General features: G+C 44.2%; 2 protein-coding genes, 1 long non-coding RNA gene and 1 other non-coding gene across 13 annotated transcripts; 2 read left to right on the forward strand and 2 right to left on the reverse strand.

The window, feature by feature from the left end:
- Positions 1 to 24,040: 24,040 nt before the first annotated feature.
- Positions 24,041 to 29,162, reverse strand: LOC113886468. Its single transcript, XR_003509447.1, has 3 exons — positions 28,719 to 29,162; positions 27,727 to 27,892; positions 24,041 to 24,080 (listed from the first exon to the last, which is right to left on the reverse strand). It is a non-coding gene; the product is annotated as an uncharacterized LOC113886468 (long non-coding RNA).
- ZBTB44 (zinc finger and BTB domain containing 44) lies at positions 28,006 to 87,261 on the forward strand. Of its 5 annotated transcripts, none has more exons than XM_027532673.1 (6): positions 28,006 to 28,486; positions 59,282 to 60,355; positions 72,695 to 72,779; positions 76,400 to 76,563; positions 77,960 to 78,260; positions 80,019 to 87,261. In XM_027532673.1, exons 2-6 carry the CDS (start codon positions 59,338 to 59,340, stop codon positions 80,296 to 80,298), a joined length of 1,848 nt encoding a protein of 615 aa, XP_027388474.1. In that variant the 5' UTR covers positions 28,006 to 28,486; positions 59,282 to 59,337; the 3' UTR covers positions 80,299 to 87,261. The 5 variants fall into 5 exon arrangements, with proteins under 5 accessions (XP_027388474.1, XP_027388473.1, XP_027388475.1 ...); XM_027532672.1 differs by lacking the exon at positions 28,006 to 28,486 and adding an exon at positions 29,223 to 29,759; XM_027532674.1 differs by lacking the exon at positions 28,006 to 28,486 and adding an exon at positions 29,357 to 29,759 and having other exon boundaries at positions 76,451 to 76,563.
- An 11,860-nt stretch (positions 87,262 to 99,121) lies between these two features.
- Positions 99,122 to 137,160, reverse strand: ST14 (suppression of tumorigenicity 14). 6 transcript variants are annotated; one of them, XM_027531865.1, is made up of 19 exons: positions 136,941 to 137,160; positions 115,659 to 115,818; positions 115,360 to 115,487; positions 115,077 to 115,147; positions 114,373 to 114,530; positions 114,140 to 114,175; positions 113,557 to 113,797; positions 109,525 to 109,664; positions 109,253 to 109,350; positions 108,595 to 108,704; positions 108,382 to 108,512; positions 106,754 to 106,858; positions 106,428 to 106,538; positions 106,218 to 106,331; positions 105,880 to 106,002; positions 105,000 to 105,186; positions 100,273 to 100,547; positions 99,872 to 100,008; positions 99,122 to 99,736 (listed from the first exon to the last, which is right to left on the reverse strand). In XM_027531865.1, the coding sequence occupies exons 1-19, from the start codon at positions 137,019 to 137,021 to the stop codon at positions 99,575 to 99,577; spliced, it is 2,568 nt and encodes an 855-aa protein (XP_027387666.1). In that variant the 5' UTR covers positions 137,022 to 137,160; the 3' UTR covers positions 99,122 to 99,574. The 6 variants fall into 6 exon arrangements, with proteins under 6 accessions (XP_027387666.1, XP_027387662.1, XP_027387664.1 ...); XM_027531861.1 differs by lacking the exon at positions 136,941 to 137,160 and adding an exon at positions 133,033 to 133,165; XM_027531863.1 differs by having other exon boundaries at positions 106,218 to 106,538; positions 136,941 to 137,153.
- On the forward strand, positions 113,160 to 113,231 carry TRNAE-UUC. The gene has a single exon. It is a non-coding gene; the product is annotated as a tRNA-Glu (tRNA).
- Positions 137,161 to 144,179: the final 7,019 nt, after the last annotated feature.

Here is a 144,179-nt window from a genome sequence, read left to right on the forward strand (position 1 = left end):
AGAAAACGCAAATCCTTTCCATCTAAATGGATTCTTTTCTCTCAGGGTGGGAAGAAGCTGATATTTAGGTAAGTCTCTGTTTTTGTTCTCCAAACTCTGAGAAAGGTTGCTGTTAAAGGGCAACACAACAATTAAAAGCTGTTGGATATGAGAATGACAAGCTTGGCTGGTATGCAATACTGTGCAGCTGAGATGATTATTCTCAATTAATGGGCAAACATTACACAATTGTCTCTTTCAAGTCCAGAGTGCTAATATATAATACACAATCAGAGGGCATTGTACATCGGAATATAACTCATTAGCCAGTGCCAATTCTTTACCCCCTAGAAATAAAATAGTCCGTTGTGTATGAAAGCTGCAATTCTGAGTCTTTTAAATTTGCAGCTATATAGACCAGGTGAAGGATTTCTATTTAGGAAGAATCCAAATGGAATTGGGAGTTGAAATTCCTATTGGGAAATCATTATTAAGGCAAATTCAGCTTTTGTAGAATTGGGGCAGGAGTGGACTCTGATCTCCCGTGACTCTTGCCAGGAACCCCATTCAAGGACTCTTGGCCAATCTGACTGAGGCAGCATCTGCCCTGCTGAGGGACATCCCAGAATGGACATGTCCCTGTGTGACTGCTCAGTGAATGCCAAATCGATTGGGTCATTTTATTCAAACCTGGGGAACTTGGCTGCCCAGGCACATGCTCTGTGGATGAACTCACTTTTGCTTTAGTCCACATGGCTGGCAAAGTCTGTGGCTCAGACAACAAGGGACAGAGGTGAGGAGAATGCAGGGCGGGAGATCAGAGAAGTCTGTGGCGGAGGATTGAGTTACTGTCAGATCACAGGGTGTCGGAGACTCTGGGACAGATTGATGGCAGAGCCTACCCGGCTGGCAGGGAGCTGAGAACCATCAGCACAGACGGCTGTGCTGACCAGCTGCCTTGTGTGCACATGCAGAGTGCAAGCTAAACAGGAGTAGTGAATCTTAACTGTTACCAAAACGCTAGGCCGTCCATCAGCCCACCTAACTGGAAAACAAAGCAGGCCTTTAGACTCCAAATCCCCTAGACCAAAATGATACCTACACTGTTATCCAGTGTCTTACTTCCCAGGGCATGTCTCTACCAGTCTTTCAACACACACCTATTAAGAGCTGCTAAATGTCAGGACGGGCTGTGCTAGGTGCTGGGGATGTGAAGGAAACATGAACAGTACTTCACTCTAAGGCTCTTACCACCTACTAAACAATTACAAAAAGGGGTGGCGAAATGCAGTAGGAGCTGGAATAAAAGAGAGCACAAATACTGAAAGAACCCACTAAACAGGCACCAGCTCATGTAAGTTGTGATGTAAAGTTAAGGAATTTGTATCTTCAAACATGCATGAACCACTCTTCAAATGCCACCCAACAGTTGTCTCTCATCCAATCCAGGCTCATATTCATGACTTCAACATGATAAAAATATCCCCCAGGGTACTTAAGGTCTAGCAATAATTTAATATTTTGTTCTTCTCTGTATGTTCTCTGATACATTTTCATATCTTCGATGTCTTTCTTTTTGAGGGTGTTATTTACTCTGGTTGGTAGGATATGATACTAAAGGTCAAGGCTTTAATTTTGTGGAACATTTAGCTTCATTTGGAAAGAGAATTAAGCCCCCACAACCAGAGGTTTGCCCCTCAATCACAGAGTCACAGTCATTCACAAATGTCAACTATGTCCTTCCTTACTGGGACCAGAACAACAGACAAAGAGAGGTTCACTCCATTCAAACCCATCATCATTACCAGACAGTACATCATTGGCAGGACACAGCCGTTAGGTAATGTGGCAGCATTCCTGTGCTCATAAAAAATAGTAAACATTGGAGTGTATGTACTTGTGTGCATGTATAATGTCTTGCAGTCTTCTTGAGGACACTGGAAATAGTAATTACTATGAATGACAAGCAGAACCCCAGATGCTAACAAGTCACACTCCCTCGTACCTTGCATGACTGTACTTACATCGCCTCAGAAAGTCTTTCCCTCATCACCACTAGAATGTAAATTCATTGGGATTTTTGTCTATTTTGTTCACTGTCCACAAAATTAAAGGCCTAAGCTTTTTAAATATCATATTCCACCGAGTATATTAAACAACATATTCAAGAAGAAAGATGACATATATAGGATGAATAAACAACAGGTGTTACTGTATAGCACAGGGAACTATATTCAGTATTCTGTAGCAAACCATAATGGAAAAGAACATGAAAAAGAATATATATATATATATATATATATGTATATGTATAACTGTATCACTTTACTGTACAGTAGAAACTACCACAACATTATAAATTAACTATACTTCAATAGAATAAATTTTTTTAAAAAAGAAAGATGACCAAGCTGTGAAAACATATACAAAGAATCTATGCAGAGAACACAAACATTAAATTGTTACTAAACCTATATGGCCTGGGATATTTTTACTCTGTTTAGGTCATGGATATGAGACTAACAGGATAAGAGAAAACCACTGGACAGATGTATTAGAAGCTGTGGCTTCTGTGGCTGAGAATAGTCACCAATTCTTCAGCTTTACATCACGTTTTACATGATGTGGTGTTAGCCTCCGGGCGTGGCTCCTAGAACAGTGCCTGCCATATAGGTGCTCAGTAACTTTTATTAAATGTCAAGTGCTCTTTAATGAAGCTTTCATTTGGTTCCTTTAACAATTTAATTTTGTAACGAGGTAGTATGTTGACATAGTTCAACATTCATTTTAGTGTAAAAAGGTGACACAAAGCCTTGTTCTAATCCTGCTCTCTGCCTAACCAGGTTCCACATCTTACACAGCAAACTTGTCCTATAACCATTTCTATTACTTTTCTTCCAGACTTTGTTTCTGCAAATCAAATACAACTATATTTTTACTTTATTGTGCAAAAGATAACTCTGATATTAACCTTGATTTTATTTGATAATATAACTTGATGAATGGGTAAAGAAAAATGTGGTATATTTATATGATAGAATATAATTCCACCATAAAAAAGAAGGAAATTTGCCATTTGTGATAACATGGATGTACCTTGAGGGTATCAGGCTAAGTGAAATGAGTCAGACAAAAAGTCAAACACTTCACGATCTCATTTATATGTGCAATCTAAAAAAAAAAAAAATCAAACCCAGAGAAACAGAGAACAGGTTGGTGGTTGCTAGACGCTGGGGGTGGGTGTGGAGAAATTGAGTGAAGGCAATCAAAAGGTACAAACTTCTAGTTCTAAGATAAAAAAGTTCTAGAGATATCATGTAAAACATGGTGACTATAGCTAATGCTATATAGTGTATTTGAATGTTGCTAAGTTCCCATCACAAGGAAAAAATAGTTGTAATTATATGAGGTGATGGATGTTAACTAAGCCTATTGTGGTGATCATTTTGCAATATACTCCTACATCAAATCATTATGTTGTACATCTTAAACTAATACAATGTCATGTCAATTGTTTCTCAATAAAATGGAATGGAAATATATAGTTTAGAGATTCTTCATATTCAACTTAGTGTCTTCAATTTTTTTACAGTTCTAATCAATTCTACTGTTTAAATATTCCACAGTTGATTAAACCAGCCCATATGGATGAACACTTGTGTTGTTTCCAATCTTTAATTAAAAAACGAAACAAAAGTACTTAATACTATATAATAGTATAAATTCCCAGAGATAGGATTGCTAGGTCAAATAGTCTATGTATTGGTAATTTTATATACATATTGAAAAATTGCCTTCCAAAAGGGTTATATAAATTTATATCCTCATCAACAATGTAAAAAAAAAATGTCTTTTTCCCACAGCCTTTCCAGCAGAGTCTTATCACATTGAGAGTTTTGCTAATCTAGTTAGTAAAAAAGAAATACCTCAGTATGGTTTGTACTTGCATTTCTCTTGTGACACAGAGCATCACTTTATTTCTATGAATGAACACTTCATATTTTTCTTATGTTTCTGTTGGGTTAATAGTCTTTTTACACTTGGCTTATAAGAGGCATATTACATAGAGGGAGAGTAGCCCTTTCTCTGTGAATTTCAATTTTTTTTTTTCCAGTGGTGTCTTGGCTAGTGTTTAGTAATGGTCTCTGGGGAAAATAAATCCTGTTTTATAGCATGTGCTAATATTCATGATGTAAACGTTCTCTCCACAGCTACCAACATGACATCTGTGGAATTTGGGAGAAATGTGTAACACCAAGCCATTATGTAATATCTCCATGATACAGACACAATAGATGTCAATCACTCCAAAAGCATGAATGATAACAAAACGTAGTTAAACGATTAGAGTGATGAGTTTCTGAGTATATATTATCTTTGTTTGTAACATTCTTTATTTATAAGTCCACATAACTTAATTTTAAATAAGTTGACAACCAGCTTACAAATTTTCTAAAATTTAATAGTCAGCTTCTATGAGCTAGTGCAGGGCATCTCCAACACCCCACTGTCTTTTATTCTATTTGTTTTCTGCCTTTTGACTTTTTTTTCCAATGATATTTTTCATCACACAAATGTTTTTGATGTAGTTTTATCAATCATATTCTTTATGAGTTCAGAATTCTGAATAATGATTAGGAAGACCTTCCCCATTTCAAGATTATACAAGAATTTTACCATGTTTTCTTTGAACACTTTTACGGCTTCATTTTTACATTTAAATCTTTAATCCATTTAGAGTATATACTAGTGTGCGAAGGCGGGTGCGGCTCCTCCTTGCATTTTTTTTTCCAGATGCTTATTCAGTTGTCTCACAACAGGCGTTGAATAGTCCATCTTTTCCCACGGATTTGTAAAGTCATTGTTATATGATGCAGCTTTCTTGATTTTAATGAACATGGTATTTATAACTACCTGAATGATGTTTTAAGTATGACTCTAGTTTATAAACAGCTTCTTTGTGTCTGCTTATTTGATTCTTTAATGTGCAGTAGTAGGTTTGGTAGATTATAACAGCTACAATATTTTCATGCCCAGCGTAGTTTCCCATCCTCTACCTCCTTAATCCTTTAGGGAATTCTCCCTTCATGCATGTAATCCTAGAGAGGCAGTCAGGTGTGTTACCCTGGCCAAACACTGGGTTATACATCTGACCTAGGATGGCCAATCCAAAAATCCCAACATGCAGTGATTGATTAGGTTTGGACATCTGACCTGAGCAAGGCAATATCATCTTTAAAATGATATTTGAAAACAACTTTCTCTTAGAATCGTTAAGCTGGGAGATGTGTTCTTTAGATCATCTTAACTGAAACAAATTAAAACCATTTAAGGAAAAGCCAAATAAAAACAAGCAGAAATAATGCAGGGCCAAAAATTTTTAAAGGCATCCCTCTTTGACTCCAGCTTGCCCAAAAGCCAAAGATCTTGGACATCCAGGAATAAAAACCTAAAAATTCCTTTTTTTAAATTTCTGGTTTATGTTCACATGTTCAGTATGGCTTCTTATAATTTCCAATCAAAAGAGTTCTAACACTCTTCAATAGATATTACTGCTCCCACATTACAGAGGAAGAAACAGAGGCTGGAAGAAGTTAAATTCAATCAGTGATAAAGTGATAATGTGTTTCCCACTCTTTGCTCTTACTTTCTTGGACCTGTCCTTCCAGAACTGGCAGTTTCTTAATTTGTATACTGTATTCCAAAGATTTTTTGATGATGACTGGGAAGAAAGGCCATATAATATACAGAGGCTGCTTATTATCTTCTAAAATAGTCAAGATTTAAATTAGATTTGTTCTAATTTATTATTAGAACAAATTTATTATTAATTAATATTATTGATTAATATTAATTAATTTATTATTAATTTATTATTCCTCCTCACCAGCCTTTCCTTTCCCGTAGCCAGGTGAAAATTTCCCTGACTTGACTTCTCAATATGGTCAAAGTTTTGGCTTTATCCTTGGTACCTTTGACTGGAAAAGTATAAAAGCTCATTATCCACTGATGTCACATTCAAATCAGCCTCAGAGCTTCTTTTCATACTGGGAGGAGATATTTTATTTTCTAAAGCCCTTTTATAATTAGGAATTTTTTATACTACCTAGAATAGAGTAGACCCTAAAAAATATTCTGAGTTAGAATTGGTCCTCTAAAAATTCTCTTTCCTATGGAATATCTGGGCTTCCCTCGTGGCTCAGACAGTAAAGAATCTGCCTGCAATACAAAAGACCTAGGTTGGATCCCTGGGTCAGGAAGACCCCTGGAGAAGGGACTGGCTACCCACTCCAGTATTCTTGCCTGGAAAATTCCATGGACATAGGGGCATGGAGGGCTACAGTCCATGGAGTCACAAAGAGTCAGACACGACTGAGCACCTAACACACACACACACACACATACGGAACAACTAATAACTTAGAGCTTTTCAATTAGAAATGTTTTTTTTTTTTTCAGGACTTTCCTGGTGGTACAGTGTATACAAATCCACCTGCCAATGCAGGGGACACAGGTTCAGTCCTTGATCCAGGAGGATTCCACATGCTGAGGAGCAACTAAAGCTGGTGGGCGATAGCCCCATGCTCTAGAGTCTGTGCTCCACAACAAAAGAAGCCACCTCAAGGAGAAGCCTGAGCAATGCAACGAAGAGTAGCCCTTGTTCACAGCAACTAGAAAGCCTACGCGCAGCAATGAAGACCCAGTGCAACCAAAAATAATAATTAAAAAAAAAATAAATGTTTTCTTTCAGCATGAAACACAGAAACTTCTGTTAAAATGCAAACGGTCCCTAGATAGGCTTACATACAAATCTTGTTGGCCATATGCACCTTAATGTGAATTAATTTAGCAGATCAGAACATATTTTCACTGAGGGAATAGGAAACAGAGGAGAGTAAGTAATTGGAGAAAAAAATGGAGAGGAGAGGCAGGGGATACTACTGATGGGAGAAGGAGTGAAGACATGGAGAGGCGGAGACAATTACTAAAGGCTTTCCTCCCAAGTCACTACTGAGATACAGCTGTGAACCACAGCCAGGGTCAGGACAAGCTGATATGACAGCTACCACTAGGAATGAATTGAATTAGACAGATTCTCTGAGCTCTGAAGGGAGAATCTAATTTACCACCAGAACCATATCATTATCTTCACATTTTCTTCTACTTGGTCATTTTTGGCATTACTTAAGACCCCTCATGAGCTGGAATTAGTATGCCTCCAGAAATCAGACCCGACCATTTGCAGCATGTAACTGCAGCTGTCCCACACTGTCAGCAAGCACCAGCTCCCTGAGCAATTTACTACCTGGACAGAACTGCATTTCACAAGCCTATCTGTTCTCAACTGTCACCCAATAGCCTAGTGGATTCCTCATCTATAAAATTTCAGCTTTCCAAGCAAGTTCCTATTTCAGGCCTCCTTACAGTGGCTCAGAGGTCTTTGTTCCACCATTTTTCAGTGACTGCACACACCTTCTCTTAGATTACATGCCAAGTGCTCCTTGTTGAAAGTCCAAAGTGAAGGCGAAACTATGTTAAAGAAAAAGACATCAGCAAAATGGTAGCCTAGGAAGTTCAAGTATTCATTTCCCAACAGAAATGTATTTTAAAAAGGCAGAAACTGTCTGAACCATACTTCCCGGACCTCTGAAAAACACTCAAAGTTTTATAACCACCAAACAAATACCCAGTCAATAAAAAGCCATCTTCAAAATGGTAGGAAAGTTTTATAGCATCTTCACCTACCATTACTCTACCCCTTTCACACTGGGCAGTGATTTTGGTTTTGCAGTGGTGGCAGCCTTGTTTCCAGTATCATTACTCAAACTAGAAAAAGCAAAGCAGAAATTATTTGCAAATTATTGTGTATATTTGTCCTAAACTGTCCAGTGGATACCTGGAGGACTGACACAAGAGCCCGTCTGTTATATCTAACTCAGAACTCAGGTGGTAAAAGTGGTGGATGCCACTCATAAAACTTGCAAGATGACTATAGACCCACAGAACCCTGGAGCAAAAAATTATAGGTGGAAGCATACCATAGACCTTCTTAGACACAGAGGAAAAGCTGGGGTAAGACTGAGTATCTAGGACATTTGAAAGCAGCCAAAAACATGGCAGGGGAGGGGGATTTAGTACTGCACAATAAGGGTTGTTTGAACCCTTGGATGTCAAACAGAAGATTTGGAGGATGAATTCTAAACTTATAACCAGATTTTCACTGTGTGGAGGTTGGAACCCCAACCCTTAAATTTTCAAGGGTCAACTGTACTTAATACTCAAAAGAATGAATAATACCCAAAAAGCAAAAAAAAAAAAAGAAAATTACAAGTGTTCATGAGAATGAGGAGAAATTGGAACCCTTGTTTATTGCTGGTGGAAATGTAAAATGGTACAGCTACTATGGAAAATGGTATGATGATTCCTCAAAAGGTAAACAGAGAACTACCATCTGATCTAGCAATTCCACTTCTAGATACATATCCAAAAAGATTTGAAACCAAGGACTCAAACAGATACTTGTACACCAGTATTCATAGTAGCATTATTCTCAGTAGCCAAAAGGTTGAGACAATCCAAGCATGTGTCCATCAAGAGATGTATGGATAAAAAAATAGAGTAGGTATATAGAATGGAATATTTTTTTAGCCTTGAAAATGAAATTCTTGTACATGCTATAATATAGATGAACCTAGAAAACACTATGTTCAGTAAAATAATACAGATACAAAAGGACAGATACTGTTTGAATTTTAAGAATTGCACTTGTATGAGTTACCAAGAATAGGCAATTCACAGAAACAGACAGTACAGGTGACCAAGGGTCATGGGGAAGGTGGAATGTAGAGTTTCTGTTTGGGATAATGAAAGCATTCTGAAAAGGGTTAGTGGTAATGGCTGCAAAATAAATTGAATGTACTTGGTGTCACTGAATTGTATACTTTAAAATGGACAAAATGTTAAGTTTCATGTTATATATATTTTACCACACACAAAAAAATTTAAGCTAAACTGAAGATAAAATGTGTTTTCATAGCCCTCTCAAACCACCCATTGTCATTTAATCTTTTCCCCTTATTCAACCAAAATATATTGATTGCGACATATATATACCTATGGCTGATTCATGTTGATATTTGACAGAAAACAAACTTCTTTTTTTTTTTTTTTGAAATTTGATTCCTTATTAGAACTCTTCAGATTCATGTTTACAAACCTTTAGCAGGGAGTGGCGGGGAGTTGATATTTGACAGAAAACAAACTTCTGTAAAGCAATTATCCTTCAATTAAAAAATAAAATTTAAAAATTTTAATGTATTGATTGCTAAACAGATATCAGCTGATAGGTTCTCAGCTTTCAAAGATATACAGAATAGTCTTTGTCATAAAGAGCTTTATAATCTGCTTGGAAAGGCATGAAAGTAAAATTAATGGATCAAACCAGGTGATAAATACCATGATATTGGTATAATGTACAGAATTTAGGAAGCACGTAGCTAACACAGTAAATATCTGGAAACACTTTCTGAAGGATGTTAGTGACAGAGCTGAGTCTCAGCACACACAAATGGCTAATTCCTGGCTAGGAGAAAGGGGATAAGCTTCAAGGCAAGAGAAGCAGTATGTAAAAAGACACAAACAGTAAAGTGAATGTGAAGGTATTGGGGAAAATAGGATAATATATGAAATTGGTGGGGTGGGGTGGAGAGAAGAGTATGAATATTGAAGAGTTGGAAAGGGTTCAGAAAACATGTATCTTTTTTTTTTTTTTTTTTTAATACTTTCTTGGCCACACTGCACAGCAGGTGAGATCTTAGTTCCTGACCAGGGATTGAACCTGCACCCCTTGCCTTGAAAGCAAGAAGTCTTAACTATTGGATCACCAGGAAAGTCTCAGAAAATGCATGTCTTATCTGAGAGTTTGTACTTTATCCTAAGGGCAAAGAGTAGCCATTTTATAAGGTTTCAGAAAGAGGAATCGCGTGATCAGCTATGTTTTTAAAAGAGATCTCCCTGGCTACACCAAGGACAATGGACAGAAGAGGGGCGGAGCCAGGCATACAAGTGAGAACTAATGGGAGGCCTGAATAAGGCACTGGCAAGACCCACAGAGCCCCGTAGACAGAGTGAGGAAATGTTCATGATAACAACTCATAAGACTAGTTAATGTTTGGATGTGAGTGATAGGAAAACTCTTGAGTTTCTAGCTTGGGAAATTTGGTGAGTGGTAAGACAGTTCACTGAAATGAAAAACCCAGAAGAAATGGGTCTGGGGCAAGAGAGGTCCTTTCCGTTCAGAAATGTTGCACCGGAGGCAACTGTGGAGCAAACACAAAATAGATGGCTATTTAGGTGTGGGGTTTAGGGAAAATGCTTGACATACATATAGATAGGAGAGCCCACTGAAAAGAAAGGAAAATGTGCCTTAAACGAACCAATGTCTAAATGTACAATCACATTATAGAAGTAGTTATACTCCCATCCACCACAGGGTAACTCAAGGACTGGAGCAGGTCCTCTGTGGGACATCAAAGTCAAACCATATGAGCAGTTATTCACTCAGCCTTCCATGTAATAAGGCTTATGAGAATAAACTGATTATCAGTAAACCTGCCAACGTTCCAAAGGTTTTCATTCTGAAGCAAAGAGAACTTCTGATATATATCTTGTGTGTGGCAAATCAAATCCTAAATCTATATTTATATTTGAGATCGATCCTTTGGGCATCTTGTCAACCATCAGAAAAGAGTAGCTATAAAACAAAACAAAAATAAAACAAGTTTTAGTGTACTCTGTTCTTTTTTAAAAATAGGCATCTGTCCATTTTCCCCATATTTGTTCTTCTTTCCTTCCAGTGCTGACAAAAATGTTTCTTCCAAGTAGGTAGATTTTACCTACAGAATTCCAAAAAAATAACTGGATCACATTATATACAGGAGACAAAGACAAGGCTTTGAGTATGAAAATCCTGAGTTTGGATTTTATTCCATCATTTAAGCAACAAATATGTATGGATTTCTATATGATATGTCTTGTCCTAAATACATATATATACTTAGCTGAAAGTGCAAAGTGTTCATAGACCAATGAAGCGGCAGGTATGCAAACACAATATCACGAATAAGGTAATTTCTAGAAACTTGGGAAACACCGTTCACCTGACTCTGCTTTTTAGAAAAGCTTTACTGAGACTTGAAGGGGGAGATGTTCAGCAGGTAAGAGAGATGCTAAGAACTGTAAGAGACTAAAGGACACTGGAGAGATGGGAAACAGAGCGGGAGGGGATTCCTGGTAGAAAGTGAGACCAAAGTCTAGATGGCATTAGAAAGTAAACATTGGGTTCTAGTCATTTTTATAGGGCAAGTACATGAATGACAGAGATAGGTGTGAGGCTTGGCGCTCAAGCTGGTTCCACATCATGCACGTTCTTCTCGCTTTGTTGCCTGGAGGCACCATTGAGGCATCCTCCTTTCCCTCCACTTAGACACAGGAACTACTCCTCTGTGGGGTAAATACTGCCTTTTCATATTATTGCTGTCTCATATCTCTACTTCAGAAACTCCCACTCATTATTTGGGGACTTTGACATTGTGTTCATATGTTCCTCTAAATTCTGTAGCATCCTGTTACTCAGGGGTTCTTCAGAGAAATAAAACAAACAGGATATAAAGGTACAGAGAGAGAGATTTTAAGGACTTAGCTCACACAATTTTGGGAGCTCACTTCAGTTCAGTTCAGTCGCTAGCAAGTCCAAAATCTGCAGGGCAGGCCAGCAGGCAGGAATTCAGGCAGGATTCCATGTTGCTGTTTTGAGGCAGAAACTTCAGCATTTAGGCTTTCAGTTGATCTAATGGAACACATCCACATTATGAGGGTAATTTGCTTTCAACAAAGTTGGTGTATATATGGGCTTCCCAGGCGGTGCAGTGGTAAAGAATCTGCCTACCAGTGCAAAAAACACAGGAGACACAGGTTCGATCCCTGGGTCAGGAAGATTCCCTGGGGTAGGAAACGGCAACCCACTCCAGTATTCTTGCCTGGAAAATTCCATGAACGGAGGAGCCTAGCGGGCTACAGTCCATGGGGCTGCAAAAAGTCAGACACGACTGAGTGACTGAGCATGCACACGCATGGTTTATACATACAGGAGCGGGCGGAGAGAGAATGTTAATCACACTTAAAAATACATCTCAGAAACATCTAGACCGGTGATTGGCCAAATCACTGGGTACCATAGCCTAGGCCAAGTTGACACATAACATTAACTGTTGCACATCCTTTGAGACTTCTTTTTATAAACTGAAATATACTTGATTTGAAGCTTCCCTGATAGCTCAGTTGGTAAATAATCCACCTGCATGCAGGAGACCCCGTTTCAATTCCTGGGTCAGGAAGATCCACGGGAGAAGGGATAGGTTACCCACTTCAGGATTCTTGGGCTTCCCTTGTGGCTCAGCTGGTAAAGAATCTGCCTGCAATGTAGGAGACCTGGGTTCAATCCCTGGGTTGGAAAGATCCCCTGGAGAAGGGATAGGTTACCCACTCCAGAATTCTTGGGCTTCCCTTGTGACTCAGCTGGTTAACGATCTGCCCGAAATGCTGGAGACCTGGGTTTGATCCCTGTGTTGGGAAGATCCCCTGGAGAAGGGAAAGACTACCCACTCCAATATTCTGGCCTGGAGAATTCCATGAACTCTATAGTCCATGGGATTACAAAGAGTCAGACATGACTGACTTTTTCACTTCAACCTTATATCTTGGGTTCTAGAGCCATATTGCTTATATCTGAATCCTGATCTTTACTATCTATGTGAACCTGTGCAAATGGCTTACTTTCTCTTCAGTTTCTTAACTGTCAATTAGAGATAATTATAATATCTACTTCATAAGATAAAGATTATAAACAGTATTGTGAGAATTTAGGCCAGTACCTTGCACTCAGTAAATGTTAGTTATCTTCACTCTTTGTCTCTTATTTATTTTTCCCAAATTTGACTTCAATTTGTGATGAGTTGCTCAGTCATATCCGACTCTCTGTGACCCCATGGACTGTAGCCTGCCAGGCTCCTCTGTCCATGGGATTCTCCAGGCAAGAATACTGGAGTGGGTTGCCATTTCCTCCTCCAGGGGATCTTTGCATCCCAAGGATCGAACCTGTGTCTCCTGCATTGGTAGGCAGATTCTTTACCACTGAGCCACCTGTAGCTTCAATTCAGTGTTCTTCAATTCAGCATTTATTTTTTGCACACATACTATTAGGCTGGCCAAAACATTTGCTTGAATATTTCTGTAACATCTTATAGAAGAGTCCAAACAAACTTTTTGGCTAATCCAATATTTTCCAAGCATTAAATTAGGCTTAGAAAAAAATATGGTACCAAAGTAGACATGGTCCTGCCTTTTTGGATCTTTTAGTTTAATAAGGGAGGAGAAGGCGATGGCACCCCACTCCAGTACTCTTGCCTGGAAAATCCCATGGATGGAGGAGCCTGGTAGGCTACAGTCCATGGGATTGCTAAGAGTCAGACATGACTGAGTGACTTCACTTTCACTTTTCACTTTCATGCATTGGAGAAGGAAATGGCAACCCACTCCAGTGTTCTTGCCTGGAGAATCCCAGGGATGGGGGAGCCTGGTGGGCTGCCGTCTATGGGGTCGCACAGAGTCGGACACAACTGAAGTGACTTAGCAGCTTAGCAGCAGTTTAATAAGGGAGGCAAATATTAAACAAACAATCACATCAGTTCAGTTCAGTTCAGTCACTCCGTCGTGTCCGACTCTTTATGACCCCATGAACCGCAGCACGCCAGGCCTCCCTGTACATCACCAACTCCTGGAGTTTACCCAAACTCATGTCCATTGAGTCAGTGATGCCATCCAACCATCTCCTCTGTTGTCCTCTTCTCCTCCTGCCCTCAATCTTTTCCAGCATCAGGGCCTTTTCAAATGAGTCAGCTCTTTGCATCAGGTGGCCAAAGTACTGGAGTTTCAGCTTCAGCATCAGTCCTTCCAATGAATACCCAGGACTGATCTCCTTTAAGATGGACTGGTTGGATCTCCTTGCAGTCCAAGGGACTCTTAAGAGTCTTCTCCAACACCACAGTTCAAAAGCATCAATTCTTCAGTGCTCAGCTTTCTTTATAGTCCAACTCTCACATCCATAATCACATAGATAATCTTAATAGAAGTTATAGGATGTGCTATGAAGGACAAGTAGAAGGTAGTATAAGAGGTTATAACTGGAACACCAATCTAGCTTCCTTAAGAAAGTATTGTAAGAGTTAGTAATGGAAGAGTATGTTGGAGAAAGCTTTCTAGGTAAAGGGGTCATGATCAAAGGCCTTTTGAGGCTTGGATATAGTGAGAAACAGAGGAGGAAAATATCATGACATGAAGCTGGAGAAACAGGCAGGGACCAGATTATTCAGGACCTCGAAAGATGAGTAGGGAGATGGGAGGCTCCCCAGGTGGCACAATGGTAATGTGGGAGATGCAAGAAACGCAGGTTCATTCCCTGGGTCAGGAAGATCCCCTGAAAATTCCACGGACAGAGAAGCCTGGTGAGCTTCTCTGGGTCCAGTCCATAGGGTTGCAAAGAGTGCAGACACGACTGAGTGACTGAGCACACAGCACAAGTAAGATTAATAAGGCACAAGATCTTGGAGGTTAGAAGAATTTTGGATCTGGATGGTAGCAGTTGAAAGAGTAGACAGGGCTAACAGGTACTTAGTGAAAGGGAAAGAATCAAGCATTTACCCTGCTTTTTTACATAAACTATACCACTATGCTGTGGAAAATTCTGAAAGAGATGGGAATACCAGACCACCTGATCTGCCTTTTGAGAAATCTATATGCAGGTCAGGAAGCAACAGTTAGAACTGGACATGAAACAACAGACTGGTTCCAAATAGGAAAAGGAGTACATCAAGGCTGCATATTGTCACCCTGCTTATTTAACTTATATGCAGAGTACATCATGAGAAATGTTGGACTGGAAGAAACACAAGCTGGAATCAAGATTGCCGGGAGAAATATCAATAACCTCAGATATGCAGATGACACCACTCTTATGGCAGAAAGTGAAGAGGAACTAAAAAGCCTCTTGATGAAAGTGAAAGTGGAGAGTGAAAAAGTTGGCTTAAAGCTCAACATTCAGAAAACGAAGATCATGGCATCTGGTCCCATCATTTCATGGGAATAGACGGGAAACAGTGGAAACAGGGTCAGACTTTATTTTGGGGGGCTCAAAAATCACTGCAGATGGTGACTGCAGCCATGAAATTAAAATATAGCACCACCTATGAGGGTATCTTGCCAAAAAATTAAACTTGAATCTGATAACATCTAGATCTTACTACCAATTTACAGAAAATAATAGAGGACAAGGTACCATGTTCAAGTATGCCTTGGGGATACAGCTGACAAAATCCAGATGGTGGCAAAAACTAAAGGACAAGCAACCTAGTCCCTTAAACAAAACAACAAAACAATCCTGGGAAAACAAAGAAAAAACAAATACAGATGACTTAAAAAAAAAAACAACTAACATTTAAGAGTCTATTAGAAATGTGCATAGTAACTGGATATTTTATGATACCGAGAAATTATTTTCATTGTGATAATAGCATTGAATTTAAAACCTTATCTCTTCTAGAAATACAGACTAAAATATTTACATAGAAAATCATATGGTATTAGGGATTTTCTTCAAAATAATATGGAAGGGGGAAAATAGATGGGGGTATGGATGAGGCAACTTTGGCCTTTAATTGGATTTGGGGGCTTGTTATTAGGCACAAGTTTTAATACATTTTTAACTATTCTATGTTTTATATGTTCTAAATTCTTCACAATAAAAAAAGTATTTATATTAGAAGAAATCTAGAAAGCAAAATTGACATAAAATGATAATAAATTGGGTAAGGGAGATGTCAGGGATGACCCCAAGTTCTGATTTTTGTGCATGATTCTAAAATGGTATCCTTGAGTGATTAGAAAACAATGAACAAGAACTCAGTCTCCAGGAGAAGGCCATTTGTCATCTTGGACATGTTGAATTTGAGATATCTCTGCGATAACCAAGCAAAGTGAAACTAGCAGATAGGCAAATCTGGAGCTAGGTAGAGAGATCTGGTCTAGCAGTGTGCATGTAAGAATCAATGGTTCAACTTCCCTGGTGGTCCAGTGGTTAAGAATCTACCTGCCTGGAGAAGGAAATGACAACCCCACTCTAGTATTCTTGCCTGGAGAATCCCATGGACAGTGGAGCTTGGCAGGCTCCAGTCTATGGGGTTGCAAGACTCGGATATGGCTTAGTGACTAAAACCACCACCACTACCAAAATAACTATGGTGAAAACGCAATAGTTTGTTTTTTTTTTTCCTTTATTTTAGTTCATGTCAATTATATTTTAAAATATTGAGCTAATTTTTTTATGGATAAACATGGTCTTTGTATTATGTTTGTGAGCCACTATAAGTGCACTGAACCTATTGTCGTTTTTTAAGGTTTTGTTCTTTTTTTAATTTAGGAGGGAAAAATGCAAGTAACAACTTACCAGGCATTAATTATCTTATTTTGGAGTTGAATTCTGTAATTTGAAAAAATTCAGTTAAACAAGTAATAATAATAAATTCAAAGTGATCTATTAAAAAAAAGAATCTGCCTGCCAAAGCAGGTATCACAGGTTGAATCTCTGGTCCAGGAAGATCCCACACGCGTCAGGGCAACTAAGGCCATAAGCTGCAGCTACTGAGCCGGCTTGCTGCAACTACCGAAGCCCAAGAGCCTAGAGCCCACGCTCTAGAGCAAGCGGAGCCACCACCACGGGAACTCCATGCACCACAATGAAGTGAGGCCCTGTTTACTGCAACTAGAGAAAGACCACATGCAGCAATGAAGACTCCGCACAACCGAAAATAAAAAAGAATCAACGGTTCATAGAGTTCTCGTGAGTGGATGCATTTACCTGGGCTCCATTTCTTAAAGTTGAGCATGGGTTTAAGTTACCTGGAGAGTTTATTTAAACACAGATTGCTAGGCCCCTATCCTAGAGCCTCTGAATCAATGGGTACAGATATGATTTAAGAATTCACATTTCAAAAGAAAAAAATAATAGTTCACATTTTTAACAATTTGACAGTTGATGTTAATGCTACGGTTCTGGAGACCACATTTTTGAGAACCACTGGCCTTGGAAGACAGTTAACATTGGTTCTCAACCCAGGATTCACACTGAGAATGTTGCAAAGACAAGGCAGAGAGCGTTTCAAGTTGGAGTGAGTGTTCAACAAGACCAAATACTGTTCAAAAGTCCAGTGAGACAGGGAATTTCCTGGCAGTCCAGTGGTTAGGACTATGGTTTCACTACTGTGGGCCCATGTTCAATCCTTGGTCAGGGAACTAAGATCTCAGAAGATGTACCAAAAAAAAAAAAAAAAAAGTCCAGTAAGATGAGAGTGAAAATAAATATCCGTTGGATTCGTAGCATAGAAGTAATTGGTGACAGTAGAAGCTGGAGTGAAGGGAAAATCAAATTAGAGGTAATGAGAAATAAAGGAGATGCAAAAGTGAAGACAGTGAGTGCAGACAATAGTTTTGAGAAGTCTGGCTGTGAATCCTGTGAAGAAGAAGAAAAACAGTGTGGCGGGAGAGGAGAGGGGGCTGAGAGCAGACAAAAGCATGAACGGCAAACCACTAAGACCAAATCACGGTCTTCTTCCTTGAATTAAAAAAAAAAGTTAAACCACCAATTTGTGTTCTGACAATGAATTGCATTTTAATAGTTTCATCTTAAAGAACTAATGAGTCTTCAAAAATCAAAAGGAGGGACTTTGTGGATATTCTGGAGTCCTGCAGAACAGGTAAGTCTACTGAAGCACAACTTTCTTCCCTGAGGTCACAGGTCTTGGGACACTCCCATACTACTATCTGATAAAACTGGCCTCCAGATTAATTTATTTCATAATATTTTATTAATCATGATTAATTCATTAAACATTTATCAAATACCTATTAGGGGCTAGACAGCTGGGCTCTGGGATTAAAGTGGTGAATGATGAGTGCCTTACAATGGTAATTAGAAGTGTTGGAGAAATGTGGGGTGCTCTAAAAATCTATAGCATAAGATCCAACACAAGCTGAGGAACCAGGGGAGGAGGTCTTTAAAGAGTGACTGTCAAAAAGAGAGCTGAATTCCATTTATGTGAAATGTCCAGAAGTGGCAAATCTGTAGACACAGAAAGTAGACAGGTCAGTGGTTGCTTGGGTCTGAGAAGCTGGGGAGGAAGGGAGAGTAACTTCTAATAAAAGTTTCTTCCTAGGGTGATAAGAAGGTTCAAAGATTGACTGTGGTGATGACTGTCAAATCTGTGCATGTACTAAGAAACACTGAACCGTAGCTCTTTAAATGGATGAACTGTATGGTATCTCAAAATGTTCATTGTTGTTCAGTTGCTAAGTCGTGTCCCACTCTTTGCGACCCCATGGACTGCAGCACATCATTTTTTCCTGTTCATCACTATCTCCCAGAGCTTGCTCAAACTCGTGCTGGGTTGGATGAAGCACAAGCTGGAATCAAGATTGTCAGGAGAAATATCAATAACCTCAGATATGTAAGTAACACCATCCTTACGGGAGAAAGTGAAGAGGAACTGAAGAGCCTCTTGAAAGTGAAGGAGGAGAGTGAAAAAGTTGGCTTAAAATTCAAGATTCAAAAAACTAAGATCATGGCATCCAGTCCCATCATCTCATGGCAAATAGATGGGGAAACAATGGAAACAGTGACATACTATTTTCCTGGGCTCCAAAATCACTGTAGATGGTGACTGCAGCCATGAAATTAAAAGACACTTGCTCCTTGGAAGAAAAGTTATGACCAACCTAGACAGTATATTAAAATGAAGAGACATTACTTTGCTGACAAAGATCCATCTAGTTAAAGCTGTGGTTGTTCCAGTAATCACATATGGATGTGAAAGTTGGGCTATAAAGAAAGCTAAGCACCAAAGAATTGATGCTTTTGAATTGTGGTGTTGGAGAAGACTCTTGAGAGTCCCTTGGACTGCAGGGAGATCAAACCAGTCAATCCTAAAGGAAATCAGTCCTGAATATTCATTGGAAGAATTGATGCTGAAACGGAAACTCCAATACTTTGGCCCTTGATGGGAAGAACTGACTCATTCGGAAAGACCTTGATGCTGGGAAAGATTGAAAGCAGGGGGAGAAGGGGACAACAGAGGATGAGATGGTTGGATGGCATCACCAACTCGATGGACATGAGTTTGAACAAGCTCAAGGAGTTGGTGATGGACAGGGAAGCCTGGCGTGCTGCAGTCCATGGGGTTGCCAAGAGTCAGACATGACTGAGAGGCTAAACTGAACTGATATCTATTGAGTCAGTGATGCCATCCAACTATTTCATCCTCTGTTGCCCCCTTCTTCTCCTCCCCTTAATCTTTCCCAGCACCAGGGTCTTTTCCAATGAGCTGGCTCTTCACATTAGGTAGCTAAAGTATTGGAGTTTTGGCTTCAGCATCAGTTCCTTCCAATGAATATTCAGGATTTATTTCCTTTAGGATTGACTGGTTTGATCTCATTGCTGTCCAATGAACTCTCAAGAGTCTTCTCCAACACCACAGTTCAAAAGCATCAATTCTTCAGCGCTCAGCTTTCTTTACAGTCCAACTCTCACATCTATACATGACTACTGGAAAAACCAGAGCTTTGACTAGACAGACCTTTGTCAGCAAAGTGATATCTCAGCTATTTAATATGTTGTCTAGATTTGTTATAACTTTTCTCCCAAGGAGCAAGTGTCTTTTAATTTCATGGCTGCAGTCACCATCCACAGTGATTTTGGAGCCCAAGAAAATAAAGTCTGTCCCTGTTTCCATTGTTTCCCCATCTATTTGCCATAAAGTGAAAGGAATGGATGCCATGATCTTCAGTTTTTGAATGCTGAGTTTTAAGTCAGCTTTTTCACTCTCCTCTTTCACCTTCATCAAGAGGTTCTTTAGTTCCTCTTCACTTTCTGCCATTAGAGTGGTATCATCTGCATATCTGAGGTTGTTGATATTCTTCCTGGCAACCTTGATTCCAGCTTGTGTTTCATCCAGCCCGGCATTTTGCATGACGTATTCTGCTTATAAGTTAAATAAGCAGGTGATAATATACAGCCTTGACATACTCCTTTCCCAATTTGGAACGGGTCCATTGTTAAATGTTAGGTTCTGTTGCTTCTTGTCCTGCATACAGGTTTCTCAGGAGACAAGTAAAGTGGTCTAGTATTCCCATCTCTTCAAGGATGTTCCACAGTTTATTGATTGTGATTATTTGATTGTGATCCACACAATCAAAGACTTTAATGTAGTCAATGAAGCAGAAGTAAATGTTCTTTTGGAATTGCCTTGCTTTTTCTATGATCCAGCAGATGTTTGCGATTTGATCTCTGGTTCTTCTGCCTTTTCTAAATTCAACTTGTACATCTGGGAAGTTCTCAGTTCATGTACTGCTGAAGCCTAGCCTGATGGATTTTGAGTAAAATCTTACTAGAATGTGTGCGTGCATGTGTGCTAAGTCACTTCAGTCATGTTCAACTCTTTGTGACCCTAAGGACTGCAATTTACCAGGGTACTCTGTCCATGGGATTCTCCAGGCATGAATACTGGAGTGGGCTGCCATTACTTCCTCTAGGGGAGCTTTCCAACCCAGGGATCGAACCCGAGTCTCTTACATCTCCTGCATTTGCAGGCAGGTTCTTTACACTAGCACCACCTTGTAGGTCAGATAGCATGTGAAATGAGCACAACTGTATGGTAATTTTAACATTCGTTGGCATTGCCCTTCTTGGTACTGGAATGAAAATTTACCTTTTCCAGTTCTGTGGCCACTGCTGCGCTTTCCAAATTTGCTGGCACATTGAGTGCAGCACTTTAACAGCATCGTGTTTTAGGATTTGAAAGAGCTCAGTGGAAATTCCATCACCTCCACTAGCTTTGTTCACTAGCTTTCTAAGGCCCACTTGACTTCACACTTTAGGAGGTCTGGCTCTAGGTGAGTGACCACACCACTGTGGTTATCTGGGTCATTAAGATCTTTTTGTACAGTTCTTATGTATATTCTTGTACTTCTTAATTTCTTTTGTTTCTGTTAGGTCCTTGCTGTTTCTGTCCTTTATTGTGCCTATCTTTGCATAAAATGTTCCTTTGGCATCCCCAATTTTCTTGAAGAGATCTAGTGTTTTCCATTCTATTGTTTTCCTCTACTTCTTTGCATTGTTCACTTAGGAAGGCTTATCTCTCATTGCTATTTTCTGGAACTCTGCATTCAGTTGGGTATATCTTTCCGTTTCTCCTTTGCCTTTCACTTCTTTCCTCAGCTATTTCCTCAGACAGCCACTTTGAGAACCCCATGAACACAATAATGTTCATCAGTTCAGTTCAGTTCAGTCACTCAGTCGTGTCTGACTCTTTTCGACCCCATGAATCGCAGCACGCCAGTTCTCCCTGTCCATCACGAACTCCCAGAGTTCACTCAGACTCATGTCCATTGAGTCAGTGATGCCATCCAGCCATGTCATCCTCTGTCGTCCCCTTCTTCTCCTGCCCTCAATCCCTCCCAGCATCAGAGTCTTTTCCAATGAGTCAACTCTTCACATGAGGTGGCCAAAGTACTGGAGTTTCAGCTGCAGCATCATTCCTTCCAAAGAAATCCCAGGGCTGATCTCCTTCAGAATGGACTGATTGGATCTCCTTGCAGTCCAGGGGACTCTCAAGAGTCTTCTCCAACACCACAGTTCAAAAGCATCAATTCTTTGGCGCTCAGCCTTCTTCACAGTCCAACTCTCACATCCATACATGACCACAGGAAAAACCATAGCCTTGACTAGACGAACCTTTGTTGGCAAAGTAATGTCTCTGCTTTTGAATATGCTATCTAGGTTGGTCATAACTTTCCTTCCAAGGAGTAAGCGTCTTTTAATTTCATGGCTGCAGTCACTATCTGCAGTGATTTTGGAGCCCCCAAAAATAAAGTCTGACACTGTTTCCACTGTTTCCCCATCTATTTCCCATAAAGTGATGGGACCAGATGCCATGATCTTCGTTTTCTGAATGTTGAGATTTAAGCCGACTTTTTCACTCTCCTCTTTCACTTTCATCAAGAGGCTTTTTAGTTCCTCTTCACTTTCTAAAATTCAGCTCAGTAAACTTGAGGCTCTAATTCAGCTTCTTCGAGGATTCCTGAATCAGGTAGTAGCCCATCTGTTAGGAAAAGTGTGGTCTGAGGGATTGTACAAAATGGAAGGTTTCACAGAAAGAAGAATGAGGGCAAAGGATTTTTAATAAAACAATATGAAGGATTATCTTTAGGCCAGAGCATCTTCTTGGAGAAGGCAATGGCACCCCACTCCAGTACTCTTGCCTGGAAAATTCCATGGACAGAGGAGCCTGGTAGGCTGCAGTCCATGGGTTCGCGAAGAGTCGGATACGACTGAGAGACTTCCCTTTCACTTTTCACTTTCATGCATTGGAGAAGGAAATGGCAACCCACTCCAGTGTTTTTGCCTGGAGAATCCCAGGGACGGGGGAGCCTGGTGGGCTGCCGTCTATGGGGTCACACAGAGTCAGACACAACTGAAGTGACTTAGCAGCAGCAGCAGAGCATCTTCTTCTGTGGGAGAGAGGGATAGCAAGGGTGTTACCATGCAGACTGCTTGTCTTCCTGGGGTGGGATGGGGTGGGGAATCGAGCAGGTCCATATGACAGACTGCCTCACTAGTGTTGACTTCAGACTTTCAAGTTCAGTTCAGTCACTCAGTCATGTCTGACTCTTTTCGACTCCACAGACTGCAGCATGCCAGGCCTTCCTGTCCATCACCAACTCCCAGAGTTTACTCAAACTCATATTCATTGAGTCGGTGATGCCATCCAACCATCTCATCCTCTGTCGTCCCCTTCTCCTCCTGCCTTCAATCTTTCCCAGCATCAGAGTCTTTTCAAAGGAGTCAGTTCTTCACATCAGGTGGCCAAAGTATTGGAGTTTCAGCTTCAACATCAGTCCTTTCAATGAATATTCAGGACTGATTTCCTTTAGGATGGACTGGTTTGATCTCTTTGCAGTCCAAGGGACTCTCAAGAGTCTTCTCCAACACCACAATTCAAAAGCATCAATTCTTTGGTGCTCAGCTTTCTTTATGGTCCAAGTCTCACATCTATACATGACTACTGGAACAACCATAGCTGTGACTAGACGGATTTTTGTCAGCAGAGTAATGTCTCTGCTTTTGAATATGCTGTCTGGGTTGGTGATAACTTTTCTTCCAAGGAGCTGCTGCTGCTTCTGCTGCTAAGTCCCTTCAGTCGTGTCTGACTCTGTGTGACCCCATGGACTGCAGCCTACCAGGCTTCTCCATCCATGGAATTTTCCAGGCAAGAGTACTGGAGTGGGTTGCCATTGCCTTCTCCATTCCAAAGAGCAAGTGTCTTTTAATTTCATGGTTCCAGACACCATCTGCAGTGATTTTGGAGCCCCCAAAAATAAAGTCTCTTTCTGTTTCCCCATCTATTTGCCATGAAGTGATGGGACCAGATGCCATGATCTTAGTTGTCTGAATGTTGAGTTTTAAGCCAACTTTTTCACTCTCTTTCACTTTTTATCAAGAGGCTCTTTAGTTCTTCTTCGCTTTCTGCCATAAGGGTGGTGTCATCTGCATATCTGACGTTATTGGTATTTCTCCCAGCAATCTTGATTCCAGCTTGTTCTTCAACCAGTCCAGCATTTCTCATCATGTACTCTGCATATAAGTTAAATAAGCGGGTGACAGTATACAGCCTTGATGTACTCCTTTCCAGATTTGGAACCAGTCTGTTGTTCCATGTCCAGTTCTAACTGTTGCTTCTTGACCAGCACACAGATTTCTCAGGAGGCAGGTCAGGTGGTCTGGTATTCCCAACTCTTCAAGAATTTTCCACAGTTTGTTGTGATCAACACAAAGGCTTTGGCACAGTCAGTAAAGCAGAAGTAGATGTTTTTCTGGAACTCTCTTGCTTTTTTGATGATCATGGATGTTGGCAGTTTGATCTCTGGTTCCTCATAGGGGACTGGAATGCAAAAGTAGGAAGTCAAGAAATACCTGGAGTAACAGACAAATTTGGCCTTGGAGTACAGAATGAAGCAGGGCAAAGGCTAATATAGAGTTTTGCCAAGAAAACATACTGCTCATAGCAAACATCCTCTTCCAACACACAAGAGAAGACTCTACACATGGACATGGCCAGATGGTCAATTCTGAAATGAGACTGGTTATAGTCTCTGCAGCCAGAGATTGAGAAGCTCTATACAGTCAGCAAAAACAAGACCGGTAGCTGACTGTGGCTCAGATCATGAACTCCTTATTGCCAAATTCAGACTTAAATTGAAGAAAATAGGGAAAACCACTATTCATGTATGACCTAAATCAAATCCCTTATGATTATACAGTGGAAGTGAGAAGTAGATTCAAGGGATTAGATCTGATAGCCAAGGTGCTTGAAGAACTATGCATGGAGGTTCATGACATTGTACAGGAGGCAGTGATCAAGAACACCCCCAAGAAAAAGAAATGCAAAAAAGGCAAAATGGTTGTCTGCGACTTCCAAACTGGTTGATTAACATCAATTCCCGGTAAAGGTTGAAACTAAATTAGGTCAAGTACTAAATCTAGTTTTGCTATCATGGGCTTCATCAAATTAATGTCAATTGGGTGTGTGGTTTTTCTCTTTAAATACTTATATATGTAAAAGAGATGTCAACTGAGAGGAATTAGCTAAGGAACAAAGTGTATATACACAGAGGGAATCATGTACTCATTGGAGGAAAGTGTGTGGCATTTTGAAGATTCAAAAAAAAAAAATCTGCAGCTGGCACATTCCTTTAAAGAATATAATGAGAATTGAAGCTGAAGTTATATATTGAACAGGCTCATGTTATGTAGCTATGAAAGCCATGACAAAAGTTTGAGATTTTATCCTAAAAACAGTACTCCCAGTGAATTTAAGGTTCTTTCTTTGCAGCAAAAGAATTTACAGACAAGCAGGGAGGTTAAGAAAGTAAGAGCTTATTTAAGAGAAGGGAGTGGCAGAAGACAAAATGGCTAGATAGCATCATAGACTCAATGGACATGAATCTGAGCAGTTTCCAGGAGATACTGGAAGACAAAGACCAACAAAATGTCTGTTTAGTCAAAACTATGGTGTTTCCAGTGGTCATGTATGGACGTGAGAGTTGGACCATAAAGAAAGCTGAGCACCAAAGAATTGATGCTTTTGAACTGTGGTGTTGGAGAAGACTCTTGAGAGTCCCTTGGACTGCAAGGAGATCCAACCAGTCCATCCTAAAAGAAATCAGTTCTGATTATTCATTGGAAGGACTGATGTTGAAGCTGAAACTCCAATACTTTGGCCACTTGGTGCAAAGAACTGACTCCTTGGAAAAGACCCTGATGCTGGGAAAGATTGAAGGCAGAAGGAGAAGGGGATGACAGAGGATGAGACGGTTGGATGGCATCACTGACGCAATGGACATGAGTTTGAGTAGGCTATGGGAGTTGGTGATGGACAGGGATGCCTGGCGTGCTGCAGTCCATGGGGTCTCAAAGAGTCAGAAGCAACTCAGCTACTGAACAACGATGCTCTCAGAGGGCAAACAGGTGAGGAGCTGCTGCCCTGTGTTTCTTTGGCAAGTTGGTTATGAGGGGCATACAAATGAAGGGGCAGAATATTCACTGGGGAAGGAGTCTAGGCACTGTATTCCTTAGAATAAAAATTTTCATCCCAGCTCCATTTTCCTGAGGGGAGGAGGGATTTTTGTCCTTTAGCTTAAATCAGAAGTGTCATCATCACTTCAGAGCAAGATTGGTACTTATCTGCAAGGCTAATTTTATTGTAAGAACACAATGAGCAAGGTCACAGTTGGATGCAGGAGATTCCCGCTTTTCCCCACCTTTCTTTGTCTGATTCCAAGTCACTTATCACCTCAAAAGGGTGGTTTCCTGTCTGTCTGGAGGTTCCTGTTTTTCTTTGTCTGCCCGTGGACCCCCGCTGTTTACAAGCGTTGCAAGATTTCCTGCCACCTGGTCCCTGCCCCCATTCTCTGCTCATACCTAGCTATCTGCTTGCTGTAACAACAGGAAGCCATTGTTGTGTGATACTAAGCATTGTAACTCCCGCTGCCATGCAGAGTGAAGAGAGGGGGCAGTATATTTGGGAAACCAGGTAGTCGGTATTACAATTCTCTGGACACAAGGTATTGGTTGTTGTTAGATTAGGACGGTGGCCATAGGAATGGCTTCCCTGATAGCTCAGTTGGTAAAGAATCCGCCTGCAATGCAGGATACCTGGGTTCAATCTCTGGGTTGGGAAGACCCCCTGGAGAAGGGAAAGGCTACCCACTCCAGTATTCTGGCCTGGAGGATTCCATGGACTGTATGGTCCATGGGGTTGCAAAGCATTAGACATGACTGAGCAACTCACACAGGAGTGGACAAATTCAGCAGGACATGTTGATGGGTTGGAACTGAGATGTGGCAGAGCACTGAAGCTGATGTGCTCAACTGGACAGATGATGAACTGAGAATACTAGAAAAGGTCCAAGTTTCAGGGTTGGGGAGCAAGATTAATTTTGTTAATATACTTAGAACACTAATGAGGGAGCAAGGGTGCTGTGTGCAGTAATGAGTTCTCTACTGGAATTATCTAAGTTGGACCAGAGATCTCTGAGCTATGTGTTCACTGTTTGTGCTTTGAAGTAAGTTGTGGACTAAATAACCAAGTTCCTATTCAGCCCTAATGGTCGGCCACAAGCTAGTGCCATTTCTGCCAGAATTTGGTTCCCCAAACAGTTCACGACTAAAATGAAACCCTCTTCGCCTGGAATTTGAATTCCTCAGAATCACCCACACTAGGTTAATAATTAAAGGTTCCTCATACTGTCTACCTTTGTTTGTTTCACCTGTGTGCAGGATTCAGTTTCACAAAATCCCCCCAGCAGTATTATTTAATCTAGTGTCAAAGAAAGGTGTATATATTCCACCAACCCAAGGACAAGTCTCTACTAGCCCAAGAAGGTGGGAGGCTGCAGAAGCCACAGAAACTGACCCTGCCCAAACCCAAAACAGAGGAGAGGACTCCTACAAAGCTAACCTTTGTATTTTTTCTCACACCCTATCCAAGCATGGCTCAGCTGGTAAAGAATCCACCTGCAATGTGGGAGACCTGGGTTTGATCCCTGAGTTGGGAAGATCCCCTGGAGAAGGGAAAGGCTATCCTCTCCAGTATTCTGACCTGGAGAATTCCATGCACTGTATAGTCCATAGGGTCGCAAAGAATTGGACACGACTGTGCAACTTTCACTTCACTTCATCCAAGCATCTAGCACTGTGCCCTTACGGCCCCACAGCCTTCAGGTAGCCCCACAGTGTGGCCCCACAGATCATCGACTGATCCTCCAGTCCTAGGGTGGGGGTGCAGTGAGAGGATGCTAATTTTCAAACATAAAATCAAAAATAGAAAAGTATAAAAGGGGAGAAGAAATAAGAGAGTAATATATATTTTGTGTTAGGGCTGTCTCCTCAGTCCCCAGGGAAGCAGCAAACACTCCCCTAGTGGTCCTTTATTGATTGTCCTATTAAATGCTCTAGAAGTCGAGGGGATTTGTTTGACAGCTTTATTCCCACCCGATTCTTCTCCAGGTGCTAAGTTGCACACCTACCCTAACACAAGGCCCACCAGGACTTCAGGCTCCTGCCCTTCCTTCAGACTTGCTCTGTTGCTGCTGTTCCTCTAAGGGTAAGCATTTCGCCTTCTTTTCCTTCTGCTTCAAATCTCAGCAGAAAACTTTCTGGGCCTCACTTGCATCTTCCTGACTTTCCTCATCTCTGAAACGGGAATAATAAACACGACGGTGGGAGTAACAGTAAAACTGACCTATTACAATTGTTGTGAGGATTAAACATTACATATACTTGAAAATCTGCTGGAAACCGCAAAAGACTATAAAGTTAGACGTTGTTTTCTGGCTTTTATTTCTAAAGTATATTTCAGTGGTTGGAATGGGTGGGTACCAGGGTGCTGTTCTCTCAGGGAGATTAATGCCAGGCATCGCCAAGCGTTTCAGAAGAAAACGCCACTCTGCTTCAAAAGGGACGTCAAGCCCACCTTGCACAAAGGCTTTTGGTGGTCTTTCGGTGCAAGAGCTGGGGGCGTGGGAACACCATGTATGCAGATGCGGGGCGCCTCGGGAGTCGCAAGCCGCACCCTCTCCGCCCCCGCGCAGGCCTCCGCTCGCCCGGGGCGCGCTTCTTCCCACAGCCCCGGGCGCCCTTCCTCCCCGGCCGCCTGGGGACGATAAGGCATGGGGTCTCGGGAGCTCTAATCCTGGGCGCGATTCTGCAGGTGACGGAGAACTCTCAAGGCCCCGGCAGAACTGATCACTTCGGGGCGTCCGGAACACGCCCTCGTCGGAAAGTCAGGTTAGTGGAGGTGGAACCCAAGGAGGCTCCAGGTGTGGAAGGAACAGGCCTAGATGGGAAGCGGCTCTAGGTGCCCTCGTGTTGGGGGAACGAGGTGGATCTCGCCATCCATTTCAGAGCTGGACGTCCCGCCAGGCGGCCCAGGGACTTTCTAGAACAACCCCATGCGCCGAGGCCGCAGGGAGTCGGAAGCCGGCCGGGCGCGGGAGCCGGCGGGGCTCGCCGTCCTCACCTGTCTGGGGCCGCCTCTCCGCAGGCCTCAGTTTCCGTGTGTGAGAAATGGGCTGACTACGAGCTCACCCCCTCACCAAGAGAAAGCGGCTGGGGTGTTCCGGCTCAGCGCCTCTACAGAAACCACTCGAGAAAACAGAGTCTGTTTCGGTTTTAGTTCAAAGAAGAAAAAAAAAAAAAAGCAATAGCTGTGAACCTTGCCCAGAAATGCTTGTCAGGTTGAGCGAGAAGCCGGCTAAGCGAACGAGCATAGGAAGGACGAATTGGCCAGGTGGCGGGTAAAGGTAACTCGGCACTTGTGAAGATGCACCGGCCGTATCAGCCCCGGCTGTCTCAGGAGACTGAGTCGCCCACGGTTGAAGTAACAGATACCGAGAGCGGCCTCCTCTGCGCTTGCGCAGTACCCGCGTCTCCCCCCCACCCCGAGCTCGCGCCCCACCCCCGAGCTCGCTCGCGCCCCGCCTACTCGCCCTCCCCTTCCCCAGCCCGGCCGCCCGCGCAGAGCATTGTGGGACACAAACAAAGTGCCCCCAAACAGGCTGGAGTGAGCCGAGCGGCAACGGCGGCGGCGCCGGCCCGCACGCGCGCGGCGGCGGCTCCCTCCCAACCTCCCCCTCCCTCCCCCTCACTCCCCTTCCCCTTCCCCACCCCGCCCCGCCGGGAAAACGCGAGCCGTCGCCGCGCTCCCCAAACCGCTGCCTGCCCTCGGCCAACCGCCCCCAACGGCCGCCCGCGCGTGGCTCGCCGGGCCCCCTCGCTCCTCCCCTCAGGCCCCCGGAGCGCTCCCCTCCCTCTGCCTCGCTCTCTCGCACCTCGCAGGGTTGCCGCCGTTGGGGGCTGCCATGCCCCTGCCGCAGGCTGTCCACGGGCCTAGGCGCGGCGGCCCGAGATAGGGTCCCCTCCGCCTCCCGGGGGAGGAGAGAGGCAGCGGGCCGCGCGCTCCGCCCCCTCCCCCCGGGCCGCCGCCACCTCGCCGCCTCAGCCTGGCGGGGAGGAGGAGGAGGAGCAGCAGGCCTCCGGCCTCCGGCACCGCCGCCCGCAGGTAACCGGGAAGGGAGGGCAAGGCCGGCCCTTCCTCGCCGCCCGTGCCCTCGGGCGGCCCCCCATCTGGGTGCTGGGCGGAAGGGAACGCCGGGTCTCATCACCCCCATCCGCCCCGGGAGACATCCCGCAGGTTCCCCTCAAAGGCGTCTAAGCCTTCAGGGAGGAGATTGGCCCTGCGCCCCGCCGTCTGGGAGATTTTACCCCGATCTCCCAGGGCGCCCCTCGACCGCGCGCGCGTGTGCTCAGCACCCTGACCCCGAGGAGGCGGGGTGCTAGCGTCTCACCTGGTCGAGCCGAGACACACAGCTCCCCCCCTCTCCCCTGCTTCTTTTTCTTTCGTATTGGAAAGAAAGGGGTGGCATTTATTTAAAAAACGAAAACCTTTTTTCTTCCCTACCTGGGGCACAGTCTGCGTCTAGTCGTTTTCTGCTGGCCTAACCAGAAAAGGGTTACCTGCGAGTGAAATGATGAGTACGTTAGAAGGAAACGGCATGCTTGTTAGTGGTTTGAAGCTTAACCAGAATTTAGAATAAAGCCTAATAATGGTGTGCCTTATTGGAACTTAATTATAGAAATGAAGGCCAAAGCTTACATTTTTTTCGGCATGTAAGTGAATTATAGATTTTGGTCAAGAAGACATTCTAACTTCCACTTATTTTCTTACTGTTTTATTCGGATAGAGGCTAATACCAAAAGCAGACTTCACAATTTGAGAGCTACTAATAGTTTGGATAGGTAGGTTTTTTTTTTGTCTGGAGAGTTTCAGTTGGAATTACTGCATTTAAAAAAATACTGTGTATATCTTCATTTATACAGTCAGTTGCTCCCATTACTTCCCTTTGACTGCCAATGGATATTTAATTTTACCTGATGTAGTTTCCTAATCATAGAATGTGGCAATAATGAAGGGAATGTTTTATTATATGTTTTGTTACTGTTATTATTGTTAGTCTTATATTTTACAGTGTTTGCATTAATTATGAGAACCTTTTCCATATCTGATCTGATTTGCAGAACAACCTAATGACTTAGATGATATTGAGTTTTACAGGTGAGAGAAACTTAAGTAATGTTAAGTAACTTGCTTTAGGCCACACAACTAGTGATAAAGGTGAGATTTATACCCAGATATGTTTCCAGTGTAGGTGTGTTTTCTACTGTACCTTCAGTACAGGTACACCTTTTTTTTTTTAACACTTATTTATGAAAAATAATCAGTCTCTTTGAAATTGAGGAAAAATTTCAATGAATATCCCAGTACCTAAGTTCTGTGATTGACATTTCTGCCATGTTGTTCCCTCCCTTTCTGTGTGTAATCACTTGAAAGTAAATTGCAAACACCATGACACTCCAATATTTCCTCCTGCGGTTATACTGACCCCAGTATCATTATCAACACTTTTCTAAATTAGCAATCCATATGCAAATATCTGGGGTCTCTTTGGGAAATCAACCCCCACCCCACCCCCCAGCTGTATTCAGTTAAGATTCACACATTGTATTTGTTAATTATGCCTTGGATCCTTTTTTTAGAAGACCAGTACCCATCTCCTTTCATTCTGCCAGTGAACCAAACCACTTGCTTTATAAGAATGCTCCCACTTTGGGGACTTGTCCATTTCCTGATGGTGTCATTTAATGTAATCCTCTGTCCTAATTTTCCTGTTACTGGAAGTTAGGTCTAAAGAAAAGCTAGATTAGTTTAAGGAAAACTTTTATTTGGCAAGAATATTTCATAGATGATGCTATGTACCTATGTACTTTTATGTTACATCATGCTACAGTATTTAGGATACTAAATGTGACCACTTGCTCAAAGTGGTAACTACCAGATTTACTGTAACGGTTTGGTTTGCCTGTTTGTGATTTGTATATGATCTTGGGGTAATATCTTGACCCCAAGCAAACAACCTATTTCTGGGTACCTTTTGCTCTGTGATAGCACCCATTGATGACTGTTGCTTCAATCAGTTATTTTATTGGAGATTTTCTGTCAAGATTTCTTTCATTAACTAGGAGTGAACTGAACTTTCTCCTAAAAATGTTAATGTCCTCCCTTTAGTTATCAATATTCAGGGTAAAGAGTTCGGGAGTTAGTCACCCCCCACTGCGTGCATTGCATAATGGTGGCAAATCAGATTTTTTTTCTTCTTTTTTGTGGGAATACTATGGACTGATGAGTTTTGATTTTTTTTTTTTTAATATAACCGTTACAGTCGTTTTTCTTTTTGATGATCAAACTGTCCCAAATTTGGGCAGTAAAACCCTTTCATGTTGGTTCCTGTGTCTTTTTAATGCTTCTGCTCACCATTAGTCTTGGAACACTCTCTGGTGCAGAATATCCCAGGCTCGCCTTGTTACTTTCCTTGTCCCAGATCTGGAATGGGCTTTTCATCCAAGAAGTCTTGACTCTTTTTAGTGAGAAATGTTGTATAGAAACCAGGATCTAACTGTTTGGCATATTCATACTGCTGGAGTGTCACTGGGTCTAGGCCCTTTGAGAAGGGAGAACAAAAAATGGTGTTTTGCTTGTTTGTTTAAGCAAATTCATAGGGATATATCCAATTCAGATTTAACATAGCAGGTTTTTCTTTGTCTTTTGTCTTAAAAATCGTAGTTCCTAATAAAATGAACATTCTCGCCGTATCCTACTATATATACTTAAAATCATTTCAATATTTTACCAATATCACTACTAGCAGTAAACTTCTGAGTAAAGTTTTAAGATTTCTTTGCGTTTATTCTTGTCGTTAGAATATATTGCATGAAGGCTGTGTAATCAGAGTACTTACTGTGTTCAGAAGTCACTTGAAGTACTTTCTCTGGTTATGCTGCCAATTTGATATGGTTCACTGGTTCCATTTTTTATTTTATGGTTTACTTTTTTTTTTCCCCCAAAAGAAATAACTTTTTATTGCAGTATAGTTGATTTGAAACTTGTTAGTTTCAGGTATACAGCAAAGTGATTCACATATATATATTCTTTTCAAATTCTTTTCCTTTATAGGTTATTACAAGATATTGAATATAGTTTCCTGTACCATACAGTGGGTCCTTGTTGTTTATTTTATATCTAGTAGTGTGTATCTGTTAATCCTAAACCCCTAATTTCCTCCCCGCTTTGGTAGCCGTAAGTTTTGTTTTTGTGAGTCTGTTTCTGTTTTGTAAATAAGTTCATTTATATCACTTTTTTAAGATTCCACATATAAGTGATGTATGATATTTGTCTTTCTCTGTCTTACTTCCCTTAGTATGATAATCTCTAGGTTCGTGGCATTATTTTAGTTTTTTAAGGAACCTCCATACTGTTCTCCATAGTGCCTGCACTAGTTTACCTTCCTGGCAACAGTATAGAAGGATTCCCTTTTTAAATTTTATTTTTGAGTATATAAATTATATGTGCTTAGTCGCTCAGTCATGTCTGACACTTTGTGACCCCATGGACTATAGCCCGCCAGGGGGGCTTGTCCATGGGGATTTTCTAGGCAAGAATACTGGTGTGGGTTGCCATGCCCTCCTCCAGGGGATCTTCCCAACCCAGGGGTTGAACCCAGGTCCCTCAATGCACGCAGATTCTTTACCATCTGAGCCACTAGGGAAGCCCAAGAATACTGGAATGGGTAGCCTATCCCTTCTCCAGAGGATCTTCCCGACCCAGTTATTAAACAGGGGTCTCCTGCATTGCAGGCAGATTCTTTGCCAGCTGAGCTACCAGGGAAGGCCATATAAACTATATACAAGGTTCAGAAGTCAAATATTTTAAAAGTATTTTTAAAGAGGCCTTACCCGAGTTAGTTTTAAAATGTAGTGTTATTTAACTCTGTCATACCTTTTAATATCTAATAGATTCATATATCTTCACTGTAAGAGGATTAACAGTGGACAGAGTGTGTTACTTAACGTGAAGTGATATTGGAGTACATTTATATTTTGCAGTTACATTCCAATTTCTCTGGCAAAGAGAAAGCACTAGACTAATCTTTAGAGGTGAGCAGAGAAGTAGATTTCAGGCTTATTTTTGCAAGCTTTACTTTGAAAAATCACTTTATTGATGGGTCAGTTCTTCATTTTTTTCTTTTGGCCATGTGGCCTGTGGGATCTTAGTTCCCCAACCAGGTATTGAACCTGGGCCCTGGCAGCAAAAGCCTGGAATCCTAACCACTAGGCCACCAGGGAATTCTGAAAATCATGTCTTCAAAGAGGCAGACAGTTGATACAGTTTTATAAATCCATTTACTTATATGTAACACAACAGAACTGACATACATATGCTATCTGCAGATATAAAAGGTATTTGGATGTGTGATCAGTGAAGATAGTACTTTTTTTTGATTGGGCAAAATGTGATAGAATCTATAATTATGCCTTCAAATGAAGATTTAAGAAGGAGCAGTCAATGGTTGTCTGAAGTGAGAATACAATTACAGAGTTTATCAGCTGCCTATCACCCAGGAAAAGATGAGTGCACGGTGTGGTTCCCTCTGAACACCACCACTGCTTTTGTTAACAGAGCAAACATTCTTCCTCAGGGAACGGAGTGGGGAAATGAACAATGCTTATGCATTGGGCCCATTTGCCTTTATCCTGTCTTTAATCTTGGTAAAATATACTGCTGAAGATTATTAGGAAACACAAAGTGATGAAAAAGTGCCACAAACAGTAGCATAGGTGTATATTCTCACACATAGCAGCTGGAAACTGTTTTGGTAGACTGAGTGGGCTCATACAGTTATGAGAATTGCCAGCATTTGTTGAGCCTTTCAAAAAGGTATCACCATGCTAAATATTTCATACATCATCTCATTCAGATCCTACTTTAACCCTTTGTTATTGCCACTTGTATCTTTGCAAATAAGTAAAGTGATATCCAGGCGTCAAACTAAAGTCTGTCTTTGGTGTTGCACTTAACACATTACTGCATCTCACAATTAAATGTGTCATAAAATTGGATATATTTTCATTCAGCATGAATCACAAGAAATACATGACTGACATTAGTCCTACCGCAGCACTGAAGATTGCATCTGAAATTTTCCATAATAAAATGTTGGAGGTTTTAAACTTTGAGGAAGTCTTTTTAGCCTTGTAAAGGATAGAATTCTCTTGTTACTGAAAATGGGGAAGCATCAGAGATTATTGTAAAGGGATTTCATATTGAATATATGTGTGTGTATATATATAAATACATATCCCCCCCCTCACCGTGGTTTCCTGGCATTTTGTAGACTACAAGTGAGCATATCTTTATATATGCTATAATGGGATGTCTTAATGCATGCAGCCACCACATTCATGATTGAAACAGTTCTTCTTGTATCTTGACTGATTTCTTGAAATTTATCTCCTATTAAACTGAAAGCCACTTTCGTTTTTTCCTTTGTTCTTTATATCAGAAATACTTCACTCCATAATGAGCTGGAAATCTCTGGATTTTTAGTCATGGCATCTAAAAATAGTGATTGTTTATGTGCCTTTAAAAAGATAAAGATACATTAAATTTATATTACAGTCCTGCTTGATGGACACTTTCTTCACTAACATTATTATTAGTGCCAAAGGTGACTTCAGCCAGCACATTTTTACATAACTGATTCTGGAGTAAATCACTGACTTACATCATTGTGGTCCTTTGCATTGATAATTCTGTCTTGCTGCTGCTGCTAATTTGCTTCAATCGTGTGCGACTCTGTGCGACCCCATAGATGGCAGCCCACCACGCTCCCCTGTCCCTGGGATTCTCCAGGCAAGACTACTGGAGTGGGTTGCCATTTCCTTCTCCCATGCATGTGTGCTAAGTTGCTTCAGTCGTGTCTGACTCTGTGACCCTATGGACAGCAGCCCACCAGGCTCTTCTGTCCACAGGATTCTCTAGGCAGGAATACTGGAGTGGGTTGCCATTTCCTTCTCCAAATTCTATAGAGTGAAAATTGATGAATGAAACTAATGTCTCAGTTTTCTAGGAGAACATCATTTGTTTCCATATTGAGTATTCTTCCATTTTAGTAATGTATACCTTTAAAAAAAACCTTAAAATTACAAATGTTTGATACCCCAGTGTCAATATTCTATACTGTTATCTGTCTATAGGTATTAAATGGTGTATGTAGGTTTTGTTTTTTTTTTTAATGTTGACATGATTTGGTTTTAACAGTTTTTGATGCAGTCAGCTTACAAACAACTTGAGGTTACATATAACCAAGAGTTTGAATCTTTGGAATCAAGATTTTGTGGAACTACTACCCTCTGGCTTCTGAAACAATGTAATTGTTTGTAAAAATGATTTTCCCTTGATTCACATCTTAACCTAAGTATCTGATTATCACCTACTGTTAGCAAGCAAGCTTGTTCAGAACTTTGTTGTTTTTTAGTTGATGAGTCGTGTTCAGAGCCTTTGTAGCTCCTTGGACTATAGCTCCATGGGCTATATAGCACACCAGCCTCTTCTTTCCATGGTGATTTTTCAGGCAAGAATACTGAAGTGGGTTGCCATTTCATTCTCCAGGGTATCTTCTTGGATCAGGGATTGAACCTGTGTCTCCTGCACTGGCAGGTGGATTCATACTACTGAGCTACCAGGTTAGCCCCTATTTGGAACTATCCTCTATTAAATGTGGCATGTTTAGTTTTGTAGGCTGGATAATTTCATTAGGCTCATGAGTGGGAGGATTATTCCAACTATTTTGGGGAAGGGGCAGAGAGTTCCAAGAACTGGGCCACTGCCCACTTTTTGGGCTTTATAGTCAGCCTTGGAACTATCTTGGGGGCTTCCCAAGTAGCTCAAATGGTAAAGGAACTGACTGCAGTGCCAGAGATCTAGGTTCAGTCCCTGAGTCAGGAAGATCCCCTAGGGAATGGCATGGCAACCCACTCCAGTGTTCTTGCCTGGAAAATCCCATGGACAGAGGAGCCTGGCAGACTACAGTCCGTGGGGTCGCAAATAGTTAGACACAGCTAAGCAACTCACACACACAGACACACACACACTTGGAACTATCTTGGCGCCTGTGGATGTTTAATTTAGCGTGCTGATTGTTATAGTGAGTGAGGCTTAGTGTCTAGTGGAAGTAGACTTGTCTGCCACCTTGGACCTACTTGCTTTATGTCATGTCCTCGGGCTATGTCGTTCTTTTAAAGGCTGTGCCCTGCCACCTTCCCTCCTGTTTCACATTTGGAGTGCTTCCTAGGCGGGAAGTGAGCTACTTTAGGGTAAGTCACTCTGGTGTATACAGCTGGCCTCAATTTGGGCTTTCTCTCAAGTCAATTTGTCTTGCATTTGATTGGCGTACCCTGTTGAAGAGAGGAATTGTTAGACTGCCTGATTTGGGAACCGGTTCGTTTGCTTTTCCAGAGCTAGGCTTGCCCATTTGTTTGAAGGCCTCCATTTGGGAGTGGAAGTGGAATTTTAGACCACACCTCTTCTGCTTTTCTGTGTTACCGTAGCTTAGTTGTTGTTTATGTTTTTGTGTATGTCACTTTGGGATAAGCTACATATGGTCCTTTTTTTCTGGGCTGCATTTCGTCTGATTATTTCTTTGTGGGGCAATGTGTTTGTTGTTTGTATGTGTGTTAGTACCTGCGTTGGCCAGTTAAGACATCTTTGGTGAATAACAGGTCTGGGATGTGACAATACCAACTTTCTTATTGCTTAGGTTTCGCCTGTGGTGGTCCATTGGTTAGGATTTTCCCTTTTGAACTATCCTTGGTCATTCGTTCAGCTTTATCTCTGATGGGACATTGGTTGGAATTCTCCCCTTTTCGGTGCTAGGGAACTGTGACACTGAGAGAACAGTTTGAATTGCTGTTTGCTTGTTAATTGGTGACACCAGCCGTGGATAATCAAGTGTAGATGATCAGAGTTTTTACTTCATCTTACAGTCCCCCGGGGTTATTTGCAAAACTTAAGAGATCTGTAGCTGTGCTTTGTAAGTGAAAGAAAATGTATCAATCAATACTCCCTGAGATCTGGAAGGCAAAGGCCCCTAATAGATTGACTATTTTGTCAAAGTGTGTCTTTCGCAGTTGCTTTTATCTTGAGGGTATGTGTGTGTATGTGAATGAGTGTCTTGGTACCTGAATCCAAATCTCTTTTTCTCATTTTGCTGAAAGAAGACTTGTGAATGTGAGTGGATGGTATGTATTACTGTATTTGTTTAAACTGGCTTGTTAGTGTAATATCCTCAAGGTTCATCCATATCATAGCATATATCAGAATTTTCTCGCTTTTTAAGGCTAAATAATATTCCATTATATATATATATACCACATTTTGTTTATCCATTTATCTGTTGATAGATATGGGCTATAGTGAATAATGCTCCTGTGAACATTCATGTTACAAGTATACAAGTATATGATCATGTCTCTGCTTCCAGTTCTTTGGCGTATATACCCAGAAGTAGAATTGCTGTATCACATGGTAATTCTGTGTCTAATTTCTTTGAGTAACAGCCATAGTATTTTACATAGTGTCTATACTTACATTCCCACCAACAGTGCACAAGGGCTCTTTATCCACATCCTAGGCAACACTTATCTTCTGTTACTTTGTCTTTTATAGTAGTCATGTTAATGAATGTGAGATGGCAAAGTGTGTGGGGATAGGTCATTGATTTCTAGACCGTCTTCTCTTTGTGTACATTTAAAGCTATAAATTTTACTCTAAGCACTACTTTAGCTGCATTCTACAAATGTTGATAATGTTGTATTTTCATTATTACTCAGTTAGAAATACTCTCCAGGGATTTCCATGTCAAGTCCAGTGGTTAAGACACTGTACTTCCAAGGCAAGGGCCATGGGTTTGGTCCTTGGTTGGGAAATTAAGATCCCACATGCTCTGTGGCAAAAAAAAAAAAAAAAAGAGACAAAACAAACTTTCTAATTTCCTTTGTTGATTCCTTCATTACTATGGGTTATTTAGAAGTGTGTTATTTAAAATACCTGGAATTTTCTTGATAGCTCAATGATTTCTAATTTTTTAATATGTGATTAGAGAACACACTCTGGGTGCATTCATTCATTGTAAAATTTATTAAGATTTGTTTTATGGTCCAATTGGTGAACATACCTTGTTGCACTTGAAATGTGTACCAATGATTTTGTGTCACTGGTAATACTTTTTGTCATGAAGTATACTTTGTCTCAAGTTCAGTTCAGTTCACTGGCTCAGTCGTGTCTGACCCTTTGTGACCCCATGAATCGCAGCACGCCAGGCCTCCCTGTCCATCACCAACTCCCGGAGTTCACTCAGACTCACGTCCATCGAGTCAGTGATGCCATCCAGCCATCTCATCCTCTGTCGTCCCCTTCTCCTCCTGCCCCCAATCTCTCCCAGCATCAGAGTCTTTTCCAGTGAGTCAACTCTTCGCATGAGGTGGCCAAAGTACTGGAGTCTCAGCTTTAGCATCATTCCTTCCAAAGAAATCCCAGGGCTGATCTCCTTCACAATAGGGATAGCCAGTTCTTGCCTTCCAGTACTTACAGTTTGCATGGTATATCTTCTAACATACCTCTTTGGTTTTTTATTTAAAGTAGATTTCTTATATAAAGTGCATGTAGTTGGGCTTGCTTTTTCAGTCCTGTGATAGTGATAGTGAAAGTTGCTCAGGCGTGTCTGAGTCTTTGCGACCCCATGGACTATACAGTCCATGAAATTCTCCAGGCCAGAATACTGGAGTGGGTAGCCTATCCCTTCTCCAGGGGATCTTCCCAACCCAGGAATTGAACCAGGGTCTCCTGCATTGCAGGCAGATTCTTTACCAACTGAGCTGTCAGGGAAGCCTAGTCTCTCTTCTTTTTAGTTGAAATGTCTGTTAGTCCATTAAAATTTAATGTAGCTATATTTTACAGTATTTCGAAAAACAGACACATATTTGTCTGCTCCCGCTGCTCTAGCAAAAGTACCACAACCCGGATGGCTTAAAGAGAAAATTTTGTCTCAGCTCTGAAAGTTAGAAGTCTGAAATCTTGGTGTTGGCAGGGTTGGTTCCTCTTAAGGGAAGGAACTTTGCAAGAGAAGGAGCTCTTCTTGGCCTCTCTCCTTGCTTTTGCTTGTGGCAGCATAATTTCAGTCTTAACATGGCCTCTGTCTTTGAATTTTACTTTATATAAGTACATCCTAACTACCTCAGTTTAGTTTGATTACTTTTGTAAAAAGCCTGTTTCCAAATAAGGTAACATACTCAGGTACTGGGGATTAGGATTTCAACATATCTTTTAGGGGATACGCTTCATAAGACAGCAGTGCAAAAGTGTTTTAGGTAAAGTCACTAGTGTACATATTTTAAAGCACGCAGAGTAGGACTTGGTATGAACACTTAAAAACTCTTTAGGGAAATACAGAGCTCTTTAAATGCTAATTGACTATAAAAGTGACTTAAATTTGACTTGCTTATTAAGGATCCAAGAGACTGAAATAAGATATACCCTTTCTTCAGGCTTTCTTTTTAGTAAAAAATGATTTGATGTTAATTGCTAGTATTCCTTAAGTACTGTGGTTGAATTCTTGTAAATGGCAACTTCTAAGTTGGGGACAAGGGACTGAATCTGTGTTTTTTAGTCAGATCTTTCTTCAAATCCTGGTTTTATTACTTCTATTTCCTCCTTTTAACTGGATCTTAAAAATTCTTTCCTGAAAATTGTGACCACGGTGAGATAAAGACACTTGGTGGGAGTTACTCAGTGTATATTAATGTATTTTCCCTGGATGTAGAAATTAATAATAAGCACAATTCTGGTTACCAGCAATGAGAGGAGTTTCTAATAATGTTACTGATTTTATTGATTTATTGCTTTAACTCCAGGTAAATCTCATTGTTTTTCTCAGAGTGCTGAACTAGAAAACTTAACTCATGGAATAAAATAATTAAAAATTTTACTTGATTAAAAAGTGGCTAGTTATAAAAGTTAAAATGACCTTTTTTTATAACTCAGATACAGTAATTCATTTGGAATTATTTGTAAAAAATAAAGACTTAAGGAAGACCTTTGAGGGTTAAACTGTTGTCAGATAAAGATCACATGCACTTTTATTAGTGTTCATGCTCTCAAATATGAGTACTCATATGAAAAAGTTTAGTACTCCATTCAGAAAAAAAGGTGTGATTCCTTTCATGGAAAAATACAGATACTTGTTTTTGGTTAGATTGACAACATAGTGACAGTTTTTCTTAGAACAAAATTTAAAGTATGAGGCACTGTAGCATTTGTCCAAAACACTTGATTCTAAAGGAAATGATAGTGAAAAACATTTTTTAACAATAACTTTCTGGAGAAGGAAGTTGGTAAGTTGTAATTTTCACTACTTCACTCATATTTCTATGTAATTTGAGCATGAACTTTCTTCTTTCATCCTTGCTTAAACCATGTGTATTGACAAGTTTTCTATAAAATATTTGTATTTTAATTTTATATAAAATTATAATTTTATACTTTAAAATATTTGTATGTTAAACTCCTTAAAATATATATTTTAGGTATTTTGTCTGAAGCTTTATTTTGCTGTCATTTATAATTGTACTTTTATTAATAATATGAGTGAACATAAAAGAATGTGCTTATTCCAAAAGTAAGCACCATAAATCACATTTATTCAACTTTTTTAAAAATGCCCCCTGTCTGTGTTAGGAAGTTAAAGAATATACACAGGCTCAACGTTTTCCCGCAAGTAGCATATGGATCCGTAGGAAAGCAAGATCTGTAGGCACTAATTGACTACCTGTGATACATAAAATGCTAGTTAAAAGAACAGTGATCTTTCTGTGGCCATAAAGAAATGCCCAGTTGAGAACCACTGCACTATGATACGCAATGTTATTGATAAGAGTGTAGCACATGTTAATGGTGTAGACAGAAATGATTAAGAAAATGCTGGTATGTTTACATGAAGACTGCACAAATAGTCATAGCAACTTTATTTGTAATGGCCCCAAACTGGGAACAACTCAGAGTTTGTTCTCTGTTAGGTGACAACCAGACGGTGGTAATTGCACACAATGGAATACTATTCAGCAGAAAACAAGAAGTAACAAAAATTCTGGAGCCTAACAACATAGATGAATCTCAAAATAATTATATCCAGTGAAAGAAGCTAGATGATTCTATATATATTAAAATTCTAGAAAATGCAACTAATCTAAAATGAAAAGCAAATTAGCAGTGGAGGTGAGAGGCTGGTGGGAGAGATTGTGAAGAGGCACAAAGAAAATTACAGGAGTCGTGGAAGTGTACCTTATCTTGATATTCTGACATCTGTGTGAAAACTGACCTGATTGTGTTGCAGGGCCCCTTCCAGGGCCCAAAAGTGGGCTCTTGTCTAACACTTGGAAATGAATTGTCCGAGGAGACACATGTCCTGACAAAGCAAGAGATTTACCGGGAAGGGGCACCCAGGCGGAGAGCAGTAGGGTTCGTTCTGACTCAGGATTCTTCCTGGTGGTGCACCCATTGCTCAGCCAAGATGGATACCACTGAGAATTATCCTTGGAGGTGGTTAGACACATGGTGTCTCCTTTTGACCTTTCCTGAACTCTTCTGGTTGGTGGTGACTTACTAGTTACTTTCTAGGACTAGGACCTCTTGTCATAAAATAACTCACACAAATGGTTACTATGGCGCCTGGCCAGGGTGAGCGGTTTCAGTCTGTGTGCTTCCTCTAACAATTGTACACTTCAAATATGTTTAGTTTTACATCACTTATACTGCAAACATTTATAAAATGATTTTTAAAGAACATGGGTATCATTGATTCCAAATATATACTGGAATTTTCCTTGGAGAGATAGGACATATATCTCATAAACCTAAATCGGTGTGGTGTCACATGCCAGATCATTGGTCAAGACAGAAAATGCTATAGGAGTTCAGGGGAGGAAAGGCAGCATAGTTTAATAGTAAAATGAGGAGAGGATTAAAGTCAGAGTGTCTGATTTTTAGGCCCTGTTAGGCCACTTATTTTCTCTGATCTTTGTTTTCCTTGATCTTTGAAGAATTTCCTCATCTACTTCAGAAGATTGCTTAATTTTTTTATTTAGCTGCGCCAGGTCTTAGTTGCAGCATGTGGGATCTTTTATTTGCAGCATGCAGATCCTTAGCTTTGTCATGTAGCATCAATTCTCTGACCAGGGACCAAACCCAGGCCCTTGGAGCTTGGAATCTTAGCTGCTGGACTATCAGGGAAGTCCTTCATCAGATTTTTTTAAGATCCAAAGAAAATATGTTTTAAAACACAGTATAATCTGAAAAGTGGCATGCAAGTGGCAGGTATTGCTGATATCCAGAGTAGAAGAAAGAACATAGTAGAGTAGTATTTGACTTGTTGAGAAAAATGAGGGAATTCCAAAATGAGACCAGAGATGGAAAGTGGAGATAATGTGTAGTATGTTCAGCTACTGCTGCTGCTGCTAAGTCGCTTCAGTTGTGTCCTACTCTGTGCGACCCCATAGACAGCAGGCCACCGGGCTCCCCCGTCCCTGGGATTCTCCAGGCAAGAACACTGGAGTGGGTTGCCATTTCCTTCTCCAATGCATGAAAGTGAAAAGTGAAAGTGAAGTCGCTCAGTCGTGTCTGACTCCTAGTGACCCCATGGACTGCAGCCTACCAGGCTCCTCCGTCCATGGTATTTTCCAGGCAAGGTATGTTCAGAGAATGGTTCAAAAATCAGTTTGGAGCAAAGAAAAACATCTAAAACCATAGCAGAGTAGAGAGAATATGAGGTATTAATGAGAAATAGTAGCATCAGGATGTCAATTGCTGTTTACTAGCCTTATGACCTTGGATGAGTCATTAATTCTCTGAGCTTCGATTTCCTCACCAATATAATGAATGGTGAGATAATAGTTCACCTTAGAATACCTAAACAGACATTTCTCCAAAGAAGACTTAGACACAGCTAATAAACACATGAAAAGATGCTTAACATCACTCATTATTAGAGAATTGCAAATCAAAGCTACCATGGTATCACCTTACACCAGTCAGAATGGCCATCATTGAAAAGTCTACAACAGTAAATGCTGGAGAGGGTGGGAATCCTCTTGCACTGTTGGTGGGAATGTAAATTGATACAACCACTATGAAAAACAGTATGGAGATTCCTTAAGAAACTAGGAATATGACCCAACAGTTGCACTTCTGAGCATATACACTGAGGAAATCATAATCGAAAAAGACACACATACCTCGCTGTTCATTGCAGCACTATTTACAATAGCTAGGAAATGGAAGTAATCTAGATGTCCATCAGCAGATGAATGGATAAAAAAGCTGTGGTACATATGTACAATGGAATATTACTCAGCCATAAAAAGGATTGCATTTGAGTCAGTTCTTATGAGTTGGATGAACCTGGAACCTATTATACAGAGTAAAGTAAGTCAGAAAGAGAAAAATATCACATATTAACATATATATGGAATCTAGAAAGATGGTACTGATGAACCTATTTGCAGGGCAGCAGTGGAGATGCCAACGGAGAAAACAGACTTGAAGACACAGTGGCGGAAAGAGAGGGTAGGGCGATTTGAAAGAATAGCGTTGAAACATACACATTACCATATGTAAAATAGATAGCTAGTGAGAATTTGCCGTATGATGCAGGGATCTCAGACCTGGTGCTCTGTGACAGCCTAAAGGGGTGGGAGGGAAGTGGGAGGTTCAAGAGGGAGAGGACAAATGTATACCTGGGGCTGCTTCATGTTGGCGTATGGCTGAAACCAACACATTATTGTAAAGCAGTTATCCTCCAATTAAAAATAAACTAATAAAAGTCTGCCTTATCTCAAGTATTTTACATATTGAAGTCAATTGATGTCAAACGATATAAATGCAGATGCTAAGAAGAATTCAGTGCTGTTAAGAGTTGTTCTGGGTGATAGCTAAAGCATGAAGTAATTGCTGGACTAAAATGATTGGATTTTAAACAATTTGAACAGTGGTGAAGGATTAACTCAACATCCTGAGACTAAAGGCAGGAGAACAATCAGGATGTTTAAGTAGCCCAGGGCAGTGGGCAAAACAGAAAGGATTGATTTGATATAGGCCTTAGTGACCAAGCCTGTGTTTGGAGGAAAAGTGAAGGACAGAAGTTGTATTCGTTTCTTGCGGCTCTTGTAATAAATTATCACAACCTGGATGGCTTTAAACAGCAAACTTATCCTTTCACAATTCTGGAGTCTAGAAATTCATAATTGGTATCATTGGATTGAAATCAAGATGTTGGCAGGTACCGTCTTTCTCCAAAGACTCTGGTCAAGGTGGGAAATCCATTCCTTGCCTCTTCTAGTCTCTGATGACTGTATGCATTCCATGACTTGCAGCCTCATAACTCCAATTTATCCCTGTCTTCCCCATCACCTTCTCTGATATCGGTGTCATATCTTCTAACTTCTCTCTTAGAAGGATGCTAAAGATTGTACCTAGGGGCCACTTGGATATCCAGAGATGTCTCCCTATGTTGGGATACTTCATTCCACCTGCAAAGTCCTCCATAAGAACCGTTTGCAAATTCCAGGGATTAAGACATGGACATATCTGAGGGAGTGACTTTTTTTACACTACTGTAGAAGTCAAAGATGACGCCCAGGTTTTTTGCTTTTTGGAATGATTGTATCTTTATCTTGGGCCAGAGAATTTGAAAAAGAAGAGTACATTTGGAGAAGTGATGATTAATTCTTTTGGACCTGTTGAAGTACCTATGGGAGATCTCTATGTGGATATTTATTTTGTGGATCAGAAAACTTTTAATGGAGTGAGTTAAAACACTATTTCAAAACAAAACAAATTCTAAAGTAAGGCAGCTTCAGAGTTAATTACTCTGCAATTCAGTGACATCATCAAGAGCCTCAGTTCTCAACTTTTTGCTTTGCCATCCTTAAGTTAACTCTTATTGTGGTTCCGAGGTGACCTGCCACAATTCCTAAGCCTTAAGTCCAGACATGAAAACACCTAACTGAATTTTGTGCGCCTTTTTTTTTTTTTTAATCACCCTAACCCCTGAAGCTCTGGAGCAAGCTCTATTCCTTTTAGCCAGATAAACATTTTAATGTTTTCTTGGTTATCTTTTACCTAAATAGACCTATTATGTCTATGTTGCAATTGGAACTTACGATTATCTTATGTGACAAATGGATTTTACTGCTCTTTGATGTGCGAATTTGAATACACAAACCATGTCTGTGGCCTGGCTCAGAAAAGCAGCCTGTTCACCTTGTTGAGCCTTTTCTTTTTTTTTTTTCCCCGCCCCCCCCTCCCGAGCCTTTTCTATTATTAGGTTCTTGTCTAAAAATTTCTAACCATCTCCTGATTTAACATTAAATGTTAAGGCATTTAAAAACATTTATAATTTTTCTGAATTTGCCTATGAAGGAGGGAGTAGCTAAGGAAAAATTTCCAGATTTTTAGAGGAGATGAATCAAAAATAAGGACTAGATTTTAAGCTCTGGGTGAATGGTTAATTAAAAGCATCTATCATTAGCAGTTAGAAATCCTATAGTGGAGTGTCAGCTGAGAAGAATTTGAGTTGTTTCAGGCAGTGAATTTGAAAGATAGCAGACATATCCAGATGGAATTGTCTAGCATTCTCACTGATCATACAGAGGAGCCTGGTGGGCTACATACAGTCCATAGGGTCACAAAGAGTCGGACACAACTATGACTGAGCCCACATGCACTAGCTCATCATAAGAGGCCCAGAATTGGAGTTCAGGAAGGGTGCTGGGGTTAGAGATTTGAGACAAATTGAGCCAAAGGTGATAGAGACCTGTCAACAGAGATTCATCACTCAGTGCTGTATGGCGTTCTTCTGTGTATGCTGTGTGCTAGGCACTGGGCACTTCCCGTGTACTTGTTTTATCTTGCTTGACTCCTGCCACATTTAACTAGTTTAAGGGCATCCAGTAAGTTCAGTGATACAGACATTATTAAGATCCAGGTTTGTAGAGGAAAATAAATACTATATGATACTGCTTATATGTGGAATCTTAAAAAAAAAACAAAAACTAATGACTATAACATAAAAGAAGCAGACTCACAGATCCAGAGAACAGGTTAGTGATTACCAATTGGGGTGGGTAATACAAAGGTGCGGTGAGTCAGAGGTACAGCTGTTGACTATAAGACAGACTCAAGTATGTGTTCTACAACATGGGGTATATAGCCAATATTTTGTAATAACTATAAATGGAAAGTGACCTTTAAAATTGTATAAAAATAAAGCAGTTTTTTAATTTTAAAAAAATTCCCTGGAGGTCCAGCGGTTAGGATTCTGAGCTTCTTACTGCAGGAGGCATAGATTCAGTTCCTGGACCCCTGGTCAGGGAGCTAAGATCCCACAAGCCATTTAACACAGCCAAAAAAAAAAAGAGGACACCGAAGCAGACTCACAGACATAGAGAACAAGCTTATGGTTACCAAAGGAGAGGGATGGAGGGACAAATTAGAAATTTGAGATTGTAACAGATACAAACTACTATACATAAAACACATAAGCAACAAGGATTTGCTGTATATAAAGCAGGGAATTGTGCCCAAAACCTTGTAATAACCTACAATGGAATATAATCTGCAAAAAAAAAAAAAAAAACACCCTGAATCACTGTCCTCTACCCTTGAAACTAATACAGTATTGTAAATTAACTATTCTTGAATAATAAACAGATTAGAAAACAGTAATAACCACAAATATCCAGATTTGTCTGAAGTACAAAGCAATGCTCTTCCTACTATATAAACTATTTCTGCTGCTGCTGCTAAGTCGCTTCAGTTGTGTCCAACTCTGTGCGATCCCATAGACGGCCTCCCACCACGCTCCCCCATCCCTGGGATTCTCCAGGCAAGAACACTGGAGTGAGTTGCCATTTCCTTCTCCAGTGCATGAAAGTGAAAAGTGAAAATGAAGTCGCTCAGTTGTGTCCAATTCTTAGCGACCCCATGGACTGCAGCCTACCAGGCTCCTCTGTCCATGGGATTTTCCAGGCAAGAGTACTGGAGTGGGGTGCCATTGCCTTCTCCAAACTATTTCTAGGCAACATTAATTTCTAGGCAACATTAATTTATTAATTGATACTGAATTGAGTATAGTAAAATAAAGAATGCTTAGTTATACATGAGGTGGAGAAGTCTGTTATTGGACTTGGGCAATGTGAAAAGACTTTACTTAATTAATGCATTATACTGTGTCAAAAGACTTAATGTATTTATCCTTATAGCAGTTTATCATTCAGAGGGACATGGATACCAGGAGTATCTATCTTTACATATATCTAGAATTTAAAACCTTAATAGCAATTGAGGAGTTATGATGTATGATATATTTTGCTCATTGGGGAGATGTGAGATGATAGTTTCTAAGAAAATTCAAATTAAGACGTGTTTTTTAAAAGAGCTTATTGTATATTTCTATACAGATTGAAGAGTTGTAACTATAAACATATTTTTGGGGGGCAGTCAGATAATCATAATAGGCTAATGTTTGGTATTTTCACAGTCGCCTTTTCCTCTTTAGGTTATTTTGCAGCAAAGACTAAACAGCTTTTAAAATTCTGGTCCAACAGGAGTTTCTTTATTTCAAACATCATTTTGTTACAGAATTTGCCTAACTAAATCTTTGACAATTTAAAAAGGTATTTAATGAGTCCTAATGAAGCGACTTAGCAGCAGCAGCAGCAGCAACCTTTTCCTATCCCAAGCTGTTTCCAATTGTTCCTATATGGAAACAGTCATTCTTATACTATTATGAAATCAATGGAAAGAGTACTTGTTGTAATTTAGGAGTACTGGTTGCAGGTCCTATTTTTAACTGTGATTTTTGTATAAAACAGTAGACTCCAAGAATCAAGTAATCTGAGGCTCCACTCCTGTCTTCCATTGAGTTGTAACTGGTTAACCTTTCTGGGCTTTTTAGCATAGTATTTATATTTAGCACCTGATAATGTTTGTTGAACTAAACTTTTTAAACCATAATCTTCTTTCAGCTTTAAAATTCAAGTTCCTTCATTCTATTTTCTGAGGGTTTTTTCCCCATTGAGGGGGAAAATTTGCCTCTTTTTGACCTATTCCTCCATTATCTCTTTAAGCTCTAAGATAATGATCAAGCCATGAAAAGTAATATCTGTAGAGTAAGAGAATGAAAACTATCAGTTCCAGAGACATAGCTCACAGTCCGGCATACAGTTCCTCTGGAAACACTTAATATAGTATTGACTGTATAAAAGTGTAATGTTTTTCCATAGTTGTCTGTATCTTCAAATACTGTTGATGGCCAGAGTTCCTGTTCTTGACCAGTTTGAGTTAGGAGTCTTCAAAGGACAGGGTCTTATCAGAGGTTTTTGTTTTTGTTTTTAATTGGAGGCTAATTACTTTACAATAATTATGTAAATGTAAGCAAAGGAGAAAAGGAAAGGTATATGCATCTGAATGCAGAGTTCCAAAGAACAGCAAGAAGAGATAAGAAAGCCTTCCTCAGCGATCAATGCAAAGAAATAGAGGAAAACAACAGAATGGGAAAAACTAGAAATCTCTTCAAGAAAATTAGAGATACCAAGGGAACATTTCATGCAAAGATGGGCTCGATAAAGGACAGAAATGGTATAGACCTAACAGAAGCAGAAGATATTAAGAAGAGGTGGCAAGAATACACAGAAGAACTGTACAAAAAAGATCTTCATGACCCAGATAATCACGATAGTGTGATCACTGACCTAGAGCCAGACATCCTGGAATGTGAAGTCAAGGGGGCCTTAGAAAGCATCACTACGAACAAAGCTAGTGGAGGTGATGGAATTCCAGTTGAGCTATTCCAAATCCTGAAAGATGATGCTGTGAAAGTGCTGCACTCAATATGCAGGCAAATTTGGAAAACTCAGCAGTGGCCACAGGACTGGAAAAGGTCAGTTTTCATTCCAATCCCAAAGAAGGGCAATGCCAAAGAATGCTCAAATTACCACACAATTGCACTCATCTCACACGCTAGTAAAGTAATGCTCAAAATTCTCCAAGCCAGGCTTCAGCAATACGTGACCGTGAACTTCCAGATGTTCAAGCTGGTTTTAGAAAAGGCAGAAGAACCAGAGATCAAATTGCCAACATCCGCTGGATCATGGAAAAAGCAAGAGAGTTCCAGAAAAACATCTATTTCTGCTTTATTGACTATGCCAAAGCCTTTGACTGTGTGCATCACAATAAACTGTGGAAAATTGTGAAAGAGATGGGAATACCAGACCACCTGATCTGCCTCTTGAGAAATTTGTATGCAGGTCAGGAAGCAAGTTAGAACTGGACATGGAACCAAGACTGGTTCCAAATAGGAAAAGGAGTACATCAAGGCTGTATATTGTCACCCTGCTTATTTAACTTATATTCAGAGTACATCAGAAGAAACGCTGGACTGGAAGAACCACAAGCTGGAATCAAGATTGCCAGGAGAAATATCAATCACCTCAGATATGCAGATGACACCACCCTTATGGCAGAAAGTGAAGAGGAACTAAAAAACCTCTTGATGAAAGTGAAAGAGGAGAGTGAAGAAGTTGGCTTACAACTCAAAATTCAGAAAACAAAGATCATGGCATCTGGTCCCTTCAGTTCATGGGAAATAGACGGGGAAACAGCGTCAGACTTTATTTTTTGGGGCTCCAAAATCACTGCAGATGATGATTGCAGCCATGAAATTAAAAGACGCTTATCCTTGGAAGAAAAGTTATGACCAACCTAGATAGCATATTCAAAAGCATAGACATTACTTTGCCAACAAACGTCCATCTAGTCAAGGCTATGGTTTTTCCAGTGGTCATGTATGGATGTGAGAGTTGGACTGTGAAGAAAGCTGAGCACCGAAGAATTGATGCTTTTGAACTGTGGTGTTGGAGAAGACTCTTTGAGAGTCCCTTGGACTGCAAGGAGATCCAACCAGTCCATTCTGAAGGAGATCAGCCCTGGGATTTCTTTGGAAGGAATGATGCTGCAGCTGAAACTCCAGTACTTTGGCCACCTCATGCGAAGAGTTGACTCACTGGAAAAGACTCTGATGCTGGGAGGGACTAGGGGCAGGAGAAGGGGACGACAGAGGATAAGATGGCTGGATGGCATCACTGACTCGATGGACGTGAGTCTGAGTGAACTCCGGGAGTTGGTGATGGACAGGGAGGCCTGGCATGCTGCTATTCATGGGGTCGAAAAGAGTCGGACACGACTGAGCGACTGAACGGAACTGAACTGAACTGATGGTGGTTTTTGCCATACATCAACATGAATTAGCCACGCGTGTGCATGTGTCCCCCCATCCTGAACCCATCCCCTCCCCACCCTATCCCTCTGTTTTGTCCCAGAGACTGGCTTTGAGTGCTCTGCTTCATGCATCGAACTTGCACTGGTTATCTCTTTACCAGAGGTTTTGTGATTGCTGTTAGTCAGTTGTGAGTTAAAGCTAGAGCTATTGTATAGAACCATTACTAATGTACAGTACCACTAACAGTTGTGGCAATTGTGAATTATTTATGTGTTTGTGATTATCATGGTTACTTCTGTTTTATTCTATCCATGAATAAATTTTTAATAAAATAGATGAGTCAGCTAGGTGTCAATTGCATGTCCATATTGACTATAAGCATGAATGATTCCATGAAAAAATTTGTAGTAACGTACAGTGTGATTCTGTAAATTTTACCTACCTGTGTGCTGCTTTTTTAATATTGCCTGTGGAGTAGAGAATCAGAAAAATAAAATCAGGATTCCTTCTTATTAAATAAAGCTCAATTTTTAAAAATGAAATTGAACATACTTTCTTTATATAAAATGAAGTTTCTTGATATATTTAAATGATGAGCTTATTTCTTACACACTTTGTAAGATTCTTTTGGGACTATCATGCCAAAGTAAAGTCTGTAATGCTTTTGTTCTCTGCAGTTCTTTTGAGTGTTGTCAAAATCTATCCTTGTCAATGACAAAATTTTAGAAATAGGTAATGGTGCTATCTGCACAGCAGTGTGAATGAACTTTATGCCACTGAACTGACAATTTAAAATGGTTACAATGGTAAATTTTATGTTAACATATATTGAGCACAGTTTTTAAAATCTGCCCTTGCCCATGGAGGTGTATCATACATGTGAATATCCTCTGTCATATGTGCCATGGCTAAATTAAAATACTGGTGGTAGTTTCCAACTTGGAAAAGAGAAATGTGAACAGCTTAAAGTGGTAGCCACTCTTAAGATGATACAGAATTTTACAGTTGTGGTAATTTGTGTCAAATGATTTAAGTATTAGAAGGCTATGGAACTAAATGACCTCTAAGATTGATCTCTACCTGGAGATTCTTCGAATTTGTAAATAAATCGTGCTTTCATTAGTTAAGCAGAGGATGAATATGTAAATAAAATATACAATGGGATATTATACAGTCTTTAAAAAGGAGGGGAATTCTGGTACATGCTACAGAGTGGATGAAGACTTTGTGCTAAATGAAATAAGCCAGTTGCAAAAGGACAACTATTTGATGCTTCCACTTATATGATGTACCTAGAGTAGGAAAATTCATAGAGAATTAGAAGGTTGGCTGCCAGAGTCTGGTAGAGAGTGGAGAATGAGGAGTGAGGAGTTATTGTTTGATGGATACTGTCATTTCGGAATGATGAAAAGTTCTGGACATACTGGTGATGGTTGAACAACAGTGTGAATGTCCTTAAAGCCCTGTACTGTACACTTTAAAATGACAAATTTTGTTTTATTTTGCCACAATATAAAAAAACCTTTATTAACTGCAGATTAGTTAAATAACTGAGAATGTGGGCATTTTCATTTATAATAGAGTTTTGGAGAACTTTTTTAAAATGAAGTGATACGTGCACATTACTAATTCAGTACAAGTGCTTTTTTTGCATATTACTTTAAATGTGTCTAGTGTGATTGAGGAGCTGAATTTTCAATTTAATTTAGTTTAATTGATTTAAATTAAAATTACCACATGTGACTGGCAGTTCCTTCGTTGGACAGTATAATTCTGTATTTTTTTCATCGTGTTATAATACTTTACACCTCCTTATATCATTATTTTGAAATGAGTGTCTTATGGATAGCATGTAGTTGGTTCATGTTTTTAAAATATCCATCCTACCAATCTTTGTCTTCTAGTTGTTTTTATTTGGACTGTGTACATTCAAGGAAATTATTGATATGTTGAGACTTAAGTAGACCCTTTTATTTTTGTTTTTGTTTGTTCCCTCTGTTCTTTGTTTCTATTATTTTCCTGCCTTCCTGTGGCTTATTGTACCTTGTTGAAAATTTCATTTTGATCTATCCTTGGTGTTTTGAGGGCATGTCTTTTTACATATTATTTTGAATCTGCGCTAGGTATTATATGTACGTAAATAACTTATCACAGTCCCCTGATGGCAGTACAGTATCAGTCTGAGTGAAGGCTTCCCTCTTTTGAAGTTACACTCCCCTGTTTATAATTGTCTTAAATATTTACTTTACATACTTTGAGAATCACATCAACATTAGGATGGTTTTTGCTTCAATTATGTGAAACATAATTTAGAAAAGTCAGAGGAAGAGGGAAGACTGTAACCTGTACAGTTGACCCTTGAACACGGCAGCAGTTAGGGGCACTGAGCTGACTCTCTGCAGAGTAGATAATCTGTGTATAAGTTATAGTCAGCCTTTCGAATCTGATAGTTTCTCTGTATCCACGGTTCCACATCTTCAAATTCAGCCAACCGCAGACCCAGTAGTATTGTAGTATTCACTGTTGGAAAAACACCCACATATGAGTGGACTTGCACAGTTCGAAGACTCAGTTATATGTTTTTACTTTTCATTATTCTTCCTTTCATTTCAGGAGCAATCTGAACTTATTCCTTGTGAGCGAATCTGCTGACAACAGCCGATTCTCTAGTTTTCATTCACATGAGAATGCGTTGATTTTCTCCTTCTTCCTGAAGGGTATTTTTGTTGGCTGTAGTGTTCTTGGTTGGCTGTTCTTTATTTGGGTACTTAGAAAGTGTTGTGTCACTTCCTTCTTACCTCATGGTTTCTGATGAGAAGTACTCCATTATTTGAATTATTTTCCCCTTATAAGTAGGGAGTCATTCCCTTCTTACTGCTTTTAAGATTTTTCCCTTTGTCTTTTTGTTTCCAGCAGTTTGTATCTGAGCATGGACTTATTTGAATTTATCTTGTTTAGGTGTGTTGAACTTCTTAAATCTCTAGGTTTAGATTTTAAAATTAGTATACCATACCCTACATATTCACCCATTTAAAGTGTACAGTTCAGTGACTTTTAGTGTATTCGCTGATTTGTGTATCAATTTTAGACCATTTTCTGTTATCTAAAAAAAAATCCCTGAATCCCTTAGCTGTTAACCCCAAATTTCCCCTACTGCCCCCCCAACCCTAGGCAAGCACTCATTTACTTTCTGTCTTTATAGATTTGCCTGTTTGGAACATTGCCTATAAATGGAATCATACAATAATGTAGCCCTTTGTAACTGGCCTTTTCATGTAGCATGTTTTCAGATTTTATCCATGTTGTAGCATATATCAGTACTTAATTTCTTTGTTGTGAAATAATATTCCATTGTATAAATATACCACATTTTATTTGTCCATTTATCATGGTGGATATTTGGATTGTTTTCACTTTTTGAATATTATGAATAATACTGCTATGCTCTGTGAATGTATGTCCATACGTTTCTGTATGGACATGTTTTCTATTCTTTTCGGCGGGTGGGAGTTGCTGGGTTGTATCTAAAGGTCCCAGTGTTGCATCTGCTACTAAACACAGTCAACGAGTACAGACATTTTCGTATGTAAATTCCACCTGGATATTCCTGTTGGAGGCATCTTAAACTCAGAAACATCAGAAACTTTCTTTTCTGTCCTTGATTGGTTTTAATGAGAATATAGGAGGGGAACAAAATTATATCTGGCATTTCCCAGTCTAATCTTCATCTTCCTCCCATCCCATACCTCCATCTTTATTATGCTGTGTACCATATGTGTGTAACCATTATGTTGTACAAACATGATTTGCAGAAGATACTTAGAATTTATTTTATTTTTGTCTTCCACCATACATATAAATTTGTCCCGTAGGGTTAGTACTCCCTCCAGTTCCTTGAAGGGCAAGTTATCATAACTTTTCTGGTCACTTTTAGGGAATAGAAACATTATTTTCAAGAACTAATAAACTTAATTCAGAGTTATAGGTTTTCTTATTTGCCCACCGCAGGCCTACTAGAGGTCTGCAGTGGAAAGAGATTTGTTTGGCTTCCTTTTTCTTTCTGTTTTTCCCCTCTGCCTTTTTATTCTTCCGTATTTGGTGACTGTGGTTTCAGGCCCATCAAGGATTGGGAGAGGCACAGGATTGAGTAAGAAGAAAGGTCTCTAATAACAGTAGCAGCAGCACCAGGACTGGTGTTCTGTAGCATTTATTTCATGCTGAGTACTGTTTAAAGCACTTCACATGTATCAGGCCAGTTAATCCTCAGAACTCTGAGGTAGGTTGTCTTACCCTGTCTCACTGCTGAAGAAATGAAGGTGCAGTCTAGTGACTTGCCTAAGGTCCCACAGTGACACACAGCAGAATAGGGCGTGCACCCAGGGCTGGGGCTCCAGAGGATCCTTGCCACTCCAGGTATTGCTTTTATTTACTGTTGGGAGGTGGTAAGCATACTTCCTAGTCTTGGCTAGAGTTTAAATCAGACTTGTATCCTTTAGATTTGTTTCAAGTGTGACACATTTTGCATAGACCTAAAACAAAGGGCAAACTTGCCTCAACTCCTTTCCCTTACAGGGGAGTAGAAGGGAGTGGGAAAGGGTTTGGAACTCAAAACACACTGGTCTCTCTCCACAGGACTCGTTTTCTGATATTTAACTCATTACCTCCTTGCATAGGTTGCCTTGCACCTCACTTTGAAATGGTAGTATCTGTTGTTTGGAACCTCCACCCAAATTGCGATTGAGATGTTTTCAAAATCCCGTTGCACATGGTCTCCAAATACACTATTTGATTTCTTGCCTTCACACCTTTGTTCATGCACATGGTCCCTGGATTATGAGTGTCACTTGCTTGAAGGCATGTTCCTGCCTGAACCATGTGATCTCCATCAAACTAAGTGCTCTTGATGGCTGGGCTTTTTAAAGAAGCCAGTTTACTGGGGTGTAGCAAATGAACAAAAAACTTGATGTAAAACCTTCCCATTTTTTTTCCTCTTCATCTCATTCCTATGAGAGAGAAATCAATAAGTATGTTGAATAATACTTTGGTTAGATCAATCCTAGCTGCTTGGTGTCTTACGATTACTTGTCTTTGGGAAAGTAGAATGGAGCAGGTTTATGTTTGAACTGTTACCTTTGATGTGGTTAAGTTAATTGTTTCAGTGGCCTTACCTGGCTGTCTTGGCACAAGGTTTTATGCCATTTATTGTGTTATCAGACCAAGAAGATTCTTAGATTGATCATTTGGTCCTCTTATATTAGAATATTCAGTGGATTATTTGTATCTATTCAGCTGGAAATCATCAGAATGTCTTTTTAAAAATTATTTCCCCTTCACATGTACATTTACCTACAAAGAACATTCAAAGGGGTTGTTTATGTAATGGATTGATGTTTGAACTAACATTGACCTCTGCATCCTCACATTTAGAGTAACTTCCCTGGTGGCTCAGATGGTAAAGCATCTGCCTACAATGAGGGAGACCTGGGTTTAATCCCTGGGTCGGGTAGATCTCCTGGAGAAGGAAGTGGCAACCCACTCCAGTATTCTTGCCTGGAAAATCCTGTGGACAGAGGAGCCTGGTAGGCTACAGTCCATGGGGTCACAAAGAGTCAGACACGACTGAGCGACTTCACTTTACAGTGCCATTAACAACAGTTGGCCAGTACAGTGCACCCGAGGCATGTCAGGATGGTGAGCACTCACTGAGCTCGTGTGAGGTCCCACGAGAGCTTGGTGCTCCTGTTTGCTTTATCACCTGCAGAGTTCTTTCATGAGGCCCTGCCCTCTGTGATTCTTCTTCTGCCTTGCACACTCAGAATGAAATGTTTCATTGTTTGCTTTCATGTAGCACTAGCTGTGTAGTCTTAATTAAGTACATATGTCATTTTCATAAAGACTGTAAGCTTAATGAGGTAAAGGACAATGTTTTACTTGTAATTGTGTTCCTCTCTTACATAATAAAGTTCCTCACATCTAATAAGTCAATTATTAAGTTTTCATTAGTGTAAACAAAATCAGTAGTATGGCTTCACCGTCCCAATACCCAGTTTAGTCTTATTTGTGCTGAGATAAGGAAGGTAAAGATAATAAAGTTATGCTCAAGTTATAATTCTGCCATACCTGTCATATTGTATGCAACTCTTTGAACCAGTCTTAAGGGAATATGGGAAGTGGAGATTGTTGCGCAGAGCAAGGATATTCATTAAATTTTAAGAGGCACTTAGAGGGACAAGGGATGTTTAGCTTATAGAAGAGAACCTTAGGAAAGAAATGTGACTGCCATCTTCAGTTTTTGAAAGCTTTTTCAAGGGGAAAGAAAAAGGCCTACTCTGCATGACTTTCGGGGTCCAAACCAGGAGAAACTGAAGCCTTAGGATGTGTGTGCATGCTCAGATGCGTCCAGCTCTCTACCCCATAGCATGTAGCCTGCCATGCGCCTCTGTCCATGGAATTTCCCAGGCAAGAATCCTGGAGTGGGTTGCCATGTCTTCCTCTAGGGGATCTTCCCTATCCAGGGATCAAACCCAGGTCTCCTGCATTGGCAGATGAGTTCTTTACCACTGAGCCACCTGGGAAGCCTCAAGCCCTATTACGGTGCTTTTTAAAAGAAAAAAAAATGTTTAATGTGAAAAAGAATAAACACCCATATGTTTTGCATAAATATGAAGAAGCTACCATCTATGCATGCAGATATCTTTCTGTGTACAGTTTCAAGAAGATCATGGCCCCTTAGTGAATCCATGAATCTCTAATTAAGATCTTATGTTCTCTTGCTCTGTTTGTGTGTCGGTGTGTACAAATACATACACATATGTATATATTTCACAAAGATGGTTATTGTCTGTGTACTCTGATATTTTTCACTAAACACATAACTACTACTATTGAGTTCACTGTATTTAGTGATTGTGCATTATTTAATGCTCAGAACCACACATTTTCCCAGGTCAATTAAATATTCATCAACTTTTAAACATCATTTTTTTTTAAACTGGTAGCTCTAATTTTGAGGTATTTGAAACGTCTTTATCTAAAGATGGCTTACAAAAAATATTTCCCCGAATATGCTTTGTTTTGTCTTTTAGTACTTTTTGTTAAAGGTTATTTATCTTAGATAAAATAATAGCTATGTGTTTTCATATTGGAAAAGTACTGTGATCAAACAGTAAAAAGACTCAGATCTTAGCTTCGGTTATCATTTGTTAGTCACTTAACTTCCCTGAGCATTATCTTTCTTATCTTTATCAAGGGGCTAATATAAGCCTCCCTGACTTCACATAGTGGATGAAGGAAATGGCACCCCACTCCAGTACTCTTGCCTGGAAAATCCCATGGATGGAGGAGCCTGGTAGGCTACAGTCCTTGGGGTTGCAAAGAGTCGGACACGACTGAGCGACTTCCCTTTCACAACAGTTTAAGGGGAAAGTACTATAAGAACTAGTATTTAGAAGTATTATTAGATTTTAGAAATTAAAAGTATTTAAGAATGTCAGTTTTCTTAATTTTTAGTAAATGTAAAATCTGATAAAGGCAAATCAGTCTTTTTTTTTTTTTTTTAAGGAAAAACCCAATCAAGTGTCGGATTTTAAACATTTGTTTTATAAATTTCCTACCAGAAATGTGGTTTTGTTGTGTTAGTAACATAAAAAGCAGTCACTTTTCTCTTGTTGCGCATTCACAAAGTGCCGAATACCATGCTTAAGCATGTACTTCGCATGTTTCATTTAGTTCTTATAACAACCTTGGAGGAATTGTTGAAGAAAGAATGCAGACCTATTACATTCTAAGACCTAGACTCTTGGCCACTTGTACTTACTCATCTCATGTCCTAAAAGAGGCAGGATAAAGCATTGAGGTTTAGGGTGCAGATTCTGGGGCCAGCCTGCCTGGATTTGAACCCTGGGTTTGCAACTTAACAACTTTTGATTTCTTCAAGGTAGTTAGCCAGCCCTTTTCTCTTCAACAGCAATAAAATGTACCTATTAGTAGAGACATCATGACAATCAAATTATGAAATGTGATGCATTTGAACATTATCTGGCATGTGGTTTGCAAGCAGTGGCAGTTATAGGGACTCGTCTTGTGTAAGCTGTGCGTGTGACGTGAGCACACGGACTCCTCTGGGAGGATGCTTCAGGGAGCAGGCACTGGGAGTCTATTTTAACATAGCTCTTTGCTTGGACTTTCCCCTGGCCATCTTTCACCTTTCTATTTAGCATGGTGGCCTCATGAAAACAATCTCAATCACCTTGTATTTCAGCTACTGATCCATTAATTAATGCTTATTTTATGTATCTTTTAGGACATTTCTGATTCATTTGCATCCTTGAAGAGCATCTATAGAAGAGGAAGGGAAAGATGGGTGTGAAAACATTTACTCATAGCTCCTCTTCCCACAGCCAGGAAATGCTTGGAAAGCTAAATATGCTTCGAAATGATGGACATTTTTGTGATATCACTATTCGTGTCCAGGACAAAATCTTCCGGGCACATAAGGTGGTATTAGCAGCTTGCAGTGATTTCTTTCGCACCAAACTTGTAGGCCAAGCAGAAGATGAGAACAAGAATGTGTTGGATTTGCATCATGTTACAGTGACTGGCTTTATACCCCTTTTAGAGTATGCGTACACAGCTACTCTGTCAATTAACACAGAAAATATCATTGATGTTCTAGCTGCAGCCAGCTATATGCAAATGTTCAGTGTTGCTAGCACCTGCTCAGAGTTCATGAAATCAAGCATTTTATGGAATACACCCAACAGCCAACCAGAAAAGGGTCTGGATGCTGGACAAGAAAATAACTCTAACTGCAATTTTACGTCTCGAGATGGAAGCATTTCTCCAGTGTCTTCAGAGTGCAGTGTGGTAGAAAGAACCATCCCTGTCTGCCGAGAATCACGGAGAAAGCGCAAAAGCTACATTGTTATGTCTCCTGAAAGTCCTGTAAAGTGCAGCACACAAACAAGTTCTCCCCAGGTGTTGAATTCTTCAACTTCCTATTCAGAAAATAGAAATCAACCAGTTGACTCTTCTCTAGCTTTTCCCTGGACTTTTCCTTTTGGAATTGATCGAAGGAATCAGCCTGATAAGGTTAAGCAAGCAGAAAATACCCGGACTTTAGAATTACCTGGCCCATCTGAGACAGGGAGAAGAATGACTGATTATGTGACTTGCGAGAGCACAAAAACTGCCTTGCCTCTGGGTGCCGAGGAAGATGTCCGGGTCAAAGTGGAAAGGCTAAGTGACGAGGAGGTCCATGAGGAAGTATCCCAGCCTGTCAGTGCGTCTCAGAGTTCACTGAGTGATCAGCAGACAGTGCCAGGAAGTGAGCAAGTGCAAGAGGACCTTCTGATTAGTCCCCAGTCTTCCTCCATAGGTATCGTGTCTTCTGTGTTTTCCATGATTCTATAAAGTATGGGGAGGCATTTTTAAGTGCTTACTAGATAAGTTTTGTGCTGTATCCTATAGGAAATATTAAGAAGAATAAAACATGGTAACTGGGATTTTTTAGGTGCTATCAGTCCTACCATATATTTTGGTAAGTTACACATGAGTAGAAAGAAAGTAGTTGAACAGTATCTCATGGGACACATATATTATGGCACAGTTCACATACTAATGAATTGTGAATTACTTTCAGTACAAAAAGTACCAGTTTTAAAAAATGCAATTCGTGTTTTATTCTTTATTAAAATTATTTATTAAAAACTTAACCATGTGCCAAACTTGGGGGGATATATGATGAAAATGACAGTGCTTGCATCCGAGGAGTTAACACCATTAATTGAGAAAGCAGATGAGTAAGTCAGCAATTAAAACTAGGCCAGAGGTATAAACAGTGTGACAGGCTCACACAGGAAAGATCAAGTTAACACTGCATGTTTGAGCTGGATCTTACGTAATAAGTAGGAGTTTACCCAAGCGAGGGAATAACATTCCTTTGAAAATGTATAGAAGCTCAGAGGTGTGGAAGAACATTCACTGCATGTTTGATAAAGCAGTGAATTCAAAGCACAGTGATGTGAATAAAGCATGAAAACCTGCAAGTATAGACTATAATGGGAAAGAAGAAAAATGAGTGGTTGAGAACATGTTTGAAAAGCCTCAAATGCTAGTTTCAGTTAGAATTGCATTCAACTACATACAACAATCCCTTCAAAGTGGCTTAAACCAAACAGGATTTTTTTTTTTTATTGCATAAAATGTTCAGAAATAGAAAGTCCAGGAGTAGTATAGTGGCTCTACAGTGACCTAGGCCCCTTGTGTTTTTGCAGTCCACCATCTTTAGTTTGTCAGATGTATACTTATTAGTTCGTGGTTGTAGGTTTTTTGCTTCATCTTTAGCCTTGTATTTTAGAAAGGGGTAATGCTTGTATGGAAAATGTTTCTAGAACTCTCAAAAAAACTGCCAGATGATGTCACATGCATGGCCTTTCCTAGCTGCAAGATAATCTGGGGCTATATACATATATATGTATGTTGGGTATGTAACTGCCTTACAAAATTATAGAATAAATATTGTCTGCAATTAGCAGTGTCTACCACAGCTAGGCCAAGTAAGCTTGGGTTGTATCCTAGTGGTAATAAGGAGTCTACCTTAAATGGAATGAAAAAATATTTTCAGATATTTTAGGAAAATTTGATATTGGTCAAATTCATAGGGGGTTGGCTGGGGAGGGACAGTCCAAAAGCCAGTTACAGTACAGTTGTCTTTGTGTTAAAGAAGATACTTGAAGTCATACTGTAAAGAAAATGGGTATGAAGAAACTTTGTAAAGGAAGAATCATTACTACCTGGTGTTAATGAATATGTGGTTTGAGGAATAAGAAAGTCAGGTTCATGGATGACTAGAAAAAGAGATAACATTATTGTCATTATAAGTCACAGTTTTTTACATTTTATTATCTCTAAATTCAGATATGCTTTACAATTAATAATCTTTACAGTTACTTTTTCTTTCTTAATGGTGCAAAAAATAATGGTAATCATACACTTGATCAGTTCAGTTCAGTCGCTCAGTCGTGTCCGACTCTTGGCGACCCCATGAATCGCAGCACGCTAGGCCTCCCTATCCATCACCAACTCTCAGAGTTCACTCAGACTCATGTCCGTCGAGTCGGTGATGCCATCCAGCCATCTCATCCTCTGTCATCCCCTTTTCCTCCTGACCCCAATCCCTCCCAGCATCAGAGTCTTTTCCAATGAGTCAACTTTTCACATGCACTTGATAGGAATCTGTTAAATACCATAACTACTGTGAAAGTCATTGGGAGGAGGTAGAAGCCCAGTTTAAGAGTTAACTCAGCAAGGTCAATTCTTTGTGAACTGTGCTTGGGTGATGACCAGGCAACATGCCTCAGAGCCCTTGAGGTCAGGACTGGAGGTGACCACTTTAGCACTTTTAGCAGGGACACATTGACTCTTAACAGGAAAATGTGTTTGTAAGAGCCAGAACCAGAGAACTGCTCCTTGAGAAATAATCTATATTCAGGGAGAGAAGGAAAGCCAACGGAGATGAGTGAAGAGGATTTCTCCAGGGTTGGAGAACCATGAAGGCCGTGTTGACGTTGTTAAGTTCTTAGATTCTGATGCACAACATGAGTTTCCCAGGGTTGCCACACCAGCCACTGCAGACTTCAAACGGCAGAATTGTATTCTCTCAAAGTTCAGAAGGCCGAACTCTGAACTTAAGGTGCTGGCAGGTCTGTAGGGAACGATCTTTCTTTGCTCCTTTCTAGCTGCTGACAGTCACTAACACTCCTGATGGGCCTCAGAGTTTAGCTGTATGTCTCTACTTTCTGCCGTCATCCTTCTGGGCCTTCCTCCAGATCTCCCTCCTCAGGACACCAGTCATTAGATTATGGCCCACCCTACTACAGTATGATCTCTTCTAACTTGTATATTAGTTAGGTATGAAACCACCTCACAAAACTGTAGGAGAATGGATATTGTTTGCAACTAGCATTGTCTGCCACAGCTAGGTAGAGGTGACCATATACTCTGTTGTTGTTGTTTAGTCGCTAAGTTGTGTCCGACTCTTGGCGACCCCGTGGACTGTAGCCCACCAGACTCCTCTGCGCATGGGATTCTCTAGGCAAGAATACTGGAGTGGGTTGGCATTTCCTTCACACACTCTAGGTAATGGTAATTACCTAGGTCTCTGCAGAGACCGACCCTGTTTCCAAGTAAGAGTATATTTACTGGTATTGGATGTTAGGGCTTGAGAATGCCTCGGGGATGGGGAAGAATGCAGTTCTTCCCACAATACCTATTAAAGATAATATTTCTAAAGTTGGGTACTTTCCAGACAACCACACGTTGAATAATGTATTTGATGGCAGGAGATCTAGCTATGTGTCAGTATAACCCGGTTTTTGTTAAATAACTGACATCTTTAATCTTGAAAACACCTTTGTACCTTCTAAATAGTGAACTAATAGGTAATTATTAATACTATTAATTATTTATCTGAGAACTTAGGAACCAAATACTAATATAACTGAACATCTTGCTGACTAGCTATGTGAAATAGCCTTATTTTAATCACTCTCGAGTATACCTAATCAGTTCAGCCTTTGCCTTAATATATTATTAACACAATTAAACAGAGGGGTTAGGACCATAAGTACAATAAGCCTTTCCGTTATCTAAGAATAATTTCCAGTATATACTATAACAAATGTAGATTCTATTACAAATCAGACATACAGAAGAACTCTGATCTGAATATATATAATCAAATAATCCAAATGAGTTGTCTTTTCTTTACCTTCAGAGCAAACTCACTAATTACTCTCAGCTACCCCTGTTAACTCCAAATGTATACACTAAACACCTTACGAAAAGTGAAATTCAGTGAAATTTGTTTAAGTGAGAAGGACTCTAAACTCTAAAATCTGCCATTAAAAGAGAAGTGATTGTTACGAGGGTCAGTTAAGATTGAGAAATAGTTTGACAGTTTCTTGGTAGCAGTAGTGAATAGATAAACTTGTTGAGGTGAGCAGTTAGAATGATGGAGGAATTTGCAACACTGAGCGTATATGCAGTATGGGGAAATGATTAAAAGTTGAGGACTTGGAGTCAGGCAGGTCTAGAATCTGCTCTCAGTTTCTGCCACTTATCAGATGTGTGACTTGAACAAGTCACTGAGCCTCACTAGGTTTCCATAACCGTAAAGTAATGATAGTCTTAACTCTCTGTTGTATGTCAGTGCTCTCCAGCAAGACTGCCAGGAATACACCTGGAGTTGAACACATTGAGAAGGTGGTTTGAATATCTGAAAATCCCTAACAATTAGCTAACTGTACAGGATAAGTTAGTGTGCAGCAAGCTTGCATCAACCCCGTGTCCACATAGAAGTAGTGTTCTAGTAGTGGGCGTATTGAAAGTATAAGAACTGTTCACTAGCAGGAGTGAGGCAGTTTTGGTCCCTTAAAATGGACAGATTCTTTGAATGGAGTTAAACAGTTTCTGCAAGTCAGACTCAAGTGTCTCTGAAGAGAACCAACTGGTTTTCATAATTGGGATGGTCCCAGGATTCTGGTCTTTCTGACTGAACAGGTCTTGCTTTTAGGATTGTAATTGCAGCAGAAGCATGTTGATTTGAGGTCAGGGTCCATTTCTCTGTGGCAGAAGGCTGGAATATGATATATAATGTTGCCTATAAAAGGGAACCTACCTTCTGTGGTGCTTAAAAGAACAGTTATTAAATTTTTGTCAGCAGGGTCAGATGGAGGATAATAGATCCAACAATCTGTTAAATTCATATTAGTGACTGTGGTCTGGGGTGGGGGTACAAGAGGTTTTTTCTTAAGTGGCAGAAGAAGATCTTAGGAGGTCAGAAACAATAGGATGAAGATGAAAGATCGTATTGGCTTTAAGAGGAATGATTAATAGTAAAGAGAAGAGTACTAAAGAGTCAGAAAATTAATCTGATTTTGCCATCTTGGGTAGGAGCTGTCCACTTTTGAGGTCATTATCTTCTGGAGAATTCCTTAGAGGGAATGGGTGTACAGGAGTCAGAAGGATGTGATGTCTTTCAAGTTAGAAACTTGAAAGAATCCAATGAATGTCCCCTCGAACTGTTACTGCTGAACCAGTGGTTAGCAACCTATCAGTTCCTTTCTATAGATACCAGTGGAAAGTTTTCTCTGGTGCCATCTTTTCCAGAAGACCAAAACTCCAGACTTTAAATCATTCATAGGCTCTTCTGTGTTTGTGATAAACCTGGAATATCATTGTAGTATTTAATTGTATTAGTTGGTAATCAGGTAGCACCTAAGATTTAAACCAAAATTCCCACCTGAAAAAGGAATGTACTGTTACTACATAAGGGGTCACCTTGTGGATCTTAGAGATGATTTATCTTATTGCCATCAAGACTCTTGGCAGTACTTAGGACTGTGGAAGTTTGAGGGTTTTTAAGTGCTTTGATAAATATAGTTTTAGAATTCCATTTATTCTCTTAACGTTTGTGGATGATGGGGATGTTGGAGAGTCTGTGTTTTTAAAAGGTCATGCTTATGGGGTTTTTTCAAAGCAACATCAGTGTAATGTGTGGTCCTATTACTTGAGAAATAGTTGCTATTTCCTAGTCAGGAATACAGAGTCTGCTCATTTTTCTTCTGCCATTATAGCGTAGCTCTTTAGCACGAGGAAGCCTCAGTCTACCTTAAAAGTAAACAATAAACAAACTGATAGCTCATTTGAAGGTGTTTAAAAGCGTACCTCAGTGCTTTGTTCTTGTCCTTGTCTTAACCAAGGTTGTGTCAGTGCCAGGAGGACCATACATCAGCAGCATCCATGGGGGTACCTCTTGAAGTCCCTGCTGCAGTGTTGGTACAGTGTTGATGTATCACAAATGAACGATCTTGTTCATGCCTGAAGCTCCCCACAAATGGCTACTTCCAACTCCTAATTGTCCTTGGTGAAATTGAGTCAGCTGAGAGATAAGTGTAACGTGTTAGTTACAGAGAAAGCATGAAGGAAGCAGATGTTTGGCCAGAGAGAGATGCAATTTCAGATTGAGACACCTCATGAGAACTGTAGCAGTCCACAAGAATAATGCTTGTGTAATTTTTTATTTCCAGTTACAGAGGCCGGGGATCAGACAAAATCTGGTTCTGGGCATTTGAAACTAAGCAAACCAATTCTTGGGACACGAAGACAAACTTGAAGTCAGGTCCTTATAAGATTTTTTTAAACATCTTTATTGAAATACAAGTTAAATATCATAAAATTCACCCATTAAAAGTTTATACTATAGTGAGTTTTAGTATGTTCACAGAGTTGTATAGTCATCCCCCCAAAAGAAACCCTGCAATCCCTCTCTCCAGGACCCGCCCCTAGTCCCAGATAACTGCTTATACACTGTCGGTATGGATTTGCCTGTGGTGGATATTTCCTATAAATGAGAGCAGCAGTGTGTAGTCTTTTCTGACTGACGTCAGTCATTTTACATTATATTCTCAAGATTCTCATATATGTCATCCCTTATAAAGTTTTGAAATGTTTTTGCCAGTCAGTGGTCTTTCTGACCTCAACCTCCAGGGCCAGTTTATAGGGACTGATCTTATCTGTGTCTATCCTCTCATTACAGTGTATTCCTCTTGTAGATGGGAGTCAACACTCAATAGATTATAGGAGCAGGTGTTAGAAGGTCAGAAAATAGTTTCATCAGGGAACAGTGACAAGTCTAATTGGATAACCCATATATTCTCCAGACACCTTTTTCTAGAAAAACGCAATAAACCCAATACTAAAGGGCTTCAGTGAAATATTTGAGCTCAATTCAGCATGAACTTACCTCCTAGCCAAAGGGCAGGTTGCACCTCAAAAGGAGTTTTAGATACACACTTTGTTATCGAGGTTTCCAATGCAAGGCAGTAAGAACTTCAGCCAGATGTCCATGAGCCCTGCATTTCTGCCAGTGCCCTGTTGCCAGAGACCACCAGGAGCCACCTATAATTCAGCAAGTTGAATTCAGTGCCCATTTGCAGTGTGGGAGATCACACACTGTAGGGGGTGGGGGGGAGAGGCGGTGGAGGGCTTCAGGGCTCTTCATAAGAACGTGTTAGAAAGGACCTAGAGGGTTTGGGCTTGTGTTATGTATTTGCAAGGAGGATTCAAGGAAGTGAGGTTTGCTCAGGGACTGGTGGTGTCAGAAAGCACAGATGACTGACTGAGAATCTTAACAGAGATCTAGGAATGCAGACCAAAGTGAACCTAGAGCAGCAGGGACATCCATTACTTTTGCAAGGGGAGGTTCAGTTTTTATGATTGCACAATAACCTTGTTTTTGTCTGTGCTTAAAAAAACTTATGTGTTTGAGACCAGTGTGACAGGGTCTGATGGTGGTGTTCTGTGAGGTTGTTTTATGTCCAATAGAAAAACGTGTCAGTGTCAAGCCAGTTCCTCTTTCACAAGTATGAAATAAGGTGTGTTTAACACATGTAGAGCAGTGGCTGGCATATGGTAAAAGCTCAGTAGTAAATGACCACTGTGATTATTTTTCACCACCAGAAGGGTTTTTTAAGTGTCTTAAGTACTTAAACAATGGTTAGCAAAAACAAGACTCATTTTGATGGAACAGCACTCCTTAATGGTAGAAGAGAGTATTCTCTCTTGATAAGATAGCCTTAACATATAAAGCTGGTAAGTCAGAATTCTTAATCCCCATACCACTGAGAGCAGAATTCTTATAGTTTAGAAAGGAAACTTCGTTTTAATAATTTAAGAAACATCACTATTACCTCAACAAAGTAAATGCTGTGTATCCTACTATTAAATCGGTTCAAGTAACATTCCAATTAATATGATTACTTGCATTGATGGGCAGAAACCATCATGTCAGGAAAAAATTTACAAGATTTATTTTTGTGTATAGTTGCGTAACTGATACAACACTATGTGTTAAAATGCCCACAGTATGGATAGATTTCTAAAAGTCTGTTTTAACTCTTAATTTAGCTTGAAATGGTTTTTATTTTTAGCTTTTAGCACATTTAATGTGTCACGGACAAGAAGAGAGTGCCCTTTGTTTTACTTTCCATCCTTACTATCCATCAAGTTAGGGATCCAGAGGCCAAGGTTTAGATATTTTAGAATGTGGAAGTAGATTTGTTTTAAGAGGGACCATCTGTTAGGTATGTCTTGTTCTCCATTTTAGTTCTTTTTGACCAGCTTTTAAAGCAAACTCTTGGTAATACCAGAATCAGTCCGAAGCACAGTGGGTTTTATTTCTACCTCACCATGACCCCACCCTCTCCTGAAGTATTATAGCTTGCCTTGCCTGGTGGTCATATGTCAGTTAGGTCAGTCTTCGTGGCCTGCCCAAATCAACACCCCTAGGCTTTTTGGTTTTTTTGGCAAATCTTTACCTAAAAGCTTTAATGTTGCCTGCATTCTGAACAACTGCAGAATACTATAAAGTAGATTTGTGTGTGTGTCCATGGTGACCAGGTCCAAATACCAAGACTTTTCCAGTTTTTATCTTAGGACAGATTGAAATGTTAGAGTTCCCTCTTCTTTAAAGGAAAAAGTGACAATGGGAAGAAATTGACAAGAGCTCTTTCTTAAACAAAATGCAGCATAATCTGGTCTTCCAACCCACATCTGGTTTAAAAACCAATGAGAAGGATCAGGAATAAGTTGGATAAGTAGGCATAGGGAAAAGGCATAAATGTCTTGACAGTAAGGGAATTGACAGTAAGGGAAAGAGAAAAAGAAAAGGCATGCACTGAAATGCCAAACACAAACCAGTAAGGGAGAGAGAGCATGGGGGCAGAAGGAATAGAGGTGCAGTCGGGGATTAATGTAAACACATAGGGTCTTGTCTCCTTTCAGAAGCCTCTGTCAGTGTTTTGGAACAAGGTGTAACAGTTGGTGTTCTTGAGTCATCAAGAAACAAGAAAAAGTTATATTTAATGTTCTATATTTAAGAAGTCAAGGCAAAGTACAATTCTGGCACAAATTTTGTAGTGCAAATGATTAAATAAAGTTTGGATGCCTTAAAAGGGGTTAAGTTAGTTTTTTAGGAGAATTTTACTTAAGTAGAAAGCGTATTCATTTCCTGATGTCACCTGGTTCAAGTGTTCCAAGAGGGAAAACTGAAGTGGTGCTGGATTCTAAATTTTCACTGAAAGGAGATTTAATCTTACATGTCTGTTAACAGATGATGTTTATTAAATGTTCACGTGTATGTGGTGTTGTACAAACTGTTACAGTTAGTACATTTTAGCTTTTGTTACAACACTGCCACCAGAAGAGTGTACAGCTGCAGAGGCTCCTTGGTTCAGTTGGGGCAGCACAGCTTTCTGCACGTAGAGACATCGACCAAGTTCAACACCTGATGAGAACTGGCGAGATTGTTTGGATCTACCCTCCCATTGAAAACAAAAATACCTTTTTTTAAAGTCACCTTTTAAGGTATTTGAAAAGATGATCAGGGTTAATTTTAAGGAAGAGTCTGACCTGGAGAGGTAAGTACACCAGAGCACTAAAACCTGTTTTTCCCTAGACATTTGACAAAACACCAATGGGCTTTGGTTCATCAGCTTAAAGGTGAGGGAGACAGAGGTCAACCCAGAGCGTATGGAAGCTGCAAAGTCTTAGAGAAGGCGCATGCATGAAGTAGGAGCCCCAGAGTTCACATACCACAAGGACTACACCTGCTCACCTTCCTTCAGACTCCAGGGGAACTTTGGAGACCGCTACCTTGGCAATGGGCTGCCTAAAAGATGAAAAGGGGAAAAAATGCACCCCTGAGAATGATAGATAGAACTCCTGCAGATTTCTGTCTTGCTTGTTCCTTGCAGGCGCAGGCCAAGGAATCTCAAAACAGTAAATTGGTTTAGATAATGCCTACCTTCCAGGAACCTCACAGAGGCAAACAAACCTTTTCTGGAAGAGGGCACATTCATCCTCCCCTCAGCAAGTCAGTCTTCTCCAGGGTGTTTTCAAGGGCAATAACCACTGTCAGAAACAACCAGCCCAAAGGAACCATGGCTAATCAAATATTTTGGCAGCAGGTTGAATTGCGCAGAAGAGAGAATTGTTCAATCAGAAGATAAATTAGAAGAAACCACCCGAGCACTGCACAGACAAACTGTTAGGGTTCTCCAGAGAAACAAACCCAGTAGGACGGATAGGCAGAGGCATATGCAGGGTGAGGCGGCAGCGGGGGATTCGCTCACATGACACTGGAGGACTCAAAGTCCCAGAGTGGGCTGTCTTCTGGGTGGAGGCCAAGAAAGCCGGAAGTGTAGTTCCAGCGCAAATCCTAAGGCCTGGGAATTTCACGCCTGGTAGTGTCAGTCCCAGTTCAAGACCAAAGGCCTGAGAACCAGAAGCACTGATGTTCAAAAGCAGGAGACCACGGATGTCTCAGCTCAAGCAGAGAGCAGTTTGCCCTTCTTTCACCTTTGTGTTCTGTTCAGCCCATCACCAGACTGGATAATACCCACCTGCATTGGTGAAGATGATTCTCCTTACTCAGTCTACCAAAATGCTAATCTCTCTGGAAACATGCTCACAGATACACCTGGAAGTGATATTTTACCTGCTCTCTGGTTACCTCTTAGCCCAGTATGTTGACACATAAATTAACCATCAGAATACAGGTGTAGAAGAGGGTAAGGCTTATGGATGGTACAAACGTAGGTATATTTAACTTCTTAATAACGTTAGAGACCAATGAAATGATCTTTTTAATGTGCTAAGGAAAATAAATGTGAATCTAGATGTCTGCACACAGTGAGAGTATCTTTGAAGAATGAAGGTGAAATGCATTCTCAAAGAAAAATGATTCAGAATATCATCACTAAAGAAACATTTAAGGGTAGACTACAGGTAGATGTAAAGTGAACATGGAAGGTTTAATATACAAAAGAATGAAGAGCAAAGGTAAACATGAACAGATGTAGACAAACATTGCTTATATGAAAAAGTAGAGGCTTTATCCAAAAGAAGTAAAATGTCAGGCAGTAATTTGTAAATTGCAAAATGGGTGTATATGGGAAATGAAGTTAAAATTTCTAAGATCCTTCTATTGTCCAGGCGGAAGTAAAGTTTTCTCTCAATTTTGGTAAGTATGTGTCTAATTTCCAAAGCAACCAGTAAAGTCAATCGGAAAAGATTGTGTAATTTCCAAACTGATAGAAAGGGAGAAATTAAATAATTATTATCACTTACATTCAATAAGTTAATTCTAAAATGTATAAAGAAATGCAAAGATATTCAGGAAGCAAATGAACAAGGTAAGAGGATTTACTCAGCCTGACATCAAGATTATTCTAAAACTGCAGTAAGTACAGCATGGCATTCATGCAAATATAGACCAGCAGATGGAACTAGTAGAGAACCTGGAAACAAACCCATGCATTTAGAGCTCTCCGGGGCAGAGAAGAAAAGACAGACTTTTCAGTAAGTGTGTTCCCTTCACAATATCAACTCCAGGTGTGTTCAAGAAAGATATGCGTGTCAAGGGCAAAATCTAAATCTTTCACAAAAGTAATTTGAGATAGGAAAGGATTTTTAAAAACAAGCCCCCAAAGCCATAACCATAAAGGAAAAGACTGATCAGTTAAGGTATAAATCTTTGCATCATCAAAAGAAACCATGAAAAGACAAGTCATGGAAGAGGGGGAAATATTTGTAACATCTTTCACTGATAGAGACTTTGTATCCAAAACATGAAAAGAACTTTTATAATGAAGAGGGCAACTCAGTAGCAAGACTTGAAGCATTTCATAGAAAGTTAAAATGTTAGTCACTCAGTTCGTGTCTGACTCTTTGTGACCCCATGGACTAGCTCACCAGGCTCCTCTGTCCAAGGAATTCTCCAGGCAAGAATACTGGAGTGGGTTGCCATTTCCTTCTCCAGGGTATCTTCCTGACCCAGGGATTGAACCCCGGTCTCCGGATTGCAGGCAAACTCTTTACCAACTGAGCCACCAGGGAAGGGTTCAACAAATACATGAAGTTTAAAAAATATATATCCTATGACCAAGCAAATCCATTCCTGATTTAGATACCATAGGAATAAAAACCATGCATACATGCACTGTTGTACAAGAATACTCACAACAGGGAATTCCGTGGTGGTCCAGTGGTTAGGACTCAGCGCTTTTACTGTTAGGGGTGCTGGTTGAATCTCTGGTAAGGGAATATTCCGCAAGCCACATGTCACAGCCAAAAAAATGAAGAAGGGTGAGGAGAAAAGGAAGCAAGTTATTACCGCGAAAAACAGGATGATGGTTGCTCTTGGAAAGAGGGGTTTGTGATCAGGGAAGGGTAATGGGGACTTTAAGGATGCTGCCAGTGTAGTGTGTTAAGGTTTGTGAGAATATTGTACACATGTTCACCCTACAGCTGTCTTTTTAATTTTGTGTAAAAGGTGTATGTACAAGTCAGCTGTGTGTCACCATAAAATGTCTTTAAAAACAAAACTTGTCAGTGATTCCTTAAATGTTACATTAGTTAATTTTATGTCAATTTTTGTTTCATTTATATTTGAATTTCTGTGCTCCTTTCTAAAATTAAATACTCAAAGAAATAATCCAAAGAATTTAGTAATATAAGAATCTGTTGTTTTACACATGATTTTTAAAATCACATGTAGATAATTTGTTCAAAGTCTTAGAGACAGAGCTTGCAATTTATATATCCTGGTTTATTTATTTCACCAGAGTACTGACAGCTGTCCTCTTGTTCACAGGCTCAGTAGATGAAGGCATCACGGAGGGATTGCCTACGCTTCAGGGCACTTCTAGCACCAGCGCTCACGTAGATGATGATGATCGGTTAGTACCAACACAGTAGGACATTTTCTTGTAAGGGTTCCGCATGTAATTCTGAATCCAAGCATTTTATCTAGGATTACATAAAAGTTTACTGAAACCTGACTTCTATATATTTTGTAATCATGAGGTAGCCAATAAATTAGACAAGGTTTTTCAGGTATTTCTTAAACTTCCCAGCTCCATTGCTTTAAATAGTATCTGTTTCAGGTGTTGGCAAACCTGTGGCCCACAGGCCAATTCTCCTACCACCTTTATTTGTAAATCAAATTTTATTGGGACACAACCATGCTGTGTCTGTGGATGGCAGAATTGAGTGGTTGAAATAGAGATCATGCAGTATGCAAAGCCAAAAATAATTACACCTGTCCTGCGACCAAAACAGTTCACCAAACCCTTTTCCTTATACTCGTGATTCCCAGGTCATTGTCTTCACATTGACCCTTCCTGCTGATATCCTCACATAGATGTAGCAGGGCCATTTCAGACTTAAGACCAAGACAGTGCTCCAGCCTCCTCCCTCAGACCTGCTCTTCTAGTCTTCCTGTCTCAGTAAACTGTGTCATTATCAAGCCCAGATTTCTTCAGCAGCGTCTCTGTGAATTATACTTGATATTTTTCCCTCACACCCACCCCTGTATTTAATCCACAAGTCCTTTCTGCTCTGCATCCAAAACATGTTCCTTGTCAATCCACTTTTCTCTAGCTCTGCTGCAACCACCCCAGCCCAGGTCACCACCACCTTTTGCTTTGACTACTGCGGTAACCTTCAACTGGCCCCTGATTTTATGATCCCCTCTACTCCAGTCCTTCTCCATGTAGCAGCCAGAATTTTGTTTTTTACGTTAAGTCAGATTGTGTTGCTGTTCTAAGTAGCAAACTCTTTAAATTCTCCAGTAGTTCAGTTCAGTGTCCAGTCACTCAGTCGTGTCTGACTGTGACCCCTTGGACTGCAGCATGCCAGGCGTTCCTGTCCACCACCAACTCCTGGAGTTTACTCAGACTCATGTCCATTGAGTCATTGATGCCATCCAACCATCTCATCCTCTGTCATCCCCTTCTCCTCTTGCCTTTAATCTTTCCCAGCATCAGGGTCTTTTCAAATGAGTCAGTTCTTCACATCAGGTGGCCAAAGTAATGGAGTTTCAGATTCAACATCAGTCCTTCCAATGAATATTCAGGATTGATCTCCTTTAGGATGGACTGGTTTGATCTCCTTGCTGTCCAAGGGACTCTCAAGAGTCTTCTCCAACACCACAGTTCAAAAGCATTAATTCTTCGGCGCTCAGCTTTCTTTACAGTCCAGCTTTCACATCCATACATGACTACTGGAAAAACCATAGCCTTGACTAGACGGACCTTTGTTGGCAAAGTAATGTCTGTGCTTTTTAATATGCTCTCTAGGTTGGTTATAACTTTCCTTCCAAGGAGCAAGCATCTTTTAATTTCATGGCTGCAGTCACCATCTGCAGTGATTTTGGATATATGTCTGTCACTGTTCCCACTGTTTCCCCATCTGTTTGCCATGAAGTGATGGGACTGGATGCTATGATCTTAGTTTTCTGAATGTTGAGTTTCAAGCCAACTTTTTCACTCTCTTTCACTTTCATCAAGAGGCTCTTTAGTTCTTCTTCGCTTTCTGCCTTAAGGGTGGTGTCATCTGCATATCTGAGATTATTGATATTTCTCCTGGCAATCTTGATTCCAGCTTGTTCTTTCAACCAGTCCAGCCTTTCTCATGATGTACTCTGCATATAAGTTAAATAAGCAGGGTGACAATATACAGCCTTGATACCCTCTTCCGGATTTGGAACCAGTCTGTTGTTCTATGTCTGGTTCTAACTGTTGCTTCTTGACCTGCATACAGATTTCTCAAGAGGCAGGGCAGGTGGTCTGGTATTCCCATCTCTTGAAGAATTTTTCACAGTTTGTTGTGATCCATACAGTCAAAGGCTTTGGCGTAGTCAGTAAAGCAGAAGTAGATGTTTTTCTGGAACTCTCTTGCTTTTTTGATGATCCAACCAATGTTGGCAATTTGATCTCTGATTCCTCTGCCTTTTCTAAATCCAGCTTGAACATCTGGAAGTTCATGGTTCACAAACTGTTAAAGCCTGGCTTGGAAAATGTTGCACATTACTAGCTTGTGAGATGAGTGCAGTTGTGCAGTAGTTTGAGCATTCTTTGGCATTGCCTTTCTTTGGGATTGAAATGAGTAGATTCTTAAATCGAAACTCCTCGCCATGCCTTGAAAGCCATACACGATGTGATTCTAGCCTGACGCCCTTCAGACCACACTCCTCACAGACCACGTTCTGGCCATGCTGACCTTCAGTTCCTGGAGTAGTCCATGTTTGTTCTGGTTTGCAGGCCTGCCATTTTAAGGCCTTTCTTTTGCCTTAAATGCTTTCTTCCCTAATTTTTACTTTGCTCCCTCTTTCTTCATTCTTCAGATCACTGTCAGTTCTGAAGGTTTTTCCTGACCACCAGTCTAAAGTAAAACAGCACCAATCATTGTTGGGTCACTCAACTTTAATTCTCTGTTCTGATCATTTTTTTGTGTGCTTATTGTCTGTCTCTGACCACTGAATATAAAACTTCACTGCAGTAACTCCTCATCATTAGAGTCCAGGACAGACTTTAAGAAGTGTGTTTATTGAAAACTCGAAGGATTCAAAGAATTCAAACATGATTTACTGTATTTGAGAAGATAACCTGGTAGAGCAGGTTGTGAACCAGAGTCCTTTGAGTAAATTATTGAAGGTGTAAGCAAATGTAAATATGCCTAGCTTCCTTAATTTCGAACATGAATGGGGTTGTCTGTTCTGTACTAGATACTCTGCTGAGTGGTGGGGATATTGAAATGAAACGTTACTCTTGTCCTCAAAGAGGTCACACCAACACTGGGGCCAGGAGAGAGGTTAAAAACAGACAAGTAAGCAGATAATCATGAGTGGTCTGCAGAGGAGTCGATTGCTCTGCATAGAGTACCTACCTAAATCACTGATGAATCAAGGAAGGCTTTCAGGAGGAGGAGGTTAACTTCTTGGCTACATCTCATAAAATGACTGGTGTGTTATCTAAGCAAAAAGGGTAGGCAGGTAGAGGAAGTTAAATATATGAAAGCATAGCACTGAGAGAGAAGTGTTAAGGAGGAACTGCTTGGTAGGGGTATGTTTGGGGAGTATGACAAGAAATGAGACTGGAAAAGTATACAGACCCAGATCATGAGGAGTCTTGTATGGCTTCATTCTAAAGATAGCAGTGAGCCATCACAGGACTGTTATCAAGAGACTGATTTAATCAGATCACTGTGAAAGGGGTGTGGGGCAAAATAGAAAGAGATAGCCATATATTGACCAGAGCCTGAATTGAAGCAGTAGTAGGAACAAAAGGATTATTAGATTAAGGATACCTAAAGTAAAATCGTTTATATGATCTTGGTCACATGTCTTTGCTTAACTTAGGATGTTGGACATTCTGGACAGTAACACTTTTTCCTATTATAAATGAATCTTGTAATCTAACTTTTAAATTTATTTCCTTTTGTTCATTTAAACTTGTGCAGAACTGTTTATTGAACTTAAAAATCAGAGCCTGGTTGCCTTCTTTGGTCTGTTTTTTAGATTGGAAAATGTTCAGTATCCCTACCAACTCTACATTGCTCCTTCCACCAGCAGCACAGAACGGCCAAGTCCCAATGGTCCAGATAGACCTTTTCAGTGTCCAACGTGTGGGGTGCGATTCACCCGTATTCAGAACCTGAAGCAGCACATGCTGATCCACTCAGGTAATGCCATAGTTCCTCTTGTGGCATAAATGAACCCTCTAGAACATTTTATTTTGGAATTCCAGTTAAAAATAGTAAACAGATGCTTTTGAGTTAGGAAAAAGTATATCTCTGGGAAATCTAGTGAGAACAGATAAATTCAGTTCTGTTGCTGATTTGTGACATTGTGAGAAAGATATTTGCTTAATACATTGGCCACAGGCATAAATAAGTCTTCTGATTGGAACTGGGGGCAAGTGTGATGTGCACACGACATACGTGAAAAAGAGATCAGATACTTGTGTGTGTATATGTGAGGGAGGAAAGCACAAGTGCATTTGGTAAAGCAAATGGGGTTAAAAGGGCATATATTGGTGTTCTCTGTGCTATTCTAATTTTTCTTAAGTTTGTAATTCCAAATAAAAAGTGTTTTTAAAAATTAAATACAATAATTTTATTTTAATTGTGCAATCCTAAATTTCTCTGTGCCCTGAGAAATTTCTCTGTGCCCTATTCAGCCAGCCTTGCAGTATTATTTTAGTGTAAAAAAGATTTTGGATAAATGATGTGTAGAACATACTTGAAACTTAAGTTCAGTGTTCACATAAAGGCAATAAAATTCTTATAGGTAGAACACTGGCCTTTGATAAGGAAGAAATCTTTGCTACTATTCTCAGCTGTTTAACTGTCTCACTTTTCCTCTTCTTCAGATAGGTCTAACAATCCTGTGCTAACACTAATTCCCTTTGACTTTGTTGTATCAACAGATTATGTTTTGAAGGTTTTTGACTTTTTTTTGCTAAAACTGTGATAATGAATTGGAAGAGACCATAAATGTACTTTACATTTCATATATTAATTTCTACATACTTATGTCACTATTACATTAAGTACCCCAAAACTTAACCAAAGGTAGTTCTGTTACAATCACTAATTATGTTCAGAGATGTTAGAATTTTCTTTTTTCTTCTCATTTTTCTCTGAGATAGGAAATTAAGATTAGATAACTGATCAGTTTACACATTTTCTTGATATAAACCTTACTGCTTTAATGAAATGAAATAATAACAGAAATAACAGATGAAGAATTGGGGTCTGCTTAAATAAATACTCTTGTTAAATTGTATTTTGAAGTCTGAGAAGATTTGGAAGAATTCAAAAATCAAATGGAGTATATATCAATTTGATTACCCCACCCCATGGTGCCTTTCTTGCTTGCTTGCTTTTTCAAACACTAGTGACTTCTCAGGTGTTTTGTACTTTTTCTAAGATACTGAATTTGGGACTTGTTTCTGCTGATGATTTTTATCTTTTCAGATTATCTGTTGCTACAAAATTAGTTCAGAAATGTGTGAAGTTTGTGACATTTCCATTTATTTTGTTTTTAGATAATATTTTGTATCGCTTTATTTTATAGGAATTAAACCATTTCAGTGTGACCGCTGTGGGAAAAAGTTCACCAGGGCTTACTCGCTAAAGATGCATCGCCTAAAGCATGAAGGTAAACGCTGTTTCCGGTGCCAGATATGTAGTGCCACTTTCACTTCCTTCGGGGAATATAAACACCACATGAGGGTTTCCCGGCACATTATCCGCAAGCCTCGGATTTACGAGTGCAAAACATGTGGCGCCATGTTCACCAACTCTGGAAATTTAATCGTGCACCTGAGGAGTCTGAACCATGAAGCGTCAGAGCTAGCAAACTACTTCCAGAGCAGGTGAGGTGCACAACGAAAACTGAACCAGGGAAACTGCTTTCTAGACTCTCTCTTCCTGTTGTTAGGGCAGCCTGCTGTGCTTTGTTTTGTTTTTTTAATCAGGTTGCCAGCTAATCAATCACATTCCTTAAAAATTCCCACTATCCAATAACACTCTGCTCTCCTGATAAAATTTTGCTAATTCTACTAAGTATAAACAGTTTTAAATACTTTTATAGTTGGCATTAGAAATCTTTTCCTACAGAGATAGACCACTTGTTTTGGGTTTTGGGGGGTTGTTGTGGGGGGGGGGTTTGTTGTTGGTTTCTTTTTTTAATATAAGGTTAAAGTAAATTCTGTAGTCGATTTTAAATAGACCTGACTGGAAAATATACCAAGTCAGATGATACTTGGTGATAGTGGATTACTTCCCATTCTTTGGATGATGGTTAAATTCTTGACTACTCCTCCTTTTTCTTCCCTCTCTAAATAATGAGAGGAACTTCAGCAGCAACTATAATTGGTAGTTTACATCAAATGAAGTTTTCCTCTTTTTCTTTCAGTTTAGAACTCCATACATTGAATATTAAAAATTTATGATAGAGTTAACCTTTCTGATTTATCGGGTAGCTGAGGATCGGGTTCTAGTTCTGGCTCTGCCGCTCCCTGCTGGTATGATTGAACATATCACTTCACAGATGAAGAAGCTTGAACTTAGAGAAGGATAATGTGTAAGCTTTAAAGATGATTGCTAAGGTCTCCTCTAGATATAAAATTCTGTTGTCTATTTTTAATACTTTATCAGAATTGTACATCTGTAGGAATCCTTAGTTTCTTATAAAATGAAATCAAATTTTACACCAACTTTATTTTTATAATCTTATTTTTCTATAAATTTTTTTCCTGCATTGATTTTGTTTTTCTCTTAAAGCCAGACATTTTGCCAAATGTAATCACTTCTGACTCTTAGTGTCTGGTTATTATATCACTAAACTTATATTATATACGACATATCAAAGTTTGTTCAGGACTAAAATCGTGTCCCAGTTAACTGCACGGGCTGTTTCCTGTATCTTCCCTGTGCTGAGCCCTCTGTCCTCCACTCTTTAACATATGAAGACTTTTATAACCGAGGATATCTTAAATTGCTTTGCAAATGAGCAGACTTCAATTTTTTTATTAATAGTGGAAAAATTATAAAATAACCTAAAGTATATTAGATATTGAAATTATAAAGTATAATGAACTTTTTTGTTCAACAGTAAAGATTTAAATAAAGCATCTAAGTAGTTTTTTACATTTTTCTATATAGTAGATTGTATATAAGGTCATTTATGCATGAGGATTAGTTTAACTATATCCAAGAAGTAATAAAAAGCTAGGTTTATATACCTTATAATTAGTGTATAATCCAAGAAAGGTTACACATAAGTTATTCAAATGATCTTTGTTTAAATGAACATGCTATTTGCGTTTGCTTTGTGCACAGAAACTCTTCTCCATAGAAGGAGAAAGTCTGTTTAGGTGTCCACAGTGACACTGAATGTGATCTGTCTCTCGTGATGGTAGGGAGAGTTGATATACTTGGGTTCTAATGGATGGTTTGGGCTCATATTTAGGAAAATTTAGAAGCTGAAAATTCCTGAGTTATAATCTTCATTCAAGAATTAGAGAATGAAAATTCCCAATCTTGTTTTACAAATCAGGTCTTTTTATTATGTCTTATTTATTCTTGGCTTGAAAATTAACTCCCTGTTTCATCCTTTGCCTCTTACCTAGTGATTTCCTAGTACCGGACTACTTAAACCAGGAGCAAGAAGAGACCCTTGTTCAATATGATCTTGGAGAACACAGTTTTGAAAGCAACTCTTCTGTTCAAATGCCTGTAATTTCACAGGTCTCCTCGACCCAGAATTGTGAAAGCACTTTTCCCTTGGGGTCTCTTGGGCTGACAGAAAAGGAGGAAGAAATGCCAGAGCAGCCAAAGACCAGTGCTTGTGCCGAGGCAACCAGAGATGACCCCCCAAAATCAGAGCTGTCTTCTATAACTATTGAGTAATTTCATAGTTTGGCTTCATTTTTAATTTTTGGAAAGTGCCTGTGCTTGGTCTTGTACATTTGAATTTAATTTTTTAAGCAAAAAAAAAGGGTTTGGAAAAATCTCCCTTTTTACTTTGTAAGTCCTGCAACTGATGTTTTACTTTTCGTGACTGAGAGATTGCTTCTGTAAGTGCACAGTAACATGGTGTTGAAATACAGTAGAAACCCTGAAACTTAAGGAGAGGAAGCAGTTGACGTCACACTTAATATCAGTTTCCTCTTCATCATCAGGAGTAGGCTAACAACATACCATTAGGTTGAGAAGAAATCAGATGATTACTGACCTTCCTGAAATGAAAGGGTACACCAGAAACATACTACTAAACAAATTTGGCAAATGGCCTGAATAGATGTTACTCCTATACACAGGACCTTGTACAATCTTCTGTAAAGCCTGTTGTTTCTGGAAATATTTATGGTGAGCTTTCTTAAAAATTATTAGGGTGTGTACTTCTGAAATTCCACGTATTCTTTTTTTTTTTTTAAGCTTTGTCATTATGATTTTTTATGGTGAAAGTTTGGTATTGGGATAGGTATTCCCTGTACCTTTATAATAGTACTCTCCAAATTATCTTTCTTCTATGAAAGACGGCAGAGAGCCACGGTTGAGAAGAGTCAAGCTGTGCATGAAGAGACCAGGAATGGGGAATATAGTGTGTGAATCTCAGCTTCATAGGAACTCTCATACTGCTTTTCTGGTTAAAATCATTGTTTACCTGGTCTTTGAATGTTAATGCCTGGCTAATGAGGTCATTGCCTAGATCAGTTTATTCTTACCCTGTCAACAGTACTTTCTTTTGCCTATACTTGGCGTGATCCCATAAAAAGGAAATATACTGGAGATGTTCTATATTTTATATATAGGTTTGTGTATTATTGAGGATGTTTTCATTTTGCTGTTTGGACAAAATAAAGAATTCTCTGTTAAGGCTATGTTCTTAACCCAACTAAGATTGTTTACAAAATACCATGTGACAGTGATATATTGTCCTTATTCCAAAATATTTTTAGACATTGCCAAATGTCATATTGAAAGCAGTTAGTATAGTTTTTACAGAATGTAAGCAATAATGTAGAAGAGAAGAGGCTATAAAATGATGATCTGTGACTCAGATCTATTTGGGGGAAAAAATTGTTAAGACTAAAGAAAAACTAAAAACCTTAAGGTAATGAATATTACCTCTTGCTGCTAAAAGAAAATGAAACTTCCTGGTTTATAGTTGAAATACATATGATACTTTAGACTGGAGTATATATTTTACCTGGTGCCGTTAAAGCATCGCTTACCTTGATCCTAAATTTCATGAGTCCATGAACAATGATCTTTTGAGTAACTTTTTTTTCTATGTATATACCCAGAGTTTAATCATTATGAAAACACCTGATTTAGATTAGAAAAAGAAAATACAGTTTCTTATTCAGAACACAAGATCTCAGTTTTGTCTGGGTGCTAGACCTCAATAAAAATTTTTTAAGTTATAGTGATTTGTTTCATTTTTTGATTGGCTCATTCAGTAACTTATCTCTTACAAATGTAAAGAAAGGGAAAGTGAACTCCTTGAAGTTTTTTTTAGGCTAATGTTCTTTTTGTTTTCATATTCTGCTGTTTTTAACTTGTTTCCAAGTCCTTTTCTCACTCAAGAACCTATTGTTTCCTTTTTGCTCCCCAAATAGCTATAGTACCTTAAGGAAAATGAACACATACAGATTATGATTGCCCTCCATCATTTATGCGTCTTTATCAGTAGGTTGAATTACTTTTCTTCAGCAAGACTATATGATACTAATAGCGGTACTGCTGTGTCTCAACTGGAAAGGTCAGGAATTTTTATTTTTAATATTATATAGATTCTTTGGAAACTGTTATGCCTACCAATAGATAAATCTCAAGGTTAATTTTAAAATCTTATATGGACAAGACAAGAGTAAGTGAAATTATCACCAGGAGTCATTGTTGCCCTCAGTTCTAAGAGTTATTTTTTTTAGAATAAGGAAGGAAGAAAAGAAGGAAAGAAAATAGACTTGATGAGAAGATACATCAGAACTTGGAGATTTGTTGATTGAAAGTAATTTAGCATACCCCCTGTCCTGAGAATTGTGTACTGAGAGTCCTGCACAGTTTTGCCCGTTCTGAGGTGTTCTGTGTTCTCAGAATGTAGGATTACCATCACTGGCTATTTTTCCCAAATGGAAACTTTAGACTTTCATTGGTAATTACAAATTATACGGATTTCCAAGTTTTATGAGACATTTGGACCTACTGTGAAAATGCTTATTGCTGGTTGTCTGTTCCCCACATCTTACCAATACAGGTAACTAATACTTCACATGTGATATAAACAAAGGCCTTTTTTTTCTATTTCAGTGAGGCTCTACATTTTCTTGATACATAGTTTAAGGTTACTTAGCTTATGGGCCTGTTTTAAGAAACTAAGCTGCAAGAAAATAATTGTATATAGTGTGACTTAGATTTATTTAAAATTCATCTAAGAGAAGGATGCCTGGATGTATAATTTTTACCAGAATATATGGAGAAAAAAATACAAAGAGATGAAAACCTGTTACATTGTCTCATCATCAGAAATTACCAGTATAATTGAACATTAAAAAAATTCCAGTTTAGCATAGCATAGCAAAGTAATTAACCTACAATTAAAATAAATAAATTTATATTTTAAAAAAATAAAAAATAATAAAAATGAATACCGTAGCTATCTTGCTTAAATTAGGCCCCATGAGGTAACTTTGTGATATTTAAAGGGCTTAAATTTTAGGATGCAAGATAAATTGCCTTTTTAAACCAAGGATTTTATATAATAAAAACATTTATTTTCATTTTAAAGCTACCAAATAGGTATGCTATACATACTTCACAGATGAGCAGAGATGTGTGCTCTGGTACTGGGTGTTTGAGCACCTGCAGGCATCCTTTCCACTTTATAAGGCTGTGTTCTAACAGTGAAAGCACTTGGCATGTTAGTGATTGCACTAATTCACAAACAAAAATTTAGTGCTCATTTTTTTTTTTTAAGTTTTCAAGAAAGGGATGCAGATGGAGGTTATCACCCACAAATATATTTAAATGAGTGTTTCTTATTTTGAAAGTAATCTTTAAGTAATTAGCTATCTATTTCATTACATTACCAGTTTTTTAAAGTTCTCAATTTCAGTGAGATAAAGTGTACTAAAATGTTTAAATAGCCTCATTTGTTCTTACATTCTGGCTTACAGAACTTTACATTCTGGTTCCTTGTTATGACACATGCCCTTAGGTTTTAAAAACAAACAAACAAAAAACCCTTCTGTTTTGTTAAAATATGTTACCAAGTGGAAAGAATTATGCAGCACATCTAATGTACTTACTGTTGGTAACTCTGTTACCTTCTGACTACTGAGCCAGCCTCTCCTGATGTATAAGTGGTTCCCTGGGGGAGCCTTTGGAAGCCGTATTAACTCTTTCGGTTTTATTTTACCTCTTACTAATTTTTATTCTCATACTTAATCTAAATAGAGGACATTTATCTAGTTCAGTGGCTTTTATTTTGAAGATTCTCAGATCACGGTTTGATTTCTTTCAGCTTTGTAGCCCCTGAGAAATACATTACCTTATAATGTAATGGCAGTGTATGCTAGAATAACCACGTGGAGAGAATTACTACTTGATGAATGAACAATCCTAAAATTATAACTGAAAGGACTTTGAGATTTAAGGAATTGATGAAGAGAACTAGCAAAAATGTGAAGTCATAGCTTTGGAGTATACATCCTAGTGAGGGAGAGTAGTTTTCTAGTTATTAGTATTAATTGGGAGGGGAAAAAATGAGAAAAATTCACATCAGGAAGTGACCCAAAGTTGCTGAAAGATAGTAAATGCTGTTTTCAATGTAAGTTATTGACAGAAGATGATTTAATTTAGATTTTGAGAGTTAATGAGAGAAGCATATATACAAACTTGATTTTCTGAATCAGAACAGAATGGTGGATGGGTGCTCAATTAGAGTAACCATGTCTATGCGGAATATTAAAGCTAAGCATACGCCTACAGGCATTAGGCGCAGATCATCCAAATTTAAGTTATTCTTCATTTTGTCTATACCCATTTTTATCTTTGTGTCATTTTTGCCTGACAGAATGTTGGTGACATAGGGTATTTTTATTTGGAAAGTCCTCAGCAAGTCTAATTGCCAAAGCAATAATGGTTCACATTAACTATGAAGTGGAATTAATATCCAGGTTCAACTAAGGAGTGGACATACTATGGCTATTTCATTTTTAGATTATAAACATGTTGAGATTTATTAATGGGGAATTAAGCCTATGTCAGATTATGGGATGACTCTTCATGACATTATAGTTGTACTTTAACTTCATACTCAACTAATACACTTAGATATTTATACTACATCATAGTGATTATATTTTTATGATAAAAAAGCAAAAGTTCCATATCTTTACGGATGGTCTCTGCAGAGATGTCAGGCGATGGTGGTGGTAGCATCTCAATTGACAGTATCTGAAAAATGAGACTGCCTTAAAATGTACATGCTACAGAGCTCACTCTGCATATGGTCCAGGCCAGTTCCAACTAACATCAAGGTTTTTATGTACATAATAGTTTACAAAGAATTTAAAGGTTTGGACTATTGGTTGAAAACAAAAACTTAAAAAAAAAAAAATTTTTTTAACTTAAAATTTTTAAATTTCAGTTTGAAGTGCCTGGTTTATAAAAATCAGATTCTTTGATTATTGCCTTTCTCTTTTAAACTGACTTTTTGCTGATTAAACTAAAGCCCTAGGCTCAATCGTGATGATTTATGGATAAAATTGCTGCTTGATGGTGTGAGGGCCTGTCAAGATTTTATTAAATTGTCCTTGTTTTTCCAAATACCAGTCTAACCAAATCCAAATTTCATCATTCAGGTAAGCAGGTTAAAAAATCGTCCTGTGAATGAATGTTCAGATTACCAAAGTACATAGTCTGCTGAGGAAAGGTCAGTTTTCCCTAAATTAATTGTATTCATGGAGGTTGTGTTCAGTTAAAGATGGGCAGCCTTTCGTGCCATTCCTAGAAACACCTGTTTTTCCTAGAAATACTTTTTTTTGTATTTTCTGTAAGAGCTTTCTCTTATTTCAACCATCAGTTTAATTTTCAGGTTGACAAATGCCATGTAAAGTGTCTCATACTGAGAGTGGCCCATTGAGTTATTGAAAGTCACACTGCTGTTCATCGTTCAGGTACCTGAAGTGAATGCCATCAGCTGAATCAGGAGTAAGATTAGTCATTTTCTTCCTTATACAAAGTAATGGCTTCTCGTGCTTATATTTCAAGATATTTTTTAAAAAGACCACAGCCCCTACTAGAGTACAATTTGATCTCAGTTCATGTCCCAATAATATGTTTGATGTTTCTCTTGTTGCTGGTGCCTCCTGTTGCATCAGATAGAGATTGCCTGCCTCTTTGTAGGGCACCCTTGTGGCACCTTATGTCCAGTTGGAAGATGGCGTATGGCTTCGTTTTGTGCCTCTGCTATCTTCTCAAAAGCCATTTTATAAAAATCCTAGGTAGCCTATTTTAATATTTAAATATATATATATTTGTGAGAGATACTTTTAGAACAGACTTTTTTTTACTTTAAAATTCCTGTATTCCCATTTTTAAGAGTAAATTTAAATTTTCCAGGATTTGAACTTTTTCCACAGCAGCATAATGAAAAAGTCAATTTGAGATAATAGAATGTAATTCAGTGATAAAAGAGATTGATGTCTGGTTATAGGAAACAGAAGGGAAGGGGGAAAAAGTTGTTTTGATGTAACAAACGAATTTTTAATAAAAATGTTTTTGTTTTCTGTAATTTTGTATTTACTGCTACAGTAGCTCAATATTTTACAGAGCTGACATATAGATCTGGCTCCATTCAGAAACTGGAGTACTTTCTAGTACAACCAACTGAGGAGGAAGGTGTGTACCACAGTCTTCCAGAAAGGTGACTGGCGGCCCTGTTTAGCTGATGCATGCTTTAAAATGCGCCTGTAGCCCAACATCAAGGAAGTGTGGGAGAAACGTTTATCTTGCTAGTTAACAGCATTATGATTCTTTTGGGGCCCTGGCATTTTGTGAAACCCTTGAGGGAGGGAAGGTGATGCTGGAGAAGAAATGTGAATTAAATTTTGTAGAAGGATGTTTTCATGCTTCTGTCCTCTCCTAGAACCAGAACAGCTTTCGTATCTGTGCCAGGCTCTAGTTCACCAGCTATGTATCCAGTCATCATCTCATTCACATTTGGCTTCACTTGGTGACAGTGGCCATAGCTAAGTTATTTGGCATGTTTGACTTTCAACAGTAACAAAAATGGTTTTGGATTTTATTTCCTAAAAATGTATACGATGTCGAAACTTTACATTTTATATACTAGTATCTGGCTATTAGTATTTTACAGGAACCATAGTTCTTGGTGACTACATATATATATATATATATATTTTTGTGACTTTTTTGTATACTAAGTGCCGTTTCAATGTTACAATCATTTTTAGAGTTATTGTAATCAATGTGAATATCATGTTTTTTCAAATCTGTTCTGAGCCTATAGTGTTTGCTTTGTGAATATATATGTGTATTGTATATATTCTGTATAGTTACATTGTACTGAAATATTAGCTTGTTTGATATAAGGAAAGTATGTATTGAGTACTTTTTGCTAGTTTGGTTGTTTAATCTTTTTTAAAAAGGTTTAATCTTTTTAAAAAGCAAAAACTTTAAACTGGCCTTTATTACATGGTCACAAATAAAGTTGCAGTTAGAAGGGATGGGCAGGGAAAAAGATAGTTTTGGGTGTCTTTGAATAGAAACAAGACTAAGTTTTTAAGTTTTGTTTGGTTCCCTTCCCCCCTTCATTAAAATATCTTATTAATGCTTTATGGAGTAAAACTTCCTGCTGTTGTCATTTACTGTTGGCTGGAAGGAAGAATTGCTGCTGCTGCTGATTGAGGTCAAGTGGATAAGAAAAGTCATCAGAGTAATGTGTTTCTTAAGTAAGCATCCGTTGAGTGTGTACAGACCAGAGAGTCCTCTGTGAGGCAGCACACATCAGCTTCCTGGGCAGCTAAGAAAAGAGTTCATGAACACCATCTCTGAAATCAAAAGGAATATAAAGGAGGCTAATAGTGAAAGTCATCAGATCCCAGAGCGATTGAGCCAGGTATCTTGTTGGATCTGCTTTCCTGAGTGCTGGGCTGCATTTTTCTGAGCCTGTGCGTTATTGATTAGAGACCTGTTGGTGATACTTACATAATATCTTACAACCAAGGAGTAGAGATAGTACTTCCTGGGGAAAGCTGCTCGTCGCATAGGTGAGGAGCCTGTGCAAGCCCTGAAGGAAGACCTTCCTAACTATAGGTTCCTCTTGCTATGGATTTTGACAGTGAGTGGTCTGCAGAGTGAGAGTAACAGGCAGGGGGAATGTTCACTGACCCCAGGTACCAGGATCACTTCAGTTCTGGGAGGAAATGGGTAAATTTTTAAGAAGCATTTTCTGTCATTCAGTGAGTGTGTTGAGTATTTTTAACAACAGTTTACCAGACTACTCAAGGTCAGCAAACTGCTGGGATCCTCAGTAGCCCCAGCCAAGGGTGATCTCTACAAACCCAGAAGGCAGCATCCATAGAATCATGCCCTATAGTTTATTAAAGACCAGAAAGATTGCTTCTAGAGAATGATCCTTAATGTGATAACCGAAGGTGTGTGTATCCTTGGCACATGGCATAGGGATTGATAGCTGCTTTTCTGAACAGAATGTTCTAAGTACTAACCCTGAGAGATCTGCAGACATACCGAGTTTCAATGGACTATACTTGCCCATAAACATCAAATCCCAAAGTGTAACATAATTCCCTTTCCACATGAGTAAACTTTTATACAGATGGGAAAACTAGGACGGGACAATCAATCCCGAAAGACCTTCCTCATCAGCAAGATGATGAAAACTAGGGTTTAAACAGCCGTGGAGAGGAGGAGAAGGCCGTTTTATTAAACTCTTCGTTCATTTACTTAAATTCTTAGACCAAAAATACTGAAATTTCTATACTCACCCATTTTATAGATAAGTCATTGCAGAGGCTGTGGGCAGAATTGTCTTTAGAATCCTGTCGGGCTTCCGTGCAGCCCTACACCCTTCTGTCTGTTCTTGCCTATATGTGTGTGTTTGTTTTCCACAGCTAACATTTCTGGCTGCCTTTGGCTGAAGTCTAAATGACTGAATAAGTGTATGAGTGAGTCTCATTGACCAGAGAACCTGAGCATCCACACATACCCACGGCCTCTGGTAAGCCTGGCTATCTAGAGATCCTTGGGAAGGCTGCTTTAAAACAGAAGAAAAGGTCACACCAAATAGAGCTCCACTCGTCCACTCTAATCGAGGGCGCGGGGCACATGTGCTGTCTGGGGTTCAGGCGTCACTTGGGCATATGGCAAGACCTGTGTGCATGATTGATAACTTGTCCAGAAACAATTCTTGATTGCAAACAAGTCTACCTGCAGGATGATCAAAGATTCCTTTTCAGTATGTGTTACAGTTTGTAAAAGGCTAGCATTGTGAGTGACTTGGTCTTCAAAGACCCAATGACATAATAACAAACATGTGACCTGCACAGATAGCTGGCACCCTTCCTACCCACTGTGAAAAGGCATAAGGTCCACCCTGAAACCTCCAGGCACCCACAGGGCTGGAGCCTGAGAGGTGTTGAGCTGACAGAGCGCTGTGCTCTGCCAGGCCCAATGATGGGCAGAGACGCCAAGAACTTGACCCAGCCAGTGCCAGCATCAGTTCTTTGGGGCAGTAGTATTTGGGGAGAATCCCTCGGGCAGTGCTGGCAGAAAATGTGAGTTCAGTTATGCAAGTGGGTGGTTCTGTCTTTCGTGCCAGGGCCTAGTTCTGAAGGAGAACCAGGTTAACTTACTCTTGTGATGTATAACAATTGCACGTGACCTTGTCCTGTGTAAACTTTTGTAATACGGGTGTTTTTACCTAGCTAAATACCACCTCTGGACTATCCTTCCCACCCCTGCTGGTAATACCATCTTATTATTTTCTCCATCCCTACTTCTGGTACTTAATTGGAGCCTTTGTTATTGCTGGCCTAGCAACAAAAACAGCCCTGTCTCCTGCCAGGCCCACTCTGGTCCATCCTTCCCATTTCTGTTGGAGTCATCTTTTAGTTGGGCCACTGCCCTACTTCAAATCTGCCTTCCTTTCTCTTGGGAAATGTCCCAGCCTGCTGAACTTGGCTAGCTGTAGTTGGACTTCACAGCACACATCAGGCTTCACCTCCTCTCAGAACCCACCCCGCCAGCCCCCATTCGCATCTTCCTCCAGTTTGGGGATGCAGTCCCTTCTCTTTATTCCCCTAGCATATTTCGTTTAGCTCCCAACAAGCCACATCTCAATCACATCATCTTGTAATCTACTTCATGGGGTGGTTGTGAGAATTAAAATGAATTATATGTAAAATGTTTACAATTGTGCCTAGTGTGTATATCAGTCAGTTCAGTCGCTCAGTCATGTCTGACTCTTTGCGACCCCATGAACAGCAGCACACCAGGCCTCCCTGTCCATCACGAACTCCCAGAGTTCACCCAAACTCATGTCCATTGAGTCGGTGACGCCATTCAACCATCTCATCCTCGGTCGGCCCCTTCTCCTGCCCTCAATCTTTCCCAGCATCAGGGTCTTTTCAAATGAGTCAGCTCTTTGCATCAGGTTGCCAAAGGATTGGAGTTTCAGCTTCAACATCAGTCCTTCAAAGAACACCCAGGACACACAGTGTGTATATAGTGGCCACTTACTAAGTCCTGTTTGTTTATTACTCGTGTGTCTCCCTCAGCTGACTTAATTCTTGACATCAGGGACTGTGTCTTCTGTTTGTATATCCCCTGTAGTGCCAGGCACATAGTAAAACTCAAAAAATGTCGAATGAATAATTTAATGTCCCAGGAAATGCTCACAGGTAACTTTATCCTCACCAGGGAACTTCAGGACAGAATACCAAGAATCATGTCACCTGGTAGCTTGCCTCCATTTCCACTTCACCATATACATCAGAAGCCTACTTATCCTTAAGTGAATGAAGGTCTGAAATGTGAGGCTGTACGCAATTTAATCCCCAAGTCGTGTCTGACTGCAGCCCCATGAACTGTAGCCCACCACGTTCCTCAGTCTGTGGGATTTCCCAGGCAACGAGTATAACTTCAGATATAATCCTCAGAACAACTGCCATCAGCCTGACCAAAATGTCTTCAAGTTATCTGAAACACTGGTCCTGCCATTTCTCTCCCCTCATCGGGTTTACTCATCCATCAAGTCCACAGCTGCACTGGCTTAGGACTTGCCTGTCAGGTTCACAAAGCGTCCTGTGCTTCTATTATAATGGTAATTGAGGATTCAAAAGCAGTCCATTAGATTCAGTGCCATTAGGACAGGGCCCTTACCCATGTCTTGTACTAAGGTGTCCTCGGGGCCAGGGTTGATTGAATGAAGCCTCAGACCTTAGGAATTAACGGTTTCTGAATTGAAGAATTATAGAAATAAGACTAATAGAGATATAACTGCCCTCAGAACCACCAGAGCATGTGCTCTGCATATTTGGAAGGCTCTGAAAGGACATGTTGGGGAGGGCCCTCCCTGTCTAGAGGCCTAGGATTTGTGCCAGTAGAAATGGGGAGGGCACGGGGGTGGGGGTGGGGCGCGCAGGAAACAACTCTGAGCATGGAAGGTGGAGTGTCCACAGGTGACGGTGGTTCAGCAGCCCTGAAAGGACTGAGTGTGGGAAAGCAGACTGGGGTCGGATCAGAGGAGGTCTTTTAAGAACCTGGACTAATCCGGCAGGAAAAAAAGGAGCATCACACATTTTGAGGCAGAGAGCTCAATCAGAGCTGGCCCTGGAAAGATGAACAAGCGTGGAGTTGTAAGAGGGCTTACAGGCTGAGCTGAGATCACAGAAGAGTACGTCAGTAGTTCAGGAAAGCATTCAGAGGGTGCCCTGAGGGGCTAGAGCAGGGGTCTAGGGAGGGCTTTGATGAGATGTGGGCCTGGGATCTGAAGACACGTGTTACCTCTGGACAGTGGACAAGATGCTCTATTTCAAGCCCTCACAGTGCTACTTCCTTGACCTTGTCAGGTTCTCAGGCAGATTCCCCTTGTTTCTGAGGAGGAACTTTGTATCCTAGACAGTAAGAGTCAGGCAGAGTTCCAAGCTGGGTTCCAGAGCTGAGCTCAGAATGAAAGTGAGAGGTTTAAGAATAGTCCTGCAAGAAAAGTTACGTAGCTGGGTGACTCTTTTCTAGCGAGCCTGGCTTCTACTAGACCAGGTTGCTGGGGTTGAAAGTTTCCCTTCGCTCTCCTTCTTACATTCCATCTACTTTGCTTCAACAGCCTGCTGCACAGGGCACTGTTGTAGGCACTGCAAACACAGCATGGAACAGCACAGCAGAAACCTTGCCCTCGTGGAGCTCATCGTCTTGGTGGGGGAAGGGGTTTGTCCAGCAATAAGATGAAGTGTGGGAGTGGGCAGGGGAGCAACTTTAGGCACACTGGCCAAGGTGAGCAAATGGCCAGTAAGCCGGGTCCAAGCACATGAGGGCCAGGGCGCTGCACACAGAGGGTCACCAAGGTCAAGGGTGCTGCCCAGCCTGTTCAGGAAGGAGGCCGGGCTCCTCCCCACCTACTCTCTGGGAAGAAGCCAGAGTAGCAGAGGCTGTGCCAGGAGATTATAAAGGGAAACTGAGCTTGGAGAACGGAGGAAGTTTGTTTCCACGTGTGATGTCTTTTCCTGGACAAACTCAGAGGAAGTCTTTTTCCCCAACACAGGCCAAGGAACAGGTTGCTCGAAGTCGGAAACTGAGCTTAAAGGCCAGTCCTGGCAGCGGTTGTAGATGTAACAACATAGCTGAGCTCGTTCTCTAATCCAAATTTTTGACCTCTATCTAAGATGGCATTTAAGAGACCTCTGCTTGTGTCAGATATCTGGATGCAGCCTTTTCTGCAGAGATGGACTGCACACGAGCTCCTGTGCACACAGCCCAGAAACGAGGTGTAGACTGCCAGCATGCAATCCCCATTCACCCAGGAGATGGGAAGCAGCTTTTGTAATACAGTTGCTCTCCCTTCAAGAACCCCCTGACCCGCGAGCAGACATGTGTAACTGCCCAGGACAATCTTACGTGCCTCCCAAAGAGGTACAAGAGGGAGGTCTAGGGCAAGCAGGAGGTTTAAACAGAAACATGCACTAATTCGTGCAGTCCTGCTGAGTACGTGCCAGGTGCATCCATGCACAATTTCTAGCCAGAGTCGGGGTTCCACAGCACCCCCAGCATCCTAGGTACGACCGTATGACATCTGTGAGAGCTCACATCCACTGTCTGACATGGCAGGCTTTCCACACAGTCCCAGGAGAGACTGGCACAGATCAGCCCTGGAGAAGGCCTCACTTTGCCTTGCACGTTGGAAGTGCCACAAAGCAAATATATAGATGCAAACACACAGAAAGTAAGGGCAAATGAAGAAGGCACACTTCTCTACTTCAGTCAGGGTCCATCTACAGCTCTGGTCTCCCCATGTCTTTGGAGAGCTGCTGTGACCAGGAGTCCTGCCTGTCCAGCACCCCTGCCCCAGGGCTGCTGCCAGGCCCTCCCTGCTGGGGCCCCACGCCTGCACCCCTGAAACACGTGAGGCCAGAAGCCCTTTAGTGCCCCCACTGGAGCTGACACCGCCCCCGGCCCCCGCTGCCACTACTTCCTTTCTGTCAGCAACAGCCACCATTCCAGAGCGAAATGATTCTAGCCGTGTACTTGCCTCTGTTGCAGGCACCAGATGTGGAAGGCTTTTCCTCAACGTGCTGAATCCCTTCCCACCTGGACTCTCGCTCAGTCACTAGTTCACCCTAGCACTAGTGTGCGTCAGTGGATTTTCTGGCTCCTCTTCCACCATAAAATATAGGCTGAAATGAGGGTGGAGGGGTGAACGGAGCCAAGAGCAAAGGAAAAACCCAGCAGCTCAGTGTGCCCAGCAACCCCCAGGCTCTAGTGGGAGCCAGACGGCCCCCCCAGGCCCAGCCCACAGCGCCTGGGCTCCAGCACCTTGGAATGCAGGCCTCTCCCTGGCTGCCCACACGTCACTCCAAGTACATTACATAAGCATAATCTGTTTTCAGCGTAGACTTGAAAGTTTGGTCCTTGCTTCCCAGAATTTATCTATAATGCAGTCCCATGAATAATCTAAGCACAAATAGAAGGGGCTCACTAATCCCAAGGAGAATGAGAAATATGTGGGGAGGTCAAGTCTGAACATAATTCAGACTGAGTCCAAGATAATGTTAATCTAGGATGACAGGAACATGTGGTAACAAATGTGCTTAAGACCTTTGCAGAGCCAAAACCTCATCTGTGAGTCGCTGGGCATTGGTAAGTTTTCCATGAAACCATCAGCTCTGCCTCCTGCCTCTTGACATTTCTTCCCCTCCCCTGATGGACACACAGGACAGACAGGTGTATAGGCAGCTGAGCCGCTTACCTCTCCGGGCCTCGCTTTCCTCCCCAGTTACCATGGGTGCAGCTCTGGCCCCCCACAGCCTGGAGCGGGCCTGGCACACGCTGAGAGGTCAGTGAGTGTCCTTGGAAAGATTCGGTGAGGAGGGACAAATGCACACCCTGAAAATGGGTTCATAAGATTATCTGATCACAGTTAAACAAATATAAGATTATCTGATCACAGTTAAACAAATAGGTGTAACATGTGTAACCCCAGCACACTTCCTGCCTCTCACTTTCACCCTCAGCAATGGACCACAGCTGACTGCGAGCTGCTCATGGAGGAGCAAAGCTCCTCAGCAACTTCCCCAGACCTTGATATGAACACGACTGAGAAGCCAGAAAACAGTCCCAGGGAGAAAAGCCTGACAGGAGTGTTTCCACATATTGTCTGTGCACTCTTCATGTCCAACCCTTTGTGACCCCACGGACTGTAGCCCTCCAGGCTCCTCTGCCTGTGGGATTCTCCAAGCGAGAATACTGGAGTGGGTTGCCATTTCCTTTTCCAGAGGATCTTCCCAAACACAGATACATTGCTACTGCTGCTAAGTTACTTCAGTCATGTCCGACTCTGTGTGACCCCATAGACGGCAGCCCACCAGGCTCCCCTGTCCCTGGGATTCCCCAGGCAAGAATACTGGAGTGGGTTGCCATTTCCTTCTCCAATGCAGGAAAGTGAAAAATACAGATACATTAAGTGGGATGAAATAAATCCACGCCTTGTAAAAGGTGACCCAAGGAGCTTCTACGGGGCCTCTACTCATCCCCCGCCAACCCCAAGAAGAAAGAAAAGAGGATACTGTATCCCCATGGTAGTGACGACGATCCCAAACCCCCTGGGCCTCCTGTAAACCTGCTCCAGCCTAGGAGTCAGCCAAGCAAGGTGGCGCCACATGCAGAGGTAGCAGCCCAGCGCCTGCCAGCCTCTCCAGGATGGTGGGCTTCCCACGGGGACCACTGCCCATGAAGTTCACGTCCTGGAGTGAGTGGCCTGCAAGAGGACACGCAGCATGACCCCCCTGGAAAGCTGCCTTCATGGGGGCCCACACGTGGTGTTCCCACACTTGGCGTCCCCACACTTGGCAACACAGGGTTCCATCTGTTGCAACACAGGGACGCGAAAGACTCACCATGAATTGGGTGGGAGAGGGTGGTGGAGAGAAGCTGCCCACCACGCCTGCCTTCTGGATGTGGCTGCTTCAGCCACTGCGCCTGTGACGTGCAGAGCGTGGGCGCCCTCTGCTGCCCTCACCTAGAATGAGCCCCAGGGTGGAAGAATCTCGGCCTTTAACCCAAACTTACAAACTACATATATGTACGCATGTGTTTGGCTGCACCACGTGCCACGGGTAAGTTCACCAGATCTCAGCTGCGGCACATGGAATCTCTTAGCTGCAGCGTGTGGGATCTAGTTCCCTGACCAGGGATTGAACTTGGGCCCCTTGCGAGCACAGAGCCTTTAGACCATGAGGGAAATCCCAAACTTGCAAAATATTTATTAAGCCTAATCAAAAGGCTTTTGTTTACAACAGATACCCAGTGAGACAATTCAAACTGTTAGCCACTCACATATTTTTCAAAAGCCCTTAAACTAGAATGAGATGGACTGTCTTTTCAGCTCTGGGGGTGATACTCCCCGAGGTCCTAGTGAAAGTCCCTGTCATTGGTGACCAGAAGTACTTCTGTCACCTCACACATGCTCATTTCGTGGCTCGCTCCTGGGAAGACTCCCCAAGAAAGGGGATTTCCTGGACTCAGCTGGCTTTCCGTCAGCCCTCCTTTTCCAGGCTCTCCTCCAAGCCCAGGTGCCCCATCACTTTTGGCCTGTTCCTTTTGCTCCAGCTTCCCCCAGCGCTCAGCAGAAATGGCTCCAGGGAGCAAAGTGGGGCAAGAATTGATCCTTCTGAATCACAGGTCAGAACATGTTGTTCAGCTGCCCACGGACGAGACCTCAAGGAAACATTTTCTCCCTCCAGTCCATGCTAGCCTCAGTCAGAGGGACAAGGGAAAAGCAGATGGTTTGGCCCCTTGGAGAGGGAAATATCCAGGGACTGCCGGGGCTGGCCAAGGAAATGGGGACGGGGAAGATTTTTAAATGCTGCAAGAGGCCTTCCAGAGCCCAGCTAGCTCATTCTGACCTCGTCCACGTGTGCCTGAGCCAGGGAGCTGATCACCTGGCAAGAGGTCCCGGATCCTTGAGACTTCAGGTGGGGAGTGCCTTGCTCCCGGAAGGCAGTGCAGGACGTTACTACACAGTGGCTGGAATTCATCCCTCCTCTTCTCTTTCTACTTCTTTTTAAAAGTAGTTGTTCTTTTCTTTTTTAAAAAAATATTTAATAATGGCTGCATCAGGTCATAGTCATTTCTCAGCCTTTTGGCTAAGATCAAGTGTAGTATGGGGGCTTCCCAGGTGACTGCCAGTGCAGGAAATGCAAGAGACTCAGGTTTGATCCCTAGGTCAGGAATATCCCTGGGAGAAGGGAATGGCAACCCACTCCAGGCTTCCCTTGTGGCTCAGCTGGTAAAGAATCCACCTGCAATTTGGGAGAGCTGGGTTCAATCCCTGGGTTGGGAAGATCCCCTGGAGAAGGGAAAAGCTACCCACTCCAGTATTCTGGCCTGGAGAATACAGTCCATGGGAATGCAAAGAGTTGGACACAACTGCGTGCCTTTCACTTTCAGTTTCCTGTATCCTTGCCAGGAGTATCCCATGGGCAGATGAGCTTGGCGGGCTAGTCCGTGGGGTCACAGAAGGTTGGACACGACTGAGCTAGAGGAGAGAGCATATGGGATCTTTCGTTGTGGTGTGTGGGCTCTACAGCACACGGGCTTAGCTGCCCCATTGCATGTAGGATCTTAGTTCCACAACCAGGGATCGAACCTACATCCCCTGCGTTGGAAGGTGAATTCTTAACCACTGGACTACGAGGGAAGTCTGGATTCCTCTTCTCTTTCGGAGGAACCTTGAACCAGATGCTCTGGTGAGGAAGCAGTGACGGAATACACACGCAGCACTCAGCACATGATGCACCTTGTTACTGACCCCTCCTGGATATCATGGGAGTAGCTGATCAACCGGACCCTCCCCCGCACAGACAGCGGCGGGAGACATACAGATGTCTCGATGACTTCTAACAGTTGGCAGGGCAGGTGTGTGGACGTCGGTGTCCTCATACCTGGAAGTCTGTCTCCCAGTGTTAAGCAGGTTCCTACCCACCAGACCTTTGAGTTTCTTTCCAGCTGTGAGATTGAATGGAGGTGTCCTCCCAGCTCTAAAACTCAGGCAGTTGTTATCCTACCAAGTAACAGCAGGGGAGGCACAGAGCCATCCTGGCAGGCACCCGGAAAAGCCACCAACATAGGCCCAGGAGACAGGTGGCCAGATTCAGGGACCCCACACCTCCCAGGAACGTGAACCCCCAACCTATCACTGCCTGTTTCCCCTGTCACGAAGAGCACAGGCCGACCCTCAGCAAAATCTTGCTGAATTGACGACTTCCTTCTCCATCTTCCCTCTGCTACCAGTAAGCTTGTTACCATCTTTTTGCAAGGCACGTGTTTCAAACATAGATTTCAATTTTCTCTAGTCTCTGTACACATTTTTCCTGCCCTGTTAGTTATCTGGACAGTACTTAGGTTATGAAATTCAAAGAGGTATTGGATGCCCTGTTTACTCTGGGAGCTGGTGGTCCCTGACAGGAGAGAGGGAGAGGGGAGAGACGGAGAGACCTTCCCCACCCTTCTCTCTGGACCTGGTCCTTCTCGCCCACCCCACCCCAGCCTCCTTCCCCAGCCCCCCTCCCCACCCCCACCACACACAGCTCTTTGGAAAAAGAGTAGGCTAAGGGGAGAAGAGTTTCCTTTTCAAGTTAAACAAGTCCGTATGAAGTTCCAGCAGAGAGGTCTGGCGGAGAGACTGAGTTATTCTGGACCACTGAGGTGTGGGCAGGGAAAATGCTGATAACCTCAAGGTGAAGGAAGCATGTGGTGGAGGGGAGCACAGAGCCAAGGGGAAGGGTGAGCTGGGCTTGCACCCCAGGAAAATACACAGCCCTCCTACTGGAAGGTTCTGAGACAATGGAACAAACAGAGAATGGGGTTGATTCCACCTTGCCTGGAAACAGTCTGGACCCTGACTTTTTAGGAAACAGCTGGAGGTGAAGGCCAAGGGCAGCCTGAACACAGTCTCCCAGATGCAGGCGCAGGGCAATGATGACATGGGAGTGTGCACCCTCTAAAGGAGAGGGGAAAACAGATGATGGCACTGACTGAAATCCTCAGATCTGGGGTTTTTTCACCAAAATGCAGTCGTTGCCATAGGCATGTCAGACCCTGAAGCAATTAGTGCATTCTCAAGTGCTAATCTGAGAGTCAAGGCTGCTCTTTCCTCAGCATCTCTCTTGCAGTGGGGAGTGGGGGGTGGGGGTGGGGAGGTGCAGACAGCCTGAACTTAAAGACAACCTAAAGCCAGGCTTCCCCTCAGGCATAGCCTGCTTGTTCCTGCTTTTCCTGATGTTGTCAGAGTCAGCTCATGCTCCTTCAATCCTGCATGAGCTCAGTGGGCTAGTCCCGGGGAGGAGGCTGGCCACCCCGCAGGCCTAGAGGAAGGGCCACTCACTCAAAACCTCTCTGACAACATCTCTCCCCAGCATCAGTGCCCATGTTTGTCATCTTCTGCAAGGACTCTTCAGACCACCTTCTAAGTAATCCCAGGACGCAGGTGATAAATATTTAAATTCTGCTCTGGGGTTTGATCTCATCATCTGAGTGGTATCTGGTGGCTTTCCAAGCTCTGTTCCTGACTGCCACCCTAAGGAATCCCAGACCGGCAACCAGGAACCTGACCTGGCAACATGTCCCCACCTGCTTCCAACAGACACTTTCCCCCTCCTTCCCTCAGCAACCACCTTTACAGGGCAAGAGGAGACGCCCGAGGGCTGGTACAAACCCAGGAGCATCCTCACCACCCAGGACTTCGCTGAGGCTCCCATCCTGGGGTGCTGCACACCCTCCCCCCACCCTCCTGTCTGGGGAGCCTCAGGTAAGGGCAGAAACATAGCCCCCTGCTGGCCCTGGGGAGGTCATAGGGCACTGTGGTCCCCGCTCTCAGCCTGACCGTTTAGAATCTGGGCTGAGGGGAATTTAAACCCAATTTCTTGCTAGTGGAGCTAGGAGAGCCCATCAAGTCCAGTAAGAAAAAAAATTACCTAAAAAGAAATAAAGCGTTTTACTCATACACACAAATACACACAGTGAACCCCACCCTTGGAGCCGGTAAGACATTCTGATCCTGGACCTGGCTGACGTTCGGGGCCTTCGGGCCTGAGCTTCCTGAAGACTGTGACCCTGGGGGTGGCACCAGCCCCACCAAGGGGTCCCAGAGGCCACACGACAGCTGCTCCCGTGCTCCAGGCAGACCAAGCGAAGCAGGCCAGCTTGGAGAGGGGAGGTTCCGTCCTCTAACGCGCCTCCCGGCACAGCCGGGTCCTCCCCACCCCACCCCCACTTCCGAGGCTGAGTGGGAAGGCCCCTCCATCCGCAGTCTCGGGGATCAGTTCACAGTCTGGGTTCCGGGGCCCGAGGCGGGGGCATGCGGAGCAATCCCTTCCTCGGCCGGCAGGTGGGCACCTGGGGTGACTGCAGCTGGGCCTCGTATCTATACCCCGATCTGCGCTTTAATCCAGTCCCGGAACACTGGGAGCCTCGTGTACACGCCGGGCTTGTTCCTCTGTGCGCAGCCCTCTCCCCAGCTCACCACGCCGGCCTGAAACATCCGCCCATCCTCCTCCGGGCTGGACAGGGGGCCCCCGGAGTCGCCCTGCGGGGAGAGCAGGCCTTGATACAGCGTGCCCCGACCCTGGTCGCCGCCTCCACCCCACGCCCACCATGCCAGCCCCGCCCACACCCGTCCCCGCTTATGCCCCCGCCCCCTGCGTCCCTGCCCCACGCCCACCTGGCAGGCGTCCACGCCACCGCTGAGGTAGCCCACGCAAATCATGCGTGGGGTTATCTGCTGCGGCAGCAGGTGCTCGCAAGTCGTCTGGTTGATGACCCGGATCTCGCCCTTCTGCAGGATCATAGCCCCCTGGCCTGCGGAGGAGCAAGGGCGGACATGGGCAGCTCGCCAAGCCAGGCCGCGGAGGCAGGACCCGGGTCCAGGGCTCGCGGAGCCGGGTGGGATGCTGTGCAGCCGGACACAGTGGTCAGGGTGTCCTGACCATCAGAGGGGGCGGGGCGGGGGGGGGGTGTCAATCCTGGGAAGCCGTGTGGGAAAGGAAGGGACAGAAGGACAGCCACGAAGCCCCCGAATCCCACAGCAGTGCAGTTGCGAGCAGACCCTCGGCCCCCACTCACCTGCCTCCTGCGTGTGGCCCCAGCCGGTGACCCAGATGGCCTTGCCGGTGGGGAAGGTGTAGTCGGCCGCGGGCAGGCAGATGGGCCGGATGGTGGCGCTGTACTCCACCGGCCGGTCCAGCTGCAGCAGCGCGATGTCGTAGTCGAAGGTGAAGTCGTTGAAGAACGGGTGCTTGATGATGCGCTGCAGCCCGCGCTCCTGAACCCCCGGGGCGTTGCGCTTGCTCTGGTCATGCAGGCCCAGGAAGGCTGTCCACACACTGTGTTCCGAGTACCTGCAGGTGGCAGCGAGGGCCGGAGAGGGAGGCCTGAGCCAGGACTCCAGCCAGATGCCCTGCCCCAAGCCTGTGCCCACTCGGAGACCATGCTCAGAGGTCTCCCTCCCTGCTGCCCTCTCTCAATACACTCTTACCTCACTACTAAAAAGATCTCCCTTCTTATTAGTCTACCCTTCCTGCCAGGAGAGATTCTTGAGAGTCCCTTGGACAGCAAGGAGATCAAACTAATCAATCCCATAGGAAATCAACCCTGAATATTCACTAGAACGACTGATGCTGAAGCTGAAGCTCCAATACTTTGGCCACCTGATGCAAACAACCGACTCATTGGAAAAGACCCTGATGCTGGGAAAGATTCCGGGCAGGAGGAAAAGGGGACAACAGAGGATGAGGTGGTTGGATCAATCCAAGTACTTCTCTAGAGCAGAGGTACATATTTTAAGTACCAGATGAGCTGAAAAGTAGATGGAACTTTGTCTCCCAGGTTTGTGGATGGTAGCAGAAGGATGCAGCAATTCTCACCATTGCACATAGGAGAACTGAACCCATAAGGACAAGACCCTGCTGTTGCTGGGAGACGATGCTGGCAGGCAGAGGTGGAAGAAGAGGAGAACTTGCACTGGGAAGATCCCCTGGAAGAGGGCATAGCAACCCACTCCAGTATGCTGGAGAATCCCCATGGACAGAGGGGCCTGGCGGCTACACTCCATAAGGCCTCAAAGAGTCAGACGTGTCTTAGTGATGAAACAATAAAAAACACCAACAAGGGAAATACGTTTATAATGGAGAAACCTGGTGGACATCACCCTAACCAAGTAATCAGACTTCTCTCCAAACTGTCCTCCATTGATGGGGACTTGTGTACTTCTTGAGGACACATCACCTGTGCAGCATTTCCTGACCAAAAAAATATTGAACCTAAGTCTCCTCATGAAGCAACAACCAGGAAAATCCACATGGAGAGACGTTCTGCAGAACAGCAGCTGGGACTTTCAAAAATGCAATGCCATAAAAAAACAAAAATTAAAAGGCTGGGAGAGACTATCTAGACTTAAAAGAGATTAGCATTGTAAAGCAACTATTCTCCAATTAAAAATAAATTAAAAAAAAAATAATGACTAAAACAAAGCATATTCCTTGACTGGATCCTAGACTTTTTTAAAAACCTATAAATACCGGGAGAATTGAAGGAATCTGAAATCAGGCCATATGCCAGCTAACAGTGCTATGTCAGGGCGCTAGTTTCTGGGTGTTATAACTATGGTGGTGACGTGGGAGGATTTCCTTGTTCCGGGGGGACACCAGCGGCTGTACTTAGGACAGAAGTGCCATGATGGCTGCACTAACTGGGAAAAGGCTCAGCCTTGGGTGTATGTGAACATCTCAGGAAGCACAGCTGAGATGTGACCCATGTGCTGGAGCCCACAGATGAGTACAGTGTCTGAGAGAAGAAGGAATCTGAGAAGACTTTGGTGTCAGTCGGCAGAGAGGGCCTGGAACTTCCAGAAGGCAAAGAAGAGAAAAAGCAGCAGGGGGAAGAAGAGACAAAGTGTGAAAGCCCCCACAAGGTCATGAAGAACGCTGGTCGTGCCGAGTCAGCTAGTGACTCTGCATGCTGCACCGTCACACGCACATCAGGCTAGATGGCAGACAGGGAAGGAATCAAGAAGGTCACGCATCAAGAGGTAACTCGGTGACAGGTTAGACAGTACAGCAGCACGAAACACCTGCAGTAAACCCTGGCCATTCCATTGAGACCTAAGCAGAGGTCGACCAGTCAGCCAGAACAAGCACTCTTCCAGAGGCTGACATGCTAAGTTATCTTATCCCTAGACACACCACCAAGGTGGTCATGGGCCACCGACTCTACCCAGCAGCCCGTGCTCTTGACACATGATGCTACCTCTCAGGAACAGCCTGGGGTCACCTGCTGACTTAGAAATGTGTGCAAAGTACCTGCACTTCAGGTCCTAGCGTACTTCACCCCTGCCTGTCCCTGCTCACAGCCCTGCCTTTACCTGGAAGGTCTGAGTCACCTGGTGCAGTGACAAACACCCTCACGTTTCAACACCAAACCAGACACCCTGCCCACACAGGCACTCCCTAGCAGTCACTCTCCCCAGCCTTCAGGAGAGCTCGAACGCCACACTCTGGGCCCTCGACAGCCTCTCCCCAGCTCTGTGCACGCATGTGTGCACATGTGTGTATGCGTGTACCCTGTCCGCCTACCCCGGGACATCTGGAAGAGCAGGGACCAAGTCTAATTCAGTCTTCCCAGGCCAGTGATAACAATGGGTGTTGAGTGCATTCACTGACAGAAGGAAGACTGCTGAGCAGGAGAAGAGGAAGGAAAAGGAAACGAGAAATGAAAAGATGAAGCAGGGGAACGAGGGCCCAGGGGCGGGTACTTCAGGAAGCACTTCCCAGCTCACTGGCTGATGGGGCTGCAAGGGGACTGCGGGAACCGAGGAGTGCGCAGTGCCCAGATCTTGGTTCCTTCTCAGGGGACTACCTAGCTCTGGGCCTGGGCCAGGAAAATACAAGATGAGCCTGGAGCACCAAGTAGTGTCAGCAGGGAGGCGGCTCAGAAGAACAGAAGAAGGGGGGACGTGTCAAAGGGAGCCGGGAGCCAGCCTGGAGAGTTCCCAGTGGCCAGCTCCAAAACAATCAAGTGACACCACTCAACATGATACCAGATTACAACCCAAAATACACACACAAGTCCCTGCACACAGAAATGGATGATTAAATAAACACACGGGAGAGAAGGGACAAATCCTTCTTACAGAACGACGCCAGACTGACTCACTTCCGAAGAATAGAGACCAGAAGGAGATCCAGGGAGGGAGGGGGGGAAACTGGCATCAGCCTCTGAACCAGATGACCAAGATGAGCATCACCAGTGATCAGCCACGGTGACATCATTTACCTGCTGATAAGACATGACTGTCTTCCCAACACTCGTGACCCCAGGCTAACCACGAGAACAACGTCAGCAGCCACTGGCCTTCAGATAGTCCAGGTCACAAAAAACACACAAAGACGACTGAGAAACCGTCCGGGACAGAGGAGACTGGGGAGACACGCAGCAGACACTGAGGGGGCACCTGGAAGGACTCTCGCTGCAGAAAGGACACTGGTATGAAATGCGTATGGTATGAAACGCTCGGAGGGCACCTGGGGTCAGGGGGCGGGAGTGGAGCCCTGGGGCAGCCCCGAGGCGAGTTTCTAGTACAGAACTGTGAGTTTCTCGGAGCTGACAAACGCAGCACGATAACATCAAGGGAAAGTATGTGTGGGGGGTGGTATAGTGAATTCTGTCCTGTCTTTGCAAGTTGTCCACATTCCAAAATGATAAGTTCATTCTAAACTTTCTTCAGTAGGCTCCCACCTCCCCGGGAAGAAAGCGGCTCACTTCTGCCCAGAGTGGTGTGGAGTGTGCTAGTGAGAAGACGGGCCACGTTTCACCCACCCAGCCAGGCCCAGCGACCACCACTGATCCCAAGCCCCCACAGGCCTCCAGTGACCTCTCCAGCACATTCACCAGTCAGGCCCCACCATCTGGACACAGGCCTACTTCCTGCTGCGGGCCCCGTCTGTCCCAAAAGTCCACGGTGCTCCTTCTGTCTCTTTGCAAAAGGGTGACCATGGCAGCCTGGGTCCCCTCCACCCGCAGCTGCCCAGGGCTGGAAGGCTGGTGGCTGGCAGGAAGGGCCTGAGGAAGGGGGGCCCCTCTAAGCCCTCAGTCTCACTCCCGCAGCCGATGGCAAGAGGGCCTGGGCGGGCTGGACCCAAGTCACAAAGAGCCCCAGCCCTGGGCCCCCTGCTCCCGCTAAGCTGCCCTGAGAGGCCAGCTCGGCCCAGTGATGTGCTTGGTGACCCTTCCCGGGGTGGGTGCAGGTCTGCGCGGGCACCAGCATGGGCTCAGCGCTTCACTGTCACCCTCGTGTTTCCTTCTCACACCTCTCAGCCTACAAACTGCAGCATCACCATGAGCCCCCAGGAGCCCCAGGCTCAGAAAACTTGCCCATGGCAGCCTGGCAGCCTAGAGCTGGGCCGTGGATCTGAGGGCCCCAAGGCGGGGTCCCGCCCTGCAGACACTGACCGCTCACGCTCAGGAATCCACACACCAGGGCTACAGTCTGGTTCTGCCGCTTAAGAGCTGTACAACCTCAGACAAAGATCCTTACCTCTCTGATCCTCTGCTTCTCTAAGATGGGCACATATGAGACCTGCCCGCCTGGCTTTTAGAAGAGGCACTGAGATCCCTCGGACAAGCAGGCATCCACGAAACACTCAGTGCTTCCGTTACCAAGCCCCACCCCTCCAGTCCTGCTCCTGCCTCACCTAGGCAGGCCTCACAGACACAGGGCCTTTCCACCTCAGGAAACACACAGGGACCCCACTCAGCGCCCTGGAGAGGCCTTCCAGCTCCTGCCTGTGACCCACCTGAATCCTCTGTCGTCGACGAAGCAATGTGCGGCAGATATCATCCAGCTGGGGGAGATGAGAGAGGCCCCGCACAAGTGGCCGTGGCCCTGGGCATGGAGGCTCACCTGCCAGGGCCACTCGCCTTGGTCTGAATTCTCACCTCCGACGACCCGGGACTGCCTGGTGAACGACCGCCGCCCACAGTCTGGGAGAGACAGAGGCAGGAGTCACCGGGTGGGAGCGGGGGCGGGGGCAGCCTGCTAGACCAGCCTCCCGGCCCCTCTCCCTGCCCCCGGACTCAAAACCCTCACTCCCCACCCCTGGACTCCTGCACAGGTGCCATCGTGGGCCTTCAGACCTCTGCTGGTTTGCTGAGATTTAATTTGGATGTCATTTACCTAGATATCCTCACTGGGTGCTGAAGGACACAGCTCTCAGAGACAAGAGCAATGGGTGACGGGAAGTCAGAACGGCCCAGCTCTGCACACATTGAACCTGTGGCCAGCGCTTCTGAAATATGCAAGGGGCTGCAAATACGGGCGCGGTGTGGACAGAACCCTGCCCAGGGCTCCAGGAGCTGTGCTCTCTCTCCTCCAGGTAACACAGAGAAACCTGGCCTTGCCCCCATGGCCAGGTCTGCAAAGCAGGGGTCAGCCCAGCACCACAGCCTGGCCACAGAGGCCTGACATACTAGCTGCCCTGGGCCCTGCCTCTAGGATCAGAGCTGCCGGTGAGGCAGTGCCTGGGTGACAGTCAGCAAAGTCGTCCTTTCCTCCAGGCAGACACATCCTTTCCCGGGGGCAGAGCTGGGTGAGTGAGGCCCTGGTGTGATTTCTGCCTCTGTATGTGCCTTGCTCAGTGAACAACCTGCACAGCTGTACGCAGCAGCCCTGCTCACCACAGTCCTTCTCATCCGAGCCATCAGTGCAGTCCTCGTTCCCGTCACACTGGGGGTTGCTCTTGTCCACACAGAGCCCGTTGAGGCAGCGGTGGGTGTGTTCAGTGCAGGGGACGGCTTTCCCTGCCCGAGAAGGAGGACACAGGGGAGGCAATCCACTTATCTGAGGCACCCGACCTGATGCTCACCCACCTGTCGCCCCTCTCTTGGGCCTGTCCCACCCACCCACACTGACACCCACTCTCCTCCCGGGCCTTCTGCACGATTCTCTCCCAGCTGACACCCTTTCTCATCATGTTCCACGTTGCGTGACCGTGGGAGGCGGGCCCCTGCCTCACCGTCTTGGCACTTGGCCTCATCGGACCCGTCGCCACAGTCGTCCTTCCTGTCACACTGCTGGCTCTGAGGGAGGCACTTCCCGTTGCCGCACTTAAAGGTATTGGGCGGGCAGCCTGGGGAGCACAAGGACTCAGCAGAGGCTCGAGGGCCAGCAGAGAGGCCACGGGGAGCTGGGCAGCGATCCCCGCCCGGACCCCGGCCACACTCACTGCAGCCCTCCTCGTCGCTGCCGTCCTCACAGTCCTTCACAGAGTCACAGACCCAGAACAGGGGCTTGCAGAACTTGTCCCTGCATGTGAACTGGTAGGTGGCGTTGCACTCTGCAGGGGCGGGGAGGCAGTTAGATGCCAGGCTCACTCGGTACTCAGTCACTCCCACGCCCCTGGGGATCCCATCCCGCCCGGTCGTGGAGGCTGATTCAGCACCATGGGCTGCAAAGGACAGGAACGACTCCCACCCCCACCTCGGGCCTTCCCGCTTGGGGTCGCAGGCAGAAGCCGGGCACAGAGAGGGCAGAGGACACCAGGGGACTCACTGCAGTCGAGCTCATCGCTGTAGTCAGTGCAGTCGGCCCAGCCGTCACAGCGAAGTTCCTTCCGGATACACCGCCCCGTGTTACACATGAAACTGCCCGGGCACGCTGCAGGCAGAGGGTAGGCCTGAAGTCCACAGCCACCCCCATCACCTCCACTACAGGCTTCCCGACCTTGCAGCCAGCCACACTGGGCACCAGAGACCTCCCAGCCCAGCCCCCAGTAGAGAGGAGTGAGGCTGCAGCTGGGGGTCTCTAGGCCCACTGAGCTGTGGCAAGGGGTTCCTACAACCAGTGGGATGGCTGGAGGGGGTGGGAAAGGCACTGGTTGCGGTCCCTCCTGGCCCCCATGACCAATCCCTGGGAGGCCCTGTGCAGAGCAGAGAGAGGCCGGCGGGCGTGCTCCGATTTCTACAGCCCCGTGTCCTTGGCCGGCCATGACCCCAAGCACCAGGCTCCCGACTGGCAACCTGGAGCAGCAGCCACTCGGCAGACAGATGATATGCGTGTCCTCCCCCAGGCACCAGGAATCGCTGGATCTCCTTAATTCTAAGGTGTTTCCACACTTGAACGTTTCTGAGACTAGGATGTGTCTGACAACTGATGTCATCGGGCACATGACAAACTGAGAGAAACCTGTTTCCCTTTCTCTGCACAAGTAGCTTTGTCACTTATCAAAAGGGTTTGCTCATCTAATTACACTTTGGGTGGTGAGCCATGCAGCTGAATGTGAACTTAAATTTGGATGCTTGTGTGCAGTTAAACGGAGAAGGAAATGGCAACCCACTCCAGTGTTCTTGCCTGGAGAATCCCAGGAACGGAGAGGAGGGAGCCTGGCGGGCTGCCGTCTATGGGGTCACACAGAGTTGGACACGACTGAAGTGACTTAGCAGCAGCAGCAGTGCAGTTAAAGTGTCTTCCTAAAGGTTATTCTATAATGTGTTATTGTTTACTAGCTAAGTTGTGTTCGACTCTGCGACTACATGGACTGCAGCCTGCCAGGCTCCTTTTCCCACGGGATTTCCCAGGCACAAATATCGCAGTGGGTTGCCATTTTCTTCTCCAAGGGATCTTCTCAGACCAGGGATTGAACCTGTTATCTCTTGCATTGGCAGTTTCTTGACCACTGGTAGCCACCTGGGAAGCCCTATTCTATGATACAAGGTTGAAACAAACAAAAATATCCCACTGTGGACAGAGAAGAACTGATATTCACAGCAGACAGTGAAATTAAATGCATGGAAACAGTTGAGATCTCTTCAGTAGAGATCTCAATTTTCAGAGCTAGGAGTGGTTCATGCGATGATCCATGCCCCAGTGTGCTCTGTCTCAAAAGCATGCTATTCATCTGAGAGCCGCTAAAAGGCCAGGGACAAGCAGATTCTCAAAGTGGTGCAGAGCCAAAGGGACAGTGACCCAAAGGCACTTTGAGTTCCCCGGCCTGAGGGGCTGCTCCCAGGGACCGAAGGGCACTGTTGGCTCTTTTTCCCTCAAAAAGCTACTGCAGTGACTGAGATGCAGCCTACGAGCTCTGGCGGCTCAGCGTCAGAGATGCTAATGAGATGCAGAATAGACGGCCAATCTCAGGTCAGCCCTCCAGCCAGGCCCCGCTTCCTGAGCGCGACACTCACGGTCTCGGGCATCGAAGGACAGGAACTCCGCCAGGAATCCGGTGTCGGTGTAGGACTGGTCCGAGTGGAAGTGGACAGTGATCTTGTTGTTCCTGCTGCTGGCGACAAACTGCGGCCTCTCTCCGCAGTACCTGGGGGCGGCGGGCAGCTGAGCAGAGGAAGAAGACTCACCTGGGGCTGGGGCACCCCCACTCGCCCTCACCCGACACTCACTTCTCCCCGTTGATCTCCACGTAGTCCTTGGTGCAGGAGCCCACGGGGACATTGGGCTCCTGCAGGAAGAAGGCTTTGAAGCGCACCTTCACGTTTTTGTTGTCGGGTACCTGCGGAGACAGATGCTGCTGTGGGCCTGGCTCTGCACAGCCTCCCTCTTTCCTGAGCTGGTGGGGAATGGGGGCGTTCTTCCCGCCCGCCCGCCTGCAGGGCAGTGAGGACACGGCAGGAGGGATCTGGAAGGAAGACCTTCCCGACTCGCCAGCAGCAGCACACACTGTGGTGTTCTAAAGAAGGCCGGGCAGTTCTCCCTCATCACTGACTGGATGGCGCGCGTTTCCAGCCGTCCAGTGAGCGTGTCCTCCTCTGCACGGCACTCACTGTCCCCACAGCTCCTCCAGGAGGTCCCAGAGCCAGCCCATCCCGGGGCTGGGTCCCTCCAGCAGGCACCGGCCACGGACGGGGGGTTGGGCTTGGGTCTGAAGACGCTGCTTCGGAAACTGCCCCGCCCACAGCCTCCACACACACCCCTTGGGAGTGGCCGAAGGTGCTCATCGCCCTCTCTCCTGCCTCCCTGGAGCACGCCCAACCCCTTCCTCTCCTCCCCCATCTACCCCCCAACCAACTTCTCTAACCCCCCACAGCTCACAACTCCCACCTCGATGTGCCAGGTACAGTTGATGTTGGGCGGGTAGTGGCCTGGATAGTAGGGGCTGTTAAATGTCCCCTGGGCTGCCCGCAAGTAGCCTCCACAGCCTGGAAGGAAAGGCAGAGAGACACACGTGACGACTGAGGTCCCAGGAGGGCAAGGGGCCCCAAGGAGCCGGCCGGCCTCCCTCAAGCCTGGGCACCAGACGCCCACAGCTCAGGAGGGCCTGAGCTTCAAACCCCATGGCCCCGAGGCCTGTCCCCGCCTGGGCCGCCCCTTACTGCTCATCCGGGGCAGCTGGAAGAACACAGCCTCGAAGCCGGGGTGCCTGCGCTCGGTGCTGGTCACCAGCGTGATGAGCAGGACGTTCTGGGAGGAGAGGAAGGTCAGGTTGTAGGAGGGAGGGTAGGTCCCACACAGCCTGCGGGGCAGAAGGGGGAGTGTTATGGGAGCCACAGAACCTCAGCAGAGGGGTCGAGGGTGGGGTCCCCCCACCGTGGGGTCCGCCCCCACCCTCGACCCGCCATTTAAGTAAAGATCTCCTCATAAGACTGTCTTTGTTTATAAACAACTCAGAAACACTGAATGCCTAACAAAAGAGGGCTCGCTAAACAAACTATGGGCCAAATAATTGCAGCAGCAGTTAACAGCATCAACTGTTAACACTAACACTAGGAATATGCCAGGCACCATCCTTACTGCTTCTATATCCATTAACTCGGGTATTCATCACAACCATTAAATACTATTATCCCCATTTTACAGATAAGGAAACAGAGGTGAAATAGGTTAAATAGCTTGCCCACGACTACACAGCTGGTAAGTGGCAGGACTAAACGAAAAACAACCCATAGAATGGGAGACAATATTGGCAGGTGATACAACCCACAAGGGATTAATCTGCAAAATATACAAACAGCTCATGCAGCTCAATATCAAAAAAATAATTTTTTTTAAATGGGCAAAATATCTAAATAGACATTCCTCCAAAGGAGACATAACACATGGCCAAAAATCACATGAAAGGATACTCAACACAGCTAAATATTAGAGAAATGAAAATCAAAGCTACAGTGAGGTATCACACTGGTCAGAATGGCCATCATCAAAAAGTCTACAAACAAGAAACACTGGAGAAGGTATGGAGAAAAGAATCCTTCCTACACTATTGGTGGGAATGTAAATTGGTGCAGCTACTATGGAAACAGTATGGAGGCCTTAAATAAACAAAAATAGAGCTACCACATGACCCAGCAATCTCACTCCTGGGCAAATGTCCAGAAAAGATGAAAACCATAATTTGAAAAGATACATGCAAGTGAAAGTTCGTAGCAGCACCATATCCAGTAGCCACAGTGTGGAAGCAACCCAAATATCCATTGACAGGTGAACGGATAAGGAAGACGTGGTATGTACATACAATGGAGTATTTACTCAGCCACAAAAAAGAACGAAATAATGCCATTTCCAGCAACATGGACCTAGAGATCATCATACTAAGTGAAGTCAAATCAGACAAACAAAAATACCCTATGATATCACTTATACATTGAATCTAAAAACAATTATACAGATGAACTTATTTATAAAACAGAGACTCCCAGATACAGAAAACAAACTTCTGGTTACCAAAGGGGGAAGGGAGGGAGGGATAAATTAAGAGGTTGGGATTAACAGATACACACCACTATATATAAAGTAATCAACGAGGACCTACTGAATAGCACAGGGAACTCTACTTGATACCCTGTAATAACCTACATAGGAAAATAATCTGAAAAAAGCATAGATATAGATATGCATAACTGAACCACTTTGCTGTACACCTGAAACTAACACAATACTGTAATAAATCAACTGCACTCCAACATAAAAAATATTTTTCAAATTTTTAAATGAGTGAATAAGTCAATGAAGGAAAAAATCTCTGCCCACCAAAAAAGAGCAGCAGGACTGAATTTCAGACTCGTCACTTGGGCACCGGAGCCCTCACTGCTAATAAATATGGCATATGAGCTGACCGACACCACCACCATTAACAGTGACACAGATATGCCACTCATCTGGGAGGGCCATCATTACATGCTTCATCTTTAGAGAGCAGACAATGCAACCAAGTGTGCCACATAATCCCACTTTTAAATAAATACACAAATATACACATAGCAAAAAAAACCCTGCAGGAAGGTACAACACACATTTAACAGTGACCATTTCCAGATGGTAAGATGATGAGTGGTGTCTGTCCTCTCTGTGCACATCTGTTCTACCCTCTGCCTCTCAGGACCAGGTATTTATTGGTCATACAGACGATCAGTTACAGAAAGAGAAAGAAACCCAGCATGAAAGCGGTGTTTAGATAGAAGTCCTGGCTGCAAAGCTGTGGCAGCAGATAGCTCTCTCTGGGTTTGGGCCTGAAGTTTAGTACCTTATTAATCACAAAACATCTGTCCAGCTCATTTCTATAGACAACAATCGAAGGCTCCGGTCCACTGAGTCCAAGGTGGCGGGGGGAGCTGAATGGAGGCAGTTCACCCCTACCTGCAGGCTCTGATTCACCTCAGCACCCCCTAGCAGGTGCATTATGCCTTTTTTTTTTAACCTTTAAAAATAATTTATTTCATTCATTTTTGGCTGCGCTAGGTCTCCGTTGCTTCTCTTGGGCTTTCTCTGGTTTTGGAGAGCGGGAGCTACTCCTTAGTCGTGGCACACAGGCTTCTCATCGCAGCAGCTTCTCTGCGGCAGAGCACGGGCTCTAGGGCGCATGGGTTTCTGCAGCTGCAGCGTGTGGGCTCAGTACTTGTGGCTCCTGGGCTCCAGAGCACAGGCTCAATAGTTGTGGTGCACAGGTTTAGCTGCTCTGCAGCACGTGGTATCTTCCCAGACCAAGGATCGAGCCCTAGTCTCCTGCATTTGCAGATGGATTCTTTACCACTGACCCACCAGGAAAGCCTCCATGCCTTTTCTTAACTGAAGTGTAGTTGATATACAGTGTACAGCAAGGTGTTATACATATATATTTTTTCCTTTGGATTCTTTTCCATTATAGGTTATTATAAGATATTTAATATAGTTCCCTGTGCTTATATAGGGGGCTTCCCTGGTGGCTCAGAGGTTAAAGTGTCTGCCTGCAATGCGGGAGACCTAGGTTCGATCCCTGGGTTGGGAAGATCCCCTGGAGAAGGAAATGGCAACCCACTCCAGTATTCTTGCCTGGAGAATCCCATGGACAGAGGAGCCTGGTGGGCTACAGTCCACGGGGTCGCAAAGAGTCAGACAGGACTGAGCGACTTCACGTTCACTTTCACTTCTGTGCTTATATATTTTATATACAGTGATGTGTATCTTATGCCTTTTTACTTCCTATAATTCTGATGTTCTGACCCCTGGGGGCTTGCTAACCCTGGAGAGGTAGCCTTCCCCCCTCTTTCCCCAGGGCTAGTCAATCCCTTGAGACAGTAAAGACTTAAGCAAGACTTTTACATGCAGACTAACCGGAGCCCACACCCCAAACACCTTCTCTGTGGGGCTCATCTGCTGGAGACCACTCTCTACCTCCCCTAATTGCCCAGCTACCAGTCTAGTGGAGGCGGCCCCAGGCTACGGAGCCCGCTGGAGTTATTCAAACCAACCCGTCCTAAGGTGTAACTCTGCCTTGCCTTTCCTGCAGAATCCACACAAAGGCTCTTACCCACATTATCCTCCAGGCCCCTCTGCCTTCTGAACAACCCTGGTGCCTCCCTCTGTGGCCCTGTGTGGCTCCTCCTCTCAGCAACTAACTGTCAGCTTGTGAGTAACAAACTGTTTTTTCAACAGCAGTCATCTCCCATTTGTAGGCCTCGGCATCACTGAGCAACAGTAAAACCTTCATTCACAATAACAAGGGTGGGGGGCTGGGGGTGGCGGGGGCGGGACTTCCCTGGTGGTCCAGCGGTTAGGACTTGGCATTTTCACTGCCATGGCCTGGGTTCAATCCCTGGTTGGGGAACTAAAATCCTGCAAGCCTTATGGTGTGGCCAAAAATAAAAAAGAGAGAAAAAAAAAAATACAGTAGTAGGCAGCACCGTGAGGTGGCAGGTAAAGGACAGATAAAGGAGCACCCTGCTCACCAGCATCTAGGGACCCGTGGGCCTCCAGCACCCTTGCCAAGGCTGATGGTCACCTCTAGATGCTCCCTGCAGCTCACGCTGAGGACCACGCCACCCCTGCTCTGTGATGCCTGCAACTCGGCCGTGGCCTGAAGTTCCAACCTCCACAGTGGTCATTCCAGAGGCTCAGCCCACCGCCCACCTCCACTCGCCCGGGACACTCACTGCACCACAGCCCGGGGTTCCACAGGGCTCAGGGTGTCATACACCGTGACCAGGTCACTGCCACGTTCATCGCAGGTGGCAACATCAAAGCTGCGGAAGGTGAGGCTCAGCACGGAGTCAGCGTCCCCCCGCAGCGTCCACTGGCAGCGGGCGTGAGATGGGTAGGGGCTGTCAGGGAAGCCGGGCGTGCTGAAGCGGATGGGCTCGCTGCCCTGGGCATGCAGGGCAAAGCTGCAGCTATCTGTGTGGGGTAAGAGGACACGGGGCAGAACTGGGCAGGAGAGCCACCATGACCCCCACCCACAGGGGTGCAGCCAGACCTGGCCCCTCTGAGGTGCCCCCGGCTGCTCTGGACCCAGGAGAGGCCGGGAAGGGGGTTTGCCTCTCAGGACCAGGTATTTATTGGTTGTACAGACGATCAGTTAGAGAAAGAGAAAGAAACCCAGTATGAAAGAAACCCAGCATGAAAGGGCAGAAGGATGTGCTGGCCATCACCACGTGTGACTTTGGGGGACCCCCTTGACTGAACGGGCATTTGGCCACATTGCTTCACTTCTCCTTCAGGAAGAGGGCAGATACTTACTGTCCTGGGTGTTCTGTATTATTCTGGGGTCACTGGCTGAAGAACAAGAGGGAGAAGAAAGCACTCACTCATGCAGTCCATTTCCTCATTCCCCTAGAGGGAAGTGCCCGGCCAGCTCGCAGTCTCCTCTGCCAGGCACTGACTCCAGGAGAGCTGAGGCCCCCACACCAGCCCAGGAGCAGGCTGTGCTCCAGGCTGGACAAACGCCCACCCCTGGTGCCCCCTGCACTCACGGAAGGCCACCACCGAGGTCATCACGAAGGAGCTCATGGAACGGGCTCGGGGTGGCACTGTGACCATGCGCTTCTCCGCCATGGCCTGCTCGGCTTCCTTCACCAGGTGCTTGGGGATGTCAAACTCTGACCAGTAGTAGGCAATGACGCTGCCCTCGCTGGGGAGAGAGGGCTGAGCCTGAGACGCTGACCTTCCCGGGTGCCCGGTGAAGACGGGGCAGGATTAAGAGCCTCCCAGCTGGAGAGACACTCACCAAGAGACCTTCTCCAGGCCGGTCCCCCCATGCTGCCCTAGGTTCCTGTATGCCCACCCACCTCCTGACCCCTGAGCCAGAGGCCTGGGCCCTTGACTCTCATAGTCTCACACCCAACCAGACTTGCTGGGGTTGCAGCTCAGGCTCAGGTGTGAGAGAAAGCCTGGAGTGGAGTGTGGGTTCTCCCTCTAGCCTGGGCACACTGAGTGACAGCTCGAGTCTGCTTCCTGAACTTGAAAGGGGCTGACGGTACCGCCTGCCATGCTGCCTCCATAAAAGATTAAACGAGGCTAGCAAAATCTAAAGTACTTTCCGGATAAAGTCAGAAGAAGGATTGGCGGGCATCCTGGCTCTTCAAGCAGGACCTCATGGCCTCATCATCCCGGCGGACCCCACACCCTGCCTGCCCCCGACAGCGGCCCCCCTCCCGGCAGCCCTCCCAGCACCCACCTGAAGGCAGTCACAGTCGACGTCTTGTGGTAGGGGCCCAGGACGGGGATCCCGCTGTATAAGAACTTCAGCTAAGGGAAGGAGAGGAGGCTGACAGCGGGCCAGAGAGCGCCAAGGACCCCGGCCCCCAGCCCAGGCCGCTCCCTCCCTCCTGGGACCTGGGCCCCCTTCCCAGGTCCTGGAGAGCCCCCGTCACACGTCTGGGGGCAGCAGGGGCCTCCTTTCTGCCGGGCGGAGGTGGGGATACCAGAGCCGACAGCAGCACCGGGGGGCAGGGACTCACCGCCTCCTTCACCTTCTTGGCCAGGTTTGCAAACTCAGTGGAGTTGGAGTTCTCGTAGGCATCCAGGAAGTTCTCGTTCCGGACACTCAGGTAGCCGTTGAAGATCTTCTGGACTCGCACATTCCGGTCTGCGAGAGACCCGGGGAGGACGGTGGTCGGACAGAGGGACGTACGCCCTCCAGTGCCCGAACCAGCCCAGCTGCCCTCAGCCACCTAGGGAGCCCACCCCCCGTGGCCCTGCCATCTCCTCTCCCTCCCCAGAACAGTATCCTCCGTCCACCCCGAGGAGGGTCACTCACCCTGGAAGTGCCACGCCAGGAGCCCTGCCAGGAGGGACAGCGCCAGGAAGGCGGCCAGCACGGCCATCAGCACCACCCACCGCCGCGGGCCGCCCTTCTCCACCTTACTGCTATTGTTGGCCGGCAAGAACTCCACGCCTTCCTCACAGCCATTCATATTCTGCACAGAGAAGCCAGTGCACTGCCCGTCAGAACCCCTGGCTCTGCAGCCTGCCAGCCCCACTGGGGAAGGACATGTCCAGGCTCTCAGGTCCAGCTACGTGAGAAAAACCAGGAGAACCGAGCAGCGGCCTCCCCTCCAGGCATCCACAGGCATGCACTGCCTGAGAACTGTGAGTGTAAATAAAAATGAAACAAGCAGCCCGCGTGAGCTCAGTCAGTTGAGACTGTCACCTCCATGAGTCACCTCGGATGTAGGAGGAGGGTCAGGTGTGGGGAGAGCCAGCCCAGCCCAGGGATCACCTCCTCAGCACCTCTGGGCAAGCTGCACTGTACACCCTGACCCCAATCCTTGCTCCACCAGTGTGTAACCAGCCAGAAGTAAAAAGGCAGTAACCTGGGCATCTCTGCAGTGCCACGGCAGGACAAGTCTCTGCCTTGAGCCTGAAGTCTCCCAGCCCAAGACACCATGGTGAGCTGAGAAGGCCAGGTCTCTACTGGAATCCATCCATGTCCATGCTCAGACCCAAGAGCATGAAAAACAAACGAAACTTCCAACAAACAGGATGGAGGGGGGTGGGGGGCTCCAGGAATAGGGGCACAAGTATAGACAGGAAGGTGGGGTGTCTGCAGCATGCAATGGCAGGTAGGCAAACTCATCCGCCTACAGCACACACTCTTATCTGCCGCCCTAATCCCTGGGGAGGGGCTGTGCCCTTTCAGAGTTAACTACCTCATACCCACTCCAACAGGGCTTGCCATAAAAGCAAAAGCCCCACCCCAAGTTCCACAGAGGTGCCCGTTTACCAGACGTGGCTGTTTTGGTGTGAACCTCAGATTTGTACTTGAGCTGACATTTCCTGGTTTGTCACATTCAGACATTCTCACACAGCTTACTCACTGCTGTGAGAGCTTGTCCCCACGCCTGCCACATTTGGGTATCTGTATCTCGAATTTTAGTTTCCTAATGGGTTATATTTGTGACTTCATCTAATATCAAACCCAGACATACACCCCATAGCTAACCCCACCATGATCATCGTACTACAATACATAAACAGATCAAACCAACACATTGTACACCTCAAAATTACATCTCAAAATGAAATAAAATTCTAAAAACAAAAAAGAAGCACACCCCAGAGTCAACCACTTAAGATGTTTCCAACCTGCTTGTTCTGGAATTTGTCTCCATATTTCTGAATAATACGCCAATACCACCAACTCGATTCATCTATAAAATATAATCAGCTGACTTATAGTACGGTAATCGGTGATTGCAGCCATGAAATTAAAAGGCGCTTACTCCTTGGGAGGAAAGGAATATGCTTTCCAGTAGTCATATATGGATGTGAGAGTTGGATTGTGAAGAAAGCTGAGCACCGAAGAACTGGTGCTTTTGAACTGTGGTTTTGGAGAAGACTCTTGAGAGTCCCTTGGACTGCAAGCAGATACAACCAGTCCATTCTAAAGGAGATCAGTCCTGGGTGTTCTTTGGAAGGAATGATGCTTCAGCTGAAACTCCAGTACTTTGGCCACCTCATGCGAAGAGTTGACTCATTGGAAAAGACTCTGATGTTGGGAGGGATTGGGGGCAGGAGGAGAAGGGGACGACAGAGGATGAGATGGCTGGATGGCATCACTGACTCGATGGACGTGAGTTTGAGTGAACTCCGGGAGCTGGTGATGGGCAGGGAGGCCTGGCGTGCTGCGATTCATGGGGTTGCAAAGAGTCAGACACGACTGAGCGACTGAACTGAACTGAATGTGTATTTCAAAGTCCTTCCTTCTGTCTTTCACCCATCTTCCCAAAAGATACAGGGCTAAAGTTAAAAAATATATTATGTCCATACTCTATGTTTTTATTATTAATCTTGAGAATATTGTTCACTATAGTTTCCTTCTCACTGCAATTTATTTATTTCTCCTGCTGTGAATATTCATTTACTCAGGTTTTTTTGTTTTTTCCACATATATCTAAGTCTTTCCATACAATCTAAGTGCTCTGTAACGTTCTTCTCACCTTCCACATATAAAGTCTGTCGAAGAACCTCTCATTTCATTTTCTTCCTGGAGGCACTCTGTCCTTTCCCGTAGCTGCTGTCTGGAACTTCCCCCACCACCGTGACCCTGGGGAGTTCCTGAATTCAACTTCCTGTTGGGTGGGTAATATCCCCAACCAGGAATCGATCCCAGGGTCATGGCAGTGAAAGCATTGAGTCCTAACCACTGGACTACCAGGGAACTTCCAATTCCCTCTTGCATTAAAACCCCTATTTCCTGGATTCCATGTCTTCACCTCTGTTGGCTCACTTCATTTCGGTGGACACATACTTCAGTAGTTTCTAGAGAGGGACATTTCTTGCAACTTTGCATGTTTCAGAAGGACCTTAACTCCGTACTCGTGTTTGTTACTGTCTGGGCTGGGTATAATTCAAATAATTTTCACTTAGAATTTTAAAGTCCCCAGTGTTCTACAGCTTTTAATTTTGCTTTGCAGAAATAAGATAATAGTACAAATCCATCATTTTTTATTCGTAATTTGTTGTCTTTCTCTGAAAATCCTGAGGAAGTGCTTGGAACTGGGTCTTTCAACTTCACAACACTGAGCTCTCCGTCCGCCCTTTGAGCTTGGAAAGTCTTATCTTTCAGTCTGGCAAAGTTTCCTGTATTATTTTAGATTATGTCCTCCCCTTTATCTTCTCTTTTCTGTTTCTGTAAGTCCTACTATATGGATCCTTTATTTATCCTTTCTCTGCTACTATTATCCATCTTGATTTTTAATCTATTTTTTCATTTCTGCTATCAAAACTTTCATCTCCAAAAGTTCTGTCTTGTTCTCTGACTTTTGGATGCAAAAATCTTCTCATCCTGATATTTCTATTGAGTAACTTTTCTCAATAGAGAAACTGCTGTTGATTTTCTCTTTTGTGTTGAAGGCTTTCCTTAAATGCCTGAGAATATGAGGCTATTTGCTCAAATTCAGGAATGAAGTCCTAAAGGTTGTTTGGAAGTTCTGTGGACATGGCCGGCCAGAGGCGGCTTCACTTTGGGCCACAATTCAGTGACTAGCCAGATATTTTATTGGACACTCCCTAGGATACTGCTAGGCTGTGTAGATCTTTTCTATGGGATGGCTTGGTTACTGCAGAAAATGATTTTCTAGTCTCCAGGATGGGATAATTTAAACCTAGCCACTAGCATTCAGAACATGGGAGAGAAGAGACCTATAACTGTTTTCGCCTTCACTGCAGCCCTCTGGCTCCCAGTGTCCTCGAGTCTGGAGAAATCAATTTCCCATCCCTTCTATGGGATGTGTGGATAGGAGCATTTTTATTTGGAGTGGAGGTGGGGCTCTGGAGATTTCTAATAATGCCCTTCCCTGTCTCACCTCTATCTTCTATAAATACCTGAGCCCCATTCCTGAGTCTGGCAGAGGACGTGATAGAGAAATACTAGAAGAATATTTCCAAGCATTAAAGAGAGTCGTATCTCTTCAAAGGGCTCAATGAATAATGAGAAAGATAAATGAAAAAGCACACATAACAAAATACATCATGATGAAGTTTCAGAACACCGAGGTTTAAAAGCATATCCTCTACTGCATGATATGACCGACAAGGGCCTCATTTCCAGAATATACGAACAGCTCATACAACCTAGTAACAAAAAACAAACACCTCAATCGAAAAATGGGTAGAAGACCTAACCACCCATTTCAAAGAAGACATACAGATGGCCAACAGGCACATGAGACGATGCTCAACCTAGATAATTATTAGAGAAATGCAAATCAAAACTACAGTGAGGTATCACAGGTATTCACTGGTCAGAATGGCCATCATCAAAAATTCTACGAATAATAAACGCTCAACAAGGTGTGGAGAAAGGGGAACCCTCTTACTGTTGCTGGGAATGTAAACTGGTTCAGCCACTGTTGAAAACAGTATGGAGGTTCCTCAAAACACTAAAAACAGAGTTGCCACGTGATCTAGCAACCCCAAGCCTGGGCCTATATCTGAACAAAACTGTAACTCAAAAAGATACATGTTCCCCTATGTTCCGGGCAGCACTATTCACAATAGCCAAGATATTGAAACGACCTAAATGTTGACCAAAGATGAATGGATAAAGAAGATGTGGTATATTTATACAATGGAATATTTCTCAGCCATAAAAAAGAATGAAATATCGTCATTTGCAGCAACATGGATGAACCTAGGGATTATCATACCGAGGGAAGTAAGTCAGACGAAGACAAATACCATATGATATCACGTATATGTGGAATCTAAAAATTGATACAAATGAATCAAGCAAAATTTCATGGTCATGGGTTGGAAGACTCAAGATAGTTAAGATAGTTAAGATAGTTAAGATGTCTTGTTTGCCTCAGCTGCCTACAGCATCAGCAGGCTGTTCACAGAAATTGATGAGCTGCTTCTGAAATTCGTACGCAACAAGCTCTGAAAAAGAACAAAACTGAAGGACTTACATCACCTTATCTTGAGATTTACTGCAAAGACAACAAATTTTTTTTTTTAAGTCATGCATTTCATTTCCAAGAGTGACTTTGATTCTTAGATGGTTCTTTTTTTAACCATAGCCTTTTCGATGCTATGAATTCACCACCTTCTTGTTCTTTCTTAGGCTACCAACTTGATTGTTTTTATATGATCTTCAGAATCATGTCTTTGCCCGTCTAGGTTGCAGGTTTGCTTTAAATGTCCAAAGGTCTTTGGTTGTCTAATAATACTGGAAAATGAAAAAAGAGTAAGGCTTTATCTAGACTCTGAGCAAACTGTGTGTCTATGTCTATATGTGTTGGAAGAAATGTAACAGAATAATAGTTTATTCAGTTTATTTTCAGCGTACAGGGTAACTTCACAACTGTTTCCTTACTCAAGCCCCACAACAACCCTGAAAGCATTCATGAGGGGCATCCTCGCTACTATTCTACAGAAAGGCAGGGGAAAATGATGAGTTTGTGGGATCACACAGCCACGAGGTGGCGCTCCAGATTTGACCTTCATCTTCGGCCTCCCTCGGTCAGCACCCAGAACTCAGGGTGGGAAACTCAGGTGGGAAACGGGAAAGCCAACTCCTTGGGAAGGAAAGGTGGCTGACAGCATGGACAGTGGAGCCCAGGCGCAACCCCAGGCTGGCTGCGGAGCACGGTGTCGGCGGTGGGGCTGGCTCCAAGGTCTGTTCGTCCCTGCAGTGTGAATCCTGGGCTCCGATCAGCCCAGAAATGCTGTTTAATCAGTAACTAGATGACTTCTTTTATTACCCCACTCTTGGCTCCACTTTCAGGTATATGAGAGATCATCTTGCCTAACCCAGTCATTTTACTGATAAGGAGACTGAGGCTGAGAGACAGGGCGTGACTTGTCCAAAGTCACAAGGGAGGTGTTGCTGCTGCTGTTCATCACTAAGTCGTGTCTGACTCTTTGTGACCCCATGGACTGCAGCACGCCAGGCTTCCCGGTCCTTTAGCATCTCCCGGAGTTGACTCAAACTCATCTCCACTGAGTCGGTGATGTCATCAAACCATCTCAACCTATGTCCCCCTTTTCTCCTTTTGCCTTCAATCTTCCCCAGCATCAGGGTCTTTTCTAATGAGTCAGCTCTTCCCATCAGGTGGCCAAAGTATTGCAGCTTCAGTTTCAGTCCTTCCAATGAATATTCAGGACTGATTTCCTTTAGGATTGACTAATTGGATCTCCTTGTTGTCCAAGGGACTCTCAAGAGTCTTCTCCGACACCACAATTCGAAAGCATCAGTTCTTCAGCATTCAACCTTCTTTATGGTCCAACTCTTACATTTGTACGTTGACTATGGGAAAAACCATAGCTTTGACTCTATGGACCTTTGTTGGCAAAGTGATGTCTCCCTTCACAAAGGGAGTGAAGCCAGTAAAACAACAAAGAGGGATAAGCCACACCAACCCTTGTGGCTGGGGTTTTACAGATGCGTGGGACCGGGAGGCCCCCAGGGAAATAGGAGGCAGGCAGTTCCCACCAGCTCAGGCTCAACGGCAAACACAGTCTTCTCCCTACATGCGACCACCTCTACAGGCCAAAGAGCCAATGGAAGCGGGAGGATGTGCATGCCCACCTGGGCCTCTCCTTTCTCTTTCATAAAGTAAACACGTTCGCAGGTGCACACATAAAACCCAGTGCTGTGCTGTGAAGCAGGTACTGGCCTACCACAAACAGAGGCCACACAACTCTCACAGCCTCTTCTCACCAACCGGCTTGAGTCAGATCCTGGAGGCTCAAGGCCAGCTCAGACAAGAGAGTGAGGAATGACTTCCTGGAGAACAGACAGACATCATAGGTGCACACGGAGGGACTCACAGGTGCACACAAAGCTCCTGGAGGGATGACCCAGGGAGCGGGACACCAGGGCAAATCAGATCACCATCCTGTCCACCCGACTTCTTGGAGGGATTGAGGAGGGGGGTACCACCCAAAGACCAAGGAGGAAAGACATGTAAGCCCTGGAGAATATCCTATTTCCTGCCGGTTTAAAGCACATCAGTGCAAATGATGCCTATCCTCCCCAAAGTCAGGGATTGTCCCAAAACCAAATTTATAGAAGGTAAAAAGGAAAAGGCATATTTTATTTGATGCTATAGGAAAGATCCTTGTGGGCTTCCCTGGTGGCTCAGTGGTAAAGAACCCTCCTGCCAGTACAGGAGACGTGGGTTCGATTCCTGGATCAGGGAAGATCCCCTGGAGAAGGGAATGGCAACCCACTCCAGTATTCTTGCCTGGAGAATCCCATGGACAAAGGAGCCTGGAGGGCTACAGTTCATGGGGTCGCAAAGAGTTAGACACGACTGAGTGAACAACAGACCCTTGTGGCCACCCTACTCCTGTTAAGTACCAGACTCACCAGAGCTAAAAGCTACATGCTTAGCGAGCAAAACTGTGTCCAAATCAGCCTCAGAAGCCTCCTCTGGACAGCACCCTTTGCCCAGTTCCCCGAGTGCCCCTGGATGGGCTGGCACCACTGCTCGCCCGCCAGGCCGGCTCTCCAACCGGCTCCAGGGACCAGCAGATCCAGAGCCAGCAGCTGCAGCTGGCAGCCCATTACCGTCCTTGTGGGAGAACAGCTACTGGTGAGTGCTTGTGTTTACAAACAGCAGAAAGGTCAGTAATGACCCAAAAATCCACAGGAGATTCCAGTCAAAGCAGACAGAGAAGAAATAAATAGTCACACCAGGCTCTCCTTTTTAAGACTGTTCCTCATTTGGCCAAGGTTGGGTGTGATCTGTTGGGAAGGCAGCGGATGAAGCTGAGGCTTAAGAGGTCTCGGGCAGTCCTGGGAGGGGCCATGAAATGCCCTCACGTGATGCCTGATGACGTGCTCCTGCAGCTGAGGATCAAGATCAAGGGGCAGAAGTGATGTCACTGGCTGCAGACACTGACCTGAGGCTAGACAGGGTGGCTGGCTTCATGCGCCACTCCCAGCTCCACCGTGAACTGCTGGTCACAGGTTCCGTGACTCAGTATACCCACCAGGTTGGATAGATTTCAATTCTTTTGTAAGAGTTATTTGTTTCTTTATTTTTGACTGTTCTGGGTCTTAATTGCACACAGGCTCTCTCAAGTTGAGGAGGGTGGTGGCTACTCTCTAGCGGCGGTGCACGGCTCTAGAGCATGGGCTCAGTAGTTGTAGCACACAGGTTAGCTGCTCTGCAACATGTAGGATCTTCCCAGACCAGGGATCGAACCTGTGTCCCCAGCATTGGCACATGGATTCTTAACAACTAGACCACCAGGGAAGCCCCAGATGGATGTCAATTCCATGATGAGAACCAGAAAATATCCGTGACATGGTTCAAACAAGAAAGCATGGTGTGCATGCCTGCAATCATTTCCCAAGGTGAGGGTCCATCTCGTGCAACTTTGAAGATGCCTTTATTTTCAAGAGGAAAAGACAAAGCCAGCATAACTCTCTTGGCCACTCCCCAATGCCAGGTCAAGTTAGATCCTGGCCAGAATCCCTAGCAACTCAGCATGGCTCAAGGCTACCAGAGACGACACAGCAAGGAGTTAATTCCAAAACCTAACACTGTATTTGTCACCCTGGGAGATACTGAGCACAGTACAATGCATGGCACTGAGATACCAGGGGTGAACCTGGAGAAAGGCCCCTTCTTCAAGTTGCTAGTTATGAAGGGACCCTGTCTCCAGGCAGGAGGGGCCCTACTTAGATGGGCTCTCTCCAGTTTAATCAGCAGCATGGGCTTACCTGGTGGTCCAGTGGATAAGAATCCACTTTGCAATGCAAGGCATACTGGTTTGATCCCTGGTCCGAGAAGATCCCATATCGGGCAGCTAAGCCTGAATGCCACAACTCCTGAACCCAAGCTCTAGAGCCCACGAGCCCACAACTACTGAAGCCCACATGCCCTAGAGCCTGTGAACAGAGAAGCCACTGCAATGAGAAGCCCGTGCACCTCAACTAGAGTAGTCCCCGCTCTCTGCAAGTAGAAAAAACCCAGGCGCAGCAACGAAGACCCAGCACAGCCAAAAAATAAATAAATAAATCTTAAAAAACCAGCACCCATCAAAAAAAAATTCAAGCGGCTATAAGTAGAAAGCAGCCGACATGCAGGCTCTCAAGGGAAGGGACTTCACTCACTCTACGGTCACTGCAGTCCCGGCCCCGCACAATGACCAGCACAGAGAGGACACTTGATCCGCTCATCACAGGATGACTGAAGCAACAAAGGAGAAGGGAAAAGACACCCATGTTGGAATCCACTCACTCACCAGCCCTGGGGCAACTGATTTCCCAAAGAAGGCAGATTCTCAAGGAACAGGAGGCTCCCCTCAATCGCACCACCCCAGCATTTCCCAGACTTGCCTGGTGTGAAAAAGAATGATTAAAACACACCAGCAAAAGGAGCAGAGTGCTTGCCCAGCATCCAGATCCCCTGGTCCCTCTCCTGGGAGGTTCCGATGCTGCGGAGCAGGGGCACCACCCCAGGATCTGCAAGCTTACCCCGCATCCCAGGTCATTCTCAGGAAATGGATCTGGAGAGTACCTGCCAGGCCACCTATCCTTTCCCGGAGGCTGCTGGCCGGGCCCACCCACCTCCCCTCTCAGTGAGAGGAGCCCGCCAGCTGGGTCATGTCAGTTTCAGTCGGCCTATTTTAAGCAATCGCCTGGGATGCAAGGTACCTGCAAGAGGGGCTGGACTTGGCGCCCAAGCTCAGGGCCCTCCCACAACAGCTTATGAGTAGCACCCAGAAGTCCCGGAGGCTGCCAGCAGACACACACTGCCAGCCGAGGCTCGTCAGCAGCAGATGGACTCCCTGAGTCCTCTGCCTTCTTGTTGCTTGACCCTCTGACCCTGCCCTTTCAACCTGGTCACTTTTCTCAGCTGCTGACCTGCCAGGAAATGGGTGAGGCGGCGGGGCCCTACAGAGGATCCAGAATTACCTGCAGATCTGTGACCCCACGGCATCCAGGAGAACAGAAAGCTGACTCAGAGCCAACGGCTCCCACTGGAGGAAATAAACCTAAACTCCGTACACCTGGTCAGAGCTGGACAGAAAGTTCCCAGAGTCTAACTCAGCCGACCGTGGGCACTGCGGGCACAGGACCTGGTGATTCTCTGCCAGTCACCATCCAGCTCCTGCAGGTTTCACGCCTGTATCCCCTCCCCATTCCTGGCACTGCCCAGGGCCCCGGCTGGCCACACCACTGTGGCACCAGGACCACACACACCTGCAACCAGACTCGGCAGATACAAGCCTCTTCTTTCTTCTACGAGCGGTCGAGGTGGGTGGATTTCTACCCCTCCAATACTGGTCTGGGCGTGTTAACCTTGTCCTCAGCCAGGCGGCCCCCAGACCTGTGAGGAAGTAGGTTGGTGCCCACCCCACCACTGTGAAAGGCTCGGCTCACATCACCACCTCCGAAGCCCAATGTGTCCCCGAGGACAAAGCCAGGGCCCAGCCCCTCCAGGAAGTGTCTGTGGACCACCTCAGTCCACAGTCTTTGTCCCTGGGACCTCTCCTCCCTTAGACCCTTGGCATCAATGATATCCCCAGGGCACAGCGGGCAGACAGGCAGTCCTGGGAGGTCAGGCGCCCCAGTTTCCTCTTTCTATTGCTTCTCTCCCCCACACCCTCTACCCTTGACTTTGCCCAGGGTTAGAACCTGACTGACAGACTGACTGAAGGATTTCGTTCTTCACAGCCAGAATTAAGTAGCTTACCCAAGACAGGTTCCAAGGCCCAGGGAACTTTCCAGACTTGTCTCCACTCTCCGGGAAGGGGAGAGAAAGCTCAGTCTACACCCCAGGGATCAGCTGACACCTCGCCAAGCTCTCTGGTGTCAGCCACCCCGTCACGTGCTATACCTTCAGCATCTAACTTTAGACCCTCCTGGTCTCTTCCTCTCCCAGTCCTCATTTAAATGCTCCCCCTCCTTTGTTATTCTAAGCAGAGAATTCTATCTCAGATGGGCTCCAAGATTCATAACAGAGCAGCACCCCTCAATACAGCCAGTCTCTTTGATCCCACAAACTTTGACCTCACTGTGTCCTTTTTGGTCAGAAACCCTCTTCCGGGCCCAGCCACATCCACCTTTCTCCTGTCACCTGACTGGGAGCAGAAGTATCTGCCTGCAGGGGCAAAACCAGGCACATTGCCCCAAAAGCTGAACCAGAAAGAAACTGAACAAGAAACCAAGAAACTAACAAGACTAAGAAGCTAACGAAGGAGAAACTGAAGACCGAGGTTAAAGCAGCAATGTGTAATTTCTTTTCATCTTTCTTCTTTTTTCTCACTGAGCCCACATTCCAGTTTCATGGGATAGTGCTTTTTTAGTCGTTAACACTTTTGTTGAGATCACTGTAAATTCAAATGCAGTCGTAAGAAATAATACCAAGATCCCTTGTACGCTTCACCCAGTCTCCCTCAACGGTAACATCTCGTAAGACTATAACACTACGACACTGTTATAACCCACAGATCTGATTCAGCTTTCCCATTTTACTTGTACTCATTATAATAAGTTCCATAAGATTTTATCACTGGTGTATGTCTGTGTATGTATATGTCTGTGTACCAACAGTCAGGATTCTGAACCAAGACTTCCCTGGCAGTCCAGTGGTTAAGACTCCTCGCTTTCAGCGCAGCAGGCGTGGATTCGACCCCAGGGACTGTAACCCACCAGACTCCTCTGTCCGTGGGATTCTCCAGGCAAGAATACTGGAGTGGGCTGACATTTCCTTCTCCAGGGAATCTTCCTGATGCAGGGATTGAACCCGAGTCTCCTGCATTACAGGCAAATTCTTTACCATCTGAGCCACCAGGAAGGCCCCAGGAATGTTAGAAAAGTGAAAGTGGGAAAGTGTTAGTTGCTCAGTCATTTCCGACTGTTTGCAACCCTATGGACTGCAGCCCGCCAGGCTCCTCTGTCCGTGGTATTCTCCAGGCACGAATGCCGGAGCGGGTTGTCATTTCCTTCTCCAGGGCCAGGAACATTAGCTCAACTACAAATCTAGCAGTTTGGGAGAAAGCACTGAATATGCAAACAAGAAAGTCCCATCACCAGAGAGAGGCCCCAGTCCACGACTACAACCCGTGCAAGGACAGAGCGAGGAGAGAACTCCGGATCCGTGTCCGGTCCCATCCCCCGGGGGCCACCCTTTCTGGGGAAAATAGCTTTTTCGGCTAGGGCCAGCATTACAAAGTTCTCCCTTCCCCCAGGGCACTCGGCATCACAATAGCCCAGCATATTAGCATTGCAATAGAACCAGCCTGATTCCTCCCAGCTCCTCCAGCTCCAAGCAGCTACAGAAACACTCCTCTGGGTCTGCTCTTTGTCCAGCTCAAATGCTCAACTCAACCAACCATTCAAACTGTTTAAACCTCTGGTCATCTGGTGCCACTTCACAGGAGCAATGTTCCCGTTAAGACCTGGAACCCAGAATTCAGCAGCAGAATTCAAATGGGTCAGGGCTGTTCGTCAATTTCTTCCGCTAGCCCCTTGGCTCTGTTTCCATTCATTGTTTCATAACACAGGCAATTAGCACACATAAATACCACAAATAAAATAACAATACAGAATGACACATCCACTGGATGAAACTTTACACAGCAATCAAGAATAGTTTTTCAAAGAGTAGGAAACAACTCTCTAAAATACAATGTTAACTGAAGAAAAACAAAGTCAGTGCTGGGCCCTTCCCACCCTTCCAAACTCCCGCTTAGGTGCCTCCTCTGAGACGCTCCCCAGGAAAGCCCTGCCCCTTCTGGTCTCCCCAGCGTTCCAAGCACAGCTCCAGGGGCAGTTGGTCAGCGCTCAAGGTCAACCACCTGCTCCTTAAGGATGGAGGTGGGGAGCGGGAGGGAGCCCTGTCTTGTTCCACAATCCCAGCATGCATAAAGATCTGTAATGAATGTGTGATGAATTAGTTCATTACAACCATGCCTTTAGCTGCAGAACAGGAAGAACATTATGATTCCATTTGGGAAAGAATACATGTACACATATATATTAATATGCATAAAAGTATTGGTTCATGCATAAAAGACCGGGAGAATAGAAGTCAAACTATAGGGATTATGAAACCTGGGGGAGAGAATTTCAGAGGAATTTCACTGTGTATATTTCTACATTGTTCAAGTTTAAAAAAAAGTCCTGAGGCGCCCCTGGTGGTCCAGTGGTTAAGAAACTGCCTGCCAATGAAGGAGACACAGGTTTCATCCACGGGTTCAATCCCTGGTCCGGGAAGATCCCACATGCAGTGGAGCAACTAACCCTGTGGTTCACAACTACTGAGCCCACGTGTGCTACTGAATCCCACTCACCCTAGAGCCCGTGTTCTGCAACAAGAGAAGCCACCGCAATGAGAAGTCTGCACACCGCAAGAAGAGTAGCCCCTGCTCACCACAACTAGAGAAAACCCGCACAGCCAAAAATAAATAAACGTCCTTTCCTAATTTCAATAATCAGAAAAAAGAAAGCAACTTTTTAATAGAAAATATACACAGGCAATACCAAGATATTAAAAAGCCTCTCTAGAGAATTCCCTGGTGGTCCAGCAGTTAGGACTGCACGCTTTCACTGCTGAGTGCCTGGGTTCAACCCCTGGTCAGGGTACTAAGATCCCACAAGCCGTGCGGTATGGCCAAAAATAAATAAAATATGAAAATAATTGTTTAAAGTATGACCAAGTAAAAAAGCTGGGGAGCGGGGAGATTTAGTTGACATTTTAGGGAGACACATTACAGGCCTGGCTTCATCAACTCAAAACTCTGGGTCTGCCGTGACACCCTGCTGGCTCCTTGGACTCCTTCGGTCCCAGCCGTGGGAGGCTGAAGGCTTGGCGTCTGCAGTCAGGGTGGTGCGCTCGCTCTCAGCGAAGCCGGACAGAGTGCTATTCTGCACGGCCTCTCCAGCAGGCAGCCCAGGGCCTTCTGACTCATGATTAAGTCATCCCAGGTGTCGGCCTTTCCCTCCCGGTAGGATGCCACCGACAGAGACGATTTCTCCAAGATCACGTCAGAGCTGTTTTGATATAAGAAATGACACAGGAAGGACGCAGGGGCAGCCCCAAGGCCACCGCCCTGAGCGACTTGGGTGCGTGAGGGCACCCTCTTGGGCACAGCTGTGCAGCGAGACACCCGTTCCTCCAGCCTGCAGTCCTCCACTGTGCCCAGCAGACAGGAGGCTGAGACGCCTTCCAGAACATACACTGCACATATACAACCACACACTAGGTAAACCCCTGTACATGGCACAGACCGCACAGAGCATGCAAACCATAAACAACCTGATTCGTTTCCTCTGGCAGGTGAAGTTCTTCTATTTTAAAATTCCCATTATGGGCTTCCCTGGCGGCTCAGTGGTATAGAATCAGCCTGCCAGTGCAGGGCTTGACCCCTGGTCAGGGAAGATCCCACATGCAGCAGAGCAACTAAGACCTTGCACCACAACTACTGAGCCTGTGCTCTAAGCCGGGGAGTCGAAACGACTGAAGCCCACGTGCCCTTGAGCTCCACACAAGAGAAGCCACCGCAATGAGAAATCCGTGCACCGCAACGAAGAGGAGCCCCCCCTCACCGCAACTAGAGAAAAGCCCGCACAGCAACGAAGACCCAGCACAGCCAAAAATAAATAAATTTAAAAAAATTTTTTTTTAAATTCCCATAATGATTTTTAACCATGCATATCCTAAACAAAAGCTACATTTTTCAGCATCATCTCCAGTCGGTCTCCTGGTTTACCAGGTGAGGTTTACCAACCTCAACAAAGGAGAAACCAGTCAGGTGTGGTGTGAGAGGTCGGCAGTGGACCCATGTTGGCGCCTGGGGCTCAGGACTCTGTCCAACCACGTGTCCCAGGGCTTTGCTGGGGATGTGCGTCAATCACCCACCCTTTGGAATACAACTGTACAATGGCTTTGCGGTTAAGGCCGTAGACTTTGAAGTCGCACAGATCTAGGTTTGAACTCTCACTCTGCCTCTAACTGCCTTTCAGCCATTCCATTCAGTTCCGTTCTGTCACTCAGTCATGTCCGACTCTTGGTGACCCCATGGACTGCAGCACGCCAGGCTTCCCTGTCCATCACCAACTCCTGGAGCTTGCTCAAACTCATGTCCATTGAGTCGGGGATGCCATCCAACCATCTTATCCTCTGTCATCCCCTTCTCCTCCTGCCTTCAATCTTGCCCAGCATCAGAGTCTTTTCCAATGAGTCAGTTCTTTCCGTCAGGTGGCCAAAGTATTGGAGTTTCAGCTTCAGCATCAGTCCTTCCAATGAACATTCAGGACTGAGTTCCTTTAGGATGGACTGCCTGGATCTCCTTGCAGTCCAAAGGACTCTCAAGAGTCTTCTCCAACACCACAGTTCAAAGGTATCAATTCTTCAGCACTCAGCTTTCTTTACAGTCCAACTCTCACATCCATACATGACTACTAGAAAAACCATAGCTTTGACTAGACAGACCTTTGTCGGCAAAGTAATATCTCTGCTTTTTAATATGCTTTCTAGGTTGGTCATAGCTTTTCTTCCAAGGAGCAAGTGTTTTTTAAATTCATGGCTGCAGTCACCATGGCTGCAGTGATTCTGGAGCCCCCAAAAATAGTGTCTCACTGTTTCCATTGTTTCCCCATCTGTTTGATAGGACTGGATGCCATGATCTTCGGTTTTTGAACGTTGAGTTTTAAGTCAGCTTTTTCACTCTCCTCTTTCACCTTCATCAAGAGGTTCTTTAGTTCCTCTTCACTTTCTGCCATTAGAGTGGTATCATCTGCACATCTGAGGTTGATATTTCTCCTGGCAATCTTGATTCGAACATGTGCGTCATCTAGCCCAGCATTTCGCATGATGTACTCTGTATATAAGTTAAATATGCAGGGTGACAATATACAGCCTTGACTTACTCCTTTCCTAATTGGGAACCAGTCTGTTCCATGTCCGGTTCTAACTGTTGCTTTGTGAGTTGCATACAAATTTCTCAGGAGGCAGGAAAGGTGGTCTGGTATTCCCATCTCTTGAAGAATTTTTCACAGTTTGTTGTGATCTACACAATCAAAGGCTTTGGCACAATCAATAAAGCAGAAGTAGATGTTTTCCTGGAACTTTCTTGCTTTTTCAATGATCCAGCAGATGTTGGCAATTTGATCTCTGGTTCCTCTGCCTTTTCTAAAACCAGCTTGAACATTCAGAAGTTCACACTTCACATACTATTGAAGCCTGGCTTGGAGAATTTTGAGCATTACTTTGCTAGCATGTGAGATGATTGCAATTGTGCGGTAGTTTGAACATTCTTTGGCATTGCCTTTCTTTGGGACTGGGCCATTATGAAAACCTTTTGAATCTCAGTATTGTCATCTGTAGGGGCTTCCCAGGTGGCGCAGTGGTAAACAATTCACAACAATTCACCTCCCAAGGCAGGAGACACAAGACACACAGATTTGATCCCTGGTGGGGAAGATCCCCTGGAGGAGGAGATGGCAATCCACTCCAATATTCTTCCTTGGAGACTCCCATGGACAGAGGAGCCTGGTGGGCTACAGTCCATGGGGTCACAAAGAATCAGACACGACTGAGCAACTGAATACACATGGTCATCTATAAATTAGGCATTTTTCTCCTATGGTTGCTGTGAGGATAAGAAAGAATAAACCAAAGTGTTCGTATTTAGTGATGGGTAGTAATGACTGTCATCCTATTCTTCTTCACCGTTCACCACCATCACCACCAACTTACGAGAACAATGGATCCAAGATTCTGAGCCGTTAGTCAACCATCACAAGGGTTCTAAATTCTGTTGCTAAGCGTAGAAGAACAAGCAAATTCTGAAAACGTGAGCTTCCAAGATGGAATTCTCAGTAGGAATCTGCTTCTAGAAAAGTTCTTAGCAAAGAAAAAAGGGCAAATACTGCCCACAAACATTGAGCAAACCCCAAACACTCTTCTCACCACTGCCAGCCCGGGTGAGAGTTCCATGAGCCTCTCAGAAGTTCCCAGTGATCCTTCCTGTACTACCAAATGGTTATTATAAATGTGTTCAGTCCCAGAAAGTCCCAAGAAGAAAAATCCATTTTCTTACCAAATCAAATCAGCCCTCACCCTTAGTGCTTCATCCCTTTCTGAGCCCACTGGGCTACTAGCCCTGTATTTCACTAAGGCAGTCCAAGTGGAATACAGCAAAGCCAGTCTGGCTTGGGTTCAAATCCTGATCTCACCATTGTTTCGCTCTGTGACCTTAGGCAAGTTACTTAGCCTCTCTGCGCTCCACTTCCTTCACTTATAAAAGGATAATAATAGTACTGATGCTAAGAGGTATAATACATGGTCCATGCTCAATAAACTCGGCAATGATTAGCATTCTGAACACTCCAGCAGCATGCATGTGGCCAGAAGCCACATCTTTGGGACCTGGGCTCCTTGGGGGCTTGTCACACTCACCACTTTTCTAAGAACAGACTTTCTCTTTTAGGAGACATGAGCCAATAGCCTGGGCAGAACCACAGGCCAGAGAAGGAGATGGCACCAGAGGAACTCCAGAACCATGGCAGCCACAGACCACAGCTGGCCACGAGAGGTGGAGGAAGGGGGCTGTGATGAGATGCACCCCCACCAAGGAGCCAGCTCATGGCGACTCCCAGGGGTTTGCAGGCGACACAGCCTTCTTCCTTGGGCAGCTGTCAAGCTAGTGTCATCTTCTCTTACCCTCAGTTTTCCCGTGTTCTGAATGAAGGCCATGGATTTCCAGGTCTTCCCAGGACCGAGGTGGAGGGAAGGCTGGGTAAGAGCTGAGGAACACAGGCTTCCTGTCCATTCACAGCACCTAGGTCTCAGTACCCCGCCAACCCCCCACCGCACACACTTCTCAGCACAGGGCCTTCCCCTTCCGGAGGGGCCAGCACAGAACCGAGAAAGAAGGAAGTGCTTACAGTTCTGTTTTGTGTGGTAGGAGGCAGAAAGGGTCGAGTAGCCAGTCTCAGCACCATTTCCCCTTCCCAGGAGGACCTTGTTCATAGAAGCCAAGTAAAGGGAGGAGAAATAAAGACTGGAAGAGGGTCTCCATCACTGGGGGGACATTCCCTGTGTTCCAGAGACAGGCCACAAACCTGTACACCAGGCTGAACCTTATAAAAGGCTTGCATGTAAATTACCCCTTTTAATCTGTGCAACAAGCCTGTAACATACATATCATTCTTATAACATAGAAACTGAAGCATAGAAAGATTAGGTAACATCTTTGAGATCACCTGGAGGGAAAGCAGTGGCATCAGGTCTTGGCTCCACATTAAATATTGCTGTCACCACGTCACAGGTGGCTCTGGCTATAATTCACCTACCCTGGTCCTTCAAGCCTGGGTCAGACACCCCTCCTAAGTGGCCCCCCAGCTTCTCCAGAACCCAGTTCTTACCATGAAGAATCAAATATCTCTATGCTACACTATGGCATCACTGACTCAATGGACATGAGTTTGAGCAAACTCTGGCACACAGTGAATGACAGAGGAGCCTGGTGTGCTGCAGTCCGTGGAATCGCAGAATCAGACACAAGTCAGCAACTGAAACAATAACAGTGCTACACCCTACTGGGCGGTCCCTGAAGGCAGAGACTGTGTGGCTGGGCTCTCCCTCAGGACACTTGCTCTGTCGACGGGCCCCCAATAACTATCTGTCATGTGGATGACCAACTAACAAAGAGAGGAGACCCTGAGAATAGCCAGAGCTGCAGAGCCTGGCCCCTGAGACATCTGATTTTGACCCCACCAAATCTGCTCTCCTAATCCTGGTCTCCGCATGCCGAGGGGACACTGAGTCTCACCCGGGCAACACCGACTTGAGAAAGAACCAAGGACTCCTTCCAAGCAGCTGCCTGACCACCATCTAAGGTTCGACTGGGGCCAAGACAGTCAGTGAGGCAGGCTTCCCAGTTACCGTCAGTGTCCATGATGACTGACATCCGTGCCCCTACTCGCATGCAGGCTGGGCTCATGGTCCCAAGACAGGACATGTACATCAGGTCTCTGCAAACACTGGGGAACACATAGATGGCCACCTCCCACTGAATAGTAATAGGATCAGGTGGAGGGCGCTGGGGCCACAGTCATCAGCCTTGGGAAGGAGGCAGCCAGATCCGAGCATCACCAAACAGAACCTTTCTCCTGCCATGAAGGGATGGAAGTGGCCAGGAGAAAGGAACGCAAAAGCAACAGTGCTTCTTAGGGACTCAGCGTGACCCAGACTGGCTCTGCTAACGCAGAGGACAAACCCAGGGGCAGCGGCTACGCTCCTGGTCAGAAGACAGCCGAGGCAGAGTCCGCAGACCCTGGCTGCAAACATGGCAGGGTGATCAGAGTGTGAGAGAGCTGGGGAAGCATGAAGCAGGAAGGCACAAGGGGAGACTTCCTGGAGAAACTGAAATGAGCTTTGGGCACAGCAAGCTACTTCCTTCAGGACTGTGTTAAACAACCGCTCAGTCATGTCTGACTCTTTGCGACTCCATGGACTATAGTCCACCAGGCTCCTCTGTCCATGGGATTCGCTGGGCAAGAATACTGGAGTGGGCAGTCATTTCCTTCTCCAAAGGATCTTCCCATCCCAGGGATTGAACCTGGGTTTCCTGCATTGTAGGCAGATTCTTTGCTGTCTGAGCCACCAGGGGAGCCCAGAGTCATGTCTAATTTTCATGCACATCTCTTAGCATGGCTCTCAAGAGCATAAGGGCCTCCAGGGAAATAACCAGATCTTATTTGTCTTTGAGCGCCCAGCCCAAGACCAGGACACCATACTGCTGGTTCCAAGGAGCTTGGCAGGAGGAGAGATGCAGTGATCCACGTGGGAGAAAATGGCAGAACTGGCGTGGAGAATGATGAGCTTCACGGAAGGTGAGAAATGAGGAGGGACCAAAGGGGAAGGAAGTGAGGGCTGACGGGTGGCCATGGGAGCTCAAAGGCCAGTGTGGCATGTGGGCAGTGTCGGCTGGAGAGGGTCCCTGAAAGGGAAGTGAGGAAGAAGGAGGGAAGAAAAACAGTCCTGAAATAACACCACCAGACAGCGGGCTCTCTGCTGAGAAGGCAGGACTCTAGAGCTCCTCTAACAGGCAATTATCAGGGATTCGCAAACACGGGAATTACGGGAAGGAAACATCTGCCGCCAGCAGCACAGACAACTGGCCACAGACCCCAGCCTCCAGACTGGGTGCTGAGTCCTGCTTCCTCCCGCACAGGGTGGACAAGTGGAGAAAAGAGTGCCCACCTCAGTTGTGATTGGTGGCTCAAGGCACCAGGGCAGACCCAGAATCTAGTCTTTGGCAAGCTCCCTCAGTCTACACGCCACTGGAGAAACGGATTGGTCCGTGAGACCTCCCAAATCAGGCCCGATGTGGGCCCAACCACGGAGTGCGGGCCAGTAGAGGAGCTCACTGGCCCCAGGATCTCGGGAGAGAGGAGGACCGGCCCATGTTTGCAGAGCCCCAAACAGCTCCCACGTCTCAGCAGCCCTCAGTGCTGGTGACCTGGTGTGCAGGGGATGCTGGGGGCCCCACTACAAGGAGGTGGAGGCCTGGCTGCCAGTCCTGCCTGGGCACTGCCACCTAGGGTGCCCTTTTACTGCCATCAGTTAAGAAACTAACAATCCATTTCCACTCTCTGTGGTAAGATTTAATGTTTTCAAGTTCCCAACTCATTAGAAAAGCCCCTGAGGCTGGCAAAGATTGAAGGCAGAAGGAGAAGAGGGGGCGACAGAGGATGAGATGGTTGGATGACATCACCAATCCAATGGACATGAGTTTGAGCAAACTCCAGGAGATGGTGAAGGACAGGGAAGCCTGGCGACCTGCAGTGCATGGGGTCGCAAACAGTCAGACACGACTGAGCGGGACAGGGCTGAGCGACTGAACAACAGCAACAAAGATTCTTTCCGCCAAACGAGAGCTCCCTGCTTCAGGGTCTCCAACAGGTTCAAGACACAGGTTACAGACACAGGTTCCCACTTCCTTCCCAAAGGCCTCCATCCGCCTTCCGAGAAGACCAACCAAGCCCCACCCTGGAGTCCTAAACTCCAGGTTCTATGGCAACCGAAGTTCCGGGCTCCCGATTGCCCTCTGCCAGGCGGGGCTCAGATGTCTTCTGACCAGCAAGACAAGAGCAAATTCCCGCAGAGACCAAGGATTCCAGAACGCCAGAGCCGCCTGGAAACTTCCCTCCCCGGCCCAAAGCCCCGCTCACAGCCTGCGCCGCGGCTTCCTTACCGAGGCGCAGGGACAGCGCGGAGATAACCAGGTGCCGAGACGAGCCCACTTCCAGGCCAGGGAACTGCCCGGGGTTGGGGTCGGGGAGAGGGCCGGGGGAGGGGACCGCGGGGCTGAGCCGAAGGTCCGGCCAGGCACCCGCCAAGCAGGAAATTCCACCTGTCGGGCCGGCGCCGCGGCCACAAACCGGCAGCGCAGCGGCTCCCTCGGCCGAGACAAGCGCGGCGCTGCCGGTTCCCCGGTCCCCCTGGTCCCCCCAGCGCCCAAACACCCCCCGATTCCCACCCCCCGATTCCCTGGCCCCCCGGCCGCCCCTCGGAGCCCCCCGACCCCCCGCGCGTCCCGCCTCGACGGCGCCCGCGCCGCCCACCTCCGGCCGCGAGGTGTACTTGAATCCAGCGCCGAGGTCACCGGAGCCGCCTGCGCCCCTGCGCGCCCGCTCGCTCTTCATGGTCCCGGAGGCCGTGGGGCTCTAGCCATCGCCGGGGGGCCGGGGCCGGGGCGCGGGACTGGCCTCGTTCAGATCGCAGGCCCAGCGCTCCGGCCGCCTAGGCTCTGCCCGGCCCTTCCTGTCGCGCGCAGGTAGTTTCAGGGTGTGGCTCCTGGATCGCCCCGCCCCGACCGCCGCGCCGCCGCACCTTCTCGGCCGGTGCCCTCCCCACCCTCGCCCCCGCCCCTCCCCACTCCTGCCCCATCTCTGCCCCATCTCTGCCCCCTCCCCTCCCCCTTTCCCTGCCCCGACCCCATCTCCGCCCCCACCCACCGGGCTCGCGGCTGCCTCCTCCCCTGGGGAACCGGGAAGCACCGCCACCTCCTGAAGGTGGTGGAGCCGCCAGGCTGACTACCTGCCCCGTGGTGGCCCTCGGCTCGCACTGTGCCCCGCACCGAGGAGGCTGCGGGAAGGATCGAGTGATGGCGAAACAACCGCCCTGCCCTCCTCCTCGCCTACAAGTGGCCCTTTCCGCTGGAAGACAGCCTCCCAGCCGCCTCTCGGAGGCCCACCACGATTTCCCTCCGTCCCTGCCTCCCTCCATCTTCAAACTCTCCCCACCTAGCTCCACATCCAGGTCCCACGTAGAACCCCTCCAGATCAGATCAGTCGCTCAGTCGTGTCCGACTCTTTGAGACCCCATGAATCGCAGCAAGCCAGGCCTCCCTGTCCATCACAAGCTCCCGGAGTTCACTCAGACTCACGTCCATCGAGTCGGTGATGCCATCCAGCCATCTCATCCTCTGTCGTCCCCTTCTTCTCCTGCCCCCAATCCCTCCCAGCATCAGAGACTTTTCCAATGAGTCAACTCTTCACATGAGGTGGCCAAAGTACTAGAGTTTCAGCTTTAGAATCATTCCTTCCAAAGAAATCCCAGGGCTGATCTCCTTCAGAATGGACTGGTTGGATCTCCTTGCAGTCCAAGGGACTCTCAAGAGTCTTCTCCAACACCACAGTTCAAAAGCATCAATTCTTCAGCGCTCAGCCTTCTTCACAGTCCAACTCTCACATCCATACATGACCACAGGAAAAACCATAGCCTTGACTAGACGAACCTTTGTTGGCAAAGTAATGTCTCTGCTTTTGAACATGCTATCTAGGTTGGTCATAACTTTCCTTCCAAGGAGTAAGCGTCTTTTAATTTCATGGCTGCAGTCACCATCTGCAGTGATTTTGGAGCCCAGAAAAATAAAGTCTGACACTGTTTCCACTGTTTCCCCATCTATTTCCCATAAAGTGATGGGACCGGATGCCATGATCTTCGTTTTCTGAATGTTGAGCTTTAAGCCAACTTTTTCACTCTCCACTTTCACTTTCATCAAGAGGCTTTTGAGTTCCTCTTCACTTTCTGCCATATGGGTGGTGTCATCTGCATATCTGAGGTGGTTGATATTTCTCCCGGCAATCTTGATTCCAGCTTGTGTTTCTTCCTTGTGTTTCTTCCTTGTGTTCCTTCCAGCGTTTCTCATGATGTACTCTGCATATAAGTTAAATAAACAGGGTGACAATATACAGCCTTGACGAACTCCTTTTCCTATTTGAAATCAGTCTGTTGTTCCATGTCCAGTTCTAACTGTTGCTTCCTGACCTGCATACAAATTTCTCAAGAGGCAGATCAGGTGGTCTGGTATTCCCATCTCTTTCAGAATTTTCCATAGTTTCTTGTGATGCACACAGTCAAAGGCTTTGGCATAGTCAATAAAGCAGAAATAGATGTTTTTCTGGAACTCTCTTGCTTTTTCCATGATCCAGCATATGTTGGCAATTTGATCTCTGGTTCCTCTGCCTTTTCTAAAACCAGCTTAAACATCAGGAAGTTCACAGTTCACATATTGCTGAAGCCTGGCTTGGAGAGTTTTGAGAATTACTTTACTAGCTTGTGAGATGAGTGCAATTGTGCGGTAGTTTGAGCATTCCTTGGCATTGCCTTTCTTTGGGATTGGAATGAAAACTGACCTTTTCCAGTCCTGTGGCCACTGCTGAGTTTTCCAAATTTGCTGGCATATTGAGTGCAGCACTTTCACAGCATCATCTTTCAGGATTTGGAACAGCTCAACTGGAATTCCATCACCTCCACTAGCTTTGTTTGTAGTGATGCTTTCTAAGGCCCACTTGACTTCACATTCCAGGATGTCTGGCTCTAGGTCAGTGATCACACCATCGTGATTATTTGGGTCGTGAAGATCTTTTTTGTACAGTTCTTCTGTGTATTCTTGCCATCTCTTCTTAATATCTTCTGCTTCTGTTAGGTCCATACCTTTTCTGTCCTTTATCGAGCCCATCTTTGCATGAAATGTTCCTTTGGTATCTCTGATTTTCTTGAAGAGATCCCTAGTCTTTCCCATTCTGTTGTTTTCCTCTATTTCTTTGCATTGATCGCTGAAGAAGGCTTTTTTATCTCTTCTTGCTATTCTTTGGAACTCTGCATTCAGATGTTTATATCTTTCCTTTTCTCCTTTGCTTTTTGCTTCTCTTCTTTTCACAGCTATTTGTAAGGCCTCCCCAGACAGCCATTTTGCTTTTTTGCATTTCTTTTCCATGGGAATGGTCTTGATCCCTGTCTCCTGTACAATGTCACGAACCTCATTCCATAGTTCATCAGACACTCTATCTATCAGATCTAGGCCCTTAAATCTATTTCTCACTTCCACTGTATAATCATAAGGGGTTTGATTTAGGTCATACCTGAATGATCTAGTGGTTTTCCCTACTTCCTTCAATTTAAGTCTGAATTTGGCAATAAGGAGTTCATGGTCTGAGCCACAGTCAGCTCCTGGTCTTGTTTTTGCTGACTGTATAGAGCTTCTCCATCTTTGGCTGCAAAGAATATAATCAATCTGATTTCGGTGTTGACCATTTGGTGATGTCCATGTGTAGAGTCTTCTCTTGTGTTGTTGGAAGAGGGTGTTTGTTATGACCAGTGCATTTTCTTGGCAAAACTCTATTAGTCTTTGCCCTGCTTCATTCCATATTCCAAGGCCAAATTTGCCTGTTACTCCAGGTGTTTCTTGACTTCCTACTTTTGCATTCCAGTCCCCTATAATGAAAAGGACATCTTTTTTGGGTGTTAGTTCTAAAAGGTCTTGTAGGTCTTCATAGAACCGTTCAACGTCAGCTTCTTCAGCATTACTGGTTGGGGCATAGACTTGGATTACTGTGATATTGAATGGTTTGCCTTGGAAACAAACAGAGATCATTCTGTCGTTCTTGAGATTGCATCCAAGTACTGCATTTCAGACTCTTTTGTTGACCGTGATGGCTACTCCATTTCTTCTGAGTGATTCCTGCCCACAGTAGTAGATATAATGGTCATCTGAGTTAAATTCACCCATTCCAGTCCATTTCAGTTTGCTGATTCCTAGAATGACGACATTCACTCTTGCCATCTCTTGTTTGACCACTTCCAATTTGCCTTGATTCATGGACCTGACATTCCAGGTTCCTATGCAATAACAGAACCCAAACAAAACCCAGGACCGCCCCTGGGTCAGCCTGCCGCTCCAGCCACTGCCCTCGGTCCCTCCTGCCAGCAGCTGACCACCCAGCTCTCCCCAAGTTCCTCAACCCCGTGCCCTCTTCTCTGTCCTGGGCTCCGTCACCCATCCATAGCATCTGATACCCATAGATCCAGGCCTCCAATGCCCACCTTACCTGGTTCAGGCCTCCAATGCCCACCTTCCCTGGATTGTAGTCCTACGTTCTTGCCCCTAAACATCAAGGCTCCTAAAGCTCTCTCTTTCAGCCTCTTTTTCCTCTACACTTTCTCAGCAACTCATCTTGTGGTTTCAAGGAGGTAAATCTGGGATTCCCCTGGTGGTCCAGTGGCTGAGATTCAGGGGGCTGGGGTCGATCCCTGGTCAGGGAACTAGATCCCACGTGCTGCAATTAAGACCTGGTGAAGCCAAATAAATATTTTTAAAACCCCACAAAGCCAACATGCCCTGCATTGTTAAAATAACTTAAAAAGGAGGTAAGTCAATGGCAGTACTCCAGTACTCTTGGCTGGAAAATCCCATGGATGGAGGAGCCTAGTAGGCTGCAGTCCCTGGGGTCACTAAGAGTCGGACATGACTGAGTTGCTTCACTTTCACATTTCACTTTTATGCATTGGAGAAGGAAATGGCAACCCACTCCAGTGTTCTTGCCTGGAGAACCCCAGGGATGGGGGAGCCTGGCGGGCTGCCATCTATGGGGTGTCACAGAGTCAGACACGACTGAAGCGACTTAGCAGCAGCAGCAAGTCTGCCTTCCTAGCACTGACATTACAAAAGAGTGGCAATCTGGCATTAACAGTTCTTTGGGAACTTCTCCGTGCTCTACTGGTATTACACAGCCAACAAGTAATACTGAGCACAGACTGTGTACTGAGTCTTGCTCTAGGTACTGGGAGACAAGAGTAAACAAAATAAAAGCCCTCCTTTGCAGCCAGCAAAGGTCCGTCTAGTCAAAGCTATGGTTTTTCCAGTAGTCATCTATGAATGTGAGAGTTGGACTATCAGGCAATCCCACTGCTGGGCATACACACTGAGGAAACCAGAAGGGAAAGAGACACGTGTACCCCAGTGTTCATCGCAGCACTGTTTATAATAGCCAGGACATGGAAGCAACCTAGATGTGCATCAACAGATGAATGGATAAGAAAGCTGTGGTACATATACACAATGGAGTATTACTCAGCCATTAAAAAGAATACATTTGAATCAGTTCTAATGAGATGGATGAAACTGGAACCTATTATACAGAGTGAAGTAAGCCAGAAAGAAAAACACCAATACAGTATACTAACGCATATATATGGAATTTAGAAAGATGGTAACAATAACCCTGTGTACGAGACAGCAAAAGAGACACTGATGTATAGATCAGTCTTATGGACTCTGTGGGAGAGGGAGAGGGTGGGGAGATTTGGGAGAATGGCATTGAAACATGCATAATATCATGTATGAAACGAGTCACCAGTCCAGGTTTGATACACGATACTGGATGCTTGGGGCTGGTGCACTGGGACGACCCAGAGAGAGGGTATGGGGAGGGAGGAGAGAGGAGGGTTCAGGATGGGGAACACAGGTATACCTGTGGTGGATTCATTTCGATATTTGGCAAAACTAATACAACATTGTAAAGTTTAAAAATAAAATAAAATTAAAAAAAAAAAAGAAAGCTGAGTGCTGAAGAATTGATGCTTTTGAACTGTGATGTTGGAGAACACTCTTAAGAGTCCTTTGGACAGCAAGGAGATCCAACCAGTCAACCCTAAAGGAAATCAGTCCTGAATATTCATTGGAAGGACTGATGCTGAAGCTGAAACTCCAATACTTTGGCCACCTGATGCAGAGAACTGACTCATTTGAAAAGATCTTGATGCTGGGCAAGATCAAAGGCAGGAGGAAAAGGGGACGACAGAGGATGAGATGGTTGGATGGCATCGCCAACTTGATGGACATGAGTTCTAGTAGGCTCAGGAGTTGATGATGGACAGAAAAGCCTGGCGTGTTCCAGTCCATGGGGTCTCAAAGAGTTGGACATGACTTAGCAACTGAACTGAACTGAACTGAACTTGCAGTCAGGAAGCTCTGAATGTCCTTCCCAGACTTGTCCATCTTGCACTGTTTCCTCCAGTTATAATATGATCATTCTCCTAGGCTCCAAACCTGGGAGTCATCTCTGACTCTCCACCCTCCTTTGCATCTCGTATGTAATTTGTTCCAGACCTCACCAAGTCTTTCTCTTAAGTGGGTGATGTGTAGCAGCCTCTCTTTCCTCTCCATTCAGAGGATCCCACTCCAAGCTCTTACCCACCTTTGCCTGGATTAAAAGTGAAAGTGAAAGTCACTCAGTCGTGTCCAACTCTATGCGACCCCCGTGGACTATACAGTCCATGGAATTCACCAGGTCAGAATACTGAAGTGAGTAGCCTTTCCCTCTTCCAGGGGATCTTCCCAAGCCAGGGATCAAACCCAGGTCTCCCGCATTGCAGGCAGATTCTTTTTGCCTGTATTAGTGTAAGAATCAAATGGAGAATGTGCCCACTGTGTCAATGGAGAGAAGTCGTGGTGCCGTGCTCTGGCCTGAGGCACTGGGGCACCTAGACAGGGAGGATGTCAGCTCCGTTAGTCCGGGCCACTGTCTGAGCAAGAGGACACCTTCAGAAGTAAGTAAGATAAAACAACTTCTTAAAGATAAGCCTGAGGACTTTCCTGCTGGTCCAGTGGCTAAGACTTCACACTGACAGTACAGAGGATCCAGGTTCAATTCCTCGTCAGGGAACTGGATTCCACAAGCCACAAGGGAAGAAGATCCTGCATGCCGCAACTAAGACCTGGTACAGTCAATTAAATATATATATATTTTAAAAAGATAAGCCTGAACACATAGTTTTGAAAGTTGGTGTCCCAACCAGGGGTTGTAATGGCCTTCCCTACATGCTAGAATATACAAAGAGATGAAAGGAAACTGTGACGAAGAAATTGCTCAAGGTGGAGTCAGACTGTTCCTCAAGAAGAAAGCACAGCTAGCACTCTTAGAAACAGAAACGGACGATGGTGAAGACACATTGTTTATGTTCAATAACCCAAACATCAAAGGAAGGTGTGGCTGCCGAGAAAGCTTAATATTTGACTCTTTAGGACTATGCAGTCTGTGGGCCCCAGGAGAACTGCGGAAGCTCCAAGGTTTATTGAAGAAACCACGTGTCTGTCACATGCTCAAGGTCTGCAGTATCTGGCCACCCTACAAGGAGAACAAAGTGATGCATTTAAAAATAATAATAATAAGCAAATGGATCTCCTGCCTCCAGTTTGGCCACCCTTTTATCTCTCCTACACACGGCAGTCAGGTCACTCATCCTACACCACAGCTCCTTTAAAACTCTCAGTGTTGGACTTTCCTGGTGGCCCAGTGGTTGGGAATGCAGGGGACACGGGTTCAATCCCTAATCCAGGAAGATTCCACGTGTCAAAGATTCTGCAACTAAGTGAGCCCGCAGAGAGCCCGAGAGCTGCAACAAAGACCAGCGCAGTCAGTAGATAGATAAATGAAGCCCACGGTGTCTCCTGGATGGAATCCTGGACCTCCTTGCTTGGCTGTCACAGTGTGACTTGTTTTCCTTTGCTAACTCAT

The sequence above is a fragment of the Bos indicus x Bos taurus genome, chromosome 29 (assembly GCF_003369695.1).
Source record: "Bos indicus x Bos taurus breed Angus x Brahman F1 hybrid chromosome 29, Bos_hybrid_MaternalHap_v2.0, whole genome shotgun sequence".
NCBI lineage: Eukaryota > Metazoa > Chordata > Mammalia > Artiodactyla > Bovidae > Bos > Bos indicus x Bos taurus.

Excerpts from the sequence above, each read along its gene's own strand:
- ZBTB44 (XM_027532673.1), top strand. The coding sequence starts at position 59,338 with ATGGGTGTGAAAACATTTACTCATAGCTCCTCTTCCCACAGCCAGGAA. Across the intron at positions 72,780-76,399 it reads CACGTAGATGATGATGATCG|ATTGGAAAATGTTCAGTATC; the intron begins GTTAGTACCAAC and ends TCTGTTTTTTAG. Across the intron at positions 76,564-77,959 it reads GCACATGCTGATCCACTCAG|GAATTAAACCATTTCAGTGT; the intron begins GTAATGCCATAG and ends TTTATTTTATAG.
- ST14 (XM_027531863.1), bottom strand. The coding sequence starts at position 137,021 with ATGAAGAGCGAGCGGGCGCGCAGGGGCGCAGGCGGCTCCGGTGACCTC. Across the intron at positions 100,548-104,999 it reads GTCGACGACAGAGGATTCAG|GTACTCGGAACACAGTGTGT; the intron begins GTGGGTCACAGG and ends TGCCACCTGCAG. Across the intron at positions 100,009-100,272 it reads GGGCCACACGCAGGAGGCAG|GCCAGGGGGCTATGATCCTG; the intron begins GTGAGTGGGGGC and ends GCTCCTCCGCAG.